The sequence below is a fragment of the Clarias gariepinus genome, chromosome 20 (genome assembly GCF_024256425.1).
Source record: "Clarias gariepinus isolate MV-2021 ecotype Netherlands chromosome 20, CGAR_prim_01v2, whole genome shotgun sequence".
Lineage (NCBI taxonomy): Eukaryota > Metazoa > Chordata > Actinopteri > Siluriformes > Clariidae > Clarias > Clarias gariepinus.
In genome coordinates this window covers 15728791-15866831 of record NC_071119.1, presented here as the reverse complement: position 1 = coordinate 15866831, position 138041 = coordinate 15728791, and the positions used below count along the sequence as shown (strand labels likewise).

The 138041-nt window shown below is 37.4% G+C and overlaps 5 protein-coding genes across 10 annotated transcripts; 4 read left to right on the top strand and 1 right to left on the bottom strand.

Moving 5' to 3' along the window:
* Positions 1-23418: 23418 nt before the first annotated feature.
* vit (vitrin) lies at positions 23419-61798 on the top strand. 6 transcript variants are annotated; one of them, XM_053480032.1, is made up of 23 exons: positions 23419-23574; positions 37865-37951; positions 38339-38401; positions 38498-38654; positions 38909-39042; positions 39145-39201; positions 39734-39904; positions 41932-41979; positions 43673-43711; positions 43800-43853; positions 44431-44487; positions 45668-45730; positions 50461-50535; positions 50679-50744; positions 52426-52485; positions 53145-53204; positions 54167-54214; positions 54434-54475; positions 54820-54967; positions 55058-55161; positions 56443-56669; positions 57929-58442; positions 60745-61798. In XM_053480032.1, the coding sequence occupies exons 2-23, from the start codon at positions 37918-37920 to the stop codon at positions 60921-60923; spliced, it is 2400 nt and encodes a 799-aa protein (XP_053336007.1). In that variant the 5' UTR covers positions 23419-23574; positions 37865-37917; the 3' UTR covers positions 60924-61798. The 6 variants fall into 6 exon arrangements, with proteins under 6 accessions (XP_053336007.1, XP_053336008.1, XP_053336009.1 ...); XM_053480033.1 differs by lacking the exons at positions 45668-45730; positions 50461-50535; XM_053480034.1 differs by lacking the exons at positions 41932-41979; positions 43673-43711; positions 43800-43853.
* Positions 61799-63657: 1859 nt separating this feature from the next.
* On the top strand, positions 63658-73137 carry si:ch1073-291c23.2 (uncharacterized protein LOC799862 homolog). The gene is made up of 7 exons (XM_053480344.1): positions 63658-63742; positions 65638-65771; positions 68380-68490; positions 69124-69180; positions 69374-69526; positions 71383-71496; positions 72620-73137. The coding sequence occupies exons 2-7, from the start codon at positions 65655-65657 to the stop codon at positions 72656-72658; spliced, it is 591 nt and encodes a 196-aa protein (XP_053336319.1). The 5' UTR covers positions 63658-63742; positions 65638-65654; the 3' UTR covers positions 72659-73137.
* Positions 73138-82677: 9540 nt separating this feature from the next.
* On the top strand, positions 82678-103412 carry ddx21 (DEAD (Asp-Glu-Ala-Asp) box helicase 21). Its single transcript, XM_053480031.1, has 16 exons — positions 82678-82836; positions 85684-85908; positions 87764-87946; positions 89257-89329; positions 89445-89623; positions 91069-91186; positions 93249-93434; positions 94523-94668; positions 99535-99684; positions 99932-100093; positions 100268-100387; positions 100499-100572; positions 100962-101121; positions 102251-102385; positions 102485-102529; positions 102881-103412. Exons 1-16 carry the CDS (start codon positions 82750-82752, stop codon positions 103157-103159), a joined length of 2322 nt encoding a protein of 773 aa, XP_053336006.1. The 5' UTR covers positions 82678-82749; the 3' UTR covers positions 103160-103412.
* Positions 103413-105717: 2305 nt separating this feature from the next.
* On the bottom strand, positions 105718-112220 carry irf1a (interferon regulatory factor 1a). Its single transcript, XM_053480124.1, is given in 10 exon segments — positions 105718-106749; positions 106920-107013; positions 107814-107866; positions 108516-108662; positions 109820-109999; positions 110988-111087; positions 111725-111822; positions 111825-111867; positions 112145-112201; positions 112203-112220. Coding segments are annotated over 10 exon segments (861 nt in total). The 3' UTR covers positions 105718-106678.
* Positions 112221-118027: 5807 nt separating this feature from the next.
* Positions 118028-128299, top strand: LOC128508801 (chitin synthase chs-2-like). The gene is made up of 20 exons (XM_053480275.1): positions 118028-118086; positions 118320-118461; positions 118564-118746; positions 120003-120704; positions 120879-121222; positions 121305-121394; positions 121478-121642; positions 121778-121952; positions 122939-123043; positions 123121-123262; positions 123806-124006; positions 124104-124388; positions 124559-124747; positions 125027-125438; positions 125582-125607; positions 126122-126186; positions 126525-126635; positions 126982-127199; positions 127292-127400; positions 127530-128299. The coding sequence occupies exons 1-20, from the start codon at positions 118061-118063 to the stop codon at positions 127539-127541; spliced, it is 3702 nt and encodes a 1233-aa protein (XP_053336250.1). The 5' UTR covers positions 118028-118060; the 3' UTR covers positions 127542-128299.
* The last annotated feature ends 9742 nt before the right edge of the window (positions 128300-138041 follow it).

Here is a 138041-nt window from a genome sequence, read left to right as displayed (position 1 = left end):
AAGCTAAACAGAGCTCATGATTTCAAATGATAAAGCTCAGGGGTTATCCAAAGGTATGTGGACTAGGTTTGGGTACTGAAAACGGGTGCCAATGCGGCTCCGGTACCTATATAACCGGTATGTACCGGACCGAAACAGAACGCGAATTTCGGTGCGTCATTTCGGTGCGACTTAAATGCCTGAACTGTCTATTGAAATATTTGTTCTCTGGATTTACAGTAGCTCACAAAAGTGAGTACACCCCTCACATTTTTGTAAATATTTTATTATATCTTTTCAAGGGACAATGCTAAGGATATGAAACTCTGATAGAATGTAAAGTAATCAGTGTACAGCTTGTATAATGGTGTAAAGTTGATGTCCCCTTAAAATAACTCAACACACAGCCATTAATGTCTGAACAGTTGGCAACAAAAGTAAGTATACCCCTAAAAGCAAATGCCCAAATTGTGCCCAATTAGCCCTTTTCCTTTCCCGTTGTCATGTCACTCGTTAGTGTTACAAGGTGTCAGGTGTCCTTGGCGAGCAGATGTGTTAAATTTGGTGTTATTGCTCTCACACTCTCATACTGGTCAATAGACGTTTAACATGGCACCTCATGGCAAAGAATTCTCGGAGGATCTGAAAGAAAGAACTATTGCTCTACACAAAGATAGCCTAGGCTATAAAAAAATTGCTAACACCCTGAAACTGAGCTGCAACACGGTGGCTAAGACCATACAGCGGTTTAAAAGGACAGGTTCCACTTAGAACAGGCCCCGCCATGGTAGACCAAAGAAGTTGAGTACAGGTGCTTAGCGTCATGGCCAGAGGTTGGCTTTTGAAAATAGACGTGTGAGTGCTGCCAGCATTGCTGCAGAGGTTGAAGGGATGGGGAGCCAGCCTGTCAGTGCTCAAACCATATGCCGCACACTGCATCAAATTGGTCTGCATGGCTGTAGTCCCAGAAGAAAGCCTCTTCTAAAGATGGTGCACAAGAAAGCCCGCAAACAGTTTGCTGAAGACAAGCAGACTAAGGACATGGAATACTGGAACCACATCCTGTGATCTAATGAGACCAAGATAAACTTATTTGGTTCAGATGGTGTCAAGTGTGTGTGGCGGCGACCAGGTGAGGAGTACAAAGACAGATGTGTCTTGCCTACAGTCAAGTATGGTGGTGGGAGTGTCATGGTTTGGGGCTGCATGAGTGCTGTCGGCACTGGGAAACTACAGTTCATTGAGGGAACCATGAATGCCAACATGTACTGTGCCATACTGAAGAAGAGCATAATCCCCTTCCTTCGGAAACTGGGCCGTAGAGCAGTATTCCAACATGATAATGACCCCAAACACACTTCCAAGACAACCACTGCCTTGCTGAAGAAAATGAGGGTAAAGGTGCTGGACTGGCCAAGCATGTCTCCAGACCTGAACCCTATTGAGCATCTGTGGGGCATCCTCAAACGGAAGGTGGAGAAGCGCAAGGTGTCTAACATTCACCAGCTTCGTGACGTGATCAAGGGGGAGTGGAAGAGGATTCCTGTGGCAACCTGTGAAGCTCTAGTGAACTCCATGCCCAAGAGAGTTAAGGCAGTGCTGGAAAATAATGGTGGCCACACAAAATATTGACACTGGGTACAGTTTGAACATTTTCATTTAGGAGTGTACTCACTTTTGTTGCCAGCAGTTCAGACATTAATGGCTGTTTGTTGAGTTATTTTAAGGGGACATCAACTTTACACCATTATACAAGCTGTACACTGATTACTTTACATTCTATCAGAGTTTCATATCTTTAGCGTTGTCCCTTGAAAAGATATAATAAAATATTTATAAAAATGTGGGGGTGTACTCACTGTATATATTTGTGTAGGCAGTTTACCGCTAGCTTAGCTTGTTAAATTAAACTTTTGTTAAAATGCCTAAAACTCCACGGTCGAAAGTATGGCCATATTTTACAAGTAAGGATTCCGACCGATGTTTTACAGCAGTTGTGAGGGAAACACGTCAAATCTAATGAAACATTAGAGGGCACACGGAATAAAGTTCAAAGCAGAGGGATGTATTTATGATACCGTTATGATGACGACAGCAGCCTTTCCGCAGGTTATACCCCTATCTCATCTATGCGGTTTGACTCACGGTGAGATGCGGAGTTCCGCTGGCATTCCGCAAAGTTCTGTTAGGACTGCAAGCTTCCGCGAGGACTGGAAAAAAAATTAAACATGTTTAGATGTTTAATTTTTCGCGCGGAAAGATTGAAACATACTCACAGCGCCAAAAACTCGCGGTGAATCATGATGAACCGTAATTATGGCCACCGCACGAAACCGCGTAGGTGAGATAGGGGTATTAGTAGTAGGCTAATGTACAGTAATGTTAATTGCAAAATGCAAATCTTGCATTCATGCTAACAAATGGTCAAACGATTACATTAGTATTTGTAAAATACTAATGTAACATGGATTCTGTTTATAATTATGTCTTACCAGCTAGTACTAGTAGTACGACAACAGTGACCCCATTTACCATTGCAAAGAAGGCTATGCATGTCCTGTGCAGGGCATGCAATAAGTTAGGAAAGTTGTCGTATTTTGCCAGAAAAGGCAAATATGGTGAAATTTCTGCAAAAAAATAGCTAAAATCTGAGATGGTTTAGTTATTGTAGTTGGGTTAGGTCGCTTATGTTTTGTTGTTGTTGCTTTTTAGTATTTACTTATATATTCATATATTCTTTAAACCTTTAATATATTGTTCAATTTTAAGCATTCAATTTTTTGTTCAATAACAATTTATTTTTAAGTCATCCACCATCATTTTGTGGCTTTTGTAAAGTACTGGTTTAGGCACTGTTTTGGCACTGGTACCATTTTAAAAGTATCGATTTGGCACCGGTATTAAAAAACACCAAACAGTACCCAACCCTAATGTGGACCCCTCACTGTCCATTGTACCCACTTGTGAACCGTCAATAAACCTTTTGCAGAAATAGTGTATCAAGTTTGATGGTATATTATAACCTGTGTAGCCTGCCCAGAGCCTGAACTCAACCCCACAAACAGCACTTTTTACTTGATATCATAGCCCAACCTTTCTAATGATCTTGAGGTCGAAGATACCTGAAGTCCCACGGTCATTCTCCAAAATGTAGTGGGAAGTTTTACCTAAAAAGTAAAGGTTATTATAAGAGCAAAATGAGGACCAACCCCGTGTTAATGGCCCTTGTTACAAAAGGGGGGTGGGGTGGTGGGTTACACAAACTTCTAAGCAATGTTTTGAAATGAGAATAAGTGCACACCTTCTACAAGTAAGAGCTGCCTACCTCACAAGCTTTTGCAGTTAGACAGTAGATGTTCTGTCTCACAGCAAGCATGTGCGGATTGGCAAATTCACAAGGAAATGGTTTAATTTGGAGGCAAACCTCCTCAGGAAAAAGGAAGTTGATCTGTTGGAGAACAGACAGACAAGTCATTGTCAGCCGTGATGGGGCAGACACAGCGGCTTTGCGACAGGAAGTGTTGATGTGTGATTGGCCAAATATAGCAATGCTACTGCTGTTATGAATGATACAGTATACATTGCATTCAGACCATAAGTGCTGTTGACTCTTATTGGTCATTCTGGTCTCACTCAAGGTCACTCTATGCCTGCTATCTACAGTATGAGACCAAACTCACTGATAGTTGAATTGAAGATGCAAGGTTTGTTGTGGAACATTGTGGGTCTGGCTCCACCAAACTATCACAAACTACTGTCTTTCTATTGTAAACACAAAGAAATGATGTGGCAACTGAATTCGAATTTTGTGTTAAGCAATTTGTGCAACTTGATATATTAACCAAAGAAGGGTATAAAAATGAAGTTGCTCTGGTTGTGGTTATAGTGTAGGAACGATTTGTTCAAACTAGTACTACAGTAGCACCTCTGCATATGGATTTAATCTGTTCTGTAGGTGAGATCTTAAGACGAAATTTCATATTGCAAGACGCATTTTCCTGATGCTGTTCTTAGTTATCAGCAAATGCTGATAATCCAATTATTGAATGGCTCCCGGACGTACGCGCAACTTAGCCAGCGTTCAGTTAGGTTCGTTCACGCAGGGTTATCACATCTTCAAACCAATAAACTTAAGAAGGAGTCGGATAGGAAATGGATGACCTGAAGATGTAAGGGTTAATTTTGCTTTACTGAATGCTTCACTGTATTGTATTATGCATTCAGAAACTAACGAAGAGCTTAAAAGGCGATATATCAAAAACTTTTCTGTTAACGGCATTACTCCCACATTATTGGAATCTATAACAAATAGGACTCTCTTTCTCCTCGAAATCCCAGTCTAACTCATGGAATAAGTTTGGTTTGTTTGGGCATCCTGAATTTGGGTTATGATGGATCTGATTGAACTACTTCCCTCTGCAGACAAATAAACTGTTAAGTGGTTCCAGCACTGGTGTCTGGTTGGTGTTATGTTATGTTGTTACTTTTGGAGCAATGCTGTGGCTGTGACTAGGTGTTTCTGTCAAGGCTGTCAGAAACACTAAATTAGCGCAAGGACAGATGAACACAGCACCCCTTCACCTCTTGTGTGTGTGTGTGTGTGTGTGTTTCTCATAAAACTATGCAATAGAAGGACTTTTATATACACTATGACTAGTAAAACTTCAAAATAAATGATAAAGAAAGCTTAAAGAACATAAAGTAGTCATCAATGAGTATTTTCTGGTCATGTGATTAGTAATCGGTCTACATTAAATATCCTTTATTTTTCTTCACGCCTTTTTTAAGTATGCCAGTACAGTACATTACTTTTTATTCATTACTCAGTGATAGTTCATCTGATGGGATGCTCTGGGAGCATACAATTATGCTCACCATCTGTAATTATCCCTAAATGCAACTAGGGATCGTAAATATATCCGTACCACCCTTAAACTGCATGCAAAGTGGTTTGCAACCACAAATACCTCAGAGCAGAAATGGCGCACTACCACTTTTAGCATATTATTTTAACTGAGACAGTCAGCAGGTGTTTTGCATGTGAGCACAGGATTCTTCTTATTATTATTTGTACACTTTTTTTACTTTAATTAAATTAAATTTTTAGTTTATTTTTATTTTAATTTTTTACATGTGATAACGTTTTCATTATAGCCTCTCTTTTTGAAGCAGATGTAACCATTAGCTTAGAGGAGATTTACTAAATCTTTCCAGAGAGGGGGTCGGACTGCCCCACATAGAACCCCTGCAACAACCAAGCTTCCCCCTGTCCACATCTGCACAAACTCAAAGGATTTTTCTTGTTGTTTAAATGTGGAGTCCTAATTTTTTTAGTATATACTTGCCAGCAAGGTCTAAAATTGTATAAACAATATACAGTATGTTTATTGCATCCTTTAAAAAAAATTTAGTTACTATTCTCTTCTTGATCACCATGATGTTGCTTCTTTTTCTATTCCAGCCTTTACATTTTCTTGTATGTGACAAATATATCAAACTGATCAATGGTGTTTGTATCATCATCTTCACCCAACTGAGTTTACGCAAATAACATTCTATCAAATATTATACAAACTCCAGAGTTTTGATGTTCTGGAAAGATTGGTACATTTGCTATTATTCATTTCTTATAGTTTAATTCAATTTGTTTAAAGAATTTGTCCGTGATGAGCAAGCCGGAGTCGACAGTGAAAAGGACTCAAAAAGGAACCTATTTCATTTGGGTAATACTACATAGGATTATGTAAGTCTTTGCTTAGTCTGTGTGCTGTATGGTTGAAAATTCAATTATATACGCAGGAAATTAGTTTTAATTAATATCATCTACTTTCACTGATGGATGCTGGGGTACAAAACAGTTCATATCAATTTCTTCAAATCTTAAAATTATTGAGCGACTGCAGTCATAAGCCATCACAGAGAAACTGCCGCATCACTCCAGTCCAAAGGCATCTTCACGGTCATTGGGTGAAACTGTCCTTAGTCACCAAAGACATCCTCAAGAAAACATCATGGGGTCATCCTCAGCAGCAGCTAGAGGCCTCCATGCCAGTAGAACTCCATGGATAAGCCATAGATGTTTCCTGTCCATCACACAGATGCTTGAAATCTGGGAATTGGGAGGCCAAGTCAATACCTCAAACTCTTTTTGTGTTCCATAAACCATTCTTAAACCATTTTTACAATGTGGCAGAGTGCATTATCCTGCTGAATGAGGTCACCGCCATCATGGTATACAGTATGGTCTGTATGAAGGGGTGTACTTGGTCAAGAACAATGTTTAGGTAGGTGGTACATGCCAGAGCAATATCCACGTGAATGCCAGAATTTAAGATTTCACAACAGAACATTTCTCAAAGCATCATACTCTTCCATCAGCTTGCCTTATCAAACAAGCCTTTTTAGTTCCTCCTGTGCATAGTGCTTCCTGGTGCCATCTCTGAACAAGGTTAGCAACCACATGCACCTGGCTACCCAAATAATCAGAAAAAACATGATTTATCAAATCAGGCCTTTCTTCATCCATTGCTCCATGTGCTTCTGTATGATTCTGTATGTCAATATGGGGCACCCCGACAGGTCTGCAGCTACCATACACAACAAACTGCAATGCACAATGACTGTCCCACGACCATGTCTCCGGTTCACACTCATTTGATCACTTTTGATAGGTAATCAATTTTGATCCTAGCATCTAAATGTTGCAACAAAAATTGAGAGTCATCAGACCAACTTTGGTTAGCCATCATGAATTGGAGCCTCAATTTCCTGTTCTTAGCTGACAGGCATGGTCTTCTGGTCTTCTGATTTGGTCTTTTGCTGCTGTAGCCCATCTGCTTTGCAGTTAAACTTTGCAGTTTAACAGGTTGTGTATTTCAAGATGCTATTTGTCATACCTGAGTTACAAGTAACAAGATGTTATTTGAGTTACATTACCTTTTTATCAGCTCAAATCAGTCTGACAATTCTCCTCTGTCAGCAAGGCATTTTCGGCCAGAGAACTGCTGCTCACTGGACATTTTCTCCTTTTCAGACCATTCTCGGTAAACCCTAGGCATGGTTGTGCATGAAAATCCCAGTAGATCAGCGGTTTCTGAAATACTCAGACCAGCCTGCCTGGCACCAATAACCTTCTACTATGCTGAACCAAATTATTATGCCAAGGATTGAATAGGACCTCCTTGTGTCACTAGGACACCACTTGCCCCCTTAGGCCCTGACTCCACAAGACCTCTGTAGGTGCGCTGTGGTCTCAGATCCTTTCTGTCCTGTGGGTGCAGGGTGGGGCCTTTGTGGATCAGTCTTGTTTGTTAGGTACTTACGATGTTAAAGAGTATTTTTGAGTTGGGTTAGCGGCCTTGTCAGTTTTGTGATAAAAAAAACAAAACAAAAACGGTTTGCTTTCAAGAGTTTGATATGATAATGAATTTACCTCTATAGTGAGGGTTGTGTGGCCTTTAGGCAGATGGAAGGTGCTATAGTTGGCATAATTTAATGACTATCACTAATAACACAAGGATCCACCTGAAAGGATAATTTTCAGGATGAAAATTACAAATGAAAGCCATGTAACACTCTATATAACTTTATGTGAATATTTTCCGCAATACAAAAAAAAAATTACGACTGTATTTGTTATTTACATGTATATTAATTTTAACCTATACACACATGGCTCATTGTGCACTAGTTCACACAAACAGCTGCTGTATTTCAATGCCAAGTTTAGGGTTAGGATTACACTTCATTTGTGTAAGTTCACCAACATGGTCTATATCGTCCATGAATGGAGACATTGTAATGCACGAGCACCCGAAATACTCCTAATGAAAACTCATTGTAAGAGTCTCTCTGATGAAAAATTGTTTTTAACATAATTATACAGTAGTAACTCTAATCTGCTCTAAATGTTTTACCCATGGCAGCCACTTCATGGATTATAAGCTTATGACAAATGACTGAACTGTGATTACAACCACCCTCTGTCCCTTGCTCAAGGTAAAGCATTCTTTGTCACAGCAACACACACTACTTACACTAGTCCAACGTGGACAAATTCAAGTTTTTTTTCCCCATGAGGCCCACTTTCCAGTTTCTGGGCTGCTTGTACCACCTGACCAGCACAGCAGAGCAAATAAACTAACTTTTTTACCTTCTCTAAAGGGCACCACATTAGATGATTTAATATAATGGATGCCCTTCCTGCTATGATACACTCATTTCTGTGACAGAGGCAACCTGGCACTGGCATGGCTCCAACCCTGACCCACCAATCAGCAACCCAGAGCATCAACTGCCTGAGCCACGACTGCCCCCCAAAATGGATCACTTCTTTATATGACCATTGAATCTTTTCAGTCCAAATCCGGCTTTCCTTCTCAGAGAGAAATGAATTGATTTATTTGTGTCTTTTTCATTTTTTCCCCCTCACCCATTACCTATTCCCTCTACCCACTTCTTCTTGCTGTAATCCTTTCACACTGCAGAATTGAAAAAGCTAAGAGCATATAAGGTCTTGAAATACAATTATGAGTAATAATATATAAAAAATACAACATATCATTCTGTTCTAATATTTAAGCTTTTAAGGGTTTAAACTTACACATAACTAAATGTTTAAAATGCCTGTGCATTTCTGTTGAAAGCATAAGCAAGTTTGATTAGCACATACTCTTTCCAAAAGACAAAAATACAGGCAATGACCCATGGCTTCTAAATGAGTGTGTCAATATAGAGACCTTAGGGAATTTATTTGCACTAACTAACCAAACCATCAGTAAATTCTCAAATGGAAAAGAATATAAGGAACTTAAAAATCACACAAGTCTTCAGAGCACAAAATCTTAGAACAGTGTTTGCCCAAGAGAAACTCAGAGTAAAAAGACAATGCATCAAGGTGTGTAACTGTAGAGACCCAAGACCATATCAGCCACTGTAGTCCTGCATTGTGCTATTCCCAAACCAGGGTTAGATTTTTCCCATGAGGATGCTTTCAGTAGTGCAGGTGTAAAAGTTTCTTAGCACCTTGGAAGGCAGTCTTTCAAGTCTTTCAGGCATCTAAGGTGGTAGAGTCAATGCTGGTCCTTCTCCACCATTGTGATGATGTGATAGGACCATGACAGGTCCTGCCTCATGTAAACACCAAGGTAACAGGCGTAGCTACAGTTGAGGTTGCTGTCCACTTTCTCCACTGGGGTCTTATTAATGACTAAGGTCTGGAAGCTCCTCTCCTGCCAAAGTCCACTATCAACTTCTTTGTCTTGGTGACGTTCAGAATGAGGGTTTTCCCCCAGCACCAATCCTCCAAGTTATTAATCTCTTCCAGATAGGCGTTCTCATTGTTGTCAGAGATCCGGCCAACCAAAACGGTGTGGTAAGCAAACTTGATGATGGTGGTGGACTTGGTAGTGGCCACAAAGTCATACCTGTACAGTGAGTGAAGCAGGTCTTAGGACTCTGAGGGCTCCAATAGTAATAATAAGAAGTAGAAATAGAGTGGACTGTTTAAAGCACATGGGGATTACCAATAGCGACAAAGAAAGGTTGATTAGCATCAACCAGCTAGACTACAGGTGCTAGCTGGTCGGGGCAGGTTCTAAGGATCCAATCTGTCCTCATGTCATGCTCAGAGATGATAAACGTGTTCCCGGTGCTAACGTTCATCCTTTTGGGTGTTGGTGTTTAATAGACCATTATCAACCAAAGTCCCTGCCACAACCTCCTAGAGCCACTCTGTTGGAACTGTAACTCAAGTTTTCTCCTGTAGCATTGCTTTGCCCCCTTTACTATTCTGTGAATGTTGTTTAATGCAGTCTTTTACATTCCCATGTTTCCAGAAGCAAGTCTCTTGTTGTAGGCTGCAGTCTGAGCTTTAAAAGCTTTAAGCTGAGCTCTGGCTTTAAAAGTTGTTTGCCACTGGGCACTCAATGCCTCAATGACAGTGGCCTGGTGAACAGGATCAGCAGCAACATTTTCACACTTTCCCCACAGTTATGCCATGTTTTCTCATGTCATCTCTTCTTCTATTTTATTTTTGCCCTTTCCCCCATATTATATCTGCAGTATGTTGATTTTGTGTAAAGCTGTGCTATCAAAATGCCAGACTTTCCCTCAGCTGATCCTCATCCATCAGCAACCTCTTTCAAGCTGATTTCCTGGAATAAAGTATCCTTCTTGTTCTCCAGCTTCTATATGTTTTTGCTTATAATATCACTGGGTCAGGACACCATAGAGGAATAAATGCAGCCTTGTTTTGGTGGGTCAGGGGGGAAAAGGTCTCATTTTCAACTTAAAATACATAAAAAGTAGTGGGTAGTATTAGGTGGCACTGTGGCTTAGTGGTTAGCACGGTCACCTCACACCTCCAGGGTTAGAGGTTTGAACCTTGCCACTATGTGTGTGTTTGTATGTTCTCGTGCTTGGTGGGCTTCCTGCAGGTTCTCCCAAAGACATACATTGTTGTCTGCCTGGCAATCCCGAATTGCCTGTAGCGTATGACTAGATGTGTGTGCTTTTGCTCTGATTGACATTTCATCCAGGGTGTATCTTCCATGCTCCCCATGATTTTACTGTATATAGGATAAGCAATAAAGATTATGGACGCTAGGTGAGTGATGGCTCACTTTCAAAATGGTAAAGTAAAAATGAAGATGTTACCCATAAGTAATTCTACTATGCTATGTACTATAATACACCATCGAAATTACCGTAGAACAAACACTCCATTGCTGAATTTTGGTAGACAATTTTGGTACCCCAAATTACCATGGTATTCACCTAAGGTAAGTGCTAAGGTACCTACTGTGGTACTCTATAAGGTCCTATGGTGCCTGCCATGCTAATGTCAGATATACTGTATATCTAAAATACAACAATAATCCAATGGTAAGTTATAATACATACCATAGTTTCTTAGAAATGTTTTTTTTTTCCACTGTGCTGAGCTTGAAAAACTTTTTGCACTGTGTATAACATGCTTTGTATCAATTGTCTTGAATTGGCTTCAACCTGGGCACAAAATTGGGATAGAAAAAAATACACTTTCCCAAGCCTACACATTTAGGTTTATTTCAGACTAGCTAAATTCTATTTATACATGTTCCTGAAACTAGTGGCCCACAGAAAACTAAACCATTAGTTCTGCTCATTTAAAGTAAATATAATGAAATATAGCACTGAAGAAGATTTATTTATACAGTATTGTTCAAAATATGTTAAAATTTTCCAGTTTAAATTGTTTATTATATTTACTGTACGCTAATGACTTTAAACAGAATGACGTAATGCAACAGTGACAACACTGTAGATCAGGCATGGTAGCAATCCATTCATATTTCTAATGGAAAATCAAGTTATCAGTAGTGGTCTCCATTACCACTAATTCTGTAGTACTCTTAGGCCCCCTATAAAATTGGTCAGGACGTACCACTGCTTAAAGCAACATTAGAAGCTTTCAGGGAAATGCTAACCAGATGTTTGAATGAACCAAGCCTTCGTCTTAATAGCCATCTCTCTCTCTCTCTCTCTCTCTCTCTCTCTCTCTCTCTCTCTCTCTCTCTCACATGCTCTAGTTCAAAAGATGAGTTGATAAAGAGGAACAGAAACAGCAAGGAGCTTTGCCTGCCACATCTGGAAAGTCAGGGTAATTGGTCTAAAACAAGGTGTACACTGTGAGCTCCAAACCTGCTAGTGGATTCTAATTACCTTGGTCAGAGAGGGGGAGGGCCTGAAGGTTGGGGGTGAATAAAATGCTGACAGAGAAAGGATTAAGGCAAGGTTGGTGTTACTTTGAGTTTTACCAGTAGATTAGTGCCATATGCCGTCCTTCAGACCCTTCAAATGGCCTCAAATCCACCTTCTTTTCTTTCTCTTTCCTTAATGCTCCTATTATTATTTTTTTTTTCAGGTAAACCTATTCCGCTATTCAGAAACCGAAATCATTTCATTACATGTTTGTTAAGTAGGTCCCCGCGACCCTGAATACAGGATAAAGCGGTAAAGAAGATAAGTGAGTGAGTGACTGAGTTTGTTAAGTAATGTTGCAGAAAACATCTGTAGTAATTATGAATCGTGGAGCAAAGAAGCAGGAAAACATCTCATGACCCTTAAACAGTGCTAAATAAGCATTTCAAATTCAAAATTCAAATCAAATTCAAATTTTATTTGTCACATACACAGTCATACACAGTACGAAATGTAGTGAAATGCTTACATGACCGCCAGTGACCTTAAAAAGAGAATTAAAGCTTATAATAAGTAATAAAAAAATTAAATAAAAAAATTAAATAAAAAATAAAAATAAAATTGAACTAGGAAAAATAGAACTAAAAATAGAAATATACTGTACAAATAGAAATATACTGTACAAGAACATTTAAGAAATTGTGAATTTTTTAGATTTTTGGGAGAAAGATGGTGTGCAAATATGCATAGAAAAAAAGGGTCTTTGTGCAATGGTTATTAAAGTGTCTTTGTGCAATAGTCCAGAATGTAAACGTAAACATGTAGTGTAGATGCGCATTTGAATTTTGCACATTGGAAACACATGTAATAAACCTGCTTTCCTTCTCCCTGTGTCCGAGAGGTGATATTTCCATGGACATGGCTTACAGAGACAGTGAAATGAGAATTCAGACTTTTAGTTTTATTTCAAACAACATCACTCATTAGGTTCCTCAAGATCCAATGCAAGTTGGTCCTTCAGAGCTGGAAATTAAACCAGAAGTCAAAACTAGTCAATCATTGCTTTGCACAGTTTTTAGTCTAATGTGTTATCAAAAAGGCTTAAAAATCTCAATGGTCCAAGCGTTCAAATTGTGAGAATACATGGTCCATTATCCAGACACTTCTCAATGCACCTTTCACAATCACTGACCAGGAACATTAAATATGTCAGCATCAAATCAAGATTATTGTGCAAACTCTAAATTTATTTTTAATAATTAGTTAATGAAACAGTGGGGGGTTGGGGGTGGTGCCACAAATTGAGAAAGTCTTATTAACCACCGGCTTTGCAAACCCTGGCACCAGTTTAGAATCAGCTCATCATCCCTGCTATAAAGAGTCTCGCTTGATCCACAAAAATAAGAATTACCTTCATGTCAGTGCAGTCCTGAATTAGAAATGTGCTTAATGTTTAGAAAAGCACCATACCCCTATACTGGTCCTATGGTTTTGTCATCCACATGCTCCCAAACTATTCCACCTTTGTCTCGCATCTATCCATTGACAACAAAAACAAAGCTATGGTTGAGTGCCTTAAAGCACTGAAGGATACACGAAGCCTCCCTGAACCACATAATGTATGGAGCATTTTTCTTCATATAAAAGAAGGATGAACATTTCTAGCCTTTAATGTTTTTTTTTTATCCTTAACATGTACCAGATCATGAAATATAGATGTCTATCAAAAGTAGACACCATGTTCACCAAACATGATCTCTGAAGCAAGCATCAAGCTGGCAAAGGATCATCAACTAAATATCTCCTTAGGGGAATTCTCGGAAAAATCATTATCACTTGCATGAAAAGAATATTCCCTAATCTACTGTAGCACACTCATTATTATCCTTTATATGTTCATGCAGAATAGTGGAAATCCATCCTCAATTTCAGGTCCACTGCAACACCTCACATAACATCACATAAATTGTACAAGAGGGATCAAATTAACTTTGGTAAGTTCAACATGTCTTTAAATCCCGATCATGTCAGAAAAAGGAGAGTGGGTCAAATCCCAGGTCTGGAAAGCTTTTATAGAGAAACTACAGTTGAGTATATATACAGTACAGCTAAAGTAATAAAAAAAATTGTCTTTGTCTTAGTTTGTCACAAACGCTGTATGTTCTCTTAAAAGTCTGTTAGTTCTTTTAATTTATTTTTTATACAAGGTTTTTTAAAATTAGTGTGGCATGCTGGCGTAGTGGTTAGATCCATCACCTCGCACTTTCAGGATTGAGGGTTCGAGTCCTGTCGCGGGGCTGCGTGTGATTGTGATTAATGAGTTTCCCCCCAGGTGCTCTAGTTTCCTCCTACAATCCTAAACATGGAGATTAGGCTAACTGGTGTTTCCAAATTGCTCATAGCGAGTGAGTGAGTGCAATGGATTGGCACCTTATCTAGGGCGTACCCTGCCTCGTACCCTATGTCCCTTGAGATAGACATCAGACCTTCTATCACCCTGAACAAGATAAGTGGTATTGAGTGTCATTTCTAAATAGTAGCTAAGAGAGGTTGGTTTCAACTTTAATTTGGCACTGATATTTCATTGCTTAAACTTGAACCAAATGCCATCCACATCTATGCTTATGGAAGGTATTCACAGATGGATGGCTTCTCGCAATACTAAGGCTTTCTGAGGCTTTATTAGGAACTTTATTGGTATCCTACAAAGGTTGTTGTTGATCCTGGGTCATGCCAATGACATTTCACTTATGCTATCCCAGTCCCTGGAGTGTCTGCAACTCAGGTTTTAGACACACATTCCCATGATCCTCAGAAGACAACACTATTGTATAATCATTAGTCATAGAATTGAATGCTTATCCCTATTTCTACTGTAACTACATCCCAGTCTACCGACTGAACTCATATGGTTGTAGTCAAATACTTCCTGAATCATAGCATCTGTGATGGAGGCTACTATTATGCAATCTTTAAACAACGACTTGAAAGACGTATGTGTTTCTTCAGTAAGACCAACCCACACACCCACCCTAATAACATTTCCCTTCCCAATTGGGTTTGACTTGATGGCACTTAGTAACCCAGTATCCCAGTGTAAGTATTTATCCAATAATGGAAACTTCCAAGTGTCCAAATGCCTAAAAATGTATTGCTATACATCTGTTTATTCATTTTCTTCTTTGTTTTCACCTCTGCCAGTGTAGCATTCTCTCACTAAGCCTGGTCTTGTTCCGTTCAGTTTGCTAGTCCTCTTACCCACTGCTTGAACGGTTTCTAAGGAAAATCACAAAACTGCACTTGTGCCCATCGGTCTGCATGCATGACTTTATCAAGAACATCAACACAGCACAGCAAGTTCTGTTAAGTTTGTTTTCTGTAAAGCTGTGTAGTTAGCAAACAACCATCTCTTTCACATTTTCCAAAACCTTTAGTTTTTTTGTAATAGGGCAAAACAAAAAAAATGCACTGATTCATTTCCAACAAGCCTTGCACCTCCAGGGTCTGGGTTCGATTCCCAGCCAGTCTCTGTGTGCATGGAGTTTGCATGTTCTCCCCGTGCTTGGTGGGTTTTCCTCCGCGTACTCCAGTTTCCTTCCACAGTCCAAAGATATGTACAGTAGGTTGGGCTAATTGGCGTTCCCAAATTGCCCGTAGTGTGTGAATGAGAGAGTAAGTGTGTGTATTTGTGTGTGCCCTGCGATAGATTGGCACCCTGTCCAGGGTGTACCCTGCCTCATGCCCCAAGTCTCCCGGGAGCCTGAACACAGGATAAAGCGGTATAGAAGATGAGTGAGAGAGAGTGAGTAATTACCAATAAAAAATCATATTCTTACAAAGGTGATTGTGAACTTGCAGGAAATACTGTCGTATATGTTTAATGCTTATTTGCTCTACCTTATTATGTTAAGTTACCTGGCAGCTTCTAAATATACATAGAACAGATTTGCCTAATGCCTGGCTTATCTGTATTGGCTTTGGCTAAATATTTAGAAGGCATTTCAAGTAGCTCCTTTGTGCAAGAAGTATTACCCCTAGCCAAGAGTTCAGAATCACAGGCCAGTAAATATTACTAGTATTCAGTATTTTTTATTATAGGTATTATAGGTAAATATTTATGGGATTTAATGGGAGCAAATTTATGGAAGCAATTTAGGCTTCCTGGTGTAAAATGATGGACGAAGGACAGACCATGTGTGTGTGTGTGTTTTTTTGATACACATGAACTACGAAGGGCCCTGTTTTGTTTGTTTTTTTGAGGTACTGGTACCTTAGTCCAATTGAAAACTTGGATTGAGGTCAGGGCCACTCCTCAATATTATTGTCTTTAAGTCATTTTGCCACAACTTTTGGGGTCATTGTGCATTTGGAAGCCCCATTTGTGACTACTGACGTCATGAGGTGTTGCTTCAATACATCCACATAATCTTCCTTCTTGATGATGTCATCTATCATCAAGAAGCCTATAAGTCTCCCCTTTTTTCCAAACCTTTGTCTGGCTTTTTTGACAGTTTTGCAGCAGTGGCTTCTTCCTTGCTGAGCTGGCTTTCGGGTTATGTCGATTACAGTCTCGTTTTACTGTGGCTGTAAATACTTTCGTACCTGTTTCCTCCAGTGCATTCAGAAGGCCCTTTGATTTTGCTCTGGAATTAATTTATAGCAATGTCTCCTTCCTGAGTGGTGTTTGATGATGGCTGTGTGATCTCAGGATGTGTAGACCTGTGTAGTATTGTTTGTACTGATGAATGTGGTACCTTGAGGCGCTTGGAAATTGTTACCAAAGATGAACCGGACTTGTGAAGATCCACTTTTTTTTTTTTCGAGGTTTTGGTTTATTTCTTTTGATTTTTCCATGATGTCAAACAAAGAGGAACTTTGGAGTTTGGAAATAGGGTTTAAAATACCCCCACAGGTGCACCTCCAATTTAAATGACATCATTTTCTAAATTTCCCAAGCTGTTTTAAGGCCCAATCAACTGAGAGTATGTAAACTTCTGACTTCAACTGCATACAGTATACATTACAGACAGGCCCATAAATGTTGTAAAAAGGAATTTGGAAGGAAGTTTTCTTGGCCTTTGGCCTCTGTACACCATCATCACACTGAATTTGAAATGAAACAATCAAGATGTGAGCCAAGTGAAAAAAATGTAATTCAAGTGTTTTCATTCAAGCAGTTTGCCAAAAGCGTCACATCTCAATATCAACTGTTCAAAGGAGATTAATGTCTTCAGCATTCCTTTACAATGTAGAAAGAAATAAAAATCAGGAACGATTATGGAGTTAGAAAGTGACCCCAAACTTTTGAACGGTAGTGTATTTCTTTATCTTTTTTTCATTCATGGTAAAATTCATATTAAAAATATAATATCTTGATAATAATGTTGAACAGCAGAATATTCAGTCCGCACAACAACCTGGCACAGGTTTTCTTCCTGGATGCCCTTCCTAATGCAACCACTTCCATTTATCCGGACTTGGGTCGGCACTGCATCCAGTGGCTGGGGGGTTTGGGCACTGGCTGGGAATCGAACCCGGGGCTTTCCGCATGGCAGGCGAAACATCTACCACTTAGCCACCAGTGCCTCAGTACTATTATTAATAATAATAATTATTATTATTATTATAATTATTTAAGTTGTCTATACTGAGTGTAACTTTAATTTGACAACAGCTGGCGTACTATAAAACATTTTGTATTGTTTATATGCTTGGCTTGGGATTTGCACAGTTTATTATTTAATGCTCCAGGCGACTTGGCAGTAGAAAATCTTGCTGCTTTCAAAAAAAAACAAAAAAAAAAACACTCGGGGAAGAAAATAACACCTCGGCTCTTCAGATGTTGAAAAGTTATGAAACCTTGCAGAGTTTCTTAAGGCTATATCAGGTTCACAAGAGAACATATCTTTGTCTGACATGCCTGATGACACTGAAGTCATTGAAGCTCTTTCTGGGCTTAAGGTGGCTGTGGAATTGTGGGGGTCAGAAACTGAAACTCTTTTTTCTCTTTGTAGAAGTAAAACACCCCACTTGGATAGAATAGAAGTGTTGAGATGAAGTGACACTTGGGATAGAGATTGGATAGGTGAGAGTAAATGATGAGGCATAAAGTGAGTAAATACATGAAGGAGAAAAAAAAAGTAGAGAGCTAACAACTCAGGCATGTGAGAAGCATTAACAGATTACTGCATCAGCATGACGGGACATGTGCAGCTACAAGTGGGGGACAGACAAATTCCAAATTCCACCTGTACCTCCATGTGCTCCAGCAAGACAGGACAGAAATTTATTCATGTGTTTTCATAGATGCAAGAGGGTTATTTATAGTCAGAATTCTTCAACAGGCTCCATTCACCATGTGTAATTAAAATACTCCTTTGCATCGTATTATCAGTTATCAATAGAACTCGAGCGACTTGTTTTCCTTCTGTATCCGTAAGTCTATGATCGAAAGTTGACGAAGTAAGATCCTGTGTAAACTGACGGAGGATAATTATAATATTAATATTTCCTTGGAAATGCTAAAAATAAACTAAACAAAGCCAGGTCTAACTACAATGAAATATTCAGCCAACTATAAGAGAAGAGTCATAAGAGTGGGATTAGACGATGTTGTCTTAAGTGCTAAAGTGTAAAGCTTTCATGCCTTTCATGTAAAGCTTTGCCTTAATGCAGCTAAAACTGAAACAAATAACCTCACTGAGACACACACATGAAAAAAAAATCACGCAGCATGAATTTTCATTATGTCACAGCAAAAAGCAATGTCCAAATTGGGTTTGGGACGTAACAAAGATGTGAGCCGAACCAGTACATGTGGAAATACAGTACAAGACCTGTCCCATACATGTACAGTACAAGAGCCCCCCCCACCCCCACCCACCCAAATATTTCAGGGGTCAGGTTGGAATATTTATATGTGATCATATGCCGTACAGTATAGCAGTAATGCATGACCATATTGCACTCAGTTGTCACCTGCCAAAAAAGTTTAAAAAATCTGTGGCAGAAGTAACACAAAAGTGGACATAACTTTTTTTTATTAATGGACATACAGTATGTATCAAATTTCACATTGGTTGGTAAAGTACCTGTTCCTCTAAACCAGGGATCACTTAATGGTGGTTTGTGGTCCAGACCCTGATGCTTTTCTCATAAATGAGAATAATTAGTATACCAGTGATCTAACGCTTTATTTCTCAAGGTGGGTGTGGCTATAGGCATCACTTAACAATGGCTTAATTAATACAATAGTTTTAAATGTATGGACAGAGTGTGCAAAAGAAACAGAAACAAAAGTGTGACACCGCATGGCTTACTCCAAGAAAAAATGTGAAAAAGTGATGCATTTGCACCATCATGTCTCGAATCCTCTTTTAAAAAATCCGATTTGTCACCCTTGATGGTTCCACTGTGTTGTTTGTCTTCAGTGCTGCTGTCCCCTTTATTACATTTTTTTATCCTTGTGTGCATATTACTTTTGCTTATAGTCTCATCTCCATAAACAATTCCTGAACATTATTAGTTTATAACACAAGGTTACGAAGTAAGGTGCCAAGTTTTGCTTGGTTCAAACATTAGCTATTTCTCAATATACAGTACAGTAGAGAACTATAGGAAATAAGGGACTGATTAATCCCTGCACCAAGAGCAAATAACACCAGTGGATTTCCCCCCTCTCCTTGGAGCAATGTGTGCTGTGTCAACAGTCCTTCTTTTCATTGCCAACATTTTGCACAGGCAAAGAAAAGAGCATTCATAACTAACTTTAACTTTCCTCTGTGTACCCCACTGTGCTTTGACATATGATGGCTTTGGTGACTCAACCCACAGGTTTTTTTTTTTTTTTTTACATTTTCAATTTAATTAAGAGGACAAGGTTTATAATGTCAGTCACGACCTGACTTCTTGACTTAATTCTTGCAGAGCAAACATATGTTAACTTTTAAAGTCACTATGTAAGTAACTCTATGCTGGTGCAGTTATACGAGTCCATACAGTTCATATTGTAAAGTAAACAGTATACTTGAAAATTCGAACTAGACTTACCAGAGAACTAGAAGTGAAGTGGGGTAGTTCATAATGTTTTAATGCTTTATTGTCTCCCACCTCTTCACATATACATTGTCTTTGTACTGATCAGGCTGAAATAACAAATGAAATGTCAAGTTTTTCACAAGTAATTATACAATCAGCCATCCATACATTACCAACGGCATTCCTTACATCCATCTAGGAACCTCTGTTGTCCAACTAGGGAACCATGGAGTCCAATGGTGACCAATGTATTCATTCCCATTTTTACAACAGTGGTAGGAACTCCGGTCAATATTCACACACTACGAAAATTTGGAAACACTAATTAGCCTAATCTGCATGTCTTGGACTGTGATAGGAAACCAGAGTACCCAGAGGAAACCCTCCAAGAACAGGGAGAACATGCAAACTCCATGTAAACAGACCCCGAGGTAAGAATCGAACCCAGACCCTGGAGATGCAAGTTGACAACATTAATATAGAAATCATCTAGGTTTTGGTTTCCCCTTGTGCCACCAGAGCAGCTTTGACCCCTTGATGCTTTGCTCCTCATGCCCTCTGGGCATGTGTTTTGCACAAGTAAATTCTCTTAAATAACTTGTGGGATTACTTTAAATTTATGAATCATATGAGAAAATTAGATGTTGCATGGAATCACATGACCTATATTTGAAAATAAATGAATTATCATAAAAGCGCTTTCACTTTATGTGAAATTAAAAGTGGAATTTTGGTTAGGGGGCGGGAAAACAGTGGGAATAAAAGTGTGTAAAATTTCACATGGGAATCACAATCAGTTTATATGTTCATGTAGAGTATTTTAATTCAGGTATTGTTTAATGTAGTTTTTTTTATTTATTTCCCTTAATACCCTGTATTTCAAAATGCATCTTGTATTTCAGGTGGAATGTAACTCCTTAAGTTTTAAATTGCCTTTTTGTATTTTAAACTGTCACCCAGCTACCTCACACAGAGCACCATCCACTCATATAGATTGTCTGTTTGTGGGAATTGAATATTTTCTGGTTTTGTTGTGGACATGTACGAACAGGTACGAAAGGCAATACATGGAGGGATTTGAAGACAATTATTACTCAGTTAAACAGAGCTATGAAACCATTTTCCCCTATAAAGTTTGCCTGCTATAGAGTTACAGCCATTTATTACAGCATGGCTTCATTCGTGAGTGATCAAATCCCTTCAACAAAGCTGGGTGGGACTACAAGTCAGGGCTATCATTTCCTGGAGCCGAGTTGCAAGTTGGTCATTCACAAGTCTCAATTTCAAACCATGGTATCTTAAATACAGTTCACAAAATACAAGTGCTCACCAACCGAAGACTAATCACAAGCCCTTGCATCAAAGCATACAAAGGAGAAGGAGATGCTGTAAAACAAAAGAATCTTTTTTTCCAGGCCACACAGCCCAGAGTTTAAGATTGTTTGGGAAACTGCAGCTCAGACGTCATGTGGCGAAAACATCAGGAGCTTTGTTCGGGATTGCTCTGATGCTCATGGGAGGCAGTGCAAACAACCCCTTATGACCTTACAGCTGCAAAGCAAAACGCCAAAGCAAGAGCTATTGGTTGAAACTGTAGTAATAATACTGTGAAGAAGCAGACTTTATTTGTTCCATATAGAAATTTGTGCGATGTAAAGCCTGCAAGGAGGTCATGAAAACACTCCATTACCAAGACCAGCATTTTCCAGGACAACGCAGACTTCAAGAATGGCCTTCAGGGAGTCCAGATCTCACTCCATGTGGTTTGTTTTCCTGTGGGGCTACGCGAAGGAGGAGGTGTACACGACAAAGCCTCACACACTGGAGGAGTTGGATGCACGGATTCAGGAGGTTCTCAACAATATCCAAAAGGACTTTCTTCAGAAGACTGTGCGTTCCATCACCAGTCGTTTGAGGAAACTGGTTGACGCCACCGATGCCTCATTAAAATTTTAAGATATGCTTTCATTTTCCTATATAATAAAGTGCATGCACATTTTATTTTTTATAAATTTTTACAAGAAATATGGACTTTATTACCAATTTTTAATGCTTAGTTCACACACCCTGTACTAATGTAACATCAGTTTTGCCAAATTTTAGGGTTTTGCCAATTTTACTGATACATGCGGTTACCACAGCATTATGTTTGCTGATGTTTATTCAAGGTCTTTGTCTTTTGTATTTTTTTTTTCAAGATTAAAAAAAAATCAAAGGAATAATGAAAGTAGAATAATTGAAAGTATATACGATTGTATTTAAAAGTTTCTCCTAATATGTATATCTTTTTCATCCTATAAATGCCCAACATTCGCTACAGTGTTTTACACAGAATTCTCCCAAAATATCACACATGGCATCTGTGCTGCTGCTGTTTGCCCAGGAAATAGTTATAGCCAGAAAGGAGAAACACATTTGTCCCACTAACTCCAGTACATGCGGCATAAGAAAGTAATTACTGTAACCCAGAGGCATTTTATATCAACTCAAAATCACACATGCCCTCTATCTTAACCAGTGAACTGTGCAAAATTACCTTTATTATAAAATATTAACCCACCTCAGTTTTTGGGAGAGTTTCCTGCCCTCTGCTATTTTCATAATCACTTACACAATGAGCCCATTTAATGGCCTTAAGACCATTAAATCAAACTGGTATGCAGTCCCCCACGCCCTCAGCACTCCTATAACAATCTGTGTTTGTCCTGGAAATGTGGTGTGAAGAACAAAGTATTGACAAGATCAAGACGTGAATAGTCACCTGAGGATGTGATTTAAGTGCAGGATGGCCCTTGGGTTTATTTACTAATGATTCGTGTTTCCTCATGGTGCTCTTAGAGGAGTTGAGAGGACCAAAGCTGCTTTTTGTCATTTGCATAAACTACATTTCTCCCAAAAATAGTGAAAAGTACAGTTACAAAAACAGATTACATCTGCAAAATTGAAAACCATGAGGTCTTACACATGGAAGCATAAATATTCATGATGTTTCTCTAAATTGTCATTGGTGTTGCCATCATTGGTGTTAATGTCACTGGTGTTGCTTTCATAGGTGTTGCTACTATTGGTATTTCCATTATAGGTGTTAATGTCATTAGTGTAAATGTCACTGGTGGTAATGTCATCACTCATTGGTCTTGCTGTCATAGGTGTTGCCGACATACTGTAGGTGTTACTGTCATAGGTGTTACCATCATTGGTGTTGCTGTCATTGGTGTTACCATCATACAGTAGGTATATATATATATATATATATATATATATATATATATATATATATATATATATATATATATGAACACCAATAAGTAACAATAAGTAAACGGAATTCTATACAATTTTCTATAAAATGAGCCAAACACCTACATGTTTTTGAAGGATCATGGTTCTAATGATTCAGGTTTGATATGGGTCATATACTGTAAAATGCTTTAAAGCACACTCTAAAGCGCCTATGTAATAAGTTTTACATTGGTGTGACAGGTACATAGATAAAAACTAAAAGAGCTGAAAGGATTTCTTCTGGTTTATGAGGTTAGAGTTAGGTGAAGGCATGTCAATGATCAGCTGCACTATTAATACTGTAAGAGTCATACAAGCATAGTGAGACAAACGTGTGCGTGTGAGTGTGTGCATGTGGACAAGGAGGGAATGAACTCTCAGAACTCTCTCTCTCTCTCTCCCTTTAATGAGTTGTCCTCCACTTCCTGCACACACACACACACACACACACACAGACGCGCGCTGGGGACGCTGAACAGGAGCAGGAGAGCAGGATACACACAGGTCTGCAGTCATGCGTCTGCGTGTGGTTTCTCTCTGAGTTACTTGTCATCATTCTCTTTGTACAATACAGGATTATCACTGCGTGCAAGGGTAAGCTCTTATCACATTATATTCCCCTTATCTTTATAGTCTCTTCTTTATTGTGATTTTGGATACACCTTAAATAATCCTTTAATAATACTTAAGCCAGCCTCTCTATCTCTTAGATCTCTATCTTATTGTAAATGATTTGTGCTTATATACAGGACATTTAGGAACCATGACCTCTTGTTAAACACTGCAGGTTTGATTGCATACATGCCGGTATAATGTAAATGTAAATAAATAAAAATGCCTGCTGAGACCTTGCGGACTTCAGAGAGTCATAAAGTTGTGTTGGAGAATTATGATGTGCTAGTATGGACTTGACCCACTCGCCTCAAGCTGTTCTGCTGAAAACTTTCCCCTGCCTTTTCAAGTGGCTCAAAAAGCCTAGTGTAAAAATAACACCAGTGTGTTTTTTATATATATAATCAAAACTAAAAAAGCTAAAAAGTGTCTCACCATGATTTTTTTTCCCGAATAGAATTACTTTCTTTTCCACAAAACTTAATGCTTCTTATCTTGTAAATATGCATACACGTTTATTTTTTATCAGATAAAAGGAAACACATTTTCAAATTTATTCAATTCCATTTGATTTATATAGCGCTTTTAACAATGGTCATTGTCTCAAAGCAGCTTCACAAAAATAAAAAGAAAGTTTGAAAATAAAATTTATGGAAGCGTGTATGTGTGAGAAAAATGTGTCTAGATAATAATGAGATTGCCCTGATGAGCAAGACAAGAGTGAAGGCCACAGTGGCAAGGAAAAACTCCCCGAGATGGCAGTAGAAAGAAAATAGGAGATGACATTTGCTAAATCATGTAGTGTCCGTAACTTTTCACAGAATGCTTAATTTTCACAGAATGCTTAAACTTAAGGATTAATACCCATGAAGAAATATGAATAAATTGCATTTTTAATTATTATTGTTTGAAGTGAGACATTAAATGGCCATTTTTCAGTGTAATACTGTCTCGCTTCAAACAATAATAATTTTTGAGGCACATATAAAATCATATAAAATCAGCTCTTTAAAATGGCTGAAGTTAGCAACTTAAAATTTTAAAGAAAGCAGGGCTAATTTGGTGTTTCCAAATTGCTCCGTTGATTGATTGATTGATTGATTGATTGATTGATTGATTGATTGATTGATTGATTGATTGATTGAAGAAAGTCTTTCTCCAACTCATCCCAAATACATTTACGGTCAGGGGGCCAATTCATTTTTTAAAATGATTACTCATGCTCTAAGACCATATTCCTGAGCCTAGACCTGACCAACTGCAAACCTTAGATCATAACACTGCCTCCAGACGATTGTACAGTGAGCACTGTGCATGATGGGTGCATTACCTTCTTATGCCATGATGCCCATCATTCAGGAATAGGGACTCATCTCACCACATTTTCTATTGCTTTAAAGACCAATATTTATGGCTCCTAGTAAGTTGAAGCCTTTTTTTTCTTAGATTAGTCTCACTAACAAGTGGTTGTCTTATGGCTACACAGCTGTTTGTTCCAATCCCAAGCGTTCTCATTACATTTTGTTTGTGGTAATTCTTTTAATATTAAACATAACCATGATTTCTGTTAAAGATTTGTTTATGATGCTGCTTCACCGAGCATTAAAGTGATCTTTTTTTTTTTATACATTTCTTTTGAGAAGTTGATGGAGCTCCACTATCCTTCCAGCTTTTGATAATGTGCTGCACATTTCTTAACCCAAATTTAGCAATTTATTTGTTGATCCATACCAGTAATTTGAATCTTTAAAACACAATAACATTTTTTCCATGACAATGGGATTCATCTTACAACATAGATAAGGAGAAGCTTCTCACTGCATCAGTTAGAGTACATTAAAAGTATTGTTGGTTGTTAAACATATTAGGCAATTATCCAATCAAAAGCTCTTAAATATTAGATTTGATTAGATCCCAACAATGATTTTTTTTTGCACTAATACGTAGATAGATAGATAGATAGATAGATAGATAGATAGATAGATAGATAGATAGATAGATAGATAGATAGATAGATAGAACCTCATACACTCCGACTCTATCAGCATCAGTCTGCCGGTGAACCTGATGAGACTTGTATTGCCTGTCAGTGCCAAGGGTTAGCATATCTTCTGCAATGGCCCGTCAACTAAAATGTGTTGTGTTATATAAAGTTCACTATACAGCATGTAGAGGAAAAAGTGGCCTTGCAGAGACTTGTCCTTTTCTTTCCCATTTTTTTCCTTTCTTTTTTGTTTAACCATGTTTAATTGGCTAGAATGTCAAATGACAGAGGGGTGTTCTCTAAGTGAAGATTTTAGATTAGATTAGATTAGATTAGATTAGATTAGATTAGATTAGATTAGATTAGATTAAATTGATTAGATTAGATTAGATTAGATTAGATTCATCTTTACTGTCATTGTAAAAAGTATATGCACAGAGCCAGTAAATGCAGTTAGCATCTAACCAGAAGTGAATAAATGGCCTTTTTACAACAAAGAAATATGGTAAATGAGAGTATGGGTCCATATGTACAGGGGTACATGTTCAGGTGTCTATAAATAGAGCCAGGAAATGCATGATTTTGGACTGGACTTCACAAGGGCATGCTTTAGAAATGTTATTTGGGATTAAGAGATTTGTGCACTGTGACTCCATTGTGAGTGCCCTCATACATTCAGGTTATCCAACTCTTAAGATACACACAAGACCTTATTGTATTGTACCCCATAGATATACAACAGTTGTCCAGATACAAAATAACATAGATCAAATACTTTTATCATGGTCCTTTCATAACTACTAACAAGCTGTCATGATAATTTTTTTTTCTTAGGTATTTTTGTTACTTTTCGCCCAACTGAGCCAGTGTTTGGTATCAAAAAAGAAGGGATACCACAATATGTACTGTATGGACATTGTGTACAAATGACACACTATCTGTTAGGAATCAGAGTTTTGTCCCAGGGCAACTGGGCCACCTTTTCAGTAATTACTAGTTGGGACTTTAATCACATACAATTTTCAGCTTTAATAGTTCTCTTCTACCAAGAGGCTGTGCATTGACCATTTAGGATTTTGCTGACTATAGATACATTTTCCCACAATTTCCCCAAAATCTTTGCAAAACGTTTTAGTTGTTTGGCTACACATACAGTATGTAAATCTAGTTTATACTGTAGGCATTGTATGCTGCTTTACAGCACATTTTTTAGACTGAAAAAGCTTGAGGAATGCACATTTTATCTGGAGCTGGAATGTGGTATAGTCTGGAATTTTATACTTTGGTTATTTTTGAGGAACACAGACAGTGTCTAATTTTTGTTTATTTCTAGATTTTCAAGTTTAGAATAATTACTCCCCAAAATATGGATTAAAAAATTCTCCATATCCATGTTAATCTGTTTAATATATGGTAAAAAGACAAAACTATACAGTTGACAATGTTCATAGATCAGTATGTTTAATAAACTCAAGACTTGGTGTATACATATGTATATGTAATAGGTGTAAAAAATAGGTTTATTATATTTTAAATAAAATGTACTGTAGACACTTTAGAGGCATGCAAACACAACCACTCATGGCAAAAACCACATTTACAGTAAACTACATAAGTCTGTCCATGGTGCTGAAATCAACTTGTAACATAAATAAAAATCATTGCCGTATGCTTAAATAATACTGGACGTAGATGTTTGTAGACCACTACAGTCGCTCACTGTAATGCTAAAGTGATTAGGTTACGTTCATTTTGGGATTCCGACACGAATAGTTATGGAATTCTCTATTCTAATCAGAGATTAACAGGATTTTGACTGGAAGCCAACTCATGTTTATATTAATGCACTTAATCTATTGTTTCTACAGTAGCAGGTTTCAACATAGGAACACCTTATTTATGGGAGTGTTTTATGGCTGCTTGTTTTTTGTGTGTTTTATGTCCAAGTGAAGCTTGTTCGGGAACAAGTGTGTCTAGCTGTAGCTAGAAGCATGTGTATGTGTAATCAATGTCTAAACATAATGTACATACATACAGTACATTACACTTCAGAAGGGTCAAATTATCCGGATTATTGAGCTGCATCAAGCAGACAACAACTTGAGAGATTAGAAATTACAAGAACCATTTAACACATTATTAAAACCTGAAGGAATATTGCTTAACCATCAACTTTGGAAAAGAAATTTATTCTGAAAAAAAAAAAATATGAATGGAGGTCACTTTAACATTTGGTGGAGTTGCAAGATCAACAGTAAAGACCATAATTATGTTTAATAGTGAAAGAAAAAGCATTTCCATACACACCCACTGTGATAAGAACTCACCTCATGGGATTGGGACCAAACAGCTGTGTGTCCATTAGAAAGTTCAGAAAAAAAGGCTAAAGATTGGGCATCGGAGCAGTGGGAAAGGGTCATGTAGACTAATGAGTCCAGACTGACCATATTTCATAGTGATGGGTGCAACAGCTGATAGGTTTTACTGAGTGTGCTGGAGAATATGAGTTCTTCTGGTAACTTCATTAAATTATTATTTTTTTTTTTCTATTTTCATGCAAAACTCAGGAGTCAGTAGATTTTTTGTTTCCATCTGAATATGTTCCATGGTCTGTCCTGTATAGTTATATGTTGCTTTTTTTTAGAGGCACTTAATATTCTTATGCAATTTTTTTTATGTTTTGAAATAGTGAATGGTTTTGTACATAATAATAATAAAATTTGTTTTATTTAAAAAAGACTTTTGCTCAGTACTGTTTACAAATATGCAGATATGCAGTACACTACCAATGAAAGTTTGGACTTTCCTGATTTGAATTTCTTTCTACATTGTAAAACAATGCTAAAGGCATCCAAAATGTGCAATTATTTACTTTGAAAAATTGATATTGAGATTATATTGCTCTGTAAAGCCTTTATGGCTCGAATCTGAGTTTAATTGTTAATCGGTGATTTCTGAGGCTAGTAACTCTAAATAAACTTCTCCTCTGCAACAGAGGTACATTTTGGTCTTGCCTTCATGGGAAGGTCTTCATGAGAGCCAGTTTCATCATGGTGTTTGATTGTTGTTGTTTGTTGTTGTTACTTAAATACCTATTGCCATAGGTGTTATTTCATAGTTTTGTTCTACAATCTAGAAAATACATCACAAAACAAAAAACATTGACTTAGAACGCATGTCAAACTTTTGACTGGTACTGTATATATATATATACAAATTTCTAATTCTAATTCTAATTTTATTTGTCACATACACAGTCATACACAGTACGATATGTGAGTGAAATGCTTACACGACCGCCCGTGACTTAAATAAATAAATAAATTAATAAAAATAAAATATATACAGTACTATGCAAAATTCTTGAGCCATGCCTCATTTCTTTATATTTTGCTTGTAAAGGGCCATGTGTTCATGTATTTTTAATGTACTTTTGAGGAATAGTTCTTCAAGCATCTTGAATGAAAAAAAAATTTTTGGCCCTTATTTTTAGCAAGTTTTTTTGCTCTTATTTCAGTCCAATTTTTGTACCTGAGCAGCTTCAGAAGCAGGTTTTTTGTTTGTTAAGCCAAACAGTGACCTTTAAATCATTTAAGTGTAAAAAACAAAATTCTACCTTAGGGAAGTGAGAAAAATGTGCAGGTGATGACAGATGATCAGGCCGATGATTAGTATTTGGAGTGAGAACTACCAGGAATGGACTGATATGATATTATCACAATGCCCAGGTAACGATTTGTATTGCGATTTTGTTAGTATCACATTTTTCAAGTTAATTCAAGTTAAATAGGCATGGTGGCTTAGTGGTTATATTATGGTTAGCACTGTTGCCTTGCACCTCCAGTGTCCGGGTTCAAGTCACAGGCAGGTTCGATTCCCACCTCTGTGTGCATAGAGTTTGCATGTTCTCTCCCCTTTGGGCGGGTTTCCTCCAACAGTCCAAAGAAATGCGCATTAGGCTAATTGGCGTTACCAAATGGGCCCATAATGTGTGAGTGTGTGTGTGTCTTGAGATGGATTTGCACCGTGACCCTGTATACAAGATAAAGTGGTACAGACAATGAATGAGTGATAACACGACAGAGATGAGCAAGCTTTGTGCAGAAAGCTGTTGTGTTAATCCTGTTCTCCAGTGACTAAAGTTGGATGTTTTGCTAAGCTATATTAAGGCGCACAAATGCTACATGTAAATGTTGATATTCCATTGTTTGCGATGTTGTTTTGGGATAACTCATTCAACATTATGTCAGGTGTAACGTAGAGGTGGACACAAGTGCAGGTAAGTAAGTCAGAATTTATTAATCTAATAACAAAAAGCAAACGGGCAAAACGTACTCGTAGTCCAAAAAACAGGCAAGAGTCGGCAAAACATGCATACTAGGTAATCAGAAAATTGGAAACCAAAATACCGGATCAAGGTCACACAAAAAAAAGGTGAAAAGCTATCACAAATAATGTGGTAACGTCCGAAAAATCTCACTGGAGGGTATACAGCACTTCGCATTGTCACAACTCCATTGCTGGTTCCTACTGTATTTAAGCACCCGGGTAATTGAGTGCAGGTGTGCTTAGAACTCAGGTGACATGGAATGTGCCTGATAGAAGTTGTAGTCTGTTTCCACCATGTTTGTATGCGCATATGGTCTTGTCTGCTTTGACACTTTTGTTGGCCTGACACAGGTTCTCATGTCATTCTAACTTTCCAACAAAAACAGCACTGCAATTGTGGTGCTTTGGGTGGACTATATGAGAAAGTTTTCCAGTGTTAGGGTTTCTATCTGGAAATATTTCTGAACAGGAAAAGATAGGCTCCTAGCAGGCTGCAGATCCATTTGCAATTTGTGATATCTGCCAAGGGGGTGTTACTAAGAACTGATTTGGGAGGATGTCCAAACGTTTGCATATGCAATATTTTACTGCATATTGTGTTTACTTCTTTTTACCTAAAAATCAAAATACTTTATTTGACCTGGGGTGCACAAGCTTTTACATACAACTGTATCTGTGCTGCAAACATAAAGGGGAACGTGAAAAAATAAGGTACTCCTAAATGGAGTTTCAGGATGTAGAACAGAAAATCTAATCAGATCTCTTAACATATCACAAGTGAAAAAGATTTCTCTGCTGATTTATGATTTTGGTCTACATCCATGGCTAACATATACGGTACTCACAGGTGTAATCGCCTGCAGATGCTTCTCACACCTAATTCTCCAACCCTACAAGAGAAAATGGCTCAGATTCTTGTGCGTGTGAGTCCTTTTTTATGTTTATTTAATCTTACATTAGAACCTTGAAGGCCAAGAGAGCATGCAGGTCCTCGCAAGCCCTGGGTCTGGTGTAAACTTTTTTGGTTTTGCAACCACACACACAGACACATACCAGTCCTTTCTCCCTATTAATCCTGCATAGTATCATGTTTTCTTTTTTCTTTTTTTCGACCCTATTCTACAGAAATGGGTGTAAACACTCTGGTTTCAGCCTCCACCCAGTTTTGAGTTTAGATGCATGGACTGTGAGCATTTTGGCTTTATTTCTATCTCAGCATGCTGTTTTTCTCTCACTATTCCATATTCTTTTCAGGCATGTAGAACAAAGCAGACAGAGCACCAACACATCCATTGATTTTACTTTTTTTTTGTCAGAATTCTCACGATTCTGGTAACAATATAAGTATTACTGCTTCTACAAAATATTGATCAAGGTTTGTATTTTATGTACATATACAATACTGGTCAAAAGCTATTTATTTTTTACATTCTAGAATAATACTGGAGATTTCAAAACTATCAAATAACACATATGTAAATAGTTAATTAGGGCTGTTGCTACTTTAAAACACAAAGGTCACCTGTTCTCATATAGTTCCTGCAAGTTGTCAAATGCATTTGCCAAAAAAAAACTTTTTTTTTTGCCTAAATGTTTTTAGGACAGATGAGATTTCTCCTGTCAACCCTTTCAAACAAACTATACTTGTGCAGTCTTCTTCTAATTGTGCTGTCAGGACGTTAACATTTATAACTTGCTCAGTGCGGCCTGTGGAGTCTGAGATTTTAATGTTCTCTAAGCATTGCACAGTCTGACCTTGGGATGCAGGTCCTGAGATGAACACTCCTTGGAAGATATTTTTTCTCACTTTAGAACATTGTACTCTTCAATCCTGCGGAACCACTAAGGGGGTACTTAGTATTTCCTGCAGATTTTTCATAATTTTGGCTTGTTGTTAAATAAATAATGGCACAGTAAAAAAACGTTATATGTTGTTTGTCTGGGATTGAATTATGTTTTTTTTTTAAATAATTATAAATTTTTTACACATTTTACAAAATACCAGTCAAAAGTTCACACCTTCACAAAAGGACCTTCTCCTCCTTTAGGGTTTTTTCTTTATTTTTATTTAATACTGAAGACATTCAATGTTTTCTATAAAAGAACATGTAGTAAACAAAAAAGTTCACTTTTTAGTGTCAAAAGAACATTTCTCATATTTTAGGTTGTCCAATGTACCTACATTTAGCTTTGATGACAGCTTGGCACACTCATGGAATTCTCCTAGGGTTAGAGGTAAGCGTTTATACTGTTTATCTTAACCCTAACCCTAGATTCACAAGGTAGTCGCCTGAAATGGTTTTCAGTTTACATGTGTGCCTTGTCAAAAGTTCAGCTGTGACATTTATTGTCTTTTTAATGTGCTTTATACCAGTGGTTCTTAACAGGAGGGGCGCGGAAAGATCGGAAGGAGAGGCGCAAATTGTTTTCGAAAAAAAACAGAGACAGTGCATTATTTGGGCACTGGGTGTATTTTATTGCATTATTTTATTGATCGTCTGATTAATAAAAATGTTTCCCAACTTCGCTGATTGTGTGCAAGAGACAGAAATAAATATCTCTCCTTTGATTGATACAGTCGCTTAGCATGTAGAGGGACTAAAACAACAATTCGGCCATTACTTCGCTGAGGATTTTAGTTCATTTGCTTGGGTCAGAAATCCCTTTATCTGCCCAGGAAAAGACCTTCCAGTTGACGTGGCGGAGCAGTTAGTCGAATTAGTGCGACGCGAGACTGCGAGACTTATACAACGCTTTCATTCTGCCATCATTTTGGTTAAGCATGATGCCTGAATATCCGCAGTTATCTGACGTCGCCGAAAATTTACTTCTTCCATTCGCCTCAACTTATCTGTGCGAGTCCGGGTTTTCAAAATTGACGGCTTTGAAAACAAAGTACCGAGATCGGCTCCAGGTGAAAGATGACCTGAGGCTTGCGCTGTCCAACACTGAACCGTGAATTGCGTTTCTCTGTAAAAATAAGCAAGCGCAGGTGTCCCACTGATTTCTTTAACGGTGTCATGGCTGGGACGCAGAGGGATAAAATGGGAGAGTTGCATCAGGAAGGGCATCCGGCGTAAAACCTGAGCCAAGTTGTTGTGCGGACTGGGTATTCCGCTGTGGCGACCCCTTGTCGGGAGCAGCCGAAAGACCAACAACAACAACAACATGGCTGAGACACAGACACACCCTGCATCCCAATTCATATAATATCTGCCTACTGAATATTATTTAGGGTGGATAGTATGCGAATGCTTGTAGAATGCAACAAACGAATTAAATGCAGCATACTTTACACTTAAAATAATACTTACACATTATTTAGAATTACAACTCTTTTAATTACTACTTTAAGTTCTCTTGTTTAAAATAGTTACAATTTTGATAATATGTTCCATAACTGTCTAGCCATTTGTCATTGTATATAGTTGTATAAAACTCAAAAAGTTATTTTAAAAATCATAAAAGTTAAGTATAAAAAAAACTAAATACAAAAAGTAATAAAAAAACTATCTATTTGTCTGACTGTCTATTTATATAGTTTTCTAAAACTCGTAAAAGTTATTTTGAAAATTATAAAAGCTAAGAATTACTTCTTAAAAAATACAAAAAAGTAAAAAAAAAATCTATCTATCTATCTATCTATCTATCTATCTATCTATCTATCTATCTATCTATCAAAGGATTTATAAGGTGTGTGTATGAGGGACCTGATAGGGGAGGTTTGGGGGTGGTTTTGTTCCAAAAGGTTGAGAGCCTCTGCTTTAGACCATCAGTTGTCTTGTGCAAATGAAGGGTGAGTACAGAGATAATAGCCCCACTACTATCTACTAGATTATGGCAAAAAAACACTCAGTTAAGTAAAGAGAAAAGACAGTCCATCATTACTTTAAGAAATAAAGGGTCAGTCTAAAAATTTGAAGAACGCTAAATGTATCCCCATGGAAAATTGCCAAAACCATCAAATGCTATGATGAGTGATTACAATCCCAGGCAAGAGCTACCACCACTGCAGAGGATAAGTTTATTAGAATGACCATCCTCAGAAATTGCGATTCATCACCTCAGACTAGAGCAAATATAAAAGTGGACATCCACAGTTCAGAGAAGACTGTGTAAGTCTTTTCGAAATCATCTTTGGAAGTACAACAATCAGAAGGGACTTGCTTGGGCCAGAAAACACAAGGAATGGACATTAGATCAGTGAAAAAATGTCTTTTGATCTGTTGTGTCAAAATTTTTAATTTGGGTTTTTTTTTGTGTGTGTGTGTCTTGGTTAAACATAGAAAGAGTGATCAAACGGTTCCTGAATGCGTGGTCCTGAATACTGTAAAGCATGGGGCGGGAGATGTGGTGGTGTGGGGGTGCTTTGCTGATTTAAATGTTTTTGACTTAGTCAGCATGGTTACCACAACATTTTGCAGCGACATGCCATACTATCTTATTGGGACCATCATTTGTTTTCCAGTAAGACAATGACCTCGAACACTCTTATAGGTTATGTAAGAGCTATTTGTTCAAGAAGGAGTGCGCTACATCAGATTATCTGGCCTCTACAATCACCCCATCTTAATCTAATTGAGATGGTTTGGGATGAGTTGGAATGAGAGTGAAAAGCATAAAAAGCTACCAACAACTTTAGAGAACTCCTTCAAGATTGTTGGTAAACCACACCAGGTGACTGTCTTCTGAGGCTGACTGTGAGAATGCCAAGAGTAGACAAAACTGTCAAAGTGAAAACATAAAACATATTCTGGGTTATTTTTTTTTTTTATTCAATAGACTGATTTATTTTTGTTGACTACATAATTCCAAACTTACTATGTAAATAGTACAGAGTGTACCTCCTGTAGGATCATAAAGAAACGACTATGTTTTACCTCCTCTGATGCTTTGAAATCTAACGCACTTAGAATAGATTTTGAGACTAATTTGCGTTTGTGGTTTTTTAAGTGTGTGTATGTGTGCAATCTTTAATAATGTAACACCATAAAGATATGTTTCTGTTGCGCCACTCTAAAGCTTCCACGCTCGGTACAGAATCGTTCACACAGAATCATCTGCTTAAAACTAAACTAGTAAAAACTAGTGAATTCTCTTCAGCGGCTGATCGAACAATTCATCCCTATTATGAATGAAAAAAATAATAATAAAGACGGCAAATAAAGATATGTAAAATAAATTCCCCATGTTAATAATAATTCAGACCCATTATTTAGTACTTGGTTAAAGAACCTTTGGCAGCAATGACAGACTCAAGTCTACACCACTTGTGAAACTTGGCACACCTTTCACTTGGAAGTTTCGTCCATTCTTCTTGGCAGAATCGTTCAAGCTTAACCAGGTTAAATGGGCAGCAGACATACATTTTCAGGTCTCTTCAGAGATTTATTGATTTATTTATTGGACAAGAAGCCTCTTATGCTCGATGAACTCAAGAGTGGTGCCTCCACTTATAAATCATATGATATCATTGCTTTAGAATGAAAACTCTTGAAAAACAGTAGAGAAATGGAAGCTATCTCTTATGATACTTTTGCATTGTCTGTGAATGAAAAGTTAGCAGAGGTATCTTCTTCTTTGTCTTTCGGCTGTTCCCTTTCAGGGGTCGCCACAGCGAATCATCTGCCTCCATCTAACCCTATCCTCTGCATCCTCTTCTCTCACACCAACTAACTTCATGTCCTCTCTCACTACATCCATAAATCTCTTCTTTGGTCTTCCTCTAGACCTCCTGCTTGGCAGTTCCAACCTCAGCATCCTTCTACATATATATTTACCTCTGAACATCTCTCCTCTGAACATGTCCAAACCCCCTCAATCTGGCCTCTCTGACTTTATCTCCAAAACATCTAACATGGGTTGTCCCTTTGAAGCAGAGGTACACCATTTTTAAATATAAAAGCATGTGTTATTTGATATAAATAAATACATGCACTTTCCATGTCTGTAACATTCTGCATAAATGTATAACCACATTAAAAAAGTAGGATATACAGTATGAATTATAATTATAATGTTATTGCATAAGTCCTGAACGGGGGATAATCTGCTTTCAAGTCAACCTTAGCAGTTTTGCCAGAAGTGTGTACTTTGGACCATTTTTTGAGTCTGGGTTTTGAATTTGGGTCCACTGCTGTACCGTGCATTGTAAAACACTGTGTAAAAGCATTTGCTCCTGATTTCTCATGGTTTGTCATAAATTCCACATCACTATAGCGTTATTTCTTTCCATATTTAAAAACATGTCTTGCACACCATTATTTTTGTCTGTCATTGGCACTGCAGTAAAGAAAAATATTATTCTTTTTTAATTTGTGTAAGGATTCATTCATAAGCATGTGAGTGACAGAGCCCAAGAAAACAGAATCGTCCAAGATGAGACGCTGGATGTCTATAAAGCTGCCCCTCACACTTTAGTTAACTGAAGTAGGCGATGTTCCTCCCAGTGGTACTAAACAGCATTGCAACCAGCTTATTAGAACAGTGCAAGGGTCTTAATAAGGATTAATGAGGCGTGGCTTTGTTCACTGCGTCATCGCGAGGATCATGTTATGTGCATAGATCGGGCAGGGCATTTGAAAGGACTACATAGTATATACAGTATATAAAGTCAAAACTTTTAGCTTTAATTCAAAGGGTTTGACAAAAGTGATAAACCATTCAGGAATTACATTTTCACATTTACAAACAATCAGTCAAAATGCCTGGAAGTGGCCATTTACATTGCGTTTGGTAGCTGTTCACTCTATGCAACTGAAGGTAGTCATCATTAGGCTAAAAAAACTAAACAAAATAAGAGAGATCGCAAAAACATTGGGACTCTTGGATGTCTAAGAGATTGAACAAAACATCTTGACTTTTGTTAAAATGGTCTAATATGTAGTCTTTAATCCCAGTAGTACAACAGACTCTGTTACATGTTCGGAGATGAGAAAATAACTTTATATTATATAAAATAAGGTTAAAATATAAGGTTTTGTCTGTACATTGGCCAGAACTAGCTTTTTCAATTATATCCTTCTGTTTCATAAATTGGAGAACCTGATTCCCTTCTTTTCTGTCCTTCTTTATGTCTGTCCAGACAGATTTTATTACACCATCATGCAAAACTAGCTGGATTGAATTAAATAAAACTTTTGTTAGATATCTACCTGAAGTTTACCATGCAGCACAAATGAGATCAAAATGTCGAGTAAAAGCAATGTTACTTGCCGTTATGCAGTTAAGCTTTGAAATAAGCTTCTAAAAAACTACTTGCCCAATGTACAGTAAAAAAAAAAAAAAAAAAATGCACTAATAGCTATTAATTAGAAAAGCTAAACTTACTGGGGTTAGTTAATATTTTTATTAAGTAAATTTCAACACTCTGGAGTCATTTTAAGACAAAACGTCATCTTTATCCAATTTCCAACCTTGCCATGGAGCATTGAATGAAGCACTGAACGGAAGCATTTTTGTAAAACCTCATCATGAGGCACTGAATCGGAAAATGAAACTTGCTAATGGTCCTGACACCACAGACCTGACATCTTATTAGACTCAGGTCTAATTTCTCTACCTGTTCATCTACCTGTAACTAATTTCTAATAGCTGAACTGAAAAGATACCATACAAATAGACTCACGTCCCCTCTAGGTATGTGTTATCAGGTTGATCTTGTCTTACACTTCATACTTTTACATGGAGAAACTCTGAAGGAATTTGTGCTGGCCTTGATGTAAGCAAAAGTGGCTATCTAAATTCCAGTGGATACAGCAATCTTTTTATTATTATTATTATTATTATTATTATTATATATATATAAATATATATATATATATATATATATATATATATATATATATATATATATATATATATATATATATATATATATATATATGTTACTGGCTGAGTAATATTCTTATAGGAATTGATTTACTGTACATCGCTGATGTTGACTATATTTCTTTTTAGGTGAAGAAAACTACTGAACAACAGACTTTATCCTCTCCATTCATTTCTCCAAGATGTTGAGAGCGCCACTCATAACCATCTGTGTTGGTATGCATTTTGTATTAAAATTGTTGACTTTGTATGCATATTTTATGAATTTTGTCTGCATGTAAGTTTTGGATAAATGATTGACTAATCTGATATTCGTATCACATTCTATAAATGGCAGTTTAATGTTCAAAATTTTATGCAGCATATTATATAATAAATGTTAACAATTCTGGTACAAATCACTTACATTTCGGCGGACGCCCTTATCCAGAGCAATACGTTTCTATCTTATTATACATCTGAGCAGTTGAGGGTTAAGTGCCTTGCTTAAGGGCCCAACAGGGGTTAACCTGGGACCTTCTAAACTGTAGTCCAATGCCTTTTCCACTGAGCTCCCTCTTCTTCAGCAAAATTCCAAAAATAATGTTTGTTTTCTTCTTTTAGGCCTCCTTCTTATTTTCAGCAGCAAGGCTAAGACAAATGGAAAAGACAAGAAGTCAAAACAAGGTTCGTACATAAAGCAACATTGTGTCAGTTGATCATGGACATGATTTCCACTAAAGACCGGTTAATAGTATATGTCCTGTGCTGTGTTCCCCCTAGTTGTGCCGGATGTAAAATGTAATGTGCGTGCGGGAAATATCAACTTCCCAGAATTTATTGTTCGATGTCCCTCAAATTGCCATGAGACCAAGGAGAAAGTTTACGGAACAGACACCTTTGCCTCCATATCCAGCATCTGCAATGCCGCTATTCACAAGTAGGAATGAACACCGCTCTAAAATCCTCATCATCTAGAGTGTGTTGTTTAGGTAGCTGAATGACCCTGTAATTAGGCTAAAATAGGGCTTTGACTACAGATTCGCCTGTACAAAGAGGGGACAGGATGATTAAGAAGTAACTTTTGCTTTCACACGGACTTAAAATCTGTAATGTTTATACTGTCAATTAATTAACGTCATAAGATTTTAGGGCATTAATTTATCATCCATCTCTGACTGTGACTTCTTCCAGTGGAATCATTACAAATTCTGGAGGAAAGGTGATTGTAAAGAAGATGGCCGGACTGGAAATGTATAAAGGCAGTTTTGCACATGGCATTCGGTCACTTTCCCTCCCTAAATGGAGAGAGTCTTTCACTGTCTCAGGTAAACAGAACTAAAAGTTGCATGAATCCTATTTGAATAAAACTCATGGATCTATCATGGATAGATATTTTAAGTATTTTTAAGTGTCTGGTTGCATTTCAGTGGGCAAGCCAAAGAAAGGTGTGATCTACCCCTCTACCTTGGAATATAAAACTTCAAGTAAGTCTTTTGTCATTATGTATAACAGTAACAATGTTTCTAGCTGAATACCTTAAACTCCCAGGATCTGTGGACAGATTCATGCTAAAAGGCCATGTGCATTTTAACTAGGTGCTTATAAGAATCTTATAAGTTATTCTGCAGTTACTGAACAATTTAGATTAGGCATCCTTAAAGTGTAAAAACATTTTATTCATTTTTTTTTCAAAAATATATAGTTATGTTTGAAAATGCACAAAAATTCCTTTGGCACTGTCACTTCTGGCTATTCTGCAGAAGACAGTGCTTTACATTAAAACAGCCCTTCTTGCAAAATGCTGGAAGTGAAATTAGTTGCAGTTCTGGAACTACACTACAGTATCCCAAACTACATCAAAGTATCCTTGTATGTCGTACAGAGAGACTAATGTCTAAGCGTAGGTTCATAAACCTTTGCCTCAGGCTGCGTTGGTCTGACATTGGAATGCAGTTAAATACTACTGGTACTGTACAAGTTGTTTTTTTCCCCTCTCGCCTTTCTGTCCCTCTAAAGGTCAGACGAAACCCACAATCCCCACCACCAAAACGTCAGGGACAACAACTTCCGCGCCAATGACAACCACACTCGAGCCAACCACCACAACCACAACCCCACCCCCAACCACTTCCACCACAACGACAACCACCACTGCCAAGCCACGCCCTGTACACGTCAGAGATGCAGGTACTGTAGCATCTGTCTATTTATTTAGGTTGGAAGGATGTAAGAAATTTACTCTATAATTACAATACACCCCCATATCATCATGATTACAAATTCACAATTCTGAAAAAGGCTATAAAGAATGCTTAATTTATTCCGCTATTCACATAGACACAGTGTTGTGAAAAAGTATTTGCCCCTTTATGAATTTTTTTGGCGTATTTGTCATGATCGAATTTTAATATTACACAATAATTAAAATAAATAATTAATTCATTTATTAAGTCAAAGAAGCGGTCTAAACCTGCCTGGCCCTATGTGAAAAAATAATTTCCTCCTAAACCTAAAAACTGGTTGTGCCGCCCTTGGTGGAAACAACTGCAATCAAGCATTTGTGATAGTTTGCAATGAGTCTTTCATGTCACTGTAGGCGAATTTGGGCCCATTCTTCTTTTCAGAATTGTTTACAACACATCCACGTTAGAGGTTTTTCAAGCACGAATAGCCTGTTTAAGGTCATCCCACAGCATCTCAGTTGGATTTAAGGACTTGGACTCTGAACTTGACAAGGACACTCCAAAACAACTTTTTTTTGTTGAGCCATTTTGATGTGGACTTGCTGGAGTGTTTTAGATTGTTGACCTGCTACATAACTTTGAGCTTGAGGTCATGAAGTAATGGCCAGACATTCTCCTTCAGAATGTTTTAGAACTCGTGGTTCCATTAATTGTGGCACGTCTTCCATGTCCTGAAGATGCAAAGCAGCCCCAGACCATCACACTACCACCGCCATGTTTAACTGTTGGTTTGGTGTTTACTGATGCAACAGATCACTTAACAAACTCCTGTCAATCATGAAAAATCTATTCCACCCACTACATGATCCTATACAGAGGTTGTGGAGTTCATTTTCTAACAGACTGATCCAGCTTTGCTGTCACAAAAAATAGTTCAGGAAATCGTTCCTACCATTTACAATTCCACTGTACAATGACTCACTGCTATATACTGGAACAGATGACTATAGCAACCTATATACAAATCTCATTATTCACTGTTACTTTATGCAAACATAAAAATACACTTTTTTTTATTTTGAATTGCCAGTTTGACAGTTTTTTTCCCTCCATTTACTACAGTTTGTGTGCCCTGCTGCAACACAATAATTTGCCTTACGGTATCTATCTATCTATCTATCTATCTATCTATCTATCTATCTATCTATCTATCTATCTATCTATCTATCCATCCATCCATCCATCCATCCATCCATCCATCCATCCATCCGTCCTTTTTCAAATTTCCTCCTTTTGTGGATAATGTCTTTCACTGTTGTTCGCAAGAATCTCAAAACCTTAGAAATGGCTTTATAACCATTTTCATACTGTTACATATCAGTTATTTTGTTTCTCATCTGTTTTTAAATTTCTTGATTAATTTTTCTTTAATCACAGCATAATTTGTTTCTTCTTGAGTTCTTTTAGCATGCTTTACATCGCGTCAGAAAAGTTTTATTTAAGAGGATTCTTGATTTAACAGGTTTAGCAGTACTTAGGCCTGGGTGTGGCAAATTTACTTTAATTCGCAGTTCATTCATGATTTTTAACATAGGTTACTTTTTAACATAGGGCCAGGAAGGTTTAGGCATCTTTGGTTTTTTAAAAAAATGAAATAATTATTGCCATGTTGTATTATCTGTGTGTAATATTAAAATGTGTTTGCTGATCTAAATCATGTAATTGGGACAAATATCTTATACAAATCTAATGATATAAATAATATAAATCGGGAAAGGTCAAATACTATTTTTTCACAGCAATGTATAGTGAATCCTTTCCCTGAAAGTAAAGATAAACATGGAGGTATGGTATGCTTTTAATTTCTTATGCCATTACCCTTTAAAATGATCATTCTTTTAAAAGTTTCTTCTGTGCTTTAATTTGAAATGCATGGGCTCGCATGGATATCCTTTGCAGATGTCTAACACTGCCCTTGAGATGATCATTTTTTGCTTTTCCCTCTAAATTATCCCTTTCTCACAAATCCAGGCAACAGTCACCCATACCTTTTCTCAGTGGGTGCGGCAGCCAGTGCACGTAAGTCCAGTAGCCTTGATGATTACAATTCTTAGCAGCAATACATTCTAATAATTTATCTAGTGCAAAACAGTAAAACTGTTTATAATATAAATATTATTGTCAACATGGTGTCTTAGTGGAAGCAAGGTCACCCCACTGTCTTTGACCACGCTGAATTGCCCCTACAGTAGATGTTAATGAGTGTGGGAATGTGTGTACAGTATGTGGTGGGCTGACTGGCATCCCTGACTGGCATCATAGTGCCCGCTGTACAAGCCTCTGGAGGCAGTGTTATCATCAGGGGTTGCTTCAGTGGGTCAAGTCTAGACTCAGTAATGTTACGTCATAATAATATTAAGTCAGCTGACTACTTGAAAGTATTGAATTACCAATGGATTTTCCCTGATGGCATCAGCATATTTCAGCCCTTGTAATGTGATTTGCATGTGTTTTAGTCAACACAGTTCCCACCCTGATCAAAATTAAAGGCACTCAAATGAAAATTTTTAGCTAGACAGTCTATATAAAACATGAATCTACCACTCAGCTCACTAGTGTTGTAGACAGTATTGGACTTGTACTTATGTTTACCTTGGCCATCCCAGGTCCCCTATGTTTGGTTAACATTTTTACCCTGGTTTTATTGTAACCAAGACTTTATGTACACAATGGAGTACATGAGGTAGTATCAAAAAGTTTCGATATTCACGCTTCACAGATCTGGTTGGTTTCGCCATATGTCCTCCCTCAGATGCCTATTGACGGTCTGAAGCCTTGGGACAAATTGTCAATGCACAAAAAAGATGATGATCATGCACTTGATCAAGCTCTGGACCTCATGGAGATGATGGGCTCTTCCACTGTGAATTTTGTCCCAGGGTCGCCACCATAAACCTATGTTTCATCACCATCAGTGACCCTCGTCATGAAAGACGGGTCATCCATGGCACACTGACAGAGTTCTTGGCAGACTTGAACATGATTTTTCTTCGGCTCCTGGTTCAGCAGCCTGGGGACGAACCTGACAGCAACATGGTGCATGCTCACACATGAGGATTGTCTGGATTGTTTCATAAGACACACCAACAATAGCACCAATGTTGTGGATTTTTTCGACGATCATCCTGCACAAGTTGCCGAATGGTTTTGACATTTTCGGAGGTTGAGATTGTTGAAGGTCTTCCTGATCTCTCATGGTCTTTCACTGATGTTCTTTCACTCTTGAAGCATGCATGCCATCTTAAAAGACTCGTTACAGAATTGCCGTCAACTTGCCGAATCGTGTCAAACGTCTATGTGGCAGATTCGCCCAGCTTCATGCAGAATCTCACATTGACTCATTGTTCTAACTTGCTGTCAATATACCCTGTGACTGTCTGTGGAGCCTTGTGCTGCCGTCTGTTGGCATGTTCCAAAACTAGTCTCAAAACTTTTTGATACCACCTCATGTTAAAGGATTTTAATAAGGCACATTATTAAGGGCTTTAATACACATTTTAGGACAGTGTGTGTATGTATGTGTTTAATAGGAAATCAAAAACCTTCAGAATTTCCATTAATTCTTATTTAAATTTTAAATATCTAGCGTAGTCCAGTACAGAGGCATTGACTATGAATAAACAAATATAATATGCTGTACTGCTTCTGTCCAATGTTGTCTGAATGCTCATGTTAAACTACATGAATCATTCTGTCCCAACATTGGCTATAGGGCAGTCACAGATTGGCCCAGCAAAGAATCTTCCTCCAGGTAAGCTAATTCTTTCAATCACAGAATTGAAGTGTCCCAATTAAATCACCTTTTCACTATAAACTCTGAATGTTACATTTTTCCAAAGCATTCAGAGGTGGCTCACACTTTGCTGGTAGATTCTCACCTCGCGTCAACCCAGGTAAAACACTTTTTATTCTCTAGTGGGGACTTTTGCAAATTTAAAGTTAGCCAAAACTAAAATGCATAATGAAAAATTAAAGTCTGATAAAAAGTTATAGAAAATATGCACGGCACCCATGCAACTCAACGAAGTACTTTAACTTTGTGCATTTTATTGATTAATAGCATTTGTGGCTTAAGTATTCTTTAAAAGAAACTTTCTTAACAGACCTTGTCTCTTCTGTGCCTTGTTGCTTCATTACATTCTGTTGCACTAACGACAGTATATTCTTTCTTTAATTAGCCTATGAGACCCCTTGTCCTTATATAAGAACAAGACTTTATTCACACTATATTGTGTGTACATCCTTGTAAAAGTCTCATATGAGGACCACTGGGTACTAGGCATCTGATCAAGTTATCAATAGTTAGAGTATGGTCTAGCAGTTTGGATCCGAAAAGGTTAAACAGTAGGTATTATATAACTCTCATTTTCATCACGAGTTGGATCTACCATCTTGCAATTCACCCAAACATGCTTTTTTTTCTTAGTGCTTTTGAATTAAAGTAGACATATTGTTTTGTTTTGGCCACAGGAGCTCGCAGACTAGATACCTCTAATAGGAGACCACCATCAGCTCCTGCTACCTCAGGTTTGCCTCTTTGCCAATATAGACATGCAGTGGAAACACTGACCAAGATCATACATTTTACATATACAGTACACTACCAGTCAAAAGAACAGACACACCTTCTGATTCCATAGTCTTTTCTGTTTTTTTTTGTTTTTTTTTTCATTTAAGTCATCCAAAATATGCATCTATCTTTCACTTTTTAAGAAGTAAAATGTCAAAATAATAGTAGATAGAAAGAGTTATTTTAGCTTTTTTTTTTTTCATCACAATCGAAGTGGCTCAAAAGTTTACATACATTTAGTAAATATTTGTTAATATTACCTTTAAACTCTGGAAGGGGACATTGTGCATTTGGAAGACCCATTTGTGACCAAGCATTAACCTCCTGGCTGATGTCTTGAGATGTTGCTTCAGCATATGCACATATTCTTCCTTTCACATGGTATCATCTATTTTGTAAAATGCACCATTTATATGTTAAGACCTTCAAAAAGCCCCAGATGCTGGGGGAAAAAAGCATCAAAATATGATCTCACTCAATGTGATGTTACACATAAAGTTATTAACCGCTTTTGACCTGTTTGAGAAAGTTCCTCTGAAATTTGGCATCCTCAATGTTGTGAGATCACGTACTGTAGGCCCGGTTTGGTGGTGATCGTATAAATCCCCTAGGAGGAGTGTGTCAAATTCCAGTAGGTGCGTTTTGCAAACAACCCAAAATACCTGACTTCCTGTTGAGTAGAGCCCATGACATGCAATGCGAAAGTTGTTCAGCTCAATGAACTTTGCTCAGGCATTCTAATGGCAGCATATTCCAACCTATCTGCCGACTTTTATGACTTTTTGAGTGTGTTAAGAGCCCCAAAAAACCCAGATGCTGGGAAATAATTATTTTTTTTAAAGGGGCCTTAATGAAGGTAACATGTTTAACTGTGCAAACAATACTAAACAAGTATAAACACCATAGGACCACAAAGCATATCATACCAAAAGAAGGAACGCATTCTGAGCATTTAAGTGTCATTTTTTTATACAAAACTGGCACAAGAAACTTTGTTACTGCTAGTCTTTCATTTCCTGTACTCCCTCAGAAAAAAAAAAAACAGGCATAAATGTCCTGTTTTTTTATTTAATGTTTTACATCTTTTTCTGTCCTCCTCTCTCTTCTCGCTTCCTTCTGCTTTGCATTGTTGTGCAGTTTTAAGTCGGGTCCAGCCAGTCCAGCCTGAGAGGAGCCCACAGACCGGCCACACCAATCCTGGTAAGTATTTGCAGCCCTGAGTGTGTGTTTTCCTGCCGACTGCTTTATATCAAACAGCGTGTACTGTATGTGTGAACGTTCATGGGTGTCTAAAAAGACCAGATGCAGGTTAACTATTTAAACAGTAAGTACAAAGCTATAAAATATTCATTTGACGCACATTACAATAGCCTTTGAACTGGATATAGTCCTGGATGATGTTTGGGGCCAGATACTTATTATGCAAATATGATTGTGTCAGTTTGAATTTCCTCAATTTTAGGGGGTTTGAATCACTGGACTGAATTTTACTCGAAACAGATACATGTTATTATAATAGATTTTTTTTTTTTTTTCAAAATCCAGGGACATTGTCTGTCAATTGTTTGTACCCAAAATATTTATTAGTGGAATTATTCTTTTATGTGATATACAGTAAATAGATTTAATTCATTACTATGCTTTTGCTTATATTAAGTTCTAATGGTACCACAAGAAACAACTTTTAAACCTGCCTAGCGCATAAGAAAACAAGCCATCTGGATTTATTTACATTTAGACATTTGGCAGATGCTCTTATCCAGAGCGACTTACATTTTTTTTTTAATGTCATTACACATCTGAGCAGTTGTGGGTTAAGAGCCTTGCTCAAGGGCCCAACAGTGGTGGTTGTGGGGTTTGAACCTGGGATCTTCCGAACCATAGTCCAATGCCTTAACCACTGAGGTACCCCTGGTACCCAAATGGTACTATTTATTCCTTCGTCTGCACTTTAACTAATGCAGCAGACTAACTTCTTGTCATTTCGCAGAGCAATATTTCAAATGTATAATTATTAAAATAACATCCATTGTTTGAGATGAATGAGAAGTCACACAAACATGTTGTGTTTTAACCTAGAAGCTGAAGTGGCAAAGACGCATAGATGTGCAGATGTTGTTTCACAGTACAGATGCGCTATTGCAGATATTGCAGATTTAATAGAGTTATTTTTAATTATGAATGTGAACCGTCATGCCATGAAAATCCAATTTGACTAAAAAATCTGAATTGAGCAATGTGGCTTGTAATTTAAATCCACGTTGATTATTTAGTTTAATACAAATAACAAAGTAAATTCAAGTAATTTAAATCACATACAGCTTGTATATTAAACACGGCTAAAATGTTATTACATTTTTTTACATTATACGTACAGTATAATACAGAACATGTGCACCAAAGATGCTTTATCTGAAGTTTATGCTATATAGAAGTGACCAATCTTGCTTCTCTAAAAAAGTAAAGTTACTAACTTCAGCTGTTTTGGCGAGATGATTTTATATTTCAAACAATAATAATTTAACATTATTAAATTATCCTTTTTTCTTTATGAGTATTCATACCTAAATTACTATAAGCTTCTGGATGAATATGACCTGTAAAGATTGTTGCTTACATTAAAGCACTTCAAAAAAACTTCTGTATTGTCCATAACCAAACATAACATGTCAAATTCATGACATGTCAGATTCATGTTACAATATTTTAACAATTTTCCATTTTAGAATAATACACTTTTTCTGGTTTATGTTTTTCCATGTCAAATTTAAATTGACCAATTTTCATAACATTGACAATTAAGATTGTTGAAAGATTTGAATTCAAAAAAGTTATGGACTCTACAGACATAAAAGGACATGAAATTGTATTTAGCAAATGTGTTTCTTTTTATCTAATAAAAATATATTTTACGAGAAAAAAAAACAAGTAATGGGAGATAAGAAGCATCAAGTATTGTGAAAAGTGGTGTTATATGATCCTATCAGAAAATTCTCTTTTTCACCTAGGTGAGACACTTTTTACCACCAATACCATGTTTTGGCAGACAGTGTCATGTAACGTGTCCTTAAGACCCTAGTGCTACATAAAACTTCACAGAGACTACACATATAGTACTAATTACAGCTAAATTAAACTACAACAAACAACTACAAAAAATGCATATGTGCATATGTAAAAGTATGCATGTCAGGGCAATTTCCCCTACAAATAGAACAAAAGACACAATAAAGGACAACACAGGCATAATAATTCTAGTGTGAATAAATTGCAAACAAAGATATTAACATATAACAGTAGTAATACATGTGGTGAATGTAAACACAATATGCTGTAACAAGGCAGATGTACTGTACAGTTTAGTTTAATGCATTTTTAGCAGCAGTTTATGAAAGAAATAATAGCTTTCAAAAATAGCTAAGTAAGTTGAATGGCGTTCAGTTGACTGTATTGGGATTGCAATTTCTGTCTGTCCACAAACTTGTCATTTTTGCTGATGAGACCTACCACAGTTGGGCCATCAACAAACTTGATGTGAATTGACCACAGTCATGAGTCAGTGTGAACATCAGTGGACTGAGTACACATCCCTGGGGGCCGCAGTGCTAAGTGTGGTGGTGCTGGAGAAGCTGCACTTGGTCTGGACTGATTGACATCTTCTTGTCAGGAAATATAGATTCCAGTTGTAGTTTTGGCGCAGCAGGCTTAGCTCAATCAGGTGGTAAGGAATGTTTGTGCTAAATGCTAAACTAAAGTCATAAACAGCATTTGAATGTAATTTTTTGGTCCAGGTGGGTACATTTACATTTAGGCATTTGGCAGACGCTCTTATCTAGAGCAACTTCCAAAAAGTGAGGTTTACAAAAAGGGTAGGTGCCAGATGAAAGGTCGTGCTCATGGCATGATACCAACTGTTGTGTTGTGTTGAGATGTTGAGATATTACAACAGTAAGGGTCCAATGGGGGCAGCACAGGCTTCATCATGGGTGAGATAGAAATGGTATTGTGGTTGCTGAGGCAGGACACTGGAGACTTTGGTACAAGGATGAAGGTTTTGTCCACTTTGGTATGTTGAAGATGTCAATGAAAACATCCAAATGTTGATATTATTCTCTGAGAATAATGTTGTCTGGTCCATCAGCCTTCTTTAGATGATCTCTGTGTAGAGTTTTCCTCACATCAGCTGTGGTATGACACAGCACTGGGTCATTAAGAGGAATGGTGGTCATGCTTCTTGAACCAAGTACTTTGAAATGGTGGTATTACTGCCAGTGACAGGTGATGGAGGTTTATAGATCATATATATTGGTAAGATAAGCCAGGGGTAGCTCAGTGGTTAAGGCATTGGACTCCGGTTCGGAAGATCCCAGGTTCAAACCCCCAACCACCAAGTTGCCACTTGAGCAAGGCCCTTAACCCTTAACTGCTCAGATGTGTAATGAGATAAAAATGTAAGTCACTCTGGATAAGAGCGTCTGCCAAATGCCTAAATGTAAATAAGCTTTATAGCTTTATTTATTTTAACTGGACTGTTATTTCAAGGCTAATCTCTGACAATTCTATATGATTTAAGAATGAAATGTGTTATTCCAAAAAATAAAAATAAAACGTGTGTGGTTTATATGCTTAATCTGCTTTGACCTTGAAACATGTCTTCTGGGACGTTACAGTACATAAACTGAGGCAGCTACTTATTTACCAGCCTTCAACAGCACCCACAGCCCATTTTAGGAGTTAGTGGTTTTAACCACACTTGATGGGAAATGAGCCAGCACCTAGTGGTTCTCCAGATTTATACTTTCAGAAAATAGCCATGAGCTTTAACAGAAAGTACGTAAACTGAGAGACATACAAGAATATGTACATCTGTGAAGAATGCTGGTAAGCTTCTTTTTCTTATTTTTTTTACGCTGACACTGCATTTTAAAGATTCCCCATGATGTTAGCCATGGCAATAACAAGCTCTGTCCAAGCAGCTTAAATCTGTTCTCATGAGCCCAGTGACACAGAAGCAATCTGTAGCACTAAACTGTGAGCCTCAGACTTGGGATGGCGCCAGTGAAGCTCAGTATTTTAGTGTGCAGTCAATAGAAGAACGAAATGGCATGTCATTGCCTTTGGACAGACCTACTTGTTCGATGTTGTTTTAAGGCTTACCAATAGGCAAACTGGCCAGGGCATGGAAGGGTTAGCTTGTGTTAGTTTTTTTTTTTTTTGGCTAGATTGGATAGTAGATAAGGAGGTGGAATAAGAGACATTCTTGCAGATCAGTCTGGTATATTGGGTTTGCATCTGTGAATTTTTGTATATTGCTTTATTACACAGCATGAACAAATAAATGGCAGGAAGTTTCCCTCACTAAACATAGCACATTGGAATCACATTTTAGATTAATTCAGAATTTCTTTCAGAAAAATTCAGAATTTCTCTCTGCTGATTATATGATAAACTTACAGAACAGTACAATCAAGTTTAGTTTTAACAGGGATTCTACTATAGATGTAGTAATTATTCAATATTATTAATTGCATTACTTAATAAATCTGTATACTGTATATTACATTCTAAAGATATTGCATCTTGTACAATGCATGTGAAGTCATTGGTGTTTATCAAACCTCATGGAAGTACTATGGCATTCTACAGGCTTTATGGGAATTTTTGGCCTCCATTGTTTAAAGTTGATGGGAGGTAAACCACTAAAAAGCCAAAGAAAAGAAAAAAGAAAAAGATCCCAAATACCAACAATATACTAGTTGATTTCACATAAAATGTGGATTTTTGCATTCTTAAACAAGAAAGCTCAAATAATGGTGTTGAATCATTATAGAACTTGCTAGTGCTAAAAGACATTTGGGTGTTGGGTCTTACCAATAATCACTTGGAGACTGTAAGTACATTGTAAATCTCTTTACGATATCTCCATTCAGCCCTTGCACGCAGAAAATGGCCACATTCTGCCTCTGCTCAGCCCGATTGGCTTTCCAGTTCAAGAAGACCAACAGGTATCTTTGCATGATGCTCGATTTCTCAATTTCCTCACACAGTACTATCTCCGGATGTCATTCGGCAACAGTATATCATACTGAGAATGTCATAAAGAGATGCTCTGCAGTTGCAAATTATGATGTTAACTCTCTGTGTTCAGATCTAAGTAACTCTGAGACAGACACTGGCTACACATGGAGCAATGGGGGCACTGTTGATTCCGCAGGTAAGATACTGTGTGGTTCAGGATGTAGGAGAACCGGAATTAAAATAGACATTAGTATGCACTTACAGTAGGTGACGGTATCCGTATGTTATTTTGATTAAATATGCATACTGTATGTGCGTTAATGTAAGAAATGTTTAGGCATGTGCAAATAACTGCTTTCTATCCAAAATGTGTCTTTTTATATTAAAAACAGAAAACTATAAAAATCAGTAATTAATGAAAAAATGCTGTGACCACCCAGATTAATAAAAAAGAGTCTCAGGTACATTTTGTGCACTTTTCTAAAGAAATTAGTTGCTTGGTTTTACTGAGCATCCTGCAGAACCAGCCACCGTCCACCTGAGGACTTTGTTGCTCCTGCTTGTTTCAAGACCCAGAAGCTTTCTTTCTTTTTTAGAAAGTACTACGCTGCTTTTTTTTTTTTATCTGGCCTACAAATATTTTCCTGAAAACTTAAGATTAATCTTTATCTATACATTTACTGCTTTTATACTTTATAGCATGAGCCTTATGGGCTGATTAATGATGAGAGGAGCAGGTAAGGAAATGGATTTTGAAACAAATTGTGCAAATGGTTGTTTCTGACATCTTACATTAGTTTTGTATACGTATTGTAATAAAATAACATAAAAACATTCTACATGACCAATACTTTCTGTACATTTAAAAATGCTATACATAAATCGCCCTTAATTAATTAATGATGTCACATTACATGAGGCTCAACATAAACCTCCCTGTGAAGTGTTCAACTAAAAGCTGATTTGCATTGCATTCTACCAATATAAACTTAATGACCAGCTAACATGTTTTAAATGGCACATTCTTTATGAGATAAAGCTGCCTCTAATTTATAAGATAAATTTTTGGCCACGTGTTTTAAGGTGTCTGGATCCTCTGAATGTCTGCACAAAGACATATTTCCTGACAGGCAGGAACAATAATGTTTAACTGATGTTGCACCTTCCACTCTGATTATCGCTACAGATGTTAAAATGACTAGCCATTATAGCCTGTTGTAAAGTGACCAGGTGGGGCCATCCTGCTTTAAATGGAATTAGAGGCACTAGTTGACGGGAGGCAGGAAACTGCTTTAAAAAAATGTGAATGGGTGGGATAAAATTGCTGAAAAGTGAATAGGAGGCACTAAAAGGCTGAAAAGGTAATGGACACAACTAAACTGCTGATAAAATTATTAGGGTAAACTTGTTGAAAAAGTGAATGGACGGCACTACCCTGAGAATAAAATGGAATGGGAAGCACAAACCGGCTGTAAAATGAATGGGTGGTGCTAGCTTGCTGTAAAGTAAGTGATCTGTTATAAAGTTAATCATCAGGGCTAACCAGGGATGGAGGCGTTTACCTGCTCTGGAGTAAATGGGGAGGAAGATTTAACTGTGTTTAATGCTGTAATGTTGAAAAAACAAGAAATCCACAATGAGTTGTTTTTGCAGTTAATCTTCACAAATCAACCTTACGGACTGGCGAGTGTAATGCATTTTGAAACAATTTTGATTTCAGCTCTTTCATTTCAGAAAACTGGGGTAAATTGGTGGGTTCCATGATTGTGGGCCTTCAATCAGATTAATAAAAGACTTAGGGCATTTTGTGTAGATTTTTTTCTCACGGCATGAAGATGAAAATGATGTGTCTGAAATATCTGGATCTTTCCTTCCAGCTCCCGACCCAAGACCAGATATTTCAGAGTATGAGCGCTGGTATTATAACGGACAGTATCGTAAGTGATCTTTCATTTTTCAATTTGAAATATTCAATAGTCAAAATAGTCTAGAGCAGGATAGTCTACATTATCCAGTTAAACATTTATTCAAGCCATATTCATCATGAACCTTGTTGTGGATTTAAAGATGCTGTTTAAAGAAACTCCCATGAATTAAAAAAAAAAATTAAAGGTCAGAATGAGGTACATTTTATAGAGGGTTAAACTTATCCTGTCGAAATAAAAAAAAGTGCTTGCTTCAATGTTTTTGATCTAGTGTTTTCTTTGATTTGGACTTTAAATTAAATGGTGTGCAAATACCCATCCAGACATATCTGTACTTGGTACAGATGCACTTAGTACATATGCTATAAATAATAAACAAACCACGAATGCACTGTGGCACCAAAAGGCATTGGTAAGTGATCTTAGTGTTTAGTTCTTCTAAATTAAAGGGTGTACAGCCTTTGCGATACTGCCAAGCCGTTCAAGCTACAAGGATCTGGGTTTTGGAGCGGTAAACACTTGCACTGTTTTTGTGCACACGCCCCTGCACAGAAACTGTTAAACATGCAACAGCAGAGTAGCCATCTTGTTTCCATTCAGGAAACAAGACCCGGAGTGTGTAACGACTTTTGGTATTTTTGCTTTTCTTTTGCTTGCACTTCTATTCTCAGCTTCTCGAACCACAGATACAGAAAGTGGACCAAAGCACCCCCCTGAAACCCGTACAAGAGGTACGTGATTGAGAGGTGGTCTTGTTTTATACATACCATACATCAAAAAAGAGTACTACTGTATTTTATGGATGAGTTGGGATATATGCATTAAAATAATTCTACTTCATATTTTTTACCATAACTTCCACTTGCAGTATTAGGTCACTTCCCGAATTGTGAATGTGCGCATTTTTTATTAAAAAAAAAGTATAAGCGAGTAGCTGAAGCTGTAAAAAATGAATGCATCAAACCGACACTGCTGATTATTTGAGTCCTGGAATTGTCCTAGAAGCAATCGTATTTTAGTGTGTTAAGGCTGATTAGAAGGCCAGTGAATTAATGCTCTAGCTCCTCCAGGGTGCTGCTGCATGGCCCTTGAGCAAGGCACTTAAACCTGTCTACACTATATCTTGGCTGACCCTGCAGTCTGACCCCAAAACTGGAATATATAAAGAAAATCCACTGTACAGTAATCTATGTGTGACAAATAAAGCAATATCCCTCTGCCACCAAGAAGAAAAATGCAGGACGCAGGGGAGGTCTTGTGATATTCCACAAGACGTCTTGGCATCTCTATTGAATTCACTGTTTTACAAATCAATGGGTCAACTTCAGCTATACTCACTGTTACAGTATGTACCGACCACCAAAACATTGTAATACATCTAACTGATTTTCTGTTCATTTAACCTCTCTCTGTACACTTTCTCCTAACATTATCCAAAAGTGACTTTACCCATCATGTGGAAGACATCGTAATCTGGAAACAATTCGTTATTATATATATATATATATATATATATATATATATATATATATATATGTTACGATAAATACAATATGATATATGTGCTGGGTATTTTAAGCCACCAAATAAACATACAGATGCACAAATGTCACACTTTCATGTTTCATGCACTTTTCTTGCTGTTGCTTGGACGTTATGTCATTATGTCATCTGTGTGATGTTAATGTCGCAGTGGAGACAGTGGAGATGGAGAAGCCAGAATGGAAGCCTTTTGATTTAGGTGAGGCAGTTTGCTTGGTTTGCTCGTTCTTTCTGCAGGTTTTTTTTTTTTTTCCTGGAATGACCCAGACATGATATTAGGGATTTTATAGGTTTTACTAAGCAACTTAATATGTACAGTAAGTATAAATGACTAAAACAAGGTTGAGGTGCTCCTCTAATGTAATGAATACAGTCTGCATTGGTTGGTAATACTGTGTAAAACATCTTTCCCCCCTAGACGAGGTGCCAGACCCCTTACCAGGCGCTCAGGGAGACCCGAGTAGGTTCACTCTAGTTCTTTCAGTACCTCTGAATTCCTTTAACACATGCATACTTACATGGAATGCCTTTGATGCGATTTTCAATTACATCAGCGATAAGATACTGAACGCCACAAACAGACATTAGTGAATTAATCATTTCTTTTTTTAATTCTATATTATTGAAACAGCCTGCTGCATGAACCACTTTATTCTAAACCTCGAAATCCATGGCATCCATCTATCCATATTAACAACTGTTTGCTATATTTTTACATTTACAATGATGATAAAAACTTCTCTGCTGCCTGAAATGATTCCTGAGTCTACAGTGCATGGCTGTGCCATGTTTCTTTTACTGCAGACTGTAAAGTTGACATCGCCTTCCTTATGGATGGCAGCTGGAGCATCGGGAAACGCCGTTTTAAGATCCAAAAAGATTTTCTGGCTGAAGTTTCCCAGGTCATCAATGTAGGCATTAGTGGCCCAATGATGGGGATCATCCAGTATGGGTAAGTGTCCCTCGACATTTTAATATAAAATGAATACACTGGCAAGAAAACATAAAACACAGGATATTCATTTTCCTTCTGGTTCACAAGGGATGATCCAGTGACAGAGTTCGGTCTGCGGCAGTTCTCTAGCTCGAAAGACCTGAAACCTGCCATTGACAAGATAGTCCAGAAAGGCGGGCTTTCCAATGTAGGTAAGTAAAACGCATCTTATTTTAAACCTGCATCATCGAAATGTTAGTCATTCTCTCGTTCTGCAGCATAAGCTGCTTCGTCATAAATGTCTAAAACGCCACTTGGTTTTCTCTGACACTGCCCATATGTACATATGCGAGTGTGACATTAAATCTAAAACTGAAATGCGAACTGTTAAGTAAATTACAGGGCTGCCATTACACACTGGTAATTTTGTGTTTGTTGACCGAATGTGGATTTTTCCCACTTTGGTTATATCTGACATTGTGTCCATGTACAATACATGTCCATGTCTTACAGTAATGAAGGCCAGTGGTTTAGTTGTTTTCCCTGCTGTAAAACAACCATACCCACTCAAAAACCTCTTGAGTCAGAAGTATGAAAATAGGAGTGTGATATTCAGTTAGTAATTTTCAGTTAGTTAAAGTATGGCTTAGGTGGTTAAGAACTTTATGCCTATATTAGAACAAGCACAGTATTGTCTCATCATCTATAGTGCTTCATCCTGTATACTGGGTTGTGGGGGTACACCTTGGGCGGAGTGCCAATCCATCGCAGGGCAGACACACATACACACACTCACACACTATGGGCAATTTGGGAACGCCCGTTAGCATAAACTGCATGTCTTTGGACTGTGGGAGGAAACCGGAGAACCCAGAGGAAACCCACCAAGCACGGGGAAAACATGCAAACTCCATACTCACAGACTGTTAATACTCCCAACTAATATTGTTCCCAGTAGTTGCTGATTACTATAATAAGCACACATTAAAACACATTCTGTGTTTTACAAGCAAGAATGGTGCTGCCTCATGGCTCCGGAGTCCAACCCTGGTTCGATAATAAGCTTAGGTTGCTATCTCTGTGTAGCTTCGCGTGTTCTCCCCATGTGCATATCGGTTTCCACTGGTTTCTTAAACAGGGAGATTAGCGACTTTAAATTGCATCAGGTGTAAACGCTGTGCATGGCATACCATTTAGGGTGTATTTCTGGCTTACTCAGTGATCAAAGTATAGGGTCGGGATCCAAGGAGACACTGATATCTACTGAAGATGAAAATGCATACATTGCAAGTGTAAAATGACTCAAAATGAAAGAGTCAAAGAAAAAACTCATTACATAATAGTTCCGCAAAAATCTTGTGCTGCAATGATACAGTGATTCGTGCTTACTATCTGGTTGAGTTCATTATTTTCCTGAAGGCAAATTTGAAAAAAAAAAAAAAAATCTGTTTATTTTAACTGGTGCTCCCTTCTGCCCCCTTGTGGTGATTTAGGGAAAGCCCTCTCCTACATCAACAAGCATTTCTTCAGTGATGCTAATGGAAACCGAGGTGGGGCGCCCAATGTCGCTGTGGTGCTGGTGGACGGCTGGCCTACAGACAAAGTAGAGGAGGCTTCAAGATTGGCACGGGAATCTGGAATCAACATTTTCTTCGTTACCATTGAGGGTCCAGATGACAGCGAGAAGCACAATGTGGTTGAGGCCAACTTTGTGGACAAGGTAATCTACAAATATATTACCAGTACTGTATAAACTAATGTTACAGCCTGTGAGTGTTTAGTGCTTATATCTGTATTAAAAGCAAAGAGAGGCATTACTTTAACCAGAGTTGTAATGTGTCGAATGGCAAAGACATGGCAGGTTATTGAGGTATTATTAAAATTGCTGAACAAATTTTGGACTTCACGGAAGATTATGCAAAAAAAAAAAAAAAGCTGGGTCAGGTAATGTACAACAGCTAAACCAGACAAGGCATAAAAAAAAAGCAGGAAACAGTTAATAAACCAGAGTAATAACATACAGCCTCACAGTTTTTGATGAGACTTGTTAACTTAAAGCAAGAATTCACTTTACAAATACATGGCAAGTGTTTGCCAAGGATTGAGTCCAGGCGTAAGTGTTTGGCATGATGGTGACTAAGAATGTGACAAAGTTTTTGTATGTTAAGGTCTGTTTCAGCCATTTCTATGGGCTGCAAAGCAGTTTGGGAGTCGTAGTTGGTGCATTTCAAGATTGTATTATAAAAGGGATTTAAGCTTTTAGACGGTATGACACAATGCTGATGTGTTAGCTGATGCAAGAAAAAAAAAACTCAACAACATTTACAGATTCTGGCAATGAAACAATATAATCGTTAGCGGCTTCGTGGTTAGCACTATTGCCTTGTGCCTCCAGGGTCGGGGTTTGATTCACACCTCGGTCTTTGTGCATGGAGTTTGCATGTTCTCCCTGTACTTGGTGTGTTTCCTCCAGGTTCTCCAGTTTCCTCTCACAGTCCAAAGACATGCAGATTAGGGTTATTTGGTGTTCCTGATTTGCACTTAGTGTGTAAATGAGCATGTGTGTGTGTGTGTGTGTGTGTGCCCTGTGATGGATTGGCACCATCACTCGTGCTCTGAGCCTCCAGGCCCACCGCGTCCCTGTATAGAGGACAAATCGGTATAGACAATGATTGAGTGAGTGAGAATTAAATTTTCTAATGTTCCTGAACTATCTAGTTCCATGAACTGTAATTAAAAGAATACTCATTTGTTATTGATCAGAATAGAATTATAAAATCTCAAATAAGTTTCATTTTTGCCCTGATGTCCTTACGGTACGTGTTGGTATAAACTTTTAACAAAACTTTTCAGTACAGAAGGTTTTCCCAGTCTTTCCAACTGTATCCATATTAAACTGTATGTTGTCTTTAAATAGTAGATGTGTTCATCCACAAATTACAAATATCATTATTTTTATGTCAAAATCTGTTCTACCAGGCTGTGTGCAGGACCAATGGCTTCTACTCACTGCCAGTGGCCAGCTGGTTCGCACTGCGGAAGGCAGCGCAGCCTCTGGTGAAACGTTTATGCGACACCGACCGGCTCCTTTGCAGCAAGACCTGCCTGAACGCCAATGACATCGCCTTCGTCATTGACGGCTCAAGCAGCGTCGGAACCGGCAACTTCCGTACGGTGCTGCAGTTCGTGGCCAATGTGTCCCGCGAGTTCGAGATCTCCGACACGGATACACGCATTGGTGCTGTGCAGTACACTTACGAGCAGAGACTTGAGTTCGCCTTTGGCCAGCATAACACCAAGACCGATGTCCTAAATGCTATCCGCCGCATCAATTACTGGAGTGGCGGTACTAGCACAGGTGCTGCTATCACCTACGCTGCTGAGAAGCTCTTCAGCAAGTCCAAGCCAAACAAGCGTAAGATCATGATTGTCATCACAGATGGCCGCTCCTATGATGATGTACGTGCACCTGCTCTGGCCGTACACCGCTCAGGTGAGTGTTACAGCTAGTTTTAGGATCTGTGGAATTACTGGAGAAACGTATGTTGCCGAGGCAGGCATAATGACAATTTTGGCTAGTGCAAAATCATCAATATTAAACACTGAAGCATTTTTTAAATCTCACACAATGTCTTAAATGGTCTAAGGAAAAAAATATTCTTTTAATCTTTGATCTTTTCTAACAACTTAATTTGGTTACATTTTAATTTCTCAAAATGTAAACACACTAGTATCCTAATATAACTACTTTAGGAGTCAAAAATTTAGGAGTAATCTTTGACTGCACACTCTCCTTTCAGCCTCACATGAAATCTGTCACTAAATCTGCATTCTTTCATTTACGCCGCATTGCCCAACTGCGTCCCTTCATCAGTACCAAAGATGCTGAAACTCTCATCCATGCATTCGTCTCATCACACAATGATTTCTGTAATCCCCTTTTTATTGGTTTACCTGCCAGCTCCATCTCCAGATTACAATATATTCAAAACTCTGCAGCTAGAATACTGACTCATACCAAACGCTCTGCTCATATAACCCCAATCTTGTCTGATCTCCATTGGCTCCTAGTTGTCTACCGTATCAAATTAAAAATTCTTCTCCTTGTTTTCAAATCTATACATGGCTTAGCCCCCACTTACCTTTTTAATCTGCTTGCCCCCTACATTCCGACCCGTTCTTTACGCTCCTCCGATTCTGGTTTCTTTGCTGTCCCTCGGTACCGCCTCTCTTCAATGGGCGGCAGATCATTTAGTGTTATCGCTCCCAAACTCTGGAACTCTCTACCTCGCTCTCTCCGTTCTGTTAACAACATCTCCATATTTAAATCTCTACTCAAAACTCATTTGTTTTCAGAATGTTACACTTGAATCCACCTGTCCTCTGCATGTTTCTTTTTTTTTTTTCCCTCTAATTGTAAAGTGTCCTTGAGCTCTGGAAAGGCGCTATATAAATAAAAATTATTATTATTATTATTATTATTATTATTATTACTTGATCATGAGCAGGCTGTTAAGGATGAGGTAATGAAAGAAGTAACTGCATCATGCAGCACATATTAATTTTAATTAACATGAAATTCATCCTTCTAAAGCCATATTGGACTGCCCAAATGTAAAAAAAAAAAAAAAAAAAAACTTCTGCTTGTGTGCATTTAATTGGCACACCCTTAGTCAATACCATATGAACTTTCGTAAAACCATAAATTGTTTCTTCTATTTATATCTATATTTGTATTATAAAGTATTAATTTTGGTTAAATTTCTAGACTACAATGGACCTTTTGTGTTTTTGTTATATATTCACATACATTGACCTATAATTATGAACAAAAATGTATATATTCATAAGCATGACCAAACTCAAATTAACAATAAGGAAGGTAAAAGGGAAGCCAGTAGTCACTTCTAAAGGTTTCAGGGCAACCAGGAACGAGAAGACAACTGTTACAAGGAGAACAATAAGTGGTGAACCCTACCACAATAAACTCTATGCTTGGTTGCAATGAAAACCTGCACATACACACACACCAGCCCTTTCCTTTTGAGGAACCCTTGCCTAGTCAATCTCCTGACTTTATTTATGGAGAATCCGATCCGAAAGAAGATCTTCTTTAGCTCGAATTGCTAAAAACGTTCATGCTGGTTTTAATAGAAAGTTGTCATACCACAGAGTTCCTCATAGGTTTGTTGGATGTTGGATATCGCATACAGTAGCTGCCCTACGGTCACGACCCCATGCTGACCTATGTCCACTGTCAAAACTGGACCATGGAGCAAGGTGGATGAAGGTGGCCTGGTTTGATGAAAGCAGATGGCCAGGTGCATGTTGACTTGGCCTCCAGATGTCAATCCAATTGATTATCTTTGGAATATGTAAAAAAATAAAATTAGTCAGATCCATGCAGGCCTGACCTTGACACTTATGGGAAGTAAAGGATCTGCTCCTGATTGCTTGGTGCCAGATACCACAACATATTTTTAGAAATCTATTAAAGTCCATGCCTCAAAGGATCTGGGCTGTTTGGGCAGCAAAAAGGGGGGCCTACTCAGTATTTGTCAGGCTGTCATAATGTTACAGCTGTGACATGAGGATATCATGTTCAAATCCATTTAACTTTAGATGAAAAAACTTTATTGTATATGTATTGTATATGCTGAAAATCTTTGTGGTTGAAAATATTTGTGGCAATGCAAAAGAGAATTTTATCAGCTGGTAAATTTGCTATTACAGGATAATCAGCATTTTTTGAAAGGTTTTCCTAAAGTTGAACTAAATGCAAACTGTTTGATCAGGTGTGATCGCCTACTCCGTCGGCATCGCCTGGGCTGCACAGGATGAGCTGGAATACATCGCTACAGACCCAGACAAAGATCACTCCTTCTTTGTGGATGAGTTTGACAACCTCTACAAATATGTGCCCAAGATTATAAACAACATCTGCCACGAGTTTAACTCTCAGCCACGGAACTAAGCTGGCCATGGGTCGGAACGGATCGGGACTGGATCATCTAGGAGCTTCAATCCCATCAGAAGTATTTTATGATGGTACCGTAGTAGTGTTACCATAAATACCTTATTCGTGTTTTTGAGGCATTATTAAGAGGAGATTTGGGCCAGTGCCAGCGTTTTTAAGGTTGGCACTTTTCTTTAAGCAGAGGTATTTGGCACTGGGCTTTTAAGGAAGCAGTGCAGCATGTATGGCTTCAGGAAGTCTGTTGTCTAGTTGTGAGGGATGTGAGAACAAATAATAGATTATATATTTATATAACACAGTACTAACATAACTATTCCATTTCCATGAAAAAAGCATACAATAAATGTTTCGCTAGCTACATATACATAAACAAAAATGCTCTATATATATTATTATTTTTCTAAACAAATGACCTAAGTACAATATTCATTAATAAATATGATATAAAGAGAAGACTTGTGACCTAAGGTTTATAATGTAAGTATGGGTTTTTAAAAGTTATTTTTGTATTATATTTGGTTCTTCCACATGTCTATGTATGTTTCCGTGTTCTGGTAATAAAGTCGATGGATTCTAATACTTAATGAATTTTTAAACTGAAAGCTGCATGTTGCAGGATATGTTTCTAAGCACCGGTTTTGACTAAAACCGATATAAATTGAATAACGAATGAAAATAACGAATTTCTCTGTTTTTTTTGCGTGATAGTAACTATTCTCTCAAACCTTTCTCAGCTTTTTCATTTTTAAAATTTCTGTAATATTTGTTCTATTTGTACATATACACAATAAAATAAAGTCTATTGATTTTGACTGTGTAAGTGGCAGACATTCTTATTTTAATGCAATTTGTAATAAAAAGATGATACCGAATACCTGCAAGTGTGGACATCTGTTTAATTAACAACGAGAAAAAATTGTCTTTATTCTTATAAGGGTAATAGATAAAAATGGAAGTTTTATGCTTTTAATGTCATAAATATTATTGATATTAAATGTTACTGAAATTTACTAGAATTTGAAAAGATTGTATCAGATTTTATATCAGCGGACCATATTCCAGTTGAATTGATGACTAATGAATCCTCTTTTGTGGTTTTGCACCTTAGAGTAATTCTGTCATTTAACAGGTCAGGGGCATTAGTTAATGTTCACATCATCAGGATCAGGATCACATAATTTTCACATACAAATGTCTCTAGAGTTCAGTCCCAGAATGGTGCGGGAGAAAAAAAGAACCTAAAACACACACACACACACACACACACACACACACACACAACAAAAAAAAAAAAACGCTAGATTGATGGATTACATCAGACTACATCAGGATTAACTTGTGCCAGCCAGTGAAAAGTGATCTGAGGTTCTAGTGGGTATAAGACTGAGCAGATAAAGACTGGAAAAGCATTCCTTAGTCAATCTTTCATTCTTTAAGCTGTTAACAATGATTGGACCTTTTCGTCCTGTACGGTATATACCTGATTAAATGCATTGCGCAGTTTCCACATGATTGGTTGATTGAGTACTTATATTTATATTCAAGTGTATAGGTGTTCGTAAGTTGCAGTACATACAGTATATGACCAAAGGTACAGTATATGGACACCTGATCATCACTGTTGCGTCAGCAAATGTTGCTACTCAATTGAAAGTATTATGATTTATGAGCATGACAATCACCCTGTGCACAAAAATAGGAAAATCTGCTGCCTCTGATATCAGTGCACAAGATGACTTGTATGAATGGCAACAAATCCATACAGTCATGCTCCATAATATATATCAAAATTCAGACTAAAACATCACAGGCTTCAGTAATGTATTAAAGGGGGCCCCAGATTTTTTTATCTTCAATTACTAAATATAATTTGAAATGTAAATGTAACATTTTGCCATTGATGGGAGTCAATTACTTGGACCTTCATCAAACCCCTTACCCTTTCAACTAGTCAAAACCCATACAAGAGAATGGCTTCCTCTGCAGCTGTGTGCAGTGACTTGGGTGGGATCAGAGGAGAAGCTCCCAGGAAATTTAAGGAATGTTATTTACAGCTGAACAAAAAGAGCTCTGTTGAGGGGACAGTCCATATCCTTAATTATACTGAGACAAGCGCATGTATTGATTTTAAAATCTAGAATGTGTCATTGGACCTGGAACATTTATTAGGCCTTTATGTTAATGAGAATATTTTTTTAATTTACTCCATTTTTGTGACTGTAGTTAGTCCCTAATTATGTCATAACATTGCACTGTAATTAATCTAAATTCCATTGGTTATTAGACTTCTACATGAACATTTTGTTCAGATTACACTGTGTTATCATTAACTCGAAGCGGTTTAAAAAAGCATAGGGCTGTACATCTGGCAGTCAACATCTGCATCAACTTAAAACAGCATGAATGCCTTTGACTGTGTGAGCCAGCTGTATCGTGTCTCTTCACCACTCCACTACTCCAGTGGCCTTGTTTACATCCTCTCATTCCCGCTTTCTTTCTCTTTCTTCACTTCTCTTTCATTCCGTTCCCCAAACATACACCGTTCCCCCAAATTAATTTATATGTGCTTGATGATTATAAGGATTTTGCAAAGTTCTCACATATTCCCGAGAATAAAAGATTCTTCTGTGGGAGCTGCACTGAACTTTTGGAATGGCGCGCACACACACACACACACACACTTTCCCAAACATGGTGTCAGTCTCCACCTCCTGCCCTACTCTTCCCACTCTTTACCATCCCCCTTTCTCCCCCTCCCATCTTTGCTGTTGTGAAACACTCTAAAATCTTCGCAACTCACCCACACACAGTTGAAGGTATGTTACGTTTAAGTTCCTAATGTTTAGGTATATTCATGTAGTCAGAAGATTCTTGCTGGGATTGCACAACTGTGTTAGATAATAACTGTGGTGTGTATTGTCATGTCTGTGGTGTCAGTAGTTGAACTCAAAGTATAGAAACATCCTCCAACAGCTTTGAGGGAAACTGGACACATTTGCATGAACAATGAACTTGTATGACTCTTATCAACTTTTACTTTTTTACTTATTACCTATAGCAAAGTTTTTAAAACTAGGATAAATCAATATCAAATATAAGCTATAAATTCAGGCAGCACGGTTGTGTAGTGGTTAGCACTGCTGCCTTGCACCTCCAGGGTCCGGGCTCGATTCCCGACCCGGTCTCTGTGTGCATGGAGTTTGCATGTTCTCCCCTTGCTTGGTGGGTTTCCTCTGGTTTCCTCCCACAGTCCAAGACATGCAGATTAGGCTAATTGTCGTTCACAAATTGCTTGTAGTGTGTGTATGAGTGTTTGCCCTGCGATGAGTTGAGATGTACCCCACCTCGTACCCTAAGTATCCTGAGATGGGCGCCAGGCCCCCATGACCCTGTATACAGTACAGGATAAACAATGAGTGAGTGAGATATAAATTAATATTTTATAAAATATTTGAATAATCTTAACTATTATTAATAATTAAAAATCTAACTTCTAAAATAAGAACATTTCTAGCCAGCTAATATTGTGTTGGCATAAGCTAGAATTTCCCTGGAGAAAACATATCCATACATATTAAATAAGCAAACATATTAAATCAATACAAGCTAGGTACAGTACTTCATACACCCTTGTTGTGCATAGGAGAAGACGACCTTGCTAATCTAAACATGTTATAATGTCCGTACAAATACTGCTCAATGGATCATTGATGCAACCCTACAGGCTGGATGGAAGTCGAAACTAAATTGCTCTTTTAAAAATGAAGTGTGTTATGGTATAGCACAGCTAACACTGGATAGCTAATGCGTGCTAAAATACTTTTTAAATAAACTTTAAACTTCATTTCAAACTTTGTAAGGTGGCACGGTGCCTTAGTGGTCAGCACTGTCGCCTTGCACCTCCAGGGTGCGGGTTTGATTCCTGCCTTGGGTCTGTTTGCATGGAGTTCTCCCTATGCTTGGTGGGTTTCCTCCCACAGTACTTAGACAAGCAGATTAGGCTAATTGGCATTTCCAAATTGCCCGTAGTATGCCAATGGGTGTGTGTATGCGTGCTCTGTGATGGATTGGCACCCCATAGAGGGGTGTACCCTACCTCATGCCCTAAGTCTATTGGGATAGGCTCCAAGCCCCCCGCGACCCTGCATACAGGATAAAGCATGATAGACGATTAGTGAGTGAGTGATACTTTTTAAATATTTTACACCATCATTATGAGTTTGTAGTACCTGTTTTTTGTTGGGTAGTAACATGTCAAATTAAATAGGCTGTGTAGTAGTTGTATTATGTCTGTGACCACCGATCAACCCAATACAAACAACTGCCCAAAATCTTCCCATGATACCCCTGAAAGTCTTTATAATATGTAACCAATACAACTGTACACTAATAAATAGTCGCCCCATGTAAATAGAAATCTAAATGTAAAAAATTTAAAGATGAAAGTAAAAAAGATCTTGTCATCATCACTGCTACTGGGACTTTGATGACTCAGAATATTCATATGGTAATTTCATTTTAAAGCGTTTACTGAATAGTTCTTCACTAATACTTATTAAATTCCCACTAACTACTAAGAACCACAAGTTTATCATAGTGTTACTAAGTATTAATTATTAACTTTTTTTTCTCCCTCCTGGAGATCGACTACTTTATACATACACCTATACTAATACTTCAGTATCTAAAATGTTGTATTTAAATTGTTTAGCCAAAAGCTTCACAGAGATGGACACAAATGCAGGGAGTGAGCCCATGCAGGAGATTGTGGGACCAACCACACAAACTACTGGTGGCAGTAAACCTCTGCATCGCTTCCTCAAAGGAGAACCAAAAACTGTTGGGGTGAGAAAGAGAAAACACTCACACATTCCTGTATGCATCAAACAGTATAAAGATGACATGGTCAGGGCACACAGAGGTCTTAAGCCACAAAAAAACATTTGTGTGCATTTCTTTTATTTAACCATTTTATTGTTTCATTTCTTATATTTAACCATTTAATTTAATTTAATATGAAGAAGTGAGTGGTGGCTTAATTCATGACCCCTCATACATACTATGTTAGGCTAAGCAGTTGGCAATAAAACAACCCATATGACCTAATACCACAGCCCAAAGGATCAGACACCATGGATATGAAAGTGGAACATAAAATGCCAGGGTTTCTTGCAAGCACAAAATAAAATGGTTTCAGTTTGTGTTGTATCCTAATGTAAGTCCTGTTGAAACTTCTAATTTCTCCATAATGGACCTCAGTGCTTGGCATGTTAATACTGAATTCCAAAATGAAGTAAATAAACAAGTGATTGAACAACAGCTCCAAATCTTAAAGGAGGTGGGCAAGGTGAGAAGAATTAGTTAGAGAATTAATTAAATTATGACAAGGATGGCAAAGTGGTCCTGAAAAAGAATTATGGGGGCTGTGTTTTAAAAAAGAATGGTGAGTTATTAGATGTTTGTGCCATTTAATTTTAATGCCCCTTAGGTGACCAACATACTGTAGTAGAACTGATGACATATAAGTTCTCTCGGCTCTTCTGGGAGTGGTGAATGGCATCAAACCATTTAGCTTGTCAACTCCTTAAACACATATAGATTATAGAAGATATAGAAGATTGTTGTGTGCATAAGTGATGCAACGTTGGAAATGGTGTAACACACTCGGAGGACAGTGTTTCCGCTGGCGTGAGCTCACAGACGCCAGTGATTGATGTGAGAGCACTAAAGTGCCTCCTATCCCTCCCTCTGAGAGAGCTTGATCGACCAGCTCTCTCTAGGCCCCCAGCTGCGGGAGGCTACAGCAACACCTGCAATTTAAACTTGTGATCTCTGGATGTTACCGCTGCACCACTGGGGACCAAGTCTGTGATTTTTAACGAATGATTAATTAAACTTAACAGGATCCATTACAGCTAATATTTACCTATAATTCATTGTTAGCTGTCTTATAGTTGATGTCTTGGAAGAAGGATTTGAATGACTTACAAAGGTCACATTGTGATGGCTAGACAACTGCATCAGAGCATCTCAACAACCATAATTTCCTCTTGAGCCTTCCAAGGAAACAGATGATAGTACCTGCATAAATTGGTCCAAAGAAGGGCAACCAGTGAACCAACAACTTGGTCGTGGACACTTAAGACTCATTTTTTCACTCATGTGCGTTAGGAGTAAAGGCTAAACAATCTGATCTGGTTCCACAGAAGAGCCACTGTAGCACAAACAGCTGAAAAAGTTCATGCTGACTATGATAGAAAAGCATCAGTAAACACACTGGTGCCACTAGCCACACCACTAGCCCCCCGACACAGAGGTTGAAGTGCGTGTTCTATAGACTGAGTGCAGGACTGACACAGAAAAAAAACCTTGATTTATCCCGGAGACTGGAGCAAGCACAATGTTCACGAACTCGGGATATGGATCGAACTCAAGGTCCTTGACCTTAGGGGCAGAGCAAATACAGAGTCCTCACTCCTGGCAGGGGGAGCATACACGAGATCCTCAAACCTGGCGTCGAAGCAGACACGGAACACAGAATCGGCAATCTCAGGTCATGGATTGAGTGCAGAATCCCCAAACCCAGGAGGTGGGTCACCCAAAGAGTTCTTGAACCCAGAAAATGGATCAGACACAGAGTTCTCAAACGCGAGTGGTGGCGTGAGCACAACAATCCTGGGAGGTGGAACAAGTATGAAATCCTCAAACAAGGAGGTGGAGCAAGCAAAGAGTTCTCAAACCTGGGAGATGGACCAGACACAGAGTTCTCAAACCCTGACTTTTAACAGAGCAAACAGGCTAATAGCTATCGCCTTCTGTCCACACTTGCTCTGTGGTTCCTCCTCACCCTGAACATTGTCACACTTGAACCTTCTGGTCCTTTCTTTTTGGTCATTGCAGGTAGCAATGTTACACTTATTCCAATTGTGTTGCACTGTAATAAGAAAGGCCTGCATCGTATCATAGCTGACAAGTTGACCCATAACAGCTTGGCTATCTCCCTCCAGGGCGCTATGTGGAATCTTGTTCCTCTCTCTCTCTCTCTCTCTCTCTCCTGTGTGCTCTGCAGTGTTCCTGGCATCACGCATGATGGCAAGGTGACTTCCTGCTAAGTCTAATTGTCTTGCCGATATTGTCACAATTTGTTTAGGGAATACCCATCAACTATACCTCACTGTCAGTCTCATATTCTATCAGGTTTGAGAGAATGCAGGCAAGGCATAAGCACAGATGTAGAGACATTTATTAACAGACAACCAAAAAACATGAACAAAACAGGAAAGCTCTAAAGGGCGAAACACATGACAGATTTATAAAACTGAACAGCGAAATACACAACAATAGTACTGCAGTGAATCTGCAGTCACATAGAAATATTTGAGTGATGTAAGATTTTTGTTTTTGTCTCTTGTAACATACCGTTTTGACTTGTATTATGTTTTCCTCTCTCAAGATTGTGCTGTTGTTCCTCGGCCTGTGTCTGTTCATTTTTGGAATTCCTCTGAAGAGTGACATCCTGGAAACTTCAGCAGAAACATATAGCCCCTTCTGGCTGGGCATCTTGGTAAAACATTTATTTGACTTAGCATGGTTAAAAAGACAGGTACAAATAACATACATACATCTGAAACTCTGAATCCTGAGTGATTCTTCTTAAATATTATGTTTCTAAATTGATTGACAATAAGTTGCTGCAAGAGGGCTATTTTATTATATTACCACTATACTATACTATACTATACTATACTATACTATACTATAAAACAAATCTATACTAATGCTCTGTTGTTTGCCTCTTATTATTTTCCATATATTTAACATAAATTTACACAGTTTATTAAATACATAGTTTGTATAAATTCATGCTTATATACAAAAACTAGAAACTAATTTAAGCTAAAATGAGCAGAATTACATATGCATGCTCAAAAGTGAATAACTATGGTGATTTTATAGTATAAGAGAATGACAGAAAAAGACAGCACATCTATACTTGTTCTACCGTACTATGTTTATATTTGTAGTGTGAATGTTTACAGTTTTATGGTTACTTTATAACAAACATTTCCCTTGAACTCAAATTAGTTCTTTTTGATCACCAATTCAGCAGCAGTAATTATGCAAAACACCATTTAATCGAATGCTTATCTATGTGATGTGCTTAAGCTCTTACTAATGTATATTTTCTGTTTTGCAGTACTTTATATGTGGTGTTCTCTACATACAATCAGAACGTAACCCAACAAAAAAGATTGTGAGTTCTTTAAGTGCTTTTATAATATATTCCCAACCTCTAAAGGATGTGCCAGGACCTTTGGAGTTACATTCCTTCCTCTCAAAATAACATGACTTTTCTATTAGTGACTAATATGCTTCAAGATAAGTAATGAATAAACGGACAATTTATATAAATAAATTGATATGAACTTTACTTTCCCCCCCTGCAGGTCACAATTAGTCTTGCATTTAGTATCATCGCAATACTGGGGACTATAATTGGTGCAATCATTTTCAGCAAAACTTTAGTCTCACATAGTCATTATATGATGTATCGAGATCCTTTCGGCTTCAACGAAACTGATGTAGTCACGGAACATTATGTAAGTTATCATCAACAGAAGGTTTGTGGATAAGAATGGACACTTGTATTTGTGTAGAAGAACATCTATCTATCTATCTATCTATCTATCTATCTATCTATCTGTCTGTCTGTCTGTCTGTCTGTCTGTCTGTCTGTCTATCTATCTACTGTATCTATCTATTGTATTTTTCAAAGCTAGTCATTTTATAATGCCTATGGTACATAAATGAATCAGATCATAATTTATGTTAACATCAAGTGATTTTGGCTCCTCCTATTGGCAGCACAGTGGCTTAGTTGTTAGCACTGTGGTGTCACACCTGCCTTGGGAGTTTGCACATTTTTCCTGTGTTTAAAAACCTAAGGCTGGGCTAATTGGCATTCCCAAATGTAAATAAGTGTGTGAATATGTGCCCTAAGTCTCCAGGGATAGGCTCCTGGCCCCCCAACTACCCTATACACAGGATATAGCGTATAGACAATGAGTGAGTGATCGAGTGAGAGAGTGGGCTCTTCTTATTTGTATGTACATTTGCCTGTATTATACAGATATCCTGTGTCAGGGTTGTGTTTTGAATTTAAAGCATTAAGGCAACTTTTTATACATTAAATTATAGTTCAGTTATGCATCTTACTGACATCTACACCATCTAACAAATTTGATGTTACCAAAATCGTAGAATTAATAAGATGCTATCTGATGTATTTAGCCTAAAGAGGGTTGACCTGCTGATCTAAATACAAAGTCCAAAAAAGGTCTGATACTGAAATTTATGTCTTGACCAGTTAGGTAAAATTAATAATAAACAAGTAAAACTTATAATACCTTCATATTAATTTACCTTTAGTAAAGGCTAGTCTAAGGAAGAAATGCTGTTTCCGGTACACTACAATATACAGTATGCCAGGGCAGTAGGTTATTTTAAGCCACCAAAAGGTCTGCCAGGGGTGATACAGTTGTGATCAGATGTTTACACAAACTCATCATAAACATGAATGGTATGGCTATATTGGGCTTGAATTTTGAATTGGTCTTAATCTTAAATCTAAAAAATGATTTCACATCATACTGCACATTTAAAAAATGAGAAAACCCCATTCATTATTTTATTCATTAAATGTGGCTTAGTTGCCTTGCAACTCCATAGACAGGGGTTAGATTCCAGCATCGGGTCTATGTGCATGGAGTTTGCATGTTCCCTCAGGGCTACTTCTGGTTTCCTCCCACAGCCCAAAACATACAAATTAGATTCATTGGTACTCCAAAATTGCCCGTAGTGTATGACCTACCGTGGTCATAAAATGGGAATAAATTACAATGTTAATCACAAAAGGTTGGGGCCCCAAACGTTTAAGCCTTCTTTCCACATATTAATTCCACACCCGGTCCAGATGTATGTCTGGGGTAATTATCTTGTTGGAACACTCAGTGTTGTCCAGATTTCAACCACCATAACTTTTAATTTTAAGTTTTGGTTCAGAATTTTGATGTAATCCTTCTTCATTATTCCATACAACAGTACCACTGGCAGCAAGAAATAATAATAAAAAAAAAACACGATGCAAAACCATGCATAACAGTTAGTACAGTGTTCTTATAGTTGAATCATGCCTGTTATCATAGTAAAAATTAAAATATATTATACATCCATATCATCTTTAAACACTTTGATGTCTGTTTAGTATGATAATTCAAGATACAGTTGCTCACAATTGCTCCAATTAAAAGAAAGCCTGAAATGATTTTTTTTTTTAAACTGCAGATGTTGTGACTCTGTTTTCACTAATCAATTTGCAACACTTGTTCAGATTTATCGAACCAAATTATCTGGCATTATGGTTATTGTTATTAAACAATTTTTTCCCATTCCTCAGATGCAAATCTACAGCCTGGAAGCTGTGTTCTTGTTCCACAGCTTGATAGCAGGAGTGATCCTCATCGCCATGTCTGTGTTTGCCCGTCTAGCACTACGATCAAGTCACACACAGGTTAAAATCATTATAATTTTTTTAACTTCCTCATTCCATAGCTGGGATATGAATAATGCAGTTAATTATTATTTTTAATTACAGTGGTGTTCAAAATAATAGCAGTGTGTTGAAAAAAGTGATTAAAGCTCTAAATCCATATAATAACTTTTAATTCAAATCACACAAATGCATTGGACACCCTGCATGTTCTATTCTGAATCACAACATAAAGAAAAATGTGCTAAATGTATTATTAGTTTACAGAAAGTGAGAAAGAAAAACAAATATTAGTCTGTTCAAAAAAATAGCAGTGTCATCACTCATCTTTATAAAGTGATGAATTTACTGTTGAAACAAAAATGCTTGAAGTTTAATCTTTTTGTGCATCTCTGAACTAATATTTAGTTGTATAACCATGCTTTCTGCTTCACATCTATGACAATTGTACTACACACCACAATTTCTCTGCATTTATTGGTTTCGCCTCAGAAACATTTTTATTGTCAGGCTACAACTTTTCTATTGGATTAGGGTCTGGGGATTGGGCTGGCCACTCCATAATGTCAATCTTGTTGGTCTGGAACCAAAATGCTGCTTATATATAGAGAATCGAAATTACGTTTCTCTCACAGGACAACCTTTTCCGCATTTATCCTTAAATAAGGGGAACTTGTTAGACACCTGATTTTCACAGAATAATTTACCTCTTCAATTGAACTCCACACTGCTATTATTTTGAACAGACTAATATTTGTTTTTCTTCACTTTCTGTAAACTAATAATACATTTAGCACATTTTTCTTCATGTTGTGATTCAGAATAGAATGTGCAGGGTGTCCAATGCATTTATGTGATTTAAATTAAAAGTTATGATATGAATATGGAGCTTTACTCACTTTTTTCAACACGCTGCTATTATTTTGAACACCACTGTATTTTGGGTTATATTACAATTTAAGTATATTGAATATTTACTGATCAATTATTTAAATACCACCACAAAACGTCATATAGTACTATTTATTTAAGAACATGAATGTGAGATTGATGTGAATCTGTAATATTTATTGTTTGTGACAAAATCCAGTAATTTCTCTCTCTCTCTCTCTCTCTCTCTCTCTCTCTCTGACTCTTTCCGCAGATGTTAGTAGTCATGCGTTACCCACCTTCATCAGAGTGAGGCCTATTTAGAGAGATCTTGGCTGAACGCTGGTTGGTGAAAGAGAGCTCTTATTAGCATTCATTACAACAAGTCACTGTTTAAAAAGGTCAAAAGAACAAAAAGAACAGGCTATTTGTGACAGGAAAGCCATTGGCTTAATGGCTAAATAACTCAGCTATTTGGGCCACACTGTATTATTGCTTTAAATAATGAATGTGAAAAAAATGTTGAGAAATGAAAAATTATCTATGTTCTAGTGTTTAGAATGGAGCATAATCATTATTATATCTTATTTTTTTCCCCCTCTTGGCATAAAAAAAATGAGAAGGGAAATATTTGATGATAACCTACACGTAAACACTGTACTAATTCATACACAGAACTGTATATAGCCAAATAATCATTTTTTAAAGATTTTGTATTAAATAAACATAACAAAACAATATTATGTTTTTGATGTAAAAAACCACTGATTATAATAAATGCTTTTTTGTATATTCAATGTATGTTTGCATTTATAGCTACTCCAATAGTTATTATGCATTTCAATCATTCCCATCAGTTGTCAAATAAACTTTTTTTTTAAAACTTTTTTTAAAGAATGTTGCCAATATTTAAATTAATTAAAAAGGGAAAAAAAACTATTTTTAGCCTTCTAATGCAACCCCTGGGGACAGGAACTAAATAAATACATTTGCCATGTCCAACAGTAGATGGCGCAATTTACTAAGGTGGACACTGATAAAATTCACTCCATATCTGTGGTCATATGTTTAAAAGTGTAAAGCTTCCTATGCATCTCATGCCCTAACTCTCCTGGGATAGGATCCAGGCCCCCTGCCCCCGGACCCTGAATAAAGGGTAAAGCGATAGACGATGAGTGAGTGAGTGAGTGAGTGAGATAAATGAATCCAGTGTCCCTAGTTTGACCCTGAGCTGAGTGTCTGTAAAAGGGAATTTTATTTGTTCTTCCTGTTTCTGCATGGGTTTCCTCTAGCTTCTCCAATTACATTTCATCTCACCAAAACATACCAGTACATGGATTGTATTCCTGCTCTGTGCACAGTGTATACCCTATACCCTATTCAGTGTAAACTAAAAGTGGAATTATATTTGTAACAAACCTTTTGAAACAAAGCTTGTTAAATATTTAGTTGTGCCTCCCAGAACTTTGCATTATCTAACTCAATATCCAGTAGCTTAACATTAAATCTATAACTATTTTAGACCTCCTAATGACATAAGACTTATATTGCATTATATAATTTTTCTTGTTACAATGACAGGGTCTGTGTGCATGGAGTTTGCATGTTCCCACCGTGCTTAATGGGTTTCCTCTGGGTACTCCGGTTTCCTCCCACAGTCCAACATCCTGTTAGGCTAATTAGTGCTTCCAAATTGCCTGTACTGTGTGTGTATGCGCCCTGCATTGGATTGGCACACTGTACAGGATAAGCAGTATAGAAGATTAAATGAATGACTGAATGAATGAATGTATGTATAATAACAATGCTTTCATTGTATAAAAGACTCAACAAAACGGAATTTTATTCTAGAACGATTAAAGATCAAAATTATTGCAAAGCATCATATATTTTGGATTATTTTGTTGAAAAATAAAAACATTATTATTGAGCCTGGGGATGAAAGAAAAGGTAACATGATGCGCCCAAGGAGGTGTAACCTGCCCTGACAATAATAGCAATTATCAGAAAGCATAGAGTTGTAAATGTCACCGAACAATAAGTCATCAAGCTCTGACCTCGGGCATGAAAGTTGTTTGGCTGCTTGGTGACAGTCAACAAATGGTAACCATAGGTGTGATAGATAAGTGATATAAATGATGTGATAATAAAATGAAAGTAAAAAAGAGACAGAATCCTGACCTTTGGGATGATGTGGAACCCATATGCGCCCAGAGCTTACATACGCCAAAATCTAACTGGAATCCCAGAACAGGTGAGGTTATTATAACAGCAAAGACCTGACTTAGCCTCGCCTAGGATGTTCGACAATCACATATAAGTGCATATAATTTAAGAGAGATGGATTTTTTTTCCTCACAAAAATATGCTTTTATGTACTGTCTAATAAAGGGCTTTTTTGATTGTGAAATCTAGAACACTTATAATTTTAATTTAGTGACAAACAAGAACTGGGTGTTTCTCTTTTTGCATTCTAAACTTAGTTATATTGGGCGAGAGGGTGTAATTTGATCTATAATGTGTGTATAATTTTCACCGTCTTTTTTATTCAAGATTCAAGATTCAAAGAACGTAATTAATACCAGAGGGAAATTGCTTATTCTTGGTTACAGTTGCTCACAGTTGTTATCCAGTAGGAAGGAAAAGTAATAAATAACTACAAAAAAGGATAAAATAAAAAGAGTCCTAAAACAGTACCATATTGCCCACTAAATTTTAGAATACCTTAAGTGATACAGTTAGTAAAATAGTAAGTTCCATATTGCATCTTACATAAAGTCCTAAAACAGTAAGTACATTGCACACTAAACTTTTAAATAGCTTAAATGAATACATTAAATATGACATTATGACATTATTGCACACTAAATATGATACATATCTAATATATGTATGTAACATTATATTATTATTATTATTATTATTATATGTAATATTGTATTATTTTATGTAAAATTGTAGTACATATTTTATTGAGATGTAATATTGCAATTATTATATTATTAATACAGGTAAGTAATACTGTCCTATTACTGTTAGGACTGTCAGTGAATATCCACATAGTGTATGAGTTATGGCCGTTGGGAGAAAAGATCTTATGTGGCGGTCTGTGGTACACTTGATAGTAATCAGTCTCTGTCTGAATTTGCTCCTCCGGTCAGCGAAAACACTGTATAGATTCAAAATGGATTGTACTTTGGACTGTGGGCGAAATCGATCTGGGACCACTGATGGAATCCTACTGTATGATCTCTTTGTGTCACACTTCAGGGAGGTGTTCGGGCGGACTGACAGTGAGGGGCGGCAGGAGAACAGCTATATCACCTGACGCAAAGTAATCAGCCTGTTCAAGATTATGCTGGATCTCCGTAGCGCCTACAACCTAATCGCATCAGTAAGGTAGATGAATGGAAGACGGCTTTTGTAACACCTACAGGGCATTGCGAATATCTGGTGATGCCCTACGGCCTTGTCAACGCCCCAGCCCTCTTTCAAAACTTCATGAATGAGATCCTCCGAAATTTCCTTCACCAGTTTGTCATAGTTTACATAGATGACATCCTAATATTTTCCAAGTCTGAGTATGAACACCGTCAACACATCACGGGGTACTCCAACGGCTACGTGAGTTTCAACTATTCCTCAAAGCAGAAAAATGCTCCTTCCACCAGCCGTCAGTCAAGTTTCTCGGCTACATCATCGCCCGAAATGGAGTAAGGATGGACGAGGAGAAGGTATCCACCATTTTCACCTGGCCTGAACCTACAACCAAAGAATTACAACGATTCTTGGAATTTGCCAACATTTACAGAAATAATAGGGTTATAGTTAACTACAGCATTACAGCAAGCCCATAAACTTCCCTCCTCAATGGAAAACTCAGATCTTTGAAATAGAACCCAGAAGCCACCTCTGCTTTTCAAGGGCTCAAACAAGCCTTCGTCTCAGCACAAATCCTCATTCATCCCAATCCAGAGCACCCGTTTGTGGTGGAAGTGGAGGCATCAACAAACAGAGTAGGGGCCATTCTCTCCCAACAGCAGGAGTAGCCACCTCAACTCCATTTATGTCCCTTCTTCTCACGAAAATTGAACCCGGTGGAGGTAAATTATGACATCGGAAACCATGAGTTGCTGGCAATCAAGATGGCCCTAGACGAGTGGAGACATTGGTTGGATGGGGCCACACACAAGTTTCTGGTCTTGACAGATCATAAGAACTTGCAGTATCTGAGGGAGGCAAAAAGACTTAACCCAAGGCAGGCAAGTTAGGCCATGTTCTCTTCCCGCTTCGATTTCAAGATCTCCTATCTTCCGTGTTCAAAGAACATGCGGAAGAAAGAAGGCAGATGCCCTCTCATGATTACACACCTCCAGTGAATCCATAGAAGAACCCGTGTCCATACTCCCAGAGAAGATCTTTGTCAACCCCATCCACTGGGAACATCCTCCATCCGTATCAGAGCCTGCTCGAGCCACTCCACCACATTGGCCACCACATCGCAGATTCATTCTGGAAGAGGATCGCAATCCCCTTATCCACTCCGCACACTGATCATTGGGCACTGGACACCCAGGGATAGACCATACTCTCTCACTGCTACAGGATCGCTTCTTGTGGCCCAACATGGAAAAAGACGTGAGGCGGTATGTTAATGGATGTTAGAAATGTGCCATGTCAAAGACCCCTCGACACTTACCTACCGAAAAAGATCATGCCCCTGCCCATTCCTTAACGCCCATGGTCAACCTTAAGAGTAGACTTCACTGAAGTGGTCTATCTGTCCGATTCTGAGGGACACACTTGTATACTATTCATAGTGGATAGATTCTTAAAGGGATGTTGATTGATTCCTCTTCAAAGCTTACCAACCGCTATTGAGACTGCAAAATTGCTGTTCAACAAGGTCTTCTGCTACTGTGGCATTCCGGAGGATATCATCTCAGGTCGAGGCCTCCAGTTTATATCACAGCGAGTCTGGCGAGGTTTCTTCCAACTCCTAGGTGTGACAGTAAGTCTGTCCTCAGGATATCACCCTGAGACAAATGGGCAGACAACGCGTAAGATCCACGAAATCGTCTGTTTCCTCCATACTTTCTGCCATGATCACCAGAACTCCTGGAACCAGTTCCTGGGCTGGGCTAAGTATGCCCAAAATTTTCTTCTTCAACCTACAACTGGTCTCACTCCTTTCCAGTGTATTCTTGGTTACCAACCCCCGTTATTCCCTTGGAACAGAGAACTATTTTCCCCGGTCGACTACTGGTTCTGGGAAAGTGAGAGAGTCGGCAAGAAGCTCATAACCATTTGCAGAGAGCTGTACGCAGGCACAAAATCAATGCTGACCAATGTCGATCTACCGCTTCAACATACCAACCAGGGGATAAGGTATGGCTCTCGACTCAAGACATGCGTCTCTGTCAGCCCTGCAAGAAGCTCAATCCCAGGTATGTTGGTCCCTTTACAGTCCTGGAGCAGATAAACCCGGTATAGATTACAATTACAAGCACTGTATCTCATTCACCCTACCTTCCACGTCTCACTATCAAAAGAATATCAAAACCCTGTTGTTTCGTCCACAGAGCCTGGAGGAGGAGGTAATGTCACAGTTGAGCCAGGCTCCGAACTCAGCCAAACTCCACGCCCTTTATCTCCGGAATACTAATTACCATCACCTGGCTCCAATCAACTTAAGCACATAAAAGCACACACCATGCTGCATTTGGTGTCTGGGCTCGTACCAACAAAAGTGGACAGATTCTCCAAAGTGCAAGTAAGAAGTGAATACTTACCAAGCTACTTACCTGTACTCCTTGTTTCTAGGAGTGTTCCAGTTTGTTTTCCTCATCACCATCTCCGTGGCTCCATGGTGTGTGGTCGTCGCTACTTCCTGGTATCTTCAATGCAAACTCCTCGACACTCTTTGAGAAAAAATAAAACAAACTGTCAGTCTACGTCATTCACTCAGCAGCAGTGTCTTTAGAATAAATACTTATCTAAAAAAGAACTGCATCTCTTATACCTCTCATGCTTTCCACATTTGTAGATAAACATTGCTCATCCTTATACTTACCATCTTGTGTAAGTCTATCTTTGTTAAACTTGGCACTTGTATCCACTTGAATTTTTTTCATAGAGAAAAAGGGTGTTGCACAAGATTTAAAATGTTCTTCTGCAAGTAGCCTGCAATAGCATTTTCCTACCAGAAAGGGGCGAAATCAAATGCTTGCATCGATTTTAAAAAAGTGTTATAAGAATTCTGAAAATATTCCCACTTAAAAAAAACATAGTTCTTACAGGTACATTAATAAATTCCTAGTTTTATACTGAAGACAAAGAAGCATTAGCTTTAAAAAAATAAGATCTCTCTTTTTGCCTCATTTTCTTTCTTTTTTTTAATAAAAACTACAAATCCAAAGTGCAATGTAAACTGGTTTTTAGACATTTTTGATCAAGGTGAAATTGGTACGGTTTAACTGAAACCACATACATATAACACATAATTCACACATAGTGTGTGAATTAACATGTGAATGTGTGTGTCCTGCGATGGATTGGCACCCAATATAATGATATCAACTTTGCATATACAGTGGCACCTTAGATTATGAGCATAATTCGTTCCGGAAGTGAGCTCGTATTTCAAAACAAACAAACAAACAAATTAACCTGCACTTTACCTTTAAAAAAAGTAAAAATAAATTCAGACAGATAAGTGTTTCCGTTTATGCGCACAGGCGCTATGTGTGTGTGTGTGTGTGTGTGTGTGTGTGTATGTGCGTAATGTGTAATGTGCATGCACACACAGACACATTAAAGGGGTCATACGGTCCTACATGCACTTTTTCAAGCTGTTTGGACTGAACTGTGTGTTAGGAGAGTGTGTACACAACCACTCTACAATGATAAAGAGCCACCCAGTGATTTTCTTTTCATTTATTAAAATAACATGCCCCCTCTGAAATCAGGCCAATCTCAAATGTCTGTAGATGTGACGCCACACAAACAGAGGCCGCTCCTACTATAGTTGATTGACACTGATGTTTTATCAAAGACCCGCCCCGAGTGAGAAGAAGCTGTCGGCCATTGTTTTTCGACGCTGGAGCAAAATGTTGCCTAAGCGAGTGTGGTGTACAGTTGTTGGGTGTAATAGCGATCACAGCCGTCGTAATTCACTACCGACATCTGAGCCGCTGAGGACGCAGTGGCTGAATTTTGTTTTTGAAGCTAACGTCCCCGCCGATCTACCTAAATGCGTTCACGTTTGCGCTAATCATTTTTCCCCAGACTGCTTTATAAACGCGGGTCAATATAAAGCAGGTTTTGCTAGTACTAACGCTTTGTGTTCCTGCTTCATCTTCACCAGGCTCGGTGAGTGTAATTTCTTTTTTTATGAATCTTTGCAGATCGCCTTTTCTAATAATCACAATGAATGCGGAGTTTAAGTTAACTTACACTCTCATAGGACATGGCTATGTCGTTTTCTCTATGTACATCCGTCTCTATATAATTCCTAATTGCACGTTTATAATAAACAATGCATTAAAGTGATGGTCTAGTTGCAAACTGTGTACGTAGTTGGAAAACTATATTATGCTTACCTTTGTATTGCTTGATGGTTTATAACAGTATCTGTCAATGATTAAGAAGTCATGTAAACACATCAGTAAACACATCGCGTCCATATCTCTCTTAGTACGCTACTTACCCTGTGTTAGCTTCACAGCCCGTTAATTCATGCCCATGCAGTGATGAAAAAGACAAACTGGTCGATGCATGTCCATTCTTTTAATTTCTGCGTTGTCACGGGAGTGTAGTCCAGTGCAGGCAATGCTTTGGACTGCATTACGCACAAAGAATTGCCCACAAAGCATTGCCCGCACTGCTTTGTGGGCAATTCTTTGTGCTGTAATGCAGACCGAAGCATTGCCTGCACTGGACTACACTCCCGTGGCTATACCCCACGTGTGTTGTAAAGACACGCCCCACAGAACTGGGGGGCGGGCTCAGCAGAGATCATAAGCATCTAAAGGAGCATGTACTGAAACAGGTTGCTGAGAACAGAGTTAGTTTTTACCAGGTAAAAGTAGTGTTTTTTTACACAACCATTAAGAATTTTTAATTAAAGGATATTACAAACTTTTCATTAGGACCCTAAAGAATCATATTAACATTTAATGAAAAATGGGACTGGATGACCCCTTTAATGGAAAGACTGTTTTATCTGAAAAATTTGCAAGGAACATCGCTAATGACACTCGCGTGATTTTACCCTCTAATGAGACTATTTTTTGCTTTATACACACACACACATGTGTTATATAGGAAACAGTACACATGCGCTGTGCACACATGCTTACAAACACAAAATAAAATATGTTTTACGCGCACACACGTGTTCACCGTGTTATAGTAAACAGTACAAGGATGCACGGATGTTGATTATTCCAGTAAGAGACGAGCACTAAGACCCAGCAGGGAAGATGAATAACCCACAATTCCGCAGTACAAGACAGAGAAAAACCATTGGCTCAGTTGTGATCACGTGACGTTCGGCGTCAAAACAAGAAGCGCATGCGTGATACATAATACTCGGTGCTCGTAAATCAAGACTTGCTCGTATTTCAAGTTAAAATTTATTAAACTCGCAAACCACATTACTCGCGAGCCAAGGTTTTACTGTATATTATATAGTATGATTTTATATATATATATATATATATATATATATATAAATGAAATATTATTATTTTATAATAAATTCTAACACATAAAACTGGCAGAACAGAATTTGATGGAACTTTTGCGGCACTTAGATATCTGCCTGAAGTTAAAGTGAAATTTAAAAGTTATGAACAGTTATGTGTCGGATTTAGTAATTTACTTTAAAATAAGCTATGAGCTAATTGCCTGATTCCTTACTGGGCGTGATTGGCCTGGCCAAATAGCCTGACATATAACTCATAGACCTTTATTGGCTTTTGACAAGATGAAAAACACCTGATGCAATAATACAGACACGCTGAGGGCTGATATTAAAGCAACTTGGTCTTCAGCAGGGGTGGAAAATAACCAATTACAGTACATTCAATTGCGTTACTGTAATTGAGTAGTTTTTTTGTGAACTTCTACTTTTAAAGTAGTTTTTAAAATCTGTAATTTTACTTTTAGTGAAGTATGTTTTCTTTGATATATTGTACTTCGCTAAATCATATTCGCTACTGGGTTTAAGATAAATAAATAAATAAAAATGAAAAATAATAAAAGTAATGCAACAAGGAAGGAAAAAAATTTCACCCCGGAGACCACTTATTGATTTATGGACGGGGAGAACAAACACTCAGAAATTCATGGATATGGACTAACTATACGAACCATTTTACTTTATGTTTTATGTTATAATTTTGTGGCGCTGAAAGAGGCCGATAAAGGTTTTGTGCTGAACGTTATTCTTGGCTCTGAGCTTTTTTCCCCATGCCTATGCATGCAAAGCGTCACACCATATTAAGGGACCACTTTGATTTTAAGCACAAGAAAGGCAACAGCATTATTATGCAAAGTTGTTCCTTCAATTAAACAACTAGTTTAAGATTTATATCTTCTTGTCTTTTTTGAACTACATTAGAATCCCCCATCCCATCCCCACTTTTACTTGAGTAGATTTTTATAATAGTAACTTAACTTGTACTTCAAGTTAATTAATTTTTTACCTTAACTGGATCCAGAATATTTACTTTTTCATGATGCTATACACTTATTATAGCATGCTGCAATTATGCAATTATAAAAATATAGCAATTATGCAATATGTATCTCAGTGTAAACAAACACCTGCACCAGATATTAATTAAAGAAGCTAAACTGAATATTTTTATTGGGATTAGTTAATATTTTAGGTGCTTAAGTAGTATAAATGAATTTTAACGCGCTGAAGTGGTTTTAAGAAAAAACTTTATCTTTATTCTAATTTTTTAGTGCTTATCTGTGATTCACTCTCCCATTACTAAACAGGAAGTGTCTTAAAAATAAATAAAATATAAAACTAAATTATATTATATTATTAGTTATATATATATATATATATATATATATAGAGAGAGAGAGAGAGATAGAGAGAATTCGTTTAATTTCCGACTCCACGTGCACGCTATAATGTGGGAAGCAGGAATTTCCGAGTCCTCAGTTATCGTAAATAACGGACAGAATGCGTCATGCGTTGTCCTACCCATATTCAGATAAGCCCCGCCCCCAAGTGACTTAGGCTTCAACAATATCCCCTGTCAGAATGCGGGTGTAAAAGAAACAGCATGCGCCTCATCTTCTTCCGGTTTGAGGCTGTCGGTCCTTTTCCCTGCCTGTTCTCGTGGCAGAGGCTGTGTTCATCTGCAGGAGGAACCGTAAAACATGCCATCATTAGTTTTAAGCAGCAGTGACAACGTTACCACTATGAATGATGTTGACGAGGGATCAGACAACAATGTAGAAATTAAGGTAATGACAAATTTTAGCCTTAACTATGTATTTATTATTGACCAAGTTAGCATGCTGTCCGAGTGGCTAGCTAGCTAGCTAGGTGGCAGGCGGTGAAGGTGGACTTTAGCTTAGAGCTGATATAGCCGATAAATTATTACAAACTCCAAACGTCAAAACGTTTACTGTAATGTATACTGCTCGCTGTTTTCGAGACATCTTCCGGTTAGATTGAGTAAAACTATTTAAATAGTCAGCCTGCTAGTTCTCTAGCATGCTCGCACCACGTGTGCTCATGGAGGAAGAAAAACAAGTCTCAAGCGCCCCCTGTTGAAAATCCCGTGAAGTGCACGATGTGGCCTACTAATACATATAGTACTATCTATCTACTGTACAGTTCATCTTGAACAAGGATGTTAATTGAAAATGATAGTTAATTTATAAATTTAGGCTTTCATATTGTACGCACATTACATGTAAAGTCAACTATATTTAAGGCTTTTTTTGTTGTAATGTTATTATTTTTCACAGGAGGTACTGGAGCGTAGTGCATAGTACTGTGGCCTTGCACCTCCAGGGTCCGGGTTCGATTCCCACCTCAGGGATATATATATAATATATATATTTTTGCATGTTCTCTACCTGCTTGGTGGGTTTCCTCCAGGTAATCTGATTGGGTTAATTGGTGTTTCCATATTGCCCGTAGTGTGTGAATGAGTTTGTGGGTCTGTATGTGTGCCCTGTGATGGAGGGGATGGGCTCCAGGCCCCCGCCACCCTGTATCTATACATATAATAAAACTTTAAAGTTGGCATATTTTTACATTGTAATTTCTACCTCGAAAAAAAAAAAAATCTTAAAATTCAGCAGATGATGCTGTACATTTTTGTGTGTTTATGGGTGTGCAATTAATATCTACTTAATATATGCGATTCCACGCTTTCATTCCATCACTTTTTGTGGTAAGATTAATTCCAAAATTCAACAGGTAGCACTGTAAATCTTAAACTTGTTTAAGGTGGGCAATTAAATTCCACACGAACGAAGTTGCAGGCATATCTAGTACAGGATAAAGCTGTATAAACAATGAGTGAGAGAGTATTCCATCTTACACCTCTTACATATCAATCTTTCAGTATCGTTTACTGAAATTCTGTTTGTAGGCAGTGTCAATAGCAACTTTTATGTCATCCAGTCAACTTTCATGTCTTTCAAGTTTGGTTTATCCCAGTGTGTAGTGGTGGTGGCTGGCGTAGCAGGTGCCCCAAATAGTAAGGTGTAAGAGATAGATAGGCAGAAGATAATCATAAAACACAATGAGGCTAAGCCACAGAATGTGCTGCATAAAGGCATATTCATAGAAAGTTGATTGAAAAAAAAGGTTTGATTGGAAAATGCAACATGACCAATTCAAGACCTTGGGAGGACTTCACGAGAAGTGGAGTGAGGCTGGAGTCAGTGCATCAAGAGCCATTATACACAGCCATCTTCAGGAGATGGTCTACAACTGTTGCATACCCAATATGGTCATGCTAATTGTGACATCATTTTTATTATTTATCTTCAGTCTCCAAAGGGAAAGCACATTTTATCTCTTGTACCACTCCTGTACTAGATCATGACATTAAAAGCACCTTGCCTGGGATGGGTAGAAAAAGTGGTGGACAGATGCTCAGAGGTCCTAAGTCCTCTTTTTAGAAGAAAGTAAATTTTTGCATTTCATTTGGAAATTAAGTTCCCAGAGTCTTGACGCACGAGTTGAGCGGCACAGAATCCAAGTTGCTTGAAGTCCAGTTTGAAGGTTCAACAGTTGGTGATAATTTTGGGGTCCCGTGTCATCTGCTAATCTAAGTCCATTATGTTTTAATACGTCCAAAGTTAACGCAGCGGCCTACCAGGAGATTTCGTAGTCTCCATCCCATGGATATATGTATTTACATGTATATTTTCTTTCTTCTTCATTGATCTTAGGACATTAGCTAATATTTTTAAATACCGGATGTTTGATTTTTACGAGTTATAAACTGTAATCATTGGAATTGCAACAAAAAGGCTTGATATATTTTACTTTACATGATTGTGGCTCTTTAAATTACATTTCAAAATTTTCATAATCTATTTTCTCGAGACGCATAGCATGCAATACTCTTTTATATATTATAAAATATATTTTGCAATGTAAATCTATTACTTAAAACTGTGTGTTTTTGGTCTTGCCATGTTTTTGTGTCTAAACAGTTGATTTGTTTGTGTTTAGTTTTTATGAAGTATTAGTACTTCTGTTCCAATGTGGCACGAAATTTGTATAGTCACCATGAAGGACTATAGCGAATATGTCTGACAGAATTCGTTTGTTTTTTATTTTGTTTTGCAGCATAAGAAAAAAAGTGCAAAATATGAATCTCACTGTACCCGTCAGTCAGAGTCATCTCTGGACGCAGTTACCTCAGTATTCCCTGGAACATTTAAATTTGTGTGCATTTTTTAGTGACTAAATTCACATATAAAGTAAAAACAGGGCTGAGGAAGACAGATAAATGTGGAAGATAAATAATAAAAATGATGTCACAATTATCATAATCTAGCTTACTCTTTTAGGTATAAAAAATGTATACCACAGAACTGTTGATTTCTTGATTCCAGTTGTAATGAAGGATATGATGTGGTAATACTGTTACTGCTGCCATTTTTTGTTATTTTCAATAACAGTACATCCTTCACTTTTTTTTCCCACAGTCATTTATTCATGCCAACAATTTATATAATAATGAAATGCTTTATTTCTTATATTACTGACTTTGGCGTAGAACTAAATAAGTCGGTAAACTGCTTTAAGGTGCTCATACGTGTGTCTTGTTTAATCATCAGAAAAAGAAGGACAAGGCCAAGAAGAGTAAAATGATAGTGACAGATGAGTCTGCTAATTGCGATCCACCAGCTCCCAAAAAGATCAAAAAAGAAAAGATGGACACAGCCGCCGGGACAGCGCAGACGTCTCCCGATGTTAATGGAAACATCGGGAAGAAACCAGTTAAAGTCGAGAACCTTCATTCCAGTGATGAGCTCATGACCCCGGCAGGTGATCAGTCGGAGGTAAACATATCTTTACATGACCTGTCGTGATGACGCTTTATTTTTTTTTTTACTTCCTTGTTAGTTTTAAACATGGGCTATATGAAAAGTCAGTAAGCTAAAAGAATGAAACTACAAATGTCAATTTAAGTCTTATTTAAAACGTAGTGCATCCGGAATAGTGTATTTATACGTACACTTTTTCCACATTTTGCTATTTTACATCCTTATTTAAAAATGGATTAAATTCATTATTTTCTTAAAATTCTTCAAACAATACCCCATAATGACAATGAAGAGATGTAAAAGATGTTTCTTTGAAATCTTTGCAAATTTATTAAGAATAAAAAAACAAAACATTACATGTACATAAGTATTCACATCCTTTGCCATGACACTCAAAATTGACGTTCCACTCATCATCCTTGAGATGTTTCTACAACTCGATTTCCACCTGTGGTAAATTCAGTTGATTGGACATGATTTGGAAAGACACGCGCCGAGGGTCTATTTAAAGGTCCAGATGAGTGGCCTCAATCATCCGTAAATGGAAGAATCACCAGGAATCTTCCTATAGCCGGCCTCTGGCCAAACTGGGCGACTGGGAAAGAAGGGCCTTAGTCAGGGAAGTGACCAAGAACCCGATGGTCACTGTGAAAAAGTTCATCTTGTACTTTTCTGAGTAGTAAGACAGAAGCCACTTCTCAGTGAAAGGCACATGACGGGCACCTGGAGTTTGCCAAAAGGCACTTGAAGGACTCTCAGACCATGAGAAACAATTTGTATTGTTTTTTTTAAAGCACCTTTGGCACCAATTACACCCTCAAGTATCTTTGAGCATGATGCTACAAGATTTTTATTCTTCTGGAAGGTTCTCCTCTCTTCACAATAAATAAAAAGAGACGTGATTTATTTTCAGTTACTCACTGACCAATAATTTTTATAAAATATAACTTTATTTACTTACTGTGCAAAAGTCTTAAGCGCCATATTATCGTTAGTTTCAGATTTTATATTTATCATGTCTGCTTTATGATGCATAAAACAATTCACTATTTCCAGACATAACTTTAATATTGAATACATAACATTACAGAAAATCTTTGCATGCCTGTGAAGAAAGACAGGCCAGTTTTCAGATGGAAACAAAAAACAAACAAAAAAAAAAAAACTAATGATAAAACCAAAAAGAAACAAAAAACTAAAAAAAAATATAGAAGGAAAAAATTGGAAAATTAGACAGAAAAACTATTCTCCAGCACACTCAGTAAAACCTCATGTCTGTTTTACTTACAGTACTGTGCAAAGACTTGATAATCAGCTGCTTATATTCAAGTTGCAGAGGCAAAAAGCTATGAATAGCAACCAAAAAACCATGGTTAAAGGTCACGATTTAAGCTCGATCAAATCAATTTAATGTCTTGGCTGTGCTGCAGGTTTGTCGTGTTTAGTTTTTTTAGCCAGGTTGTACCATCCTTTGTGTTAAAAAATTTGCCTTGATGAGTACGTGTGTTGTTATCATTATTCCATTGTCATTATGCTCTTACTAGGCGTGCACCGCTGCGGTGGCGGGAATGATTTAATTTCCCATAGAAAATATCTTGTATGACAATTGGGAGCGAAATTACCGTATGGATGACAAACCTATGAGCTATGCTTCGGCCGGTACAGTCAGAGAAATTAGACAATAAAGCAGATATGTATTTTAAGTGTATACATCATTTAATGATCTGTCGTGTCGCGGTATTTGATGTGTGCACAAATAGTTCACAACAAAAAAAGAAAAAATGCTAAACTGCTTCAGCTAGAATTGTCTTATTAATTACACTCTTTCACTTGTATTTTTGAATCAAACATCGATGGGACCTCGCAACAGAAGAAGAAGAAAAAGAAAAAGAAAACAGCGACACCAGATGAGACGACAGACGACCAAGCACAATCTGTCAACGGCATTAGCAAAAAGTCATCAAAGATTCAAGCAAAAGTTAACGGGCATTCCACAGACTCTACCTCGACGCAGTCCAGTGACGACTCCAACAGTGAGAGTGAAAAGGATGTGGTAGGTTACTGCGTGCTTTACCTGGTTACCCTGTCAGTCATACTGAAAGTTACACATTTTCTCGACAGTCATGACATTTTCACTTTTTATTGGTGTTTGTTAGGTTTTGAAACCAGCTTGGCATGAGCGTTTCTCCCACTTTAGCATGTCACTTACAGGCAGGTGAATAGCAGAAATAGTTCTGATCCAATGAGAAGCACAGCAGGAAGTGAAAAGCCCTGCGTGCAGAAGTAAAACAGGCCCGGGTTTCTGAAATGTTTCCTGCACTACAGATGCTTTACATAGTTGGAGAAAAGGTTAGATTTAAATAACGGTTAGGCATGTAGTGACTGAATATTTATTATTAATGTTGCCAGTTGCCGTTTGACCTCGTAGTTTTTTAAGAGTTGTAGGTAAAATACTGATTAAATACACTTTGTGTATCGATTAAAAATTTTAATCTAGGTAATCACAGTCTTACTATATTTTAAAATACTCACATTTACTTGTATTGTAAACGCGCAATGATGGAATAAATAAATTCATGACAAACTGGTTAGAGGAAATAGATTAAATAGATTTTATAACATCTCAAACATTGACATTGAACAAATGTTTAAATTAAAAACATTTAAAACATTCGACCGGCCCTGCATGCAGGCCCTGGGTAGTATGTGGTGTGGTGTGGCAAGCCACTCGAACCCGGATCCTCAGATCCAAAAATCAACAGCCTTGAGCTACCACTCCCACGTGTTACTTATACTTCTAATGTATTCTTGTAAAATAGTTCCCCTTGAAGGAAGCTCAAGCACACAACTTTGGTTTTATTGAACCTTCCATCTAGAAACTTTTTATACTAGTTTTTTAAACCAGCACACCGTTGTATTATCCATCCAAATGTGACAGTATTGCACTCAGCTGGGTTACTGTTCTGCGACTATGGAAAGCCATGGATCAAACATGGATCATATTATTTATTTGTGTACAAAAATAAATAGTAACGTGTTAAAATTTCTGGATTAATCACATGCATTGTGTTAATATTGACAGCTCTAGTAATTTGTCTAAATTACGCTAGAAAAGAAGTCATGTGTGGTTAAAGGCATAAAACATCATCTGTAACCTCTATCCACAGTATATGTATGTAGGTTTGAGCCAGACTATTACTGTCTTCAGTTCTTTTAATAATTCACCAAAATAGGGCTGAAGATGAAAAAGTTTACAGCCACATATTCGACTGTTATATGGATTGGAATATACTTTAATTTATTTATTTGTGTATTTAAGTTTAGTTTATTTCAAAAAGAAAATGTCGTCTTTGTCTTCTACAGGAGACACCAGAGCAAAAAGAGGGCGCCTTCTCCAATTTCAAAATCTCACCGGAGACCATCAAGCTACTCCAAGGTTCAAACACCAATTATTGCTTGACTTTTTTTTTTTTTTTTTCCCCCTTCTACCTTGTTTGCTGTAAGTTGTTTGTTGGCATCTGGCTTCAATTAATACTTGACATGTTTTGCAGCGCGAGGCGTGACGTATCTGTTTGACATTCAAGTAAAGACCTTTAATTCCGTGTACGACGGGGAGGACGTGATCGGCCAGGCCCGGACCGGCACAGGAAAGACGTTCTCTTTTGCAATCCCACTAGTGGAGAGGCTGCTGTCAGGAGGCGACGACAAAAGAAGAGGGAGAGCTCCAAAGGTCGGTTTCAAATACGGATAAAAAAAAAGACACCAAGAAGTATATCAGTTTATAGTTTTATGGATAAAATGATGATTAATCAGATTGCTGTGACCAGCTAAGTTTACAGTAAATAATGGATGCCGTGAGGCCTGTGGACATAAACTTTGACGGTGTACCTTATAATTATTATTATTGTATTGAAATTCCATTGAGGACCAACAAAAAAAAAATCTAAGCTTTTGAGTAACATTTAACTATGGCGGAGGCGGCATTCTTAAAATGTTTCATATGCTCAGGAGTGCTTGAAAATGATTAATCTGCTCAAGATCCCATGAAAATTACATTATCATTACGCATTAAAGCATGAGGTTAGCGTGTACAGTACCAGTCAACAGTTTGGACACACCTTTTATTCCAACATTGTTTGCCTTGCGTATTATTTTCTACCTTTAAGAACAATACTGGAGATTTGACATATAGAATCGGGTAATTAACTAACAACAACAACAACGGTAACGTCAGTTAGTATTTTAAGACACAAAGGTCAGGCTGTTCTGGAATTGTCCTTGCAAGAACAATATGTCAAAGTGCATTTACAAAACCCATTAAGCACCATGATGAACCTCATGATGGCGCTCGTAAAAAGACCATCCCAGGAAAGTATGACCAAAACTCACCTCTGCTGCAGAGGAGACATACATTTAGAGCACTTCAGACGAGAGCCTTTTATATAGAGCATAAAAAAAAGTAGCGGACCCATCTCAATTACCAAGGTTCAAAGGTCATTGCATATTTTGGAAGTCTTCATCATTATTTTACCGAGGTATGTATTTATAAAAACGAGGAAAGACCATGAAATTACGAGGTGTGTCCAAACTTTTGACTGGAAGTGCAACTTTTTGAGGTCGATTACAATCTCGCGCAAAGTCGCACCCTTTAGTTAGAATTTTTTTTTCTTCACATTTTCAATTGAATTGAGTCATCTACGCATTGCTCTCTGGGTGATTTCATGTGCTCGAGTTTCTTTATTGAATAGCAAATGAAAGAAATAAAAGATTCTTTCTCCGTGATTAAACCTAATTATCTACTCTTGACGTGTAATTACACTCCCCGATTAAAATAAATCCTACACATCATGGAAATGGAAAAAGACGTGGCAATTTCAATCATTACGCAGGCGGGCTAGGCTGCATTCATGCCTTCATTATCCACTACAATGCTGAGATGCCAGTAATGAGTATTGCATTAAGTGTTTTATGAATAATTACGTTGCTGGTTCCAGCACCTGATACTTTGACACTTTTATTTGTCTTATTACGTGTTATTTTGATTTTTAGAAAATTTTAGAAAATGTAAGAAAATCTAGAATATTTTAAGCATTAAACATATTTATTAAATCTGTTGTTGAGTAGTATTGTCATTAGGATTTTTACATTTATTTATTATTTATGTTAATAATATAGGTGCTGGTTCTTGCACCCACTCGAGAGCTGGCAATTCAGGTGTCTAAAGATTTCAAGGACATTACCAAGAAGCTCTCTGTTCACTGCTTTTATGGAGGAAGCTCTTACAACCCCCAAGGTAACTCTTGTTTCTGTGCCTAAAACGCACCCAGCCTTTAAAGTAAATCTTACGGGGCACTTTACGTAGCATCCAAAAATATAACTTCAGTAGCCACACCTTGCTCATTAGTTAAAAAATAAACAAGGCCCTTGTCTTTCAGGTTCAGTTCTGAGGTAAATGTATGCGCCACCTAGCTTTGTTTCCAGTGGGTGGAAAACATTATCTTTTAATAAATGAAGTAAGATAATGTTCACCTGAATGTTTTGGTATTTGAGGATTCTCAGACATCCAGGTGAGGATATCTGGAAGTTGAGTCACGACAACCAGGCTCCTTTCATGTCTAGTCACCCGGGTAGCTTTCTCAAACCGTGGCAAGTTGGTAGGAATCCACATACAGTGGAACCGCGAGCATAATTTATTCCGGAAGCGTGCTTGTATATCAAAACACTTGTGTATATGAAAGCAAATTTTAATTAGTTAAGAAATAATGAAAACTTAGATTATTCGTTCCACAGCCCAAAAAAATTAATATAGAAAAATAATTGATACGAAATATGAAGGAAAAATAAAATAACTTAAGCCGCACTTTACCTTTGAAAAAAGTAGAAATAAATCCAGACAGATAATTGTTTCTCTTGGTGTGTGTGTGTGTTCGTGTTTGAAGCTAAAGTAAGACGAGAGGAGAAATGACTTTCACTCACACATATACATGCACTCATTGACGGAATCGCAAAGAGAGAGAAACTGAATCTTTAACGAGCCTCTCTAATGACACTTGCTTTTGCTTTACGCGACTAAAGGATGACTTACTTACACACAAACACAAAATAAGATTCTTTACGCGCACACGCGCGTGGTCAGTGTTATAGTAAATAATCTATGCACGCATGGAATTTGACTATACAAGTGGTGCACGCGCACTAAGACCGAGCATGGGATTACCCACAATTCCTCAGCATGAGAGAGAGAACAACCATTGGCTCAGTCAAAACAAGAAGCGCATGGGTGCCACATGATAGTCGATGATATTTGGTACTCGTATATCAAGGCTCGCTTGTTTTTTCAAGTCAAAATATATGAATTTTTGCTTGTTTTGCAGAACACAATCCAAGGTTCCATTATATTTGTTTCTTCCCCTCTCCTGCCTAAAGGCTCGATGGAAAAGGAGAGCCTTTCAAAAATTGGAAAAGGAGAGAGTAGGTGGGAGAGTTGTTAGAGAGTAGAGGAGAGAGAGAGAGGGGTTGTTGTTAAGAATACCTGTAATAGGGACAGATTAGGGAGAGTCATTACGCCTGATTCAACAACCTGAGTGTTAGGGGAGTCTTGAGGTGTGGCTTTCCTGGTGGACTTGTGAATAGAAGTCCTAATTTTTCCGGGGATGGAGGAAAGGGCAGTCAGAAAAATAGGAGACAGTTTTGTGCCTAAGACCTCTACCTTCGTTGAGAGAACGATTTTCCACTGGCTTCTTTAAGAATTGGTGGCTCAGTGCTAGGTTTCTTACCTAATCCCCAGACCTTAGCCACTGTATGCACTCCCGGTCCCAAGCCCAGATAAAATTGGAGGGTTGTATTAAAAGGGGCAGCTGAAACACCACCACCACCATCATCATAGATGACCACTTTTTCACCTTTCTCGAACCATCTAATCCTCTTTGTCCAAGAATTGTAAACAGTTTTTCTTAAATAGGTGTCCTTTGTCCTTCAAGTAAAGGTACATTTACCTATTCTGGTTCTGAGATGGTTTTCTATCTGAAAACTGTGCTGGTACGTCCTCCCATGTAGAGATTGTTTTGTCCTCAAGGCAGCGCTCTAAACACTTTTCACTGCACTGGAATGCATGGAATGTGAAAGCTTGGGATTTAAAAAAGCACCGTGCACTATTGTTCCACTACTAGAACGTAATATTTAAATAAAATTTATATCTAAAACTCATTACATAAGTGCAGTTGTATCTATTTGTATAATTTTAAACATATAAATGTATAACTGTCTTTACAACTTGAAAAGCTCTTTCTCTAGGACGCCTGCTCATTTTCACCTTTGCTCATTAATTATCCTTCTGACATGCGTTCCTGCTTCAGTGGAAGCCATCCGCAACGGGATCGATGTTCTCGTTGGCACCCCAGGCCGGATAAAAGATCACCTCCAGAACAACAAACTGGATCTGTCCCAGCTGAAACATGTGGTGCTGGATGAAGTGGACCAAATGCTTGATATGGGCTTCGCTGAACAAGTGGAGGAGATCCTCTCAGCTTCCTACAAAAAAGGTAAGCCACTTCTCACCCTGGAATAAACAAGCAGTGGTTATATTAAATAAATAAAAGTGCTCATTATTATTATTATTATTGTTATTTTATGTTCCTAAAGTTGTGAGGCAGATGTCAAGTGTGGTTCAGGTCTGAAAAACTGTCAGGAAAAACACACTAACAAGTTATATGTCTCACACACACAACAAATGTTTACATGGACTCACACACCAAACACGCAGAAACACATTCATGCCTCACCCACACACTTACCTCTCTCACACACACTAACACTTACATATCTTGTACACACTGACACACCCAGGTCACACACAGCCAAAAAAACAACAACACTGTTTAAGGGTTTAAATGATGGTTTATTGATGTGACAAATATTTAGGGCCCAAGCTGATATTAGCCCTATTACGTCATAGTGTGTGAAGACAGTGCACCCAGGAAGACAAAAACGCAAAATGCTTGGGCCCACTCATTGTTGCTTGCAACTATATTAAATAAATAAAAATGCGTATTGTTTTAATAACGTTCCTAAAGTTGTGCGGCAGTTGTCACTTGTGGCCTAGGGTTGTGGAGAACTGTCAGAGAAGATGAAAAATCTGGGTCTGATCATAGTGGGATTGTTTAAGAAGCCATAATATTTCACTTAAGCTGTACACTTAAGTTGTAAGTTAAGTTTTTTTTTTGCATTTTGGATAAGTTTATAACTTTTTAAAGAGTAAGGGAATCTTTCAAGTGTCAAATAAAATGATTGTAAAGAAATCCATAAACATTAGAAAAAAGTTCATCTGAATTTACGCCACTGATGCATGAAATATTCTGTGGACGCAAAGGAAAGTGGGGAGAAGTCAGTTGAGGTTAAAAGTATTTATATTATGATAATAAAAATTTGGTTGCATTTTGCGAATTGTCTTATATTATTGGATCGACATTCTTCACCATGTGTCGTATTTGCAAGAGTCAAAGTGCAAGTCACTTGTCGGTTTAATGTAGTCTAAAATGTACAGCTCAACATTTGTAATGTTGTTATAGAAGAAGTACAACTTAATGTGTATTGATTCCAACAGCGCATGACTCCTATCGATCCCTTTCAGGTGATGAAAGCAACCCTCAGACTCTGCTCTTTTCTGCCACTTGCCCTCCTTGGGTTTATGATGTGGCTAAGAAATACATGCGCTCCGAGTATGTCCATGTAGACCTTATCGGAAAAAAATCTCAGAAAGCAGCCACTACAGTTGAGGTAAGTTGTGTTTTTTTTTTTTTTTTTTTTTTTTTAATGTTTTTTCAATGTGTAGTTTTTATGTATTATATAAAATCTGATCACAAGCCTCTATTACAGCAATTATCATAATTAGACACCAGTTCCAAAAAGATAGGACAGTATGAAAATTGCCAATAAAAACAAAAAGCAGTCATTTGTTGGGACTGGGCCAGTTTAGGACTATTAACAACGTGACAGAAGTAGAAATTACAACGTGGTGAGAAACAAGTGCTGTGAAACAGGTGAACCAATTGTTATAATATCCAGTGCATTTCAAAGAAAGGCCTAGGCCCGCTTGAGCAACGATGCACCAGCAAATTATCTAACATTTCATGGGCGTGGTTCCTAATTCCAGTACACGGTATACAGGGGAAAAGACCAAAAAAACCACTTCTAAATACGGGTGATCTCTGAACCGTCATGCTGCTGTAGTGGATATCATGCTGTGGGACACTTTGATAACCTTTGACAATTAAAGCTATTTGTCACTATTTTGAAGTGCAAAATATGGAGTCAAAGACCAAATACAATCTCGCCACTGAAGAATGGTGATGAAACTTGATCTTGACCAGCTGGTGTCTTTAATGCCTAAATTCGCAAGGTAAATCATTAAGCAATAAGTTGTCAAGTTCTCAATATATTACAATTTGAAGAGACTTCGCGGATGATTCCTTTTTGTTTTTATTGCCAATTTCCACACTGTCCCAGTTTTGAGTTTGTATCATTGTCACTTCCTTGAACTTTTCTACATTCTGAATTGGAGAAGAAATTGACTGAAATGGGATTGTCATCAGTTTAATAAATTTATTTGTTATTTGTATTAAAGACTGTTGGGGGGGAAATCAGCAGCTATCAGACGTTATAGCAAACAAGGAAAAAGTGCCTCCATACTTACTGTCTTGTTAGGGAAATTGTTGATTAGTTACATAGCAAATTACAAAACATTTTTTTAATTAAAGCAATTAAAGTGTCATGTCATTTCTAAATGAATCCATTTATTAATTAACGTTTTTTTTTTTTTTTACATGTATGCAAGCAAGAATTACTTTCTTCCTTTTAGAAGTGACATTCAAGTTTTTGTATTAATTGCCATTTAAGTGATGGACACACATTCCAAAGTTCAACCAGGTTATTTCCTTGAAGCTGAGGACAGATGTTATTTTGTCTCTCTTGCAATTCTGTTAAGCCAAAGCCAGATGAAAATGTAAATAAGAAATAAATTCATAGGAGTATGCAATTAATAGAATATATATTTTTTTTCGTCGTTGCTGTTTCGCTAACATATTTCTGTTGTTTTTTTATGGAGATTTATTATTCTATACATATGATTGTTATTCATAATATTACTAGGAAAAAGCTAGAAAAGGAAATCGAACTCTTAAGTTGTTTTAATACCATATTGCATGTGTTACTATGCTTGCTACAGGTTGTTTGAAATTTCCTTTAAAATTAATGAAACATCAATCCATCCATCATCCATCTATTTGGCTTTTATCTGGCTTACCCACCTCACTCCAAGTTGCTGAAGTCTGACTAAATATGAGCATTGGAGGAACAAATGATTCAGCGTCATGTATTGAGACAAACATGAATTGTGCAGTTGTATTAAAAGTAACATCAGAAAGACTGCCAGTACTAACTCAATAATGCACAGCACAAATACAAGCGTGCAGCTGAAACACTGCGGTGTGGATGGCAAAAGACAGCAGCTGCAAATCATGGCAGTCTTAAATTTTTTTTATTGGCTTGCCTTTAGATACTTTTAAAATCTATAATAATATAATTCATTGTAAGCCAGTAATACAGTGTTTTATACAGCTCACCTCAAGCCTGGTGAAAATATGTTCTCAAAGCCTGTGTGTTTTTATGCAAGCATCTTTCATGGATGTACACGCCCACTCATGAAAAGTTTCTCCCTATTGACTTTTTGCCCATGTCGAGACCCCTGTCCGCAATTTTCCCGCTCACATCTGAATAGCACGAGGGGCATTGCATTACCGGATACCATTGCCCACATAAAAACAAAAAGTAATGGAATCACTTTTTTCAATAAAACGCATTTGATATCAATTTGTGAACAGCCTCTAAGCCATCCATTTGTGTTTCACGGCTAACACAAGGTCGAATCCCAGATCCTTGTCTAACCTCTGGTCAAGATTACTAATTGGTGTGTGGAATAAGGAATTGTGCACCCTACATAGGTAGTGCACTAGCTTTCTATTTTACCTAGTATGCAATTCAATCCCCGAACAGTAAATTGGCTTCAAATCTTGAAATGTCAGTATTATTAAACGTTACATACACATCATGTTACGAAGCGTAAATCACAGCACGTTCCATAGAATCGTCTCATTTGCAACATAACTGAATCCTAGCAGGCGGCATAAAATCCAAGAGGAATCACATATCCGTACACCATCGGAGGCAAACTTGTGCAAAGTCCATCACAGCATACTACAAATGAAAATAATCAGCAGAACCTTGATTATCCACTGTTCCACTGTTGTGGTAGTCATGAGTCTAAAAAAGATCAATTTAGTTTTCTTGTGCCTGTTTTAGAGGCTTGATAATAAATTTAGTGTGTCTGTAAACTTGAAAGAAAATGGCACAATCATAATTTTTGTTCCACCCCAATATTTCCTGTGTTTTAACCTTCGCTGGAGGTGTCTCTCATGGTAATGGTAAACAAAAGAGCAGAGACTTGCAGATGTAATTGTGGCCACAGGGTGTTTTACCCATGTATAGACTGAATGAAGTGCAACCAAAAAAATCTCTGCTCTTTTGTTTACCAAATTTTCCCTTAAACATGAAAAAGTTTTCTGGTCAAGATTGTTGAGTACGTATCCAATGGCCTGTATTTAGTTGTCATCAACAATAAAAGGACCTTTCCAGATAAACATGCCGATGTAAATGAGTAGGCGGAAAATGCCCTGATTTCCTGAATCTATATCTGGTCTAACTGGCTGTCATGAAAGAATGAGGATGTGTCTGGGCAGATTTATTTTTCCTTCTTAGTATCGTTAGATCAAATCTTTTGGCATTATACTAACCTGCACATGACTCTCTTGGTTTCCATGTTGGTGGTGGTGTTTTTCATGCGGACTTCTTTTGAAGCTTTAAGTAATTATCTAGGGTTGAATCATAAAATGTAGAGATTTCAAGTGAAACGCTGTAAATGGAGCTGCATTATTATCTTTGAGTTTCACCAGATTTCATACAACGCCCAAAGTATTGGAATGATGAAGGCAATTCATTAGTGTTTTCTTTGGTGATTTGGATAAGAGATCAAAACATGAGTATGAGATGACTAACCAAAATTTTAGCTTCGATTTCCTATTAATTACAACAGGTTGTTTTCAAGCCGGCATGGTGGCTTAGTGATCAGCATTGTCGTCTTAAACCTCTAGATCCTCGGGTTGGATTCCTTATTTGAGTCTGAGTGCATGGAGTTTTCATGTTCTCCTTGTGGTTGGTGGGTTTCATCCGGGTTCTCTAGTTCCTTCTACAGTCCAAAGACATAGAGATTAAGCTAATTAGCATTTTCAATTTGCCCATAGTGTGTGAATGTTGACTGGAGGTCCTACCAAGGTCGTACAAATAAAAAAATTCAATGATCACCATTGGCGTCCATGGTCTCTAGTTGGGCTTTAGAGGTTCCTAGATGGGATGGATGGAGTTGAACTACAAATTTTTTTTTTAACTCAAACTAAATAATGAAAATGTCGAAGGGTGGATATAAAAAAGAATCTACTGACGATCCAAAACCTGAAGGCTCATCGATCTAGAAAGAGCTCACTAAACTTTGATAGTGTATCTCATTATGGTAGCAGCAGATAAAGTTTAATGAAACGTTCTGTCTACTAGTTTACAAATAAATCTAATTGTGAGGAACTTCAACAGTGGCAGCACAGTGACTAAAACCCAATGCCACTACAACAAAGCACATCATCAGTGGGGGAAAAATGCATTGGGTCAGACAAGCCAAGTCTATCATCAGACCATGACTCAACTGAGCATCTCCTGGTGGACGAGGAGACCTTCAACCCACCAAAGCAACAGCTAAACTGTTGAGAAACTTTTAAAAGACTGATTACCACCAGTGTTCCACAGAGCGCCACAGGAGATTAAACTCTTATACAATTATATTTTTCTCTGTAACATGTACACTACGTGGATAGTCATGGTCAGCAACAATAACACAATAATACAATATTACATACTAATGCAATATGTAATACAATATTACATATAATAATAAAATATTACATACATATATTAGATTCCTGTATTAATTGTGCAATATTTACCAGTGCTCTTGGGTCATATTTAGTGTGCAGTTAGGCATTCAAAAAAGTTTAGTGTGCAATATGGTACTTACTGCTTAAGCAGTTTCCCTCTGGAATTAATAAAGCTCTTTGAATCTTGAATCTTTGCTGTGGTACAACCCTAGAAAAGCAACAGAAATGAGAAATGGTTACAACCTTGATGCATTTATTGCAAGAAAGGGAATTATAACCAAGTACTGTAAGGTACAGTTACAGGTAAAGATAGCAAGTTGTCCAGATATCAATATTAAAAAGTAGAAGCTGAAATTCCCATCTAGATTCTCCTATTCTTTCCAACTTAAACCCAAATGTATTGCACTTTCTTTTCCGATACTTTTGAACAAGATGCCCCCCTTCAAACCTTTCTTGTTTTAAAATGAATATGGCTACAAAGTAATTTATTTTTTACACTCTGAATGTTCTGTCCACTGATCGTTACTGATCGCTACACTACTACAAATAATGCAATCTTGGACAACTTTTTTTTGGTAAGGTTTTTTATGTTTTAATTGTTTTCCAGCATCTAGCCATAGCATGCCATTGGTCTCAGAGGGCAGCAGTGATCGGCGATGTAGTGCAGGTGTACAGTGGCAGCCATGGACGAACCATCGTCTTCTGCGAGACCAAGAAGGAAGCTCATGAGCTGTCCATGAACACCTCGATTAAACAGGTTTGCTAAGTATAATTAGCTAAATATTTCCTGATTAAGCCACAATTTAAAAAAACAAATAAGATTGATAATTTGAATACTAGAGAAGTCATTCCTTTTGAGTTGTGCAACTACGGCGGTAATGCAAAATCATCATAATGTTACAGTATTTGAACGTCATATAAATGACTTGCATGTCCATTATATAGAATAAGGAGTTAGGAAAAAAAGTATGTACTTTAAATATGTACTTTTTATTCTTGTCCAGAGTGCACAGTCTTTGCATGGAGACATTCCTCAGAAACAACGAGAGCTCACACTGAAAGGCTTCAGGAATGGCACCTTTGAGGTGCTGGTGGCCACCAACGTGGCTGCACGAGGACTTGACATCCCAGAAGTTGATTTGGTCGTACAGTGTTCACCTCCAAAGGTTAAGATAAAAAACATATCTTTTGACCTACAGTTTTGCTCTTGTTAATAATAGTGCAATAAATGGTTACTATACTTAGAATATTAAAAATAGGACATTTTCTGATGGGGTTCGAATCTGTGTATATAAGGATTTTGTTATAATTAGTCTTACTAAAGTTACTTTTGTTTTTAGGACGTTGAGTCGTATATTCATCGCTCTGGGCGAACTGGCAGAGCTGGAAGAACTGGTATCTGCATCTGTTTCTATCAGCGCAAAGAAGAAGACCAGCTGCGCTATGTTGAGCAGAAGGCTGTGAGTCTTAACAGCACTGTCTGCCCACTAACGACCGTCTAATTATTAATTATGAATAAAAATACTTTTGGGATATTATTTTTCACTACTCTGTTTTGTGTGATCCACTAGGGCATTACGTTTAAGCGCGTTGGTGTCCCAACTGCCAACGACATCGTCAAATCCTCCAGTAAAGACGCAGTCAGGTGATTTGCCAGTTGTTTTCTTAAGCAAGCTGATGATCCTGAAGCTTAAAATTACTTGCATGCACATTCACCTTGGTTGCATGCAACTCGTTCAGTATTGCTGTGAATAGATTCCTTATTTTAACACCATGTCCATTTAAATCTGTTATGTCCTATGATTAGCCAGGTTAATTTGTCAAGGGCTTAAAAACCACTTTGACATTATGTAAACAGTGTAAAGGCATTGTTGGGGCGGTTCTGTTAAGGTAATTATGGAGCATCGTATAGGCATATTTCCATAAGACCTAATTTCATACAAAACAGCTTTTCGCTTTGCATGTACACAGAAGACTTTGGTTAGGAAATCCTTTGGTTGGGAAGTCATTTAAAGCTGTTACCGCTTGTTGCAGGTTCCTGGATTCTGTACCTCCAGCAGCCATAGAGCATTTCCGCACAGCAGCCGAGAGGCTAGTTGAAGAGCGCGGCGCGGTGGAAGCACTAGCCGCTGCTCTTGCACACATATCAGGAGCCACGAGTCTGGAGCAGAGATCACTCCTCAACTCGGATGCAGTAAGTATCCTGAACCTCTCAAATAAGTCATTGTTAGGGATATTCAAACTCGTGCCTTGCATTTTAGATTAATGTTTAGCAAAGTAAAGCCACTTCGACAAATCATTTGCCCAGTTAATAAGTACGCCTTAAATAAAACTGCCAGTTAACTGTCTTTAAAATAAGCTTTTATTTCTCTCCAGTGACTCGATATACCTGTGCTGTCTGAGAGGACACATTATAATGAATTCTTTCAAAAGAATAAATAAACTACAAGGGGCAAACCAGGACTTGTCTTCTTAAAAACAAAAGAAGAGATCGGCGTGCATCCTGTTAGACGTGCTGCTAAGTGCCTCGTGGTTTCTATTACAACATGGTAGCACCAACCTCCCAAGCTAAAATGTTGCGATGAAGTTTCTCGTAAATAAAGGCGTTTGACCTTTTCAAAAAGACTTCGCGCACAGCAGGTGATGAGACTTTTAGCTGTAGTATTATATTTGAATGGTGCAAACATTCTACAGAAGGCCGCACTTCTGTATATGGCGATCCCAGTCGAGGTGGTTCATAGTTTGCTGAAGTAATTTTTGTAAAGATTCGAATTTGCCTGCGGAATGGAGACACCTGTCCGTGGGAACTGTACACACAATCATTCATGGAAACTGCTTATGGAACGCGAATGCATGTTATGTAAGGAGAGAGAGGCCAGGATTTTCTTGATCGTGTTCGCCACCTGTGACGAAACTCACGTTGCATAATTTCAAACCCGAAAGTGCATTGAAACGTTGAAAGTTGAACAGACTCGCCACTTCCCATAAACGACTTGGATCTGCAGTCAGCCAGTGTTTTCAAGGGCGAATGTGGGGATTTCCCATGTCAACATAAACAGGAAATACTACTATCAGGTTCTGACAGCGTTTCAGATGTGAGCCAGGCAGTCCGGTCATGTCTCAATTAAATCATGTTCTGCTTCGATTGTGTCCAAGCACTAGTGAAACATTGAGGTAAATGCAGTAGTGTAGCAGGGGATTACATAGTGAAATGCTTTCCCATCTGTGTTTGGATAATCGTGACACTTTAATGGAAAAAAAAACATTTCTAATAAATTTGACTATGATTTGAAATTTAACCCCCCCCTCCATTTTTCTCACAGGGTTTTACCACGTTAGTTCTCAACTGCTCTCAGGAGATGCATAACATCGGCTATGCATGGCGAGGGCTGAAGGAGCAGCTGGGGGAGGAGATAGACGACCAGATCAAACGAATGACCTTCCTTAAGAATAAAAAGGTGTGTAAGGAAACATTAACATATTTTTCCCTCCTAGAATTATATTAAACAGATGGTATGTTGATATAAAGATTACTAATTAATCCGTTTCTTTGTTAGGGGGTTTGCTTTGATGTCCCAGCCAATAAAGTGAAAGAAATCCAGGTATGGAAATATTTTATGTAAGAGTGTGTGTGTGTGAGTAAGTGGGGGAGAGAGAGAGAGATTGCAGTCAGTGCAGAATTTGATATAACCAGTGAGGCATGGTACAAAAGCTTACTGACTCTGTACTGTAAATCTGCAATTCCCAAAAGTTCATTTCTCAAACTTATGTAAGCACACGCTTAAGTTGTTAAAATTTAGTTCCATAGGCTAACCTGTTGGACTCTATGTTCTCAAATTTCACAACTTTTGCCCTTTTTTGCTGTCAGAACTAGCCAACCTGAACGAAACAAATGAAAAAGCTCTTGACTTCCAAACCAAACACTGTCATGCCAAACGATACGCTTTTCACAGGACAAATGGCAAGATGGCCGCAGGTGGGAGCTAACCATCGCCACCGAACTTCCCGAATTGGAGGAAAGCATGAGGAACCGTGGAGAGCGAGGGTCCAGTGCAGGAATCAGAGGTCGTGGCGGATTCCGCAGCGGTTCCCGCAGTGGCTTCCGTGGTGGTAACAACCGAAGTGGAGGAAGGGGAGGAGGAGGAAGAGGAGGAAGGGGTGGAAGAGGAGGAAGGGGTGGAGGAAGAGGTGGTGCTCAGAAGAGGAACTTTAGCCAAGCCTTTGACTATTAAACATCCTACACTTGCTCTTGAGTGACTCTTTTTTTCTTTTTTTTTTTTAGCCTCGATGACATTGTCTTTAAAAAAAATTTCCACTTGTATTTGGGAAATCAATTATTGCCCTTCACGAGAAAACTACTTTCCCAAACTTTGCATAGACAAAACCAGCTAATTGCCTTGCAATTGTGTATTTAAACAGCTATATTTAAGCCCATTCACATGAATGTGAACTTCATTAAAGTTGTCTTAATGCACACAAAAAAAATGTTTGTCTTAATTTTCCACCTTTAATCAGGTTAGTAGGTCTTGAAGCAAATAGAGCGGAACCTTGGATTACGAGACGAGCAAACTTGAAAAAAAATTTTTTTACTTGTTAAACGAGTAAGGTCTCTCTCTCTCACTCTCTCTTTCTTTTATAGACACAATATACACAAAATTATACACAATTTATTTGTGAATTACTGTATCAAATAAGTATTTGATCACTTAAATAAATTTTTTTTTATATTTGGTACAGAAGCCTTTGTGTCCAGCCACGACCCTTTTTTAATGCTCTTGAGGGAAGGAGGTTTTTGCCCAATATCGCAATACATGGCCCCGTTCATCCTCTCCTTAATACAGTGCAGTCGTCCTGTCCCCTTTGCAGGAAACCCCCTAGAGCAAATTGCTTCCAGCCCCATGCTTCACTGTAGGTATGTTATTATTGAGATGATACCCTTTATTCTTCTTCCTCCAAACATGGCGAATGGAATAATAATACATTTTATTTGTAATGCACTTTATATTTGAAGTGCTACAAATTAATTCGACCTAAAAGCTCTGATAAAAAGATGTTAAAAACATGATAAAAAGATGATAAAAAGGTTTTAAGACAAGATTTAAAAGCATCAACAGTCTGTGGCATCCTCAGATACTCAGGGAGAGCATTCCACAGTCTAGGTGCAACTGAACAAAAAGCTCGATCTCATAGTATGAAGCTTGGTCTTAGGAGGTCTCAAAAGATGTACTGATGCAGAGCGAAGGTTGCGTGTGGACCTATGTGAGGTAATAAGTTCTTTGAGGTAGGGAGTGGCATCCTCATAAATACACTGGTGGGTAAGAAGGGCAACCTTATAATCAATTCTGAATGAAACAGAATCATCAGGATCCTAACAGCACTGTTCTAAATATACTGCAGCTTTTGAAGGATTTTTCTAGTAGTCCCAATGAGAAGTGCATTGCAGTAGTCCAGCCTGGAGGAGACAAACGCATGGACTAACTTTTCTGCATCTGCAAAAGTGAGTGCTGGACGCAGTTTAGCAATATTCCTGGAATGGAAATAAGACGTCTTACACAGATGTTTGATGTGAGCCTCATACATCAAATAAGAGTCCATTTTAACCCCAAGGTTAATAACAGATGTTGACAATGGTATGTCCTGACCAGAAAAGGTAATACTGGTAATGTTAGATGTCCTAACCTGGTGTGGGGTATGGGGAATAGAATTAAGAAAAGTTCTTCTTTGGTCTCATCTGACCACAGGACTTTCTCCCATGACTCCTCTGGATCATCCAAATGGTCCCTGGCAAACTTCAGACGGGCCTGAACATGGGCTGACTTAAGCAGGGGAACCCTTCCGTGCGATGCAAGATTTTAAACCATGACGTCTTAGTGTATTATTGATAGTAGCCTTGGAAACGATGGTCCCAGCTCTCTTCACAGCATTGACCAGCTCCTTCCGTGTAGTTCTGGGCTGATTCTTCACCATTCTTAGCATCATTGATGCCCAATGTATCTACTTAGACTTTAGCTGATTGTGGGGTGCACAGGTGTCTTTATGACCGCTAACAACCTCAAACAGGTGTTACTAATTTAGTATCATGAGCAGAGTGTAGCTGGACTATTTAAAAGCAAAATAACAGTTATTTGAGGGTCAGAAATCTGGCTGATAAGCAAGTGATCAAATACTTAAGTGACACAGTAATTCACAAATAAATTGTTAAAAAAATCATACAATGTGATTTCTGGATTTTTCTTTTTAGATTTTGTCTCACAATGGAAATGCACCTATACTGAAAATTGTAGACCCCTCCATGATTTCTAAGTAAGAGAACTTGCAAAATCACAGGGTGATCAAATACTTACGCAAGTACTGTAGTATGCATGCGCTTTTTCTGCCGAGCGCCACATGATCACAACCGAGTTCTTCTCTCTCTTGCGCTGTGGGATTATGGGTAATCTCCTCCCATTATGTACTACAATACACAGTAGCTTCCCTTTGCTTCGAACACCAGTCACGATTCTTTTTCAAAGGTAAAGTGCAGGTTAATCAGTTTCATTTTTACTTTATATTTTGTATAAAATATTTTTATATAAATATTTTTTTGGTTGTGGAACGAATCAATCAAAGTTTCCTTAATTTCTTATGAGGATATTTGCTTTGATATACAAGCAAATGTCTGGAACAAATTATGCTTACAATCAAGTTTTTTTTTTGTTTTTTTTTGTCGATTCCTGGTTGTTGCGTGTATAATTCCACTCAGTAGATGCAGAGGTGTCAAAGAAATACACAATGTTAATGTATAAAAAAATATTTATTATAACAGCAATATAGGACTCCAGAATAGTGTCCAGTCCAGTGATTAATATGAACAAAAATGAAGGGAATAAAACCTTAAAGCACCACTCAGTCTTCATTTGGACAGGAAGAGACATCCTGTATGTTTTGCTGAAAGTCTTTAAAAGCTTAATAATTTTTAAAAAGGTAATCTTTACAATAAAAAAAGAAAAAAAAAAGTTTTCCCAGTACAAAGGCATAATTTAAAGTTTGATGCGTACAGTGGGTGCCAAAAATATTGAGACTCAATATGAAATTCAATGTTTTAATGAGATTCTTTTTAATTTTTTATTTAATTATTTTTAAATAATGAAAAGATAGTGTTTAGATAATGTGTATCACATTTTATGCAATAAAAATATCATTAAAACATTAAATAGAGTCAAAAAGATATGTGAGTTACTCCGGTGTCACTCGCTCTATCCATGCCTGCCTGATTGCTTCCTCAAGATCATGTACAGAAATTTATTCATTCGTCGCAGCTCATTTGAGAACTCTTTAATTTACCCAGTTTTTGTTCAGAGGTGTACATCTTGAGGAGGTAAAATTTTCCATGCATTAACTAAATCAACTGATTCTAATTAGCACCACTCTTCAGCCGGATAGGCGAGAACTAATTACTAACATCACGTGTTTTGTGCAACTGTAATAATAATAATAATACATGGCATATGTTGTCTTAATACGTTTGGCCAACACTGTACAGCACAACTTCTGCATTTAACACAAAACAAGGTTACAGCTTAATAGTGATCTAACATTCTCAGTGCTATTCATATGCAATATTCATATACAGGCAGTCACGCTTATAGTTTTGTCAAAGAATCATGGAAAAGGTCCGGTAGTTGTGTGATAGTTGACTTCAATTGCACTTTTGGTGTTTAATCCAGTATAAAAGTTATTGCAAACTGTGATTAGTTGTCCTGCTGGTTATATCAGACAAATTGACTTGTCATGTTGTGCCAATCTGCCTGGAAGGCGTAGTTGGCGAAATCCACTGATTGATCTGTAATAAAAAAAAAAAAAAAAAGTTGACCTCAAGCTTGATGAATGATGAAGCCTCTAAATTTATAGAACAGGTTTTTTTTTTAAATACTGCCAAGTATTGGGGAAAAAAACATGATACTAAATGCAATTATAATGCAATGTATAAAGTGTAATGTATTACTAACTTACAAAGACCCTCCATCCAGGAATTTGCAGGTCTCCAGCCTCTTTCATGCTCATGCACAGGGCTCCAGTGGTCTGTGTTCTGTAGGTGGTCTACTATCTACAATGTAAAAAAAAAAAAAAAAAAAAGTTTTTTGTTATAATTTAATTGTCATTCATTTTTGTTGTAAGATGACATAGTTGTAGGGTCAGTTGCAAGTTCAAGGTTTATATTTAGGATGGCATCAGCTTATTTTCTGTTATTAAATACCTTAAGGCAATTTTGCCCTAAAACTTAACATGCATTAATGGTTTAATGAATAAGTCACTCAAGGCATTAAGTCCATTGATGGCATTTGGTATATGCCCTAATCCAGAGTGACTCACATTTTTCTTTTTCATTAAACATCTGAGCGGTTAAGGGTTAAGGGCACAGCAGTGGCAACTTGTTGGTGCCAGTGTTTGAACCTGGGACTCTTTAACCACTGAGCTCTTTAACCACCTGCCCTGTATATTCAAGTACATTAGGTTTGTGTCCCATTTGATATCATAAATAGGTATCATTGGTTTATAGCACAGCTCATTGCTTTAGTAATACACAGTGCAGCGTGCTGAAATGTTACTTATATTAAATCTTAAATTATAATATTATTTCCCACTCTTGCTAAAGTTCTTACTTTGGCTAATCGATTGATTAAGTATCTGATCAAAACCCATGCCGTCCTATGGCAGGTTCAAGTTCACTGTTTTAATGGGATCAGGAATTAACACAGATTGAACAGTAGCTTTTTACGTGTAAAAGGTAATTGGTATATGTTCCAACTATAAAGATGTTTGAATTAGATTTTAATTAATGAATTTATATGTTGACCAACAGTTACACACATTGCATTTTCACAAAATATTTTCCAAATTTCTTGCCTTTAACACTGCTTCTGTCTGCTCGTGGTCTTCCATAGCATTTACTTGGCCTTCTGTGGAAGAGTTAACATTCGTAAGTACTGTACAAAGCAACCTTTAGTATAAAATTGCCTATTATATGACCCATCATATCAAGTCAGGTATTAAGCACATAGTTAGTTTTGTGCAATGGGTAAAACTGTAAAATTATCAACCAATTTTTGTTAAAAAAACAAAAAAACAACATTATATATATTTGTATTTTGTTTATATATTTGAAACAAAAATTGGTTGATAAATACTTGATTTTCCTGATCCTTTAATAGCATTGACAAACTTTTTAACAATAAACGATATTTTTAAGCACTTTAATGATCACTATCCAAGCAGGGTACTCCATTTGTGATAAAAAAAAAAGCATGCATGTTTTCACTATGGGAAATCCTGCTGTCAAAATCAGCCTCTTCCTTACTGTCGTGTCATGGAATCCTCATCTAAACTATTTAAAATTATGTATTTTTTCTTCCCCATAGCCAATCTTGTAAACAAACTCGCAATGGCCATATCTCAGCACCCGGGCAGATACAGTAATAAACGTAGTAATATCAAAATGGATATTACCGAAACAGGAATCTGAAAATATGCCTACCTTTAATCGCCCAAATTGCGACTCAGTAATAAATGATTTGATGTGATGCGTCTCACATGTAATGTTTCTCTTACCATGTGCTGTCGTGGTGATATTGGCTGGGGAACAGCAGTAAGTGGCTGGGTGTTCTTCTTTCACTGATGGTAATGAATAGCAGTTTTTAGCAAACATCTCAGGAGCAACTCCTCTGCCGTCCTCCTCCTTATACTTCCAGAAAACGTCTGAACAAGAAGAACAATAGAATTGATTATTCTAATATAGGACAAACATGTTTGAGTGATATTAGATTAGAAGTGTTACTATCTAATGCTACTTTGCTCATGCATAGATCATTTTAGAGGTGCAGTGGTGGTTAGTAGTAATGCAGGTAAACCAACCCTGGTATCTACCATGTCAAAGCTAGACACTGGAGAAATGGGAGACCAGACACTGAAGGGTAAGTCTGAGCTTCCATGTGTGGTTTATTATATTTGCACCATTATTATGTTGGACTGTGCAAATAAATTTTAGTCAATCAGATTTATTGTTTGAGTGTTTACAATGCATACATTTTGCCTGTCTATGAAATAGTTAATATAGTTAATATGATTTTTTTACACAAGGTGGATAAAAGCATCATTATTCCAATAACTGGAATGTGGAACTTTTTGAAAAGCAAATGTCACTAAATTCATCCGTCCATTATCTATACCAGCTATCCTGTCTAGGTTGCACAGGGGCCTGGTGGAACTTGGGGTGCAAGGGCAGGGCATAAGTGCACATGCTTCATACACTACAGGGGTATCTGAAAATTTCAAGTCGTCTTTGGATTGTGAAAGGAAGAAAGCAGGGTTACCCAGAGAAAATCCACCAAGCATGGGGCCAACATGGCAAACTTATACTGTATACAAACATACTGGCAGCGAGAATCGAACCCATAGCCAAGGAGGTGCGAAGTCTACCAACTATGGAGCTACCAACCAAGCCTCGTCTGTGTATTGGAATACCAAGCTTTTGTTTAAACTCTTTAAATCTCAGTTAAAATATCTAAATCATACTAATTACATATCACATAATCATCAATATGGAGCACAGTAGTATTAAATCCCAACCCTTGGATGTTCTGGGTTGTAGTTACTACATACTGTATGTACTAGCTGTAGTATTTTTGGAGTTGCTATAATATGTAATAGTATAAAGTTTGTGTTTAATTGTCTCTTAGAACCGTCTTGTAATCAATTGACAGAAGTGTAATCTTTTAGTTCATGCACTGCTGTTGGCTCCTTCATCAACTCTTTGCTTTAAATTATTCTGTCATCAATGACTCTGGATGAAAGTATTAAATCAGTACATTTAAAATGTAATGCACATGTTATATATATTAGCTGTTACCACTTGCCTTTTCTCTTCTTTGGCAATTTGCTGTTGGGAAGTAGAATATAGACTCTAAAAGCGTTGTGGCCTTTCTTGATGCTTTTGTCACGAAGCTCTTGGACATCTGGCAGGGAGTTAAGAGCACAGCGGAAGTTGGCTTTCCAAGTCTTGGGATCTGGTTTGTCTATTCCAGGTTTGTATCGTCCTTGTAGCCATAATTAGGGGGAGGGAAAAACAGTTATTATTTACCTCTAAGCCATAGTTATTATAATTATAGCTTCAGTCATTAATATGACAAAGAACTCTTAAGAGTTCCTCTGTAACCTAAATACTACTTAAATAGTGTCTTAATGCTTAAGCAGTTAGTTTTTCTGTATTTTAAATACTGCAAATGATTCGGAAAATGATATTCTGTTAAAAACATGTTTAGATTTTTTTTATTTGGGGAATAAAAAAACATTTAAATGTTCATTCAATTTTTTTAAGGACTCCAGTTTATGCCTCTTCCGAATGGTTGAGATGTCCGTTTATGGTAAATGTGTAAATACTTATACAAATACCAAAAGAATCCATGCAAAATGTTCTATGTTGAGCACAAATTCAATGCACACATTCAATAGTGTACCAAAAAGGTACGCCTAATATTAAAGTTTTAAGATTACAAAACTTAAATAAAAGCTAACTTACTACAGACGAAATGAATTAATACTGTTATTCAGTGTGTTATTTGTTTGGCTGCTAGCCTCATATCTGACATGCTTCCATGCATGAAAATAAAAACGCCCTCCACTCTTGTGGTTTTCTGTTGCTCATATATTGACAGTACACTTAAAGCACAGAATTTACTTTGAAACTTCCTGAAGTTTTTTTTCTCCTATACATAGCTGTTAAGAAGACGTTTCTGCATAAGAAGAAGAATGTATCTGCTCCTTTTAAATAATGAATTTGGTATTGTATGGTAGTAATACTTGTATATTTAACGTCTTATTACCGGGTTCTGGACAAACTTGAAATATGACTGGTCATCAAGCTCCGGAGTGTATCAAATATCATTTCGTTTTAAGCAAGTAAGTGATATACTATAGCCCAGTCATATGGGCTCACAGTTTGCAACAGTATCTGCATGTGATGGGGAAGCCATGCTGAGGCGTAATTGGAGACAGTGTCCACTGGTGCCTGGACTTGTCCCTCACCTGTATGGATGGCCCAGTTTCGGAACAAAGTGGCGTCCTTGTCTATGTTCCAGCCATGCCGAGCGGCATGTTTCCATGGAATCTGAAAGACCTGAGCAGGCTAAAGATTGACAAGGTTGGGGAAAAAAATAGAAACAAAGCTGTCAAAAAAAAGTCCTTCAGTAGCAATATGGTTAGTAAAAACATGAAGCTCATAGACATAGGATTTGCATGAAGCATATGAAGATGTTTTTCTCTAATCCTAAGAATTTCAACCTTATAACTTTCTTCTATTACTCTTATATGATTAAAATCACATCAATCTGATCAGATGGTATGTGATAAAGTTGCTTTGCGAAGGTTAAAAAATCTAGGAGCCTTGAAGATATTGTAAAAACATTGTACAATACTGTATATGACTGTACTTTTGTAAGTTAGAAATGAAACTAGAAAAACTGCATATGAAGATTACAAGCATTTCTCCGGTATTATAAAACAGCACAAAGTGATCTATGCAATTTTTAGATCCCATACAGCATAAGTGCAATTCTCAGTTTAATATGTCATACTGTGTAAATATATATATATATATATATATATATATATATATATATATATATACTGTATATATTTGATGAAACCCCTATTATTACTAGGTATCATGTCATAGCACCCTGGTGAAAAGCATGACTTGCATGTCATTTAGAAGCATTGAACATTTTTATAAAACATTGTGAAAATATGAAATTAATTCTTACTTCATCTAGCCATACAACTCCAGGATATCTCCCAGACTTAATCTGTTCCTCCAGCCATGGCCGTAAACGCAGGCGACCCTGGTGCATCTTTGAATTTTGGTCCTTCTCCACAGACGACTGCAATTTTGCCCTCCTTCTTTATCCTGTGTAGTTTGACAAGTCAGCAATGCTTATTTTTTTGTTCAAGTTATTTCCTCTTATCGAGGTTCGGATTACACACAATGCTTTAAAGAATGTTTATACCAAGTAGGTTTACTCCGACTGCGGTGTGGTAATTTGATGATACTGATAAGACATGCTTGTTGCATAACTGTGATCATTAGCATGCAATCCCTTCTCTGCACTACTTTCTAACAATTTGCTGACATTAAATACAGTTTGCAATACAAAATATACAAATGATACAAGGAAAAGACTTACCTCTTGCTTAGAATGTTGCTTTGTGCAGGCGAACAAACAGGCACTACTATTTAGTGGGGCATAGCTTCTTGTTCATGCTCTGTACCTGCTCCAACAGGTTTCTGCTGTTTCCAAAAAACCTGCTGGAGAATTTCTCTGGTAGTGGATGACCTAACCACCCGCCCAATCTTCAGTTCATTGGAACATTTCACAGTTTTTTTTTTCTCTTCCTTATGCAGTCGTGGAATTATTGCCTCTAAAAAAACTATATAAGAAGGGAACTATAGGATTATATATTAAATATTGATATAAATTATGTTACCAACTGTGGGTATTAAATCATAAGGACAACAATTTTAAGACATTAAACACATGTTTATTGCATATTTGCTTCAGAATTAGATCATATAATATATTTATTATACATTAGTAAATATCTAACTATAGTGTTTAATGGAAAATAAAATGTTTGTGAATTAATGAAAATTTGTGAATCTTATAGTCTGTACCATATTAAAGTAAATGAAAAACTAACATAAAATGCACAGAAGGCATCTGGCAAATCGGAGGCATGGTGTTTAATTAGTAAAACATCCTAGCTCCACCTTTTTTCCTGGGAACTGTTAGGTAACGTCAGTTAAACAAACTGAAGGTAAGACGTATGGGTGAGAAGAATGTAATAAAATTTACCTTAGGCAATTTACATTAGTCAGGTTCAGGATTATGATTGATCAACACCTTGCTTGCATATTTTACCCTTACCAACCCCTTCATGAAGAACACCTGTACACACAGACATTCATGCAGTTGTCCATTTATGTGGCAGCAGTCCAATGCAAAAAAAAACATGCAGATACACGATGAGATGACATGTTAACGACCACAGTATCAAAATAATTGGTAGTATAAAGAAGGAGTGTGAATTCTGTAACATTGATGATGGCATGTAGACCCACTGGGCACTTCATTAGTTACTCATCAGCCAATCAATGCGTTTAGGCATGTATACAAAGACGATCTGCTGAAGTTCATACGAAGCACTGGAATGGAGAAAAAAGGTGATTAGATGATTATAAATGTGGCATGGTTGTGGTTGCCGGATGGGACAATAGTAACTCAAGTAACATGTCATTGCACCTAATTTTTTGATTTTGAAAGGTGACAATAACCTTTGTTAAAAGTGCTATATAAATAAACCGGAATCAAGGTAAGCAAACGGACATGAATGATCCCCCAACATGTCGCATGTGGCAATTTGAAGTCTTGAAGACTAAGCAAACTAGTTATTTGTTTGTTTGTTTTTTTGTTTGTTACTGTGCAAATGGCAAAAATTTTAGGCAGGTGTGAAAAATGCTGTAAAGTAAGAATGCCTACATAAATATATATTTTCTTTTTTAAAGTAATATTTAGTGAAATGCAAAGTGAGCAAATAGGAAAAAATCTAAATCTAATCAATATTTGGTGTAACTACCTTTTGGCTTGGCAGCACGGTGGCTTAGTGGTTAGCACTGTCGCTTTGCACCTCCAGGGTCTGGGGTCTATTCCCCGGTCTATTTTATGTCACAGGCTGTGGTCCTATATAATGCATTAGCAAGACTATCCCAGGCAATGATTTCAAAGCAGACGGAGGTTTTAAGACATGCTGTTTAAGTTATTTTAAAAAAGCACAACGATACAAGCAATGTTGAGCATTGTAGATGCACTGGTCCTCCATGGGAACTTAATGCAGCAAGAAAGATACATAATGCTTACTTTTTTTCCACATTGTAAGATGTCCAGCACTGCAATCAGCAAAGAACCGTATCTGCTGATTAACAACAACTCAGAGCCCACATAAATGCTTTTCAGAGTTCAAGTGGCAGACATATATCAATATGCAATGTTTAGAGGACACTGGGCAACCATTACAGTGGTACCTCGGCATATGAGTTCAATCTGATCCATAGGCGAGTTCTTAAAGCGAAATTTCGTATGGCGAAATTCATTTTCCCGTAGGAAATAATGTAAATGCAGATAATCTTTTTCAGCCATCCAAACATATTTTCAGTATTATCAATTTTCAAACACCATAATCATATTTTTGCATATAAAAACAATCAAAACATTTAGAAACATGGAAATGAAGTAAAATGTAAAATAAATTGAAAATATTTTACTTCACTTAACCTTAATGTATGATTTCTTTTGATACAAGCTGCTGTAAAAAATTCTAAAAAAAAAAAATAAAAGTGTCCTTCTTTTCTTCTTCCTACTAGCCTTGATAACATTATTGAGACTCATGGATCAAAGTCCACTAAATCCTGCACAAAATTCAGGAAAAAAATACATATCTTAGCCTTTCCACTGACATGTAAGTTTTGGACAACTTCTGGACGTATGTGCAACTTGGCCGGCATTCAGTTCAGCTTGATTCTGTCGATTAAATGCTGAAAATGCTTCGCATACCAAGGCAAATTTCTTGCTAAATTTCAGCTCTACAGGTGGGGCATTCAAATGCCAAGGTACCACTGCACTTTGGAAGAACAACAAGCAGAAGAGACTTGTTTGGGCCAAGAAGCACAAGAAATGGACATTAAATTTGTGGAAAACTGTCCTTTGGTCTAATGAGTCTAAATTTTAGATTTTTGTTTCTAAATGCCATGGAGATGGAGATGATGAACAGATTCAGTTCCTTAGTGTGTGCATTGATGGTGACAATGTTGGTGACTTAGTCAAAATTATTGACACACTTAACTAGCGTGGCTACCAAAGCATTTTGCAGTGACATGCATGGGTTCCAGGGTAGCTCAGTGGTTAAAACATTGAACTACGGTTCACAAGATCCTAGGTTCAAATCAACCTCAACCTCAACCACCAAGTCCTACAATCACACTTAGTCAAAATTCACGACACACTTAACTAGCATGGCCCTGTTGGGTCCTTAAGCAAGGCCCTTAACCCTTAACTGCTTAGATACAGTATATATTAAGATACATGTAAGTCCAACAGGACAAAAACCCCAAGCGGTCCACAATCATCTGATCTAAATCCAATTGCGATGCTTTGGGATGAGTTAGACTGGAGAGTGAAGAAAATGCAGCCAACAAATACCTCTATGTACAGTACCTCTGAGAACTCCTTCAAGATTGTTGGAAAACCATTCCAGGCAAGTACCTCATAAGGCTTATTGAGAGAATGCCAAGAAGGTGCAAAAGTTGGCATTTAAAACATATTTTGCCATCATTTTAATGTGTTCGGTATTAATATACAATGTTTAAAACTATGTTAATAGACAAAATAGATCCTGGAAGAACAATTTTGTCAAGTGCATTTGCAAAGCCAAAAAAAAAAACAAATACCATCCCAGGTAATCAAGACTAAAACAAAAGAAGGTGATTATTAATCTCAAAGGTGATTATAAGACATATTTGTATGCCTTCCGCATTGTTTTACATTGTAGAAAGTAATAAAAATGATAAAAGAGCATGGAAATATGTTGCGATGCGTGCCAGTGATGGGCGTGTCACTCTCGCTCACTTTGTAGGCTCTCTAGGTAGGCAGCCTAACATTCTGCAGGTGTGTGAAGGGGCGGGGCTGCTAAAAGTAAATAATCATTTGTAATAGATCTCAGACTTCTCACCGCGTTTAAAAAAAAAAAGGGAGGGAGTGTAGCTCAGGGTCTGCCTGGTCTTGTGCTGGAGATTCAATTCAATTTAATTTTATTTATAGAACGCTTTTAACAATGGTCTTTGTCTCAAAGCAGCTTCACAAAATATTAAAGAATTTTTTATTTTTTTGTGTGTGTATGCGGAAAAAATGTGTCTAGATAATAATTAGATGAATGAATGATGAATGAAATGTCTCTGATGAGCAAGCCAAGGGTGACGCCGATGGTGGCAAGGAAAAACTCCCTGAGATGGCAATAGGAAGAAACCTTGAGGGAACCAGACTCAATCAGGGAACCCATCCTCATCTGGGTAATAACAGATAGAAATAACATCATGTGTGTTGTGCAGGTGAAAGTTCAATATAACAGAAGTTGTGTAGATTAACATGAAGTCTAGTTCAGCACAGGGAGTCAGTAGGTGCAGAGGGCAGATGGGGTCTGGATCACTGGAGGCACAGGAGCAGGATGTGTAGCTCCATCCATCATAAAGCAGAATCCAGCTGGAGCTGGTCCTTCTCTGAAATCCATGAAGCAGAGTTGTGTGACCGGACTCACCAGCCTGTGCCCGCATGCTAGTTGGGCACTGCCACCAGACCTGCATACACCACCTTTACATACTTTCCTCCCCTTGCTTTCTGTCCTTCCTCCTTTAACCCTTTTTCAATTAAATTTTTCTAAATAAAATTGCCCTTTTCCCTAAGACCTCGACTTGTGTCTGTGGTTCCGCCCATGCGTCAAAACCGTTACAAGAGTCAGCCAAATACATGGGCATATATACACATGATATATGTGTATATATATATGCCCATTTTCAGACTCAGTATTTGGCTGACTTTTATTCACACTGAATGTTTCATCACACTTTCAACAAAGCAGGATGAAAACACAAAATGCATTTGATCTGGACAGTGATCCAGTGTATGAATGTGTGCACATACATGTTTTGAGTTTAGCCAATTCTCTCTCTCTCTCTCTCTCTCTCTCTCTCTCTCACGCTCTATTTGTCTTTCAGTCACAAGAGTCACCGAAAATAGAATAATTAGTTTTGTGGTATAAGACGCAGATGTGAATCATCATGTATTTCCTTAATGATCCACTTTCTTTTTCTGCATATCTGATACTAACCACACCCTCTTTGCCACAAATTCAGTGCATTGAAAAAAAAAATGAACAAACAGTAATACAAATAATATTTTCACCCACTCAATAAAATGTCTTGTCTCAACTACCCAGCTTATTAGGTTTCTAAGCTAGTTCGCTTTTTGTTAATTTATGTTGTCTTGTCAATATGCCTTGTCAGCTAATTAGGTTTCTTAGTTAGTTAGTTAATTTTTGTTTACTTATGTTGCTAATTTATATTGTATGTAGCACCTTGGTCCTGGAGGAACGTTGTTTCGTTTCACTGTGTCCTATACTATATATGGTTGAAATGACAATAAAAGCCTACTTGAACTTGTACCTGTCTATACCGCTTTTTTGCTTTATTTTATAATTGTTAATTGTTCAAATAATAATAATTATTTTAATCATCTTATGAAAATATTCCAATATTTTGAGATATTGGATTTTTTTTTTCTTGAAGGAACTTGATTTATTTCACCTTATGTGTAACAATTTTTTTATTACAAAAAAAAAGTTTCAGGTTTTGAATTTAGTAATAATAATAAAAATAAAAATTTCCACAATATAATTTTTTTTTGAGATGCACTGTATTTACACTGATCAGCAATAACGTTACAAAGCAAAACATTATTTCCCTTGCGCCACCTAGCTTCGGTCCTTGCAGGTGTGAGTGAGCCTTAAAGAATGTATATTGAAATCTTTGATGGCACTTCCCACTTTTAAATTTAGTAACAGTGAATGGTTGTGAAAGTGTGGATGGATGATTTAAATTAGTCGTCTACATTTATCATACTTTAGATGTTTATTGTTTTTACAGAGAATCAGAAATTTCCCCATATTACATATATAAAGATATATACATTTTTAAATAAATTGTGGTGCCACTAACTGCTGTCTAAAATTAAATTATTCAGCCTAAGTGATTTAGATGCACAACGAGTTTAGAGGAAGTCACAAAAAGCTTAAGTGGGGAATTCTGTGTGCATAATCTCTCCTGAAAGAATGAAATCATAAAATCCTTCCTCATACCTGAATAAGAAAATAACCTATTATCCTGAATCATCAGCGCTGGTTTTAACAGGTGTCCGGAAACAAGCTCTTATGTAATGAGCCTCCCTTATAATTGTTAGACCTGGCAATTGTGTGTGTCACACTGTCGCTGAGCAAGGATGCATGAGGATCGGAAGGAACCCCGGTGAGAGATCGGTTTAATGTTTCTTGCTTGGTTTTCAACATTTCCATTATTACTATTGTCATTTAAAATTATTTTTTTCCCCTTTATTTTTATTGTATTATTATAATCATGCACATGGTCTCTCTCAAAGTCTCAAACTGGATCTGTTAACTAGATTTTATACTGTATGCAATATTCTGAAACAAGTAAAATACATCTTTTAACACAACATTTTAAATTCTCACATGTTGTAGGGCCAATCAGGCCTGGGATGCTGCTCGGGAATCACCTATTATTGAAGATGAGCAAAAGCCTCGCAAGTGTTTGAGCTTTATTCAAATTTTCACATGCAGTTTTGTGGGAATCTTGGTTTTTGGGCTAGCCTTTCTCAGCAAAGTGAGTTTATTATAAATAGGAATATCTACTTTATTGTTGGCAGCAATACATTGAAGCCATATAAACATTATTTAAATATGCTTGTTTTTGTCTTCATTATAGACTTCTCTATTGCTGTTGATAAAGCTTTGCAGCAGTGAATCAAAAACCATAAACACCAAACCTTATGCTTTCCTCTTCATCGGGTGCCTTCTGATTGCTCCAAGTGTTTTACTGTTCATCAAAAGCATTTGGAAAATGACTTTTAAAGATTCAAAAACTCCATCCGCCCAAACTTTGCTATGGGTAAGTGAAGGCAATAATTCAAATATTTGTATACACTTGTATATTCCTTGGAATTAACTTTCAGTTTAGCACTTCAAAACAAAGAACCACTTTAATCAGTTAAGAAATTATCAATTTATAAAATGAAATGTATAAGTAATAAAAATTTTAAGAGTTTTCGGAATGATTTTTTTAAAGATTAAATAAATAGGCTAATCACACTATTGTATTTTGGGATTAAATTTTTTTGCCTATTTTTTTATGAATTACATAACTCAACTTATTTTTATAATAAGCATCTATCTATATGTTACTATATTCAGTTGAGCTGTTTCACTTTTTGCACCACCTTTAACTTTAGACCAATATTAATAGGTAGTCTTGACTTACCTTCTATTACAGAAGTAACACCTTTGCCACTAACTATAAAGTTTTAATTTTGTTTGATTATTCCACTATGTCAAAATAACAGCCACTATTTTCTAAATGCAACTTTATATTGTTCTACAATAGTTTATGAGTCCATGGCATGTTTTTTTTTTTTTTTTTTGCATTGGGACTTAAAATAGCAGAGTACGTAAGTCAAGACTAAAATGAGAACAAACTTTAGCAATCTCCTTCAACACATGTTGTAATAAGTGTAGTATTCAAATAAAGAAAACAAATTGTTAAACACAGTATTTGAAAAGATTATAATGGAAGGAATCTGCCTTAACTGTACTCCTTCCAGATATACTACTGTATATGTTTAGATGTTTTTGACTCTAGAATTATAAAAAAATAAAAAATAAAAATAAATGCATGAAGTGGTCAATGGTCAGAGGTTTGCCAGGGAAATCCTACTGCAAATCATCAAACATACTGTAGCCACACAGTTCTGATAATCTGATAAAACAGAAAACATGTATTTTTGTAGAATTTTACTTTAATTAAAATTAGCACAAGATATCTATTATTTGAATTAATTATTGGTTAATGCTGATTACTGTCAAATATTAAGTAAAAAATAAGCTAAACATTTAATGCATTGCTATGTATTATTTAATAAAGAGTCAGCTAACAAAATGTATACACACTTCAGGAAAAGAAAAATTTGTATAAATTTTTTAACCTTAAATTTATCGTTATACTTTATACAATATTATTATGATATCAATATGATAATATAATTAATATTATATATCATACTGTTTTTATTTTCCTGAAGTGTGTGTACATTTCTTTGTCTGACTCTCTATTTAATTAAAATGTACATAAATTCATGTATCTGTGTGCAGATTGTTTTGGTGGAAACTTTGGTGGCTCTTGGATCTTCAGTTCTTACCCTGGCTGCTATGCCCCAATTTGACATCTTTACCAACGTGATGCTTCTGAATGGCATTGCCACATTATCAGCCCTGCTGCAGGTGGTGGGAAATGCAGTCGCACATGGAAGGAGACGTTTTATTGCAACTTCGTTAGCTGCTCTCCTTCTCCTACTTGCAGGTTTTTGCCTTTTTGCTGTAAACTACCTCAGTCAGCTGAATGGAAATCGGAGCATGATACTGTTTGTGGGTTTAGCCATAGGAGGCACTCTGCTGGTCTCTTTGAACTGGTGGGAGAACTATGCCATGCTGTTCCGCATCGTCTTCTTCCAGAACACAATCCGTGACATCAAAAGTTCCAGTAACTTAGTGAATATTGTGGCTAGCACAGTGCGAATTATTGTGACTTTCACTGTCCTTGGAGCTTATGTGAAGCTCTCAGGTCAGGATTGGTCATCAGTGTTGTCAGTCAACAGCTTTGACAAAACCCTCGTCTTGAGCCTCTTTGCTATTCAGGTTCTGGCTTCAGCTCTGTGTCGATACATGGCTGTGATTGCATGCAAAATGCACGCTGTGCGCCGCAGCTTCATTCTTCCCATGATCTTCACATCTCCAGCCGTGTTGGGGGCCTTTTTCTTATTTGTTTGGATTCCCTTTGCAAACGTGAGGCAACAGGTAATAATAATAATAATAATAATAATAATAATAATAATAATAATCTGTAGTTAAATAGGTCTGTGGAAAAAACATTTAGAAAGCCTTTTACACTTGTTCCAGTATATGACCATTTCACTGAAAAATTACATATTAACAAACCAAATGTTTTTTTTATTTTAAATGCTTTTTCAGACTTATCAAACATTTACAGTCTACTGTAACAGTAATAACTTCTCTGTGGGAGGCTCAGTGAATGCCACCCTGGGACGGTTGATGAGTGATGTAACTCATGATCTGTGTGGGCTAATAGCAAATAAAAATGAGTCTACAGTGGGTTTTGCCCTGCTTGGATCATCTTTGGTAAGCTGGTGGCTCGGCCTGGTGCTCTGCACACTCTACATTTGGTTCTTAAACACTGAACGCATTGCCAGGACAAAGGACCTGTTTGTGCGCAACCTTTATGAAGCAGCGTTTATTGACCAGTCTATGCTCCTGAACAGCAAGTTTGAAATCGTGCTTCAGCCAAGACATGTCAGGTAATCAAAAGTGTGTGTACTTATTAAAGAAAGAGATGTATATTAATAACTGGAATTAACATTCTTACATTTTTACCAACAGGGAAAAGGAGAAGGTGACCATCTACCTCTGTGCAACCATGTGGCATGAGACTGCAGATGAAATGTTGAAGATGATCATCTCAATGTTCAGGTATTCTAATGGTTTAAAGAGTCTCATACATGAGAACTTCCTTGACGAACTCAAAATGAATGTTTTCCATATATTTTCTCCAGGCTGGACAAATTCCGACCAAAGAAAAACAAATTTAATGATGTTGTTTTCGAGTCTCACATTTATTTCGATGATGCTTTCTTGACAAATAACAAGGACAATGAGGACAAGTGGCGTGTCAATGAATATGCCGAGACCCTGGTGCAAGTCATCAAAGAAGTTTATCTGTAAGCTGCAATCTATAGTATAATGGCTGTAAAAGACCTGTACTTAAGTACCATTCACTGTATTTTGTATGTGAAAATGCATTATATAGTCTGAAATCTAAAAAATGTGTGTGTGTGTGTTCTGATAATATATAGCATATTCACGGAGGACAACAAAAGTGCATTTAGGGACAGAAAAGAACTTCCTAACCAGAAAATCTTTCGGACTCCATATGGCTGCCGTGTGCAGTACACGCTTCCCCATGGCAACATACTGTTTGTTCACTTTAAGAACAAAATACAGATCCGCCACAAAAAGAGATGGTCTCAGGTGAGCCACAGACTCCATTGTGATGCCTAAAGTTCTTTTCTACAATTATTATTCTTCGGTTTTCTAAGGTCCGACACCACTATACTGGTATGACCATATACCATTATAACTTATTCATTTACTAGTCTAGATAATGAAGACAAAAGGACTTTTGTAATTTTGTAAGCGGCCCAATAAATACAGGTAGTCCCCGACTTACCAACGAGTTTTGTTTCAGAAACACGTTCTTAAGATGGATTTGTTCTTAAATCTGACAGAGTAAGTCTTATATACCTTGAATATACAATGTAAATGATTTAATCTCTTTCCCCTTTCCCCACACTGTCATCATGTGGCCAAAACCGTAACTGCACGTAAGAAAATGAATCAGAGCAGAGCTGAGGTGAAGTTGTTGAGGTTCTTCTTGGGAGTGACATGGATGGATAGGATCAAGAATGAGTTCATCAGAGGGACAACCCATGTTAGATGTTCTGGAGATAAAGTCAGAGGCAGGAGGTCTAGAGGAAGACCAAAGAGGAGATTTATGGATGCAGTGAGAGAGGACATGAAGTTAGTAGGTGTGAGAGAAGAGGATGCGGAGGATAGGGTTAGATGGAGGCAGATGATTCGCTGTGGCGACCCCTGAAAGGGAACAGCCGAAAGACAAAGAAGAAGACTGAATATACAACAAAAATATTGCATATAATTGTAAATATTGGTATCTGGTGCACTGCAGTGTCTATTTTTTGTACAATCTACTAATCTACCCATACAGTTTGGATATAGGAATGTTCATAGAACCACAGTCCATTCGTATCTGTGCAAATTCGTCACTGGAATGTTCGTAAGTTGGAGACTACCTGTACCTTTAAACACAGAAAAAAAAATTGTCGTCCTATAGGCTAAGAGCTAACAAACAACAGATGTAATTATTGGCTGGGATCAAGATCACTATAAGATGTAGCCTCATGACAAAACACAGCTAATTCTGTTTCTTTTCCCTAAAGATCATGTACATGTACTACCTGCTTGGCTGGAGGCTGCACAAGAACTACTATGTCATGTATAAGCAGGGGGAAGTGCATTTATCAAATATCGAGGACCAACTACAGGTAAGTGTGACTACGCTAGAAGAACTGCTTACAATTTTCAAACAACATCATGACCTAAAATATTGTTTCTCTATTAGAAAGCCAAAGAGAACACATACATTCTGGCTCTAGATGGAGACACAGATTTCCAGCCTTCAGCTGTCATGCTATTAGTGGATCGGCTCAGGTTGTACCCTGAAGTGGGAGCTGCTTGTGGCAGGATCCATCCCACTGGCACAGGTGATTAATAAAACACAGTAGAGGTTGTAGCATGTATTGTACTGGGCCCTGGGCAAACTTCCCTTCAGTATATACAGTATACATCAAAGTTTCTTTTGTAGTAATTGTGGCTGGCAATTAATGTAGATACTGTAACTATGATTGACAGGAGAAAGTGTAAACACAAGTCTGGACCATTGCACAAGACACTTTAATAAGTCACTTTTTATGCATATTTGCACACCCCCAGTCAAATTTAAATTTTTTCTTCTATATTTCTATATTTTGCTATCTTGTTATTATGTCCTTATTTTTACAGTATATTTTAGTAGTTAAATGTATTTTCTTTAGCTTTTATTTCTTAAGGTTACTATATAAGCATTTCACTGCGTATCGTACTATGCATGACTGTGTATGTGACAAATAAAATACCTAAAAGTCTTCCCAACCAGAAAGCGGCAGCTTTTTGCTTTCCCAAACCAGACCAAACAATATATAATTCAAATATTTGAATTGCTCTCTGTGTTCAGGCATATAATACCTTTACATTGTGTTTTTTCGCAGGCCCTATGGTGTGGTATCAGAAGTTTGAGTATGCTGTGGGTCACTGGCTCCAAAAGACAGCTGAGCATGTGTTCGGATCTGTGCTGTGCAGCCCGGGCTGTTTCAGTCTGATGCGTGCAGAGGCACTAATGAGTGACAATGTTATGAAGAGATATACAACGAAAGCAACTGAAGCTGGGCACTATCTACAGTATGACCAGGGTGAGTGAAAAAACCAAGGCCAAAGTAAAGACAACATAATAAAATGCCTAAACGTTAATGTATGTTCAAATATGGTCTATTGGATCTGTGTACGTAGGTGAGGACCGCTGGCTGTGCACACTGCTCCTGCAGCAGGGATGGCGAGTGGAGTACAACGCTGCATCTGACTCATACACCAATGCTCCACAGGAATTCAAGGAGTTTTACAACCAACGGCGGCGCTGGGGCCCGTCCACCATGGCCAACACTCTGGACCTTCTTTCCAGCGGCAGTATCACTGTGAAACTGAACAAGTCCATTTCAGGGCCCTACATTCTGTACCAGACTATCACCATGGCCGCCTCTATCTTGGGACCAGCTACAGTTTGCCTCATGATTGCAGGTGACAGTTTTAGATGCACTTTTAGGTGTCTGAACTCTTTCACTATTTTTCGTTCAAGCCTATTTTTTATTGTTTGCATGCTAAGTTAATTATGTGCATGTTTTTGAAAGAATATTTCACACATGGTTGTCATCTATTTCTTGTGTAAAAGTCACTTTTCTTTTCAACAGGAAGCTTAAAATTTGTCTTCAACATAGATGCCAATGTTGCTCTTTTGATTGCTGTCGTTCCTCCTGTAATCTACCTATTTCTCTGCTATTACCTTGGGCAAGCAAAATCAGACTTACAAATCAAAATTGCTGCCTTCATGAGTATAGTCTATGCTTGTCTAATGACAGCAACCATCTTGGCTATTATAGGTAAGTAAAGTTTTCCCTTTAATCAAAACTTGACTTTGCAATAACAGCAATGAAATTAGTACTTTTACAAAAATCAATCTACAGTTTATCTTATTTTCGGTATTTAATTGTATTGTTCTTTTTACTCCTGAGGTATTGTCATATCTTTCTTTCAAAAATAACTATTCTAAGTTTTTTAAAATATTTTAGCATTTCTCTACCCTGAATAAGTTTTCAACTGTTATAATACATTATGTCAAAAACGTAATAGTTAACCTACTTATATGTGTGTTTGTTCAGGGGACATGGTAAAGCAGGACACTTTTGTGACCCCGGCTGGCTTGTTTTTCATTGGCATAGTCATCATGTATATTTCTACGGCTCTCCTTCATCCTCACGAGTTCCATCTTGCTATATTTGGCTTACTTTACTTCATCTGCATTCCGAGTGGATACCTGCTGCTGGCGATTTACTCCATGGTCAATATGAACAACGTGTCCTGGGGCACACGCGAATCTGCCAGCCAGACCGGCGGATCTCAAAATGACACGCGGAAAAATATCAAGTGTCAGAAACTGCTGAAATTATGTGGCTACAATCTGGAGATTCAACTGAACAAAGAAGAAAAAGTGATACATGTATTGCCAGAAAATGCAACTCAAATCACACCTTTGAACCCTGAGAACAAAGAGCCTGACCAAAGTACAAAACCGTAAGAGAGATACTTTAATACATTTGTCATTTTAATACATTTAAATCATTTAAATGCTTTTGCTTATTTAACTGCCCATTTAACACACCTGAGGGAAGTAAGGCATGCTGAAGTAGGACAAATTTTTTCCCTTTTTTTTTCAGACAATTGCCTGACACTGAAGAAGGAGGTGAGTAAATGTATACTTTATACATATAAGTTATATACATAAGTTTGGACACACCTTTTAAATCCATGGTCTTTTCTGGTTTTTATTTCTTTTTTACATTATAAAACAATGCTGAAGGCATCCAAAATAGTTTTTCTTGTTAAATAGTAATTTTTAAGGTTGGTAACTCTAAATAAACTTTTCCTCTGCCGCAGATGTGAGTTTTTGCCTTGCCTTCATGGGATGGGTTTTGCAAATGCACTAGGCAAATCCTGTTCTTGACATTCGTGCCTTCGTGACTGTTGCTATTGTTGTCATTATAACTTAATTACCTAATGCCATATACGTTATTTCATAGTTTTGAAAGCTTCAGCATTGTTATAGAATGTGGAAAATAAATCACAAAACAAAAGGCATTGGATTAGAAGGTGTGTTCAAACTTTTGACTGTGTGTTTGTGTTTGCATGCCCTAGTTATATATTTCTCATACATCAATTGATAATAAATGAAAGATTAATAAAGATTTCTTTGATAGATTTTATTAAGCAGTTGAAAGAAAGTTCTGGAGAACTTAACCTCTATGAGCACACGCTTAATACGGTTGGTAACATGTTTTTTCCTTTTTAAATAACTTGCTAAGTATTTATTGGGGACAACATACAGCCAAGATTTTACATGACATACCCTGATTATATTGTATTATTGGCCTACATTTTCCATAGCACCATGTAAATTTCACGATTAATGATGTTGCCAAGATAACTACAATGCCATGTATAAGGATTAACAACAATTTCCTAATTAATAGTAGATTAATTTTAATATTAGTATGATTAGGTCTTATTTTGTCCATTCATTTTGTAAAATTTGAAAAGTTGTAGTAACTGCTCAACACAAGCATAACCAAGCACCTAAATTACCTTTTCCCGTTGCATTAGGAAGAAGAAGGGTTTTGGAATGACCTTATTGAGCAATACCTAAAGCCATTAAAGACTGATCAGAAAAAGGAGGAAAGAATCAAAGAAGATCTGAAAGACCTACGCAACAAGGTTGGTTAACAAAAAAAAAAGAAAGAAAAAGCCTTTTTTATGATTATTTAATATAATATTTAATATTGTATCATTCCTCAATGTCACCTTTATGTCATAAATAATTAATTATTTTTTGTTTTCACTTTCCTTTCTGTTAGCCATTTCACAAATTAATTGAAATAAAAATGTTTTAATTAACAATTAAAATAAATAAAGTAAGCCCTTAAAGTAATTGCCCAGTAAAGAGGTTGACCATAATGTATTTGAAGAAAATATAGTTATCTATACTGATTACATTTAAAACTTAGTTTGAGTAATGACTCAACATAGCAATCTGGTCTAATGATCTTCTTTACCTTTTCAGGCAAACTTTGTGTTTTTTATCTGCAATCTTCTGTGGCTTGTGGCCACTTTCTTCCTGCAAATCATTGGCACCTCAGTGAACATCCAAATTCCAAAAGTTTATGCCAATGGAACTGTTGACGCTAACACACCGCTTTATATTGATCCAATTGGCCTGATGTTCCTCATCAGTTTTGCAGGCCTTCTTATTATCCAGTATTTTGCTATGCTGTGGCACAGGTACCAAAAATAATAATCTTGTGTTATATGACAACAGTGCTTTGAAGGGTTACTGTTTGATATGAACATGCGTGTTTTTTTTTTTGTTTTAGAGTACAGACATTTATCCACTTCATTGCTTACAATGGGACTGAAGCTGAGGTTAACAGGAAGGCGAGGAAACACTCTGAGGCAGTGCTCGCCACATTCAGTGAAGAAAATGTGAGTTTTAATCTTGTTCATTGGTATTGCCAAAATTGTTAATGCCTTAAAATCATTTATTGTTTCAAATATCTGTCAACCACAATGGTAGATGCATTAATTGACTGAAAGCTTTCTTTTTTTCTTCAGAATTTTCTTTAGGAGCAAAACTGGAATCAATTAAAAGCATACAAGAGGATTATATAAAAGATGAAGCTGTGATGAGAAACTCGGCAGCAACAGAAACCTGAAATATCTGAGGATCCTTAGACTTTACAATACTTATGCTTATTAGGATTGAAATGATTGTTACGACTGATGTTACAGTAGCCTTTTTGCTTAATGTTGTTTACAATTATTTGTTCTTTACTATTTATCATTCTTATTATTATGTCAAACTATGAAAACTGTCAGCGATTTACATTCTAGTGTGTTAGTCTAGCTCAATTTTTTTATTAAATTGAAAAATTGTGGCTTTTAATTGAAGTTTCTACATATATGTCCAGTACATATCTTATTTCTATTTCAGGAAGGAATGTTGCCTTTTGGCTGCTGTGTTAGATACAATATGTAACAAATGCATATCAAGATAAAATGAAGTGTAACCTACACAAAACCAGGGCAGACAAACCTGAGTAATCATATTTCATGACTATACAGAAGTATTATTTATGTATTTGTTCTTTGAATGTTATTAATATTGAATACATATATATTTTTTAACTATATTAAAGATAGAATATTTAAAAAAATACTCTTTATGTTTATTTAGTCATTCAATCTACAGTACTTAATCACAAAGGTCTCTTCTTCTTTCATTTTGTGAACTGGCTGAGATTTATTTTTTTTTTATTCATATTGCATATGAATGTACCATCATGCTGTGACTATACATCTATAAATGTGCTTCTGAATATCAACAAGCCTATAAATTGCAATGTGAAACTGGACTAAGAAACCTGGTCCTACTTTTTTAATGTATTTCAATATGCGGAAGTAAACGGAGACTCTTATAAAATAATATAATGGAAATCGTATTTCCGCTTATTTAACTTGGGCATTGTCAGAGATGGATATGGGACAGGATTTAAATGCTATTTATGTTTATAATTTAAACATGTGAGCTTTTAATTAACAAAGTATACACACACACACACACACAGAAAAAGTCTGGACTTAGCATAAAAAAACAAGAATTAGGACTAAGACCCATTATAGCTTAGAATTTGTGCAACAACAGGGGACATAATGGTAATCTGAACAAAAACAGACCCCAGAAAACCACAGCTGTACAATCCCTACGCAAACACAGACCACACTAAAACACAGGGTTCAACTAAACTACCTAGTCAGAATGTAACAAGGAACAGGTGAAACAATCAAGCTCATATGATTAGTGACATGTGAGGTGCATTGTATACTGGAAACTGAGCAAAACAAATGTCCAGAACAAAAGTCACCATAAGTGTCCCTGAGGAAACCAGGCATAGCACTAGCATGACATTCCTTAACCAATGCAGTGATGCCATAGAGCATCCAGTGTCAACCTCTGCAGAAACACAACTTGGCTTTTATTGAACTCCTCTGTGGAATGTTGTCTTGTTAACCTTTACAGAAACAGGGCTTGGCTTTTAATGAAATCTGGTGTGGGAGGTTGCCCTCTCATAGTCTGCCTCTGCTGCATACTGATCTGGAGCTGCGGCTGTATCTGTGGAGTCCACCAGGTCGATACCCAAAGGGCACTGAGCAAGCCACATGGTAGTTCCAGCACTGGTTGAAAAGGCACGAGGACACTTCAAATAAGTACTACATCCATTTAAGATTTGCTCTTAAAAATGTTAGACATTTAGAATCACAGCATCCAAAAGACAATAAAACACTTTTTTTTTTAATTTTATTAATTTGTTATAATTAGATTATTGAATTAAAAATTGATGTAATATATTTTCTGACATATAGTAAATCTTTATATCTTTATAAATAAATATACTGTATATATAGTGTATATATTTAAATTTTATATCTAAGTTTAGATTGAAATTACCAGAAAACTGTATTCCAATGTTTACTCGTAGAAAAACAATGAAATTGAAAGTATATGTTTTTCTTCATAAAAATACATAGGAATTATTTAAGTCTAATTTATGCTTTTCTGCTTATCAGAGTTGTAAATAAATGTTTGTGTGGGCTGTAGACGATCTTCACATTCTAAATTTGGCTGTGGCGTTCTTAAGTTTGGGAATGGCTGTTATAGTAGATAAACACACCTCTTTTTTTAACGAACTACCATTGTAATTCCAAGACTGACTTGAATGGGCAGGGTTGATTTACATTGGTCTGTACAAAGAGACACACACACAAACACTCAAAACAAATACACACAACTCCATACAGACAGTATCCTGATCTTAGGATTGAACAAACAGTGATGTGCTGATTTTATCCACTGTGCCACCATACTTCCCCAAGGTTGCTCTGCTCAACAGAAACTGGTTCTGTTAGTTCAAAGACCACAATTCTTTACAGCTTTAATGAATATTGTTATTCTCACCCAGGTGTATGCTCAGTCATAACATTACCCACCCTTTCTCCAAGACGCTGAGATCCATTCAGAAAAGTTTGCCTACCATTACAGTTACTACATGACACCAAGCTCTGGAAATGAAAGACCAGAGATAGGCTTGTGATAACAAATACTCAAAAAAATGAACCTGGCTACCTGTTACATGTACTAAAATGTAATATGTATTTTGTACATAATAATTTCATGTTTCCAAGATAAACATGAATAAATGATGTTGTATTTACATGAAATTCAACAACTTAACATGTATTAGATTCAATCATGTTGAGATAAACCAAAGAGATCTTGTCACTATGAAAAGCGGAAACATCAGATCAAACATCGCGAGAAGAGAACACAGTGTGTTGAGAAGACAAACGTTTGGCGGGCGTGTGGAAAAGGTAAGCAGGAATTAATTACATCTTTCTAAATAGAAACGAAATACTGAACATAAATGTCACCTGCTGTTTAGCGATGTTTAGTCACGTTATTTTGTTTTAAGCTATTTCTTGTATTTTTAATCACGATTAAAATAACGACGGTTATATGCGCGTGCTCAATTTGCGGTTCGGTTCTGGTTTCGGTCTGTTCTCATGAGTTGTGAAGCGAGAGGAAGAAACTATAAATATTGTTCATTTGATAAATTAAGTATCATGAATTTTAATTGAATCTATCTCTGTATTTTTTCTCAGGAGTTTGTGAGTGAAAGTGTCCTGTCTGCATCTGACTTCAGGAGTTACCTGACCAACCGTCTCTAACGGTCATATTTAAAAGTCATAACGTACAGTTATAAAGTACAAAACGTTTCTGTTGGTGCTTAATTGTTTTTCTATGATTAATACTTATTTGTGGTGTTTTATGTTTTTTTTTGGTTAAATCTCTTTTTAAATTGAGACTTCATTTGTAAGTTACTGCTGGTGTAAAATAAAAATCTCCGTTTTATCCCGTTTCTCTTATGCTTCCTTACTTCATAGAATTCTGTTGACCAGGGCTTAAAATTTAAATTTACTTGAGTTGGATCAACTTAATTTACAACTGAAAAATTTGTTGTACCAACGCTATTCATTTATGTTAACAGTATTAAATTATGTTGGTAGCTGTAGTAAATAAGTTAAATGAACCTAATAAAATTAATTTGACTGAACCTAATTTAATTATGTTCATTCAACGAGTTATTTTTTTGAGTGCACATGATTTATTTTCTTTCTTTAACATCCACTGTTCAGTTTTATTTGCTCGCACACACACACACACACACACACTGTTTGCTGTGCTGCCTCATTCATTCTGCTGCTCATAGCCAACAACCGTTTGTACAGGCTCTTCCTGCCAGTGATGCAGCATATGAAATGTTTGTGAATGGACCACTTGCATAGCACATAAGATGTGTTACAAAAAAAAAAGTTGTAACATGTCTTTTACATGTGTTGCTCAATGTTATTAAAAAAGATCTCTACTCCATGCCTGAACACCATTTCCTCGCTACTCCTAAGCATTTAGAAGAGAGTTATGTAGGGCAGCTTTCATCAAGCTATTTTTGACATATTTAGGTCAAAGGTGATAGCAAATATTTATTTTAAGATTGCTATATTTTACTTTTGTCAGCTAAAGGACAAATGTGTCATATGAAACAGTAATTAAGAGTAGTAGTGTCTTTACTGTGAACGTAAATCTTTACACATGTTCACGTCATTAGGAAAATTGGTTTCTCTTTCCTGTGAAAGTAATTGTTTACACAGGTTTAAGTAGTTAATAATGTTGATGTCTCTTTCCTGCAAGAGTCTACAAACCATCAACTAATGTTGACACCTTTAGTCAACATATAAAAGGGTCATGAAGAGTAGTTGTCTCTTAAATGTTTCCATATTTGTTTAAATCATTAAGAAAATTGTTGTCTCCTTTCCCGTGAAAATAAATGTTTACACATGTTTAAGCCATTAATAATGGGCGTGTGTCTTTTACATCATAATATACAAAACATCAAACTAATTTTGACGGTTTAACGTCAAAGGTGACATATGGAAGGGTCATTTAGAGTAGTTGTCTATTAATTGTTTATACAGTAGTTATACAACTGTTTTCTAAACCCCCTGCATTAACACATTAACATTAACACACAATCAAATGTTTTCTAAACTTTTTTTAAAAGCATAATGCAATATTAATTAATGTAAGGATAAACTACACCAATGAATTAATGAATGTAGGAGAATGAGAATAATCACAGATCACTGTAATAGAAATAGCAAATTTCTAGTTTGTTTAAAAAAAGAGTTGCTAACACATGAAATAATTCCTGCTTCAACCTGGCACACATCCAAGTGAAGATCTTTACTTTTACAGAGCCCCCAAAGAACCTCTGTCACACCTGTACCACCACAGTCTGGAGGAATAAGATCCAGTTCTCCGCACTACTAAGCCACCCCTTTGTCCCCCCCTAGTGTGTCTACGTTGGTATGTCTCCCTATCACAAATTACGTTCACCTGTGTCTCTCCCCTGTGTGTCTCTATTTAAGCCAGCAGAACCCGTAGCGCTTTGTCCGTTCACTGTTGTTATCATGTTTGTTTCTGTATGTCTTCTAAAAACACACTGTGTCTCCTCCTCAGGACTGAGCAGCGTCTGCAGGGTCGGGGTAAGGCATTTAGGTCAAGGTCACTGCCGAGACGCCAGCCACATGCAGCGTAAAACTCTCGTGACTTCTTTTGTATTCTTTAATACAGAAGTCAGTTATCTCCTGTGTTTGTTGTATGCCCGCCTGCAGACCCAGCCTGAGGAGGCTTAGTTAGTATCCTGTTTGTGTGTGTGTTTCTTTCATTTTTTTTGGTTATTCTGTTCTGTTTCATCAGAGTAACGTTAAACTAAGAAAGAATAAAAATAACTAAAGAAGGCAGGTAAAGTGTTTCACAAAATACCTGCGTTTGTGTCCGCTTAATCCAACCAGATCATGACAACCTCTTCATTTCTCTAAGACCATGGCTTTTCTAAACGCTAAGAAGAAACACTGTTCCCTGTTTGATGATATTTAAGTCATTTTACAATAAGAACCTAATGGAAATGTAGAAAAGTTTTAAAAGTCGACTTCGATTTTTTGATTAGTTATCAAAATGGTTATAAATTTACATATACTTACCAATTTTTCAATAAACCAATAGTCCAATAAATAGAACTGTGTAGTGAACTAAAACTTGTTGGTAGACTACTAAGAAAATATTTTACATGTTTATTAATGTTTTAGAAAATTCAATTCTCGCAATTTCTGCTGACGAAATCAAAACCATTACGCATAACTCTCCTTTACAAAGACCCATAGCAACTGTGAGACCTATGCATACGTTACAAATAAAAGTATAAATACTTTATACTATAATGTCTTTTTTCTTTTGCAAATTTATGCTTTTGTTAATTTCTTATTTAGAAGTTGAACCCTGACAGATGACAGATTAGAGCAAAATAACCCTACCCCAGATCAACTATTCCCAAACAACCCAGGAATTTATTTCAACGTTCTAACCTACCTTTAACCAAAATAATACTATGACTATTTTTTTTACATTGTAAAGCCTTCTATTTTACACATATGTAAAGTACACTCACCTAAAGGATTATTAGGAACACTATACTAATACAGTGTTTGACTCTCTTTCGCCTTTAGAACTGCCTTAATTCTACATGCCATTAATTCAACAAGGTGCTGAAAGCATTCTTTAGAAATGTTGGACCATATTGATAGGATAGCATCTTGCAGTTGATGGAGATTTGTGGGATGCACATCCAGGGCACGAAGCTCCCATTCCACCACATCCCAAAGATGCTCTATTGAGTTGAGATCTGCTGACTATGGGGGGCATTTTAGTACAGTGAACTCATTGTCATGTTCAAGAAACCAACTTGAAATGATTCTGTTAGGAACTAACCGGAGCTGAACAGAAGACGTAGCGATTAGCAGTTAGCCCTTTGTAGCGTGGATGGTAGCCCCAAACGCGGAAGTGACACGAATAGGCAGGATAACCACGCTTGTTATTGCTAGGACTCAAGGGCAAGGTGTTACACTTGTCTCTGGTCTAGGGTCAGAGAGGAGGTAACAAAGAAATCGACAGAGGCAAACTCTTAGGGAAAAAAAAGCAATATCAAACAAATTAACTGTTTCTCCCCAGTCCCAGCACTCCAGCAAAAGACCACACTAACTTGGTAAATAACAAAAGAGAGTTTTTGTGTAAGAAGTTCAATGATGAAGGGGAGCAAATCATACTTCAGGAGGGGAACCAGGCCAAAATAACAAACATAACAGAGCTAACTTAACAGAGGGACACTATCTAGTCTCACAAAGAAATTAAAACAAACAACAGAAGTCTTACCTTACTCCCTTTCTAACCAAAAACAGGAGAAAACTTGGGTCAAAAACAAATGGCGTCCACCTCCCTACTGCTCCAACAAAGTAAGACAGTTTAATATTATAAAGAGAAGTCTTAGATTTTTGGCAATCTTTGGTAAGGTCATACAGAGTGAAATTACAACAAGGACACTGCAACACCTCTAGAAGTCCCAACGCAGGGGAACACACAAACAACAAACCAACCACTAGCACGCACACTAAGCTCAGGGGCAGGAGAAGAAACAGTCTCTGGTGGCGGGGCAGCACAGAGTAGGCAGGGGAGAGCGCTTCACACAAAGTCTCCAGCTTTATTTCCAAAGTCTCTTCTTCAGTAGCCAATCAGGAATCAGGACAAGCCAATGGTGGATGATGGCAATTACCAACAGCTGAACTTCATTAAGCTTTGCAGTAAGGTGGACGAGAGAAAAGAGAATGAGAGAGAAAACCAAAACACGGCAAAACTCAGATTACATATACACACAATATTACAAATAAAAATAATTACGTCTTGGAACGTAACACCCCCATCACCAAATTTACAACTTATGGCTTGTAAATACTTTTCGTTCATTTAGATGGACAACAACGTTTTCCGGTAAGCAAGTTTTAAAATCTTCAAGTAAAATTAACTCCTGCAATTCTTCATACGTGGTAACCTTACTAGCAAGACACCACTTCTCAAAGAGAGTTTTTTTTTCTCTTGCGAACTCCACATGTGTTTGTTTGGCTTGCTTTAAACACGCTCGAAACTTTTGTCGATAGGCTTCTGGGACTAACTCGTATGCCCTCAACACGACTGCTTTCACAGCATCATAGTCCAATGACTCCTCAATTGGTAAGGCAGCACATACCTCCTGTGCCTTGCCAACAAGGTTACACTGCAGCAATAAGGCCCACATGTCCTTTGGCCAATTTAATTTCGCGGCAACACGCTCAAAGGCAACAAAATAGGAGTCTACCTCAGACTCACGAAAGGGTGGCACTAACTTGACATATTTGCTAACATCAAACTCAGACCCTGATACCACAACATCACCAGAAGAGGGCGGCCTCACACGAGGCACCGGAATTGGGCGACTACGCAGCGTTTGCACCTCTAACTCAAGCTTGCGCAATTTAATATCACGATCAGCTTGAATTTCAAGAGCTTTCAGCCGAAGCACTTGTGTCTCATACTCCTGCTTCTTTAACGCAAGATCAAGCTCTTTTAATTTCAAAGCTACCTGAGGATCTACAGAAGCTACACTTTTACCGCTAGTAACCGAATTTGAGTCACTTTCTGCGCCAACATCTGCCTCATCCCTTTGCTCTAATGTTTGTTCTGGAAAGATGCCAGCCTCTACTAACTTAATATATATCTCATCTTTAATTGCGTGTTTCCGTGCACTTCTAGAAACTGAAATGTTGTAAAAATCTGCTATTAACAGGAGATCTACTTTTCGACAATTATTAAATTCTTCAAAAGAAGGAGACAGAGTAAACTTTAATAAGTCGAAGTCCATATTTTCACTAATATAGGAATCCCTTACCAACCAAAGTTTAAAGCAGCCAAACAAACTTTGTATTTTAAACAATAAGGGAAAAAACTTTTTTTTTTGTGTGATTTTGTAATAAAGAAAAATCACAAAGCGGACAAGCCCCCAATTGTTACACTTGTCTCTGGTCTAGGGTCAGAGAGGAGGTAACAAAGAAATCGACAGAGGCAAACTCTTAGGGGAAAAAAAGCAATATCAAACAAATTAACTGTTTCTCCCCAGTCCCAGCACTCCAGCAAAAGACCACACTAACTTGGTAAATAACAAAAGAGAGTTTTTGTGTAAGAAGTTCAATGATGAAGGGGAGCAAATCATACTTCAGGAGGGGAACCAGGCCAAAATAACAAACATAACAGAGCTAACTTAACAGAGGGACACTATCTAGTCTCACAAAGAAATTAAAACAAACAACAGAAGTCTTACCTTACTCCCTTTCTAACCAAAAACAGGAGAAAACTTGGGTCAAAAACAAATGGCGTCCACCTCCCTACTGCTCCAACAAAGTAAACCAGTTTAATATTATAAAGAGGTCTTAGATTTTTGGCAATCTTTGGTAAGGTCATACAGAGTGAAATTACAACAAGGACACTGCAACACCTCTAGAAGTCCCAACGCAGGGGAACACACAAACAACAAACCAACCACTAGCACGCACACTAAGCTCAGGGGCAGGAGAAGAAACAGTCTCTGGTGGCGGGGCAGCACAGAGTAGGCAGGGGAGAGCGCTTCACACAAAGTCTCCAGCTTTATTTCCAAAGTCTCTTCTTCAGTAGCCAATCAGGAATCAGGACAAGCCAATGGTGGATGATGGCAATTACCAACAGCTGAACTTCATTAAGCTTTGCAGTAAGGTGGACGAGAGAAAAGAGAATGAGAGAGAAAACCAAAACACGGCAAAACTCAGATTACATATACACACAATATTACAAATAAAAATAATTACGTCTTGGAACGTAACAAAGGGAAAACTCAAATTAACCCGCGTCCTAGTGACACACACTCAATCGAGAAGTTGACCAAAATAAAGTGAGTACTCACAAATTAGGATACCCGACGACGGTAGTCTCGAATCAGTTCGGGGTCGAGAATAAACCGGGCTGGAATCCAAGACTGTTCCTCGCAAGTCAAGGATCCGACGCACCTTGTAAGCGGGACCACCGTCGATGATCATCGGAGAGGTAATGAAGGGTTTGAGTTGAGATGTGTGGAACACTGGGTGAATGCAGAGTGCTGCAGGCAGCTGGAGTCGGTAGGTGACAGGATTGATCCGTGAAGTGATGCGGTATGGACCGATGAACCGGGGTGAAAGTTTTCGTTATTCGGTGTGTAAGTGGAGATTTCTAGTTGATAGCCATACCTTGTCACCTACGTGGTACAACCGTCCCGGGGGGTGTCGACGGCGATATTGGCTCCTAAAGTTGTTGTTTGCTCTTCGGATGGCGATTCTTGCTTGTTCCCATAGCCGTCGACACCTACGGACAAACGGTTGGCTGATGGTACGTCAACCTTCAGTTCTGGGCAGTCGAACATCGGAGGTTGGAAACCATGGCATACCTCAAATGGGCTTAAGTTGGTGGCGGAAAAGGTGTGGAGGTTATGGGATAGTTCTGCCCATACGAGGTAGCGGGCCCAGGAGCACTGGTGATCAGCAATAAAACATCTCCAGGTAGCGCTCCAGTTGTTGGTCGGTCTGTTTCGTCTGACCATTAGTCTGGGGGTGATATCCGGAGGACAGACTGCAGGTGGAATTGATCAGACGGCAGAAGACCTTCCAGAACCGGGCGGTGAACTGGGGCCCCCTGTCCAAGACGATGTCCCTTGGGAACCCATGCAGTCAGACTACATGTTCCAATATCAGCTTAGCTTTGTTCTTTGCTGATGGGAGTCCGGTGAGGGCTACCAGGTGCACAGCCTAGAAAAACCGATCGACTATAGTCATGATGGTGTTTTTTTCCCTTCGGAAACCGGCAGGCCCATAATAAAGCCGACGGCAATGTGCGTCCAGGGTCGGTGGGGTACAGGAAGTGGTCGAAGTTCTCCCAGGGTTGGTTAATTGATATCCTTAGCCCTGGCGCACACTGGGAACTCTTGAATGTCTTTGGCCATGGAAGGTCACCAGAAGGCTCATCGCAGAAACGATAGGGTGCAACGATTGCCAGAATGTCCTCCGATGGATGAGTCATGTCCCTAT

Excerpts from the sequence above, each read along its gene's own strand:
- vit (XM_053480032.1), top strand. The coding sequence starts at position 37,918 with ATGTTGAGAGCGCCACTCATAACCATCTGTGTTG. Across the intron at positions 37,952-38,338 it reads ACTCATAACCATCTGTGTTG|GCCTCCTTCTTATTTTCAGC; the intron begins GTATGCATTTTG and ends TTCTTCTTTTAG. Across the intron at positions 55,162-56,442 it reads AGGCGGGCTTTCCAATGTAG|GGAAAGCCCTCTCCTACATC; the intron begins GTAAGTAAAACG and ends GTGGTGATTTAG.
- si:ch1073-291c23.2 (XM_053480344.1), top strand. The coding sequence starts at position 65,655 with ATGGACACAAATGCAGGGAGTGAGCCCATGCAGGAGATTGTGGGACCA. Across the intron at positions 69,181-69,373 it reads GTAACCCAACAAAAAAGATT|GTCACAATTAGTCTTGCATT; the intron begins GTGAGTTCTTTA and ends CCCCCCCTGCAG. Across the intron at positions 71,497-72,619 it reads TACGATCAAGTCACACACAG|ATGTTAGTAGTCATGCGTTA; the intron begins GTTAAAATCATT and ends CTCTTTCCGCAG.
- ddx21 (XM_053480031.1), top strand. The coding sequence starts at position 82,750 with ATGCCATCATTAGTTTTAAGCAGCAGTGACAACGTTACCACTATGAAT. Across the intron at positions 93,435-94,522 it reads CTCAGCTTCCTACAAAAAAG|GTGATGAAAGCAACCCTCAG; the intron begins GTAAGCCACTTC and ends GATCCCTTTCAG. Across the intron at positions 102,530-102,880 it reads ATAAAGTGAAAGAAATCCAG|GACAAATGGCAAGATGGCCG; the intron begins GTATGGAAATAT and ends CGCTTTTCACAG.
- LOC128508801 (XM_053480275.1), top strand. The coding sequence starts at position 118,061 with ATGCATGAGGATCGGAAGGAACCCCG. Across the intron at positions 118,462-118,563 it reads GGCTAGCCTTTCTCAGCAAA|ACTTCTCTATTGCTGTTGAT; the intron begins GTGAGTTTATTA and ends TCTTCATTATAG. Across the intron at positions 121,395-121,477 it reads ATGATCATCTCAATGTTCAG|GCTGGACAAATTCCGACCAA; the intron begins GTATTCTAATGG and ends TATTTTCTCCAG.